This window comes from Sturnira hondurensis, unplaced genomic scaffold (assembly GCF_014824575.4).
Source record: "Sturnira hondurensis isolate 20B ecotype Veracruz unplaced genomic scaffold, ASM1482457v3 Scaffold0006413, whole genome shotgun sequence".
NCBI lineage: Eukaryota > Metazoa > Chordata > Mammalia > Chiroptera > Phyllostomidae > Sturnira > Sturnira hondurensis.
The window spans coordinates 52,808,526-52,941,130 of record NW_028079044.1 but is presented as its reverse complement, the minus strand read 5'-3'; the positions used below and the strand labels follow the sequence as shown (position 1 = coordinate 52,941,130).

The 132,605-nt window shown below is 65.6% G+C and overlaps 3 protein-coding genes and 1 long non-coding RNA gene across 4 annotated transcripts; 3 read left to right on the top strand and 1 right to left on the bottom strand.

Annotated features, from left to right (window-relative positions):
- Window positions 1-9,169: 9,169 nt before the first annotated feature.
- ARC (activity regulated cytoskeleton associated protein) lies at window positions 9,170-11,190 on the top strand. Its single transcript, XM_037048636.1, has one exon. The coding sequence runs from the start codon at window positions 9,368-9,370 to the stop codon at window positions 10,574-10,576; it is 1,209 nt and encodes a 402-aa protein (XP_036904531.1). The 5' UTR covers window positions 9,170-9,367; the 3' UTR covers window positions 10,577-11,190.
- Window positions 11,191-11,494: 304 nt separating this feature from the next.
- Window positions 11,495-12,584, top strand: LOC118988943 (uncharacterized). Its single transcript, XR_005066887.1, has 2 exons — window positions 11,495-11,620; window positions 11,849-12,584. It is a non-coding gene; the product is annotated as an uncharacterized LOC118988943 (long non-coding RNA).
- An 18,471-nt stretch (window positions 12,585-31,055) lies between these two features.
- On the top strand, window positions 31,056-45,996 carry LOC118988788 (maestro heat-like repeat family member 5). The gene is made up of 17 exons (XM_037048742.1): window positions 31,056-31,133; window positions 31,599-31,703; window positions 34,083-34,218; window positions 34,386-34,480; window positions 35,568-35,717; window positions 36,288-36,442; window positions 37,367-37,511; window positions 37,810-37,994; window positions 38,280-38,417; window positions 38,621-38,732; window positions 38,957-39,100; window positions 39,527-39,703; window positions 40,774-40,929; window positions 41,516-41,638; window positions 45,416-45,518; window positions 45,641-45,715; window positions 45,827-45,996. Exons 1-17 carry the CDS (start codon window positions 31,056-31,058, stop codon window positions 45,922-45,924), a joined length of 2,175 nt encoding a protein of 724 aa, XP_036904637.1. The 3' UTR covers window positions 45,925-45,996.
- An 8,783-nt stretch (window positions 45,997-54,779) lies between these two features.
- Window positions 54,780-110,041, bottom strand: ADGRB1 (adhesion G protein-coupled receptor B1). Its single transcript, XM_037048635.1, has 30 exons — window positions 109,066-110,041; window positions 100,333-100,494; window positions 99,216-99,326; window positions 98,650-98,814; window positions 98,286-98,450; window positions 97,763-97,927; window positions 97,198-97,362; window positions 96,894-96,995; window positions 96,183-96,289; window positions 95,831-96,025; window positions 95,594-95,662; window positions 94,806-94,914; window positions 92,890-93,033; window positions 92,377-92,452; window positions 92,114-92,216; window positions 91,064-91,107; window positions 79,574-79,715; window positions 74,073-74,176; window positions 71,997-72,099; window positions 71,177-71,327; window positions 70,780-70,849; window positions 69,536-69,602; window positions 67,708-67,793; window positions 62,944-63,115; window positions 61,067-61,162; window positions 59,484-59,523; window positions 56,841-57,526; window positions 56,244-56,279; window positions 55,915-56,019; window positions 54,780-55,528 (listed from the first exon to the last, which is right to left on the bottom strand). Exons 1-30 carry the CDS (start codon window positions 109,826-109,828, stop codon window positions 55,331-55,333), a joined length of 4,701 nt encoding a protein of 1,566 aa, XP_036904530.1. The 5' UTR covers window positions 109,829-110,041; the 3' UTR covers window positions 54,780-55,330.
- Window positions 110,042-132,605: the final 22,564 nt, after the last annotated feature.

Here is a 132,605-nt window from a genome sequence, read left to right as displayed (position 1 = left end):
GTCATCATGGCCACTCCACGGCTGCGGTGGCAGGTCGTCATTGCTGCTCAGTGGTGTGGCGTTGACAGAGTGAAAGGCAGGACGTTGGAGCACGGAACAAGCCCTTCAGCACGTTTCATCAGAGCCCCCCACCCCGGTTCTCCAGGAGCAGAAATTTCCTTTTTAGTGACAGCAATGTCTTGGCAGGATCAGGCTCCTCCTACCCGGTGACATGGCACTACCCCACTGCCCCCTGCCTAGCCCGGGGGTCTGGGAGCTGCCTGCTGGCTGCCATGGTGTCTGATGGTTCCAATGAAGTGGAATCTTCTAAAGACTTGAGGACAGGGGGTTGTCCTGTCCACTGGGCCAGCCAGGCTGTCACCCAGGAGGCTCACTCCTCAGAGCTCCCCCGTAGCACTGATTGAGGGGACAGGGGCCACCTGGGTGGACCCTGTCCCTGGAGGGACAGGTGGCCAGTGTGACACCTTCAAAGCTGTCAGTTCTTCTCTGGTTAGGAGTGTGGGTCCCAGCCTGCCAGTCACAGCTCGTTCCAGGGACACTTGGAATTCAGGCCGGAGCCAGAACCATGGACTGCAGGCCTCACGTCAACACCTCCTGCTGGGGGCACAATGGGTTAGGGAGCCTCAGCTCCCCACAGGGAGGCAGGGGGGGCTGCAGGCCTGCCGGACACCCCTGCCCAGGCCCCACCCCCTGCGTCCCCTGGCTCCCAGCCCATTCACCAGTGGAGACTCTGGGCTCCTGATGTGGCCTTTCAGGCTCCTGGCCGGTCATGGACTGCCCGAGGCCGGAGGGAGAGCAGAGGGCAGGGGCGGCTGTAGGTCTGAGGGACAGGGCTACAGTGGCAGGGGCTGTGGGGCCTGCCCCACCTTCACCCAAGACCCCAGGGATCCCAGAGCACCCGACCTCCGGGACGCACCCGTCTAAGGACAGCTGTGCCAGGGCCGGGACACAGGCTTGGGTTTGTCAACTTTGGCTGGAGGGTCCGCCCAGCTCGCCTCCCAGAGCCAGTGGGCAGCGCTGGCTCCCCGCCCTTTTCTTCTCTGGGGCCTGACCCAGCCCACATGCCCCTCCCCTCCCCTGGAGGTGTCCCTCTGAGGTTGTGAGGGACACCTCCAGAGGGACACCCCCTCCCTTCTCCCTCAGCCAGATCTCCCTCAGCCAGGTCTGTTTGCCTGGGAAGAGTGAACAAGGGTCTGGAAGAATCCATGGGGAAGACCCCAGATACCCATCATGGCCTGGGCTCTGCACCTAGCTCCTCTGTGATCTCAGGCAATTCTTGACCCTCGGGGGTTGGGGTCTCCTCTGCAGTCCAGTGGCCAGTGGTCCCCTGGGGACTTGGCCGGGGAGAGGGAGGAAGGGACAGGGGATGGTGGGAGAAGCCCACTGGCCTGAGTTGTCCCAACACCCAGACCCCGCAGTCCACGCTGGCTTGTTGGGGCCACACAGGTGTCCCCAACCCAGGAGCAGGCCCAGGGCCAGTGCACAGTAGGGCAGGTGAGTGTCCAAGAAGTCAGGGCCCCACCTCTGAGCTCCCGCGAGGCCCCCACCCCAGCAGTCACTTCCAGGGTCGCGGCCATCTCCCAGCTCCTCTGGTGGGGCACCTGACCCAGACAAGGATCTTGGACTGGGAACTTGGCAGGGACGTGGTCTGGGAACAAACATGCCACTCACATGTCCTGCATAGCCTGCCCTGGGGCTGCTGCGCAGGGTGTCCAGGCCAGGAGCCCAGGAAAGAGGCTGCAACTGGATTGGGGGCTTGTGGCAGCTGGATGGGGAAGGGCAGGTCACCTAGGGAAGAGCAGGTCACCCAGGCTCAGCCCCAGTGGTGGGGAGGCAGTGGTCAGCAGTCCCGGGAATGGAGGTCCAGCAGTCAGATCGGTGGCCGGGCTGACAGCCTGGAGGGGCTGGGGAATGGAGGACACCCTTCTGAGCACCAGTCCTTGAGCTCCTGAGGCTGTGCTCCCTCGCTCCGACCAGCACCACCCCCCGACTCCTGGCACCCAAGTAGGTGCTGGGGAAGCTCCCATTGTCCCTATTTTGCCGGCTCTGCATTGTGCCCATGCTCCCACGGCACAGGGGATTTGGGGGAGGCCAGAGGGCCGCTGGGCAGGGCTACTCAGCTCTGGGAGGACTGTCCCCAGGAAGCGTGGCGGACCCGGTGGGCACAGTGCTCTGGGAGCAGAGAACAGGGAGGGTGGCACTGTGCCAAGGTCAGGCTACAGGCCAGCAGCCAGGGCAGGGGTCCCGGGCCTCTGGCCAAACCGCTTGCCCCCATTTCCGGCAGCAGGGGAGCTGGGCAGGGTCCCTCTGGGCGGGTCCCTCACGGGCGGGGAGCTGTCTACGTGGGGAAGCTCCTGGCGCGTCACATCAAGCTATTCTCAGCCTCTCTCCATTTATGGCTCCGGAAGCTGCTGCTGTGCGGCAGAGATCTCACCGGAGGTGCAGGGACAGCAGGAAGATGCCACCTCCTCCCTGGCGCTGTGTCCCAAATCTCCAGTTCCGGGGTGTCTGGCCAGGGCCAGCTGGCAGCAGGCCCCCACCCTGGCTGAGGGGCTGGCCACCTGGCCTGGGCGGGGCCCAGCAGGGCAGAGAGGAGGGGGCACCTGACGCTCCAAGACCCCAAGGGGCTCCTGGCGGCTGCTGGGGGTCCTTACCTCCTCTCACGCCTGAATGCAGCGGCCTCTGTGTGACCCCCTCAACCCTGAGCCCTGAACAGCCCTCAGCTGGTCCCTTCCCTCACCTACTGCACCGGGCTCTGGGTGGCGGGGGGTGCACTGGCCTGAGCATTGCCCCACCTGCCTCGCCTGCTGTCCTCCCTCCAGGCCACAGACCCACCGCTGTAAGGGGGGCCTCCGGACCACTTCCCACTGCACCCTCCCCTCCAGGCTCTGCCAGTGGGGACAGACAGAACCCAGCCACCCCCATCCCTGCCCTGCTGCACCCCGGCACCCAGCTTGCCCTCCAGCTGTCCCTGCCCATTAGGGCCCCCTGGGCTGCTGGCCCCAGCACTCCGGGGGGGAGTTGGGGCATTTCTGAATGGAAGGAGTCCCCTTGGGGCAGGGCCCAGGTGGGTCCTGCCCAGCTCTGGGCCTGGCACACCTCAGCTGGACAGAGTTCAGAAAGGCGCTGTGCACACTCGCACGCACGTGCACCCAGGAGCAGGTGCGTTCCAGGGAGGACAGGGCTCCCAGGAGGCCGCTGGCCCTGCCCTGGACACTGGGGAGGCTTCCTGGAGGCAGTGACGCTGGGCTCAGCTTTGCACGGCACTTGGAGCCACACATGGCGTCACACTTGGGCTTCAACTCGGGCAGGTGGGGGGGCAGGTGGGGGCGTGGACGTGGCACTTCTGGGGGAGAGGCTCCCCAGAGACGTCCACAGATGCAGCCCACTCCTCGCCATGCACCAACCCTGTCGGCCCCCAGGCCACTGGGGCTGAGAAGGACCTCAGGCACCACATGTGGGCGATGATGGGAGGGGACATGGCACCTTGAGGAGAAGCAGGAGGGAAGGCAGGTGCCCGGCTCCTGTCGGGTGGTCTGGGGACCCTCAGACTCGCCGGGGCAGCTGCGGACCTGAGGGCCTGGTTCAGACCCAGACTCCTCCGTGGAGCTGCGCTCGCCTCACGCACATCTGGGTGGCCCCCCTACCCTGTGTTGTGGTCTCTCCCCTGCCCCGGGCCCAGCTTAGACTTGGGCCAGCGAGGGTGGCCAGATCCCCGGAAGCTGTGGCTGCCACACTGCCTGGTGCCCTCCCTGGGGTGGCCATGCAGGGGTTCACCCCTGTGGGGTGGTGATGGTGCCCATTTTATGCACGTCCCTGCACCCCGCCTGGTGCGGTGCCTGCCAAGGGGCTCCGGAGCTGTTTGTTCATTGAATGACTGACTCACCGCATGGCCGAGCAGGGCACAGACGGACGCATGCCTGTGCCCGTGAGAGAGCAGAGGATGAGCAGAGCAAGGCCACTTGCTCGGGGGCTGGTGGGCCTCGCCCCACGCCCCTCCCCCTCCCACCCTGGCTCAGGCTTCCTTGGGGCGAGGCCTGGATGAGTGCTTGGCCCTCTCTCAGCCTGTTTCCTCCACCATAAGGGCTGGCAGGTGGTGAGGCTGGGGGACCCACCCCCCAGGCCTCTAGCTCCTGAACTCAGCCTCCTGGTTCTGGGTTCGGGGGACGCCTGCTGGGCACAAGGAGAATCTGGCTCCGGCACTGCCGTGCCAAGATCATCAGAAAAATACCAAACTTTCCTTAGAGGCTGGGCCGGAAGGTGCTGAGGCAGGAAGGGGGGTGGGGGGCTCTGCTGTGTTGGGCTGGGAAGGAACAGGCCGCCTGTTCTGGGGACAGGACGCAGTGTGTGCCCTGCCAAACTGCAGAAGGGGGGGATCGGAAAGACAATGCTCCCTGGCTCCACGATGCCTCCCCAAGCCCTAGGCTGTGCCCAGCCCCCTGTCCCCTCGTGTCTCAGGCCCCTCCACCCGCAGTCAGCACGCGCCCTGCACCGAGGGGCCTAGGAGACTCCTGCCCCATCCTGCCCCAAGGTGCCCTGCTGCAGAGGGGACACCAGTCTGATGTGGCCCAGGGCCCCTGCCAGCTGCCACTCCCTGACGTCTGTGACCATGGGGGTAGGGGGTTGGGGAGGAAGTCTCCATGAGAAATGAAAGGACAGCAGGCCACCCGTAGCCTGTCTCCCTTTGCTGGCGTCTTGTGCCTCCATCTTCCCCACCTCAGTTCATCTTTTCTCCTTGTCTTCACCCTCACCCCAGTCTCAGCTCTGAGCCGAGGCGTTCTCGCCCCCTACGACACCCTGGCGGGGCGGGGGGGGGGGCGTGCTGGCTGGGGCAGGGCCAGCAGGTGCCCTCCCAGCTGCCTGGCCCGGACGGCAGGCCTCCTGCCAGCTGCTCGCCCACGCCGCCGCCCCAGCACTGCCTTGAGGCAGACAGAGCAGGGGAGCAGCAGCGGAGAGCCCCCAGGCGGGGGCCCGCCGTGTCCACCTGGCAGGTCCCAGGAGTGACATTGTGTCAGGAGGCTTGGGCTGGGACTGGGTGGGGCAAGAGAAGGGGCCCTCGGCCTCTGGGCCCCCAGCCCTGTCANCCTGCCAGCTGCTCGCCCACGCCGCCGCCCCAGCACTGCCTTGAGGCAGACAGAGCAGGGGAGCAGCAGCGGAGAGCCCCCAGGCGGGGGCCCGCCGTGTCCACCTGGCAGGTCCCAGGAGTGACATTGTGTCAGGAGGCTCGGGCCGGGACTGGGTGGGGCAAGAGAAGGGGCCCTCGGCCTCTGGGCCCCCAGCCCTGTCACCCTGTTTCCAAGGGGAAGCTGAGGCTGGGGTTGGCCCAAGTCTCTGACCAGAAACGAATGGAGAAGGGCCAGGCCTCCCTCTGGTCGTGGCCCCACCGAAGGCCCACTCTGGGCAAGGCCTGTGCATGCTGAGCCCTCGGCTGTGAGCCCACAGACTCCCTGCCCCGTGTGCGGCAGTGGCGGGAAGGGTGGCCCGAGGTGGGGGCCCAGCCCGGAGCAGGGAGGCTGGTGTCACGGGCCCTGCTGCTCGGGAACCCCTGGGCCGCAGTGGAGAGAGGCCGTCTGCCAGGCAGGGCATGGCCAGGAGCCAGGCCTGCTGTGGGCTCCCTGTTGGGGGCACAGGGCCAGCCTGGTCCGTGGTGGCAGTAAGATGAGGCCATGTCACTCAGACGGCCCCATGGGGTGGCAGGCTGAGCAGCGGTTCCTTGAAGGGTGGGCACCCGGACCACAAGCCAAGGCCAGGCAAGAAGAGGCAGGGGAGAGTGGCAGGTAGACACCCGCCCCCCGCCCCCCACCGCCCCGCTTTTCCTTCGCAAGGATGGGGCTGGGGGGCAGCTGCTGGCCTCAGTTGGAGTGTGTGCATGTGCATGGGTGTGTGCACATATGCCTGTGCACACACAATGGTCTGCACATGTGTACATGTACATGTGTGGGCACATGTGTGCATATATGTGCACATATCACAAATGTGAATGCTTCTCTGCACTGGCATGTGTGTGCCTGTGCACACAGGTGCAAGGGCATGCACATGTGTGCATGTGTCAGGTGTGGGGGTGGGGGCGTGAGGTGGCCTAGAGCTCGCCCTCACCCCCAGCAGCACCCCTCAACCCAGGTGCTGATGGCCACACAGCGCCAGGGGGGCCAGGAGCTGGCACTGAGGGGTCCCCTGTGGGCAGGTGGGGGGCTGTGGGGAGGCTGGAAGGGGGTCTGAGAGGCACAAGGTTCCGTGTCAGAGGGGTGGGGCTCCCTGAGGCTTTGGATTTGAGGGAGACCCATTTTGAGATTAGCACCTGGAGCCCAGGGGCGGAAGTCAGAGCCCTAGAGGGGCCTGAATGGGGGCTGCCCGTATTTGGGCTGGGGCAGACACCCTCCATGGTGGCCAGGCCTGCCCTACCCCCTCCTTCTGGGGCAGGTAAGGCCTCCGAAGGTGCCAGGCCCAGAAACAGCACACCCACTGAGTTCTGAGAGTGGGGGGTCCCCAGGCACTCCCCCTCCTTTGCCCCTCCCCACCCTGAGCATCCTGCCCGGGTGAGGCTGGGAGTGGGGTTCTGCACTCTGTGGGGGACCATGGCGTGGAGGGTAGGGCAGAGGCACACCCCTACCCTGGGCGGGGGGGGGGGGGCAGCGGCCCTTTTTCCGGAGGTGGAAGACGGGAGCTGGAGCTCCAGTGCGGAGGTTTGCTGAGGGCTTCTGGGGCGATAATTGGGCAGCAATTATGTGTTCCTGAGCAAGCAGAGCCGCAGCCTGTTGCGACCTGTCACCACGGCCCCGAGAGCTGAGCCTCTCCGCAGTCCTGTGCGGCTGGCCCCAGCATCTCCCCTACCCCCGGACTCCGGCCAGGGTGGTCGTGGGAGGGCAACGCCCAGGGCTTGGGTCAAGCCCAGCCCAACCTTGACACCCGGTCTGGGCCCCTCCCCTGCCACATAAAGGCGGAGCATCAGCCCTGCCTTTTGGTCTCTTGCTTTTGCTCCCCCCTCCCCCAGCCCCTCTGAACCCCACAGCTTCTCCCTGCCTGGTCAAGCCCTCCCCGGCCGGCCCCGGGGCCCTGGCTGGGCTCCCCTTCCCCCGGAAGCCCTGACAGACCACAGCCGCCTTGGGTGGGGAGGGGCAGAGGCTGGAGACCACTGTGGGCCCAAGGACAGCAGAGCCAGGCCCTGGCCTGGTGCCCAGCTGGTCAGGGGTCCTGGGCCTGAGTGCCCCCCTCAGGAGCCTCAGGGGCTTTGTAAACTGTGGGGGGATGAGGGACGGCTCCTGGTCACTCAGGTGCCGGCTCTGGCACTTCTACGGCACGTGAGAGTGCGTGTGCACACAGGCAGTGAGTGAGGTCCCTGGCCAGCTGGCTCAGGGGCACCCCCTGACCCCGACAAGGGCCCTCAGACTCGGGCCAAGCTCACCTCAGACACGGGGACCAGCTCCCTGCAGGCGACTGGAACGCAGGCCTGCAGCCTCCGCGGCTTGGGAACGCCCGGCGGAGACTCCGGGGTTCCTGCTCTGGAAGCTTCCCCCTGCCGCCTCCCCCTCCCTGCACCGTGCACCCCCACCCTGCTGCCCACCCACTCGCCTTTAATTAGAAATGCCAGGAGAGCGATTTTTGGAGAGTTTGTGCCAGAAAGACTTTCCCGTCCACAGCAGGGGCGGAAGCTCAGAGAAAAGGAGGAGACAGATTGGCTCTGGGCGGGGAGGGGGGCTAAGGGAGCGGGGGAGGGGCCAGGGAGCGTGGGGACCCCAGAGTGTGGGCACCCGCGCTGTGTCACGGAGCGAGTGAGCCAGAGCAAGTGGGGTGTGTGAGGGGCATGGGGCGAGCATGTGTGTGGGGGAGTCATGTGTCGGGGGATGAGTGTGCCTGTGGGGGGTGAGAGTGTGGGGAGCTGTGACTGGGACATGAGTGTGCAGTGTGTGTGTGTGTGTGTGTGTGAGGAGGGAGAGGGGAAGGGGCAGCTGGGCTCAGGCGTCTTGACTGGCACTGGCCATGTCTGGGCACCTCTGGCCGTGGGCAGTGGGGTTTGTCACCTGTGCCTGGGGAACATCAGAGGACCTGGGACCCAGGCCCTTCCTCCCAGGGTAACCCGGGAAGGACGTCCTTCCCGCCACTGTTGCCAGGGAGGCGGAGGGGAATCTCAGCTTCCGGAGCCCTGCTCCTTATATGGTGGTGTCTTCTCGTCTCAGCCTCTCTGCCGACTGCAGAGGCTCCCGCGCCGCCCGCCTCCCCTCCCTCCCCCTCTGCCCACCTCCAGACGTCTGCAGCCTCTGACCTGGTGCCCCCGGTGGCCCGGGGGGCTCAGGGCCCAGCCCCCTGAAGCACCCCTCCACCTCCTCTCCACCCCACCCCACCCCAGGGAGAAGCTTCCAGGTTCCCCTGGGGCACTAAGTGGAGGAGTCTTGGGCCTCACTGGAGCCCTGAGCATGGGGCAGTCCTGGCAGCCATGGCAGAGGCCGGCACATCCACACTGCGGCCTGGGGCTGGCCCAGGGCAGGGCCGGGCAGAGGCTTGGGGCCACACTTGGGACTCACACCTGACGCTCGGGAGCGAGCCTGTGCCTCTCACCAGAAGGCTCTCTGAAACCTGCAGCTCAAGGGACAGAGGGTCTGTGTGCCCTGGTGGCTCTCAGGGTTAACCTGTGGCTGGGTGTTTGCTGCTGGACTGGGCAAGCTCCCAGTCGGGGTCGGGAGCCCTGCGGATCCAGGAGAGCACAGCGCCCCTCTTCCCCCCCACCCCCAGTAAAAAATGATGAGAGGAGGAGGCCCACCCTGAGGCCTTGGGGGAGGGGCTTCCTGCTTACCCTTGGGTGGGGGGCGGCCTCTCCAGGCACACCGCTGCACCTCCCCGCCCAGCGCCAGTCGGGGGTGGTCTCTGGTCCCCAGAGCGTCCCGCAGACTTTGCAGGCTGAGTGACCCTGGGGAGGGGGCGGTGGAGCCAGCGGATTAGTCACCCGGGGCCAGCGTGTGTGCAGGGGGTGGGTCCTACCTCCGTGCCAAGCTCGAGTGGGCGCGGAGGCGGGCTCGCAGGGTGGGCGCGCGGGCCAATGGGAGCCGGGACTCAGCGCCGGGGCCGCCCACGGCCGCGCTGGCAGCATAAAGAGCCGGCGCGCGGCGGCAGGCTGCAGAGCTCGGCGCCGCTGCTCCCGCTCCGCCTTCCTGCGCTGCCGCCTTCCTGCGCTGCCGCCTTCCTGCGCTGCCGCCTTCCAGAGCTGCTGCTGCCGCCGCGGCACCAGACCCAGAGCGACTCAGGCTCCGCTGCCCCGCCAGACTCGTTGCTGCCGGCGCGCCTGCACCTGCGCACGGCCGGACCGCGAAGCCCCACCGGCCCAAGAGGACTTTGCAGCCCGCCGCCTCCCTCTTGTCCCAGCACCTGCGCGCAAATGGAGCTGGACCACAGGACCAGCGGCGGCCTTCACGCCTACCCCGGGCCTCGAGGCGGGCAGGTGGCCAAGCCCAACGTGATCCTGCAGATCGGGAAGTGCCGGACTGAGATGCTGGAGCACGTGCGGAGGACTCACCGGCACCTGCTGGCGGAGGTGTCCAAGCAGGTGGAGCGCGAGCTGAAGGGGCTGCACAGGTCGGTGGGCAAGCTGGAGAGCAACCTGGACGGCTACGTGCCCACCAGCGACTCCCAGCGCTGGAAGAAGTCCATCAAGGCCTGCCTGTGCCGCTGCCAGGAGACCATCGCCCACCTGGAGCGCTGGGTCAAGCGTGAGATGCACGTGTGGAGGGAGATCTTTTACCGGCTAGAGAGGTGGGCCGATCGCCTGGAGGCCATGGGCAGCAAGTACCAGGTGGGCAGCGACCCGGCCCGCCACACCGTCTCCGTGGGTGTCGGGGGTCCGGAGGCCTGCGGCCAGGAGGCCGACGGCTACGACTACACGGTCAGCCCCTATGCTATCACCCCACCGCCGGCTGCCGGTGAGCTGCCCGAGCAGGAGCTGGAGGACGCCCAGCAGTACCCACCCTGGGGGACTGGCGAGGACGGGCAACCCAGCCCGGGTGTGGACACTCAGATCTTCGAGGACCCGCACGAGTTCCTCAGCCACCTGGAGGAGTACCTGCGACAGGTGGGCGGCTCTGAGGAGTACTGGCTGTCGCAGATCCAGAACCATATGAACGGGCCAGCCAAGAAGTGGTGGGAGTTCAAGCAGGGCTCCGTGCGGAACTGGGTGGAGTTCAAGAAGGAGTTCCTGCAGTACAGCGAGGGCACGCTGTCCCGGGAGGCCCTGCAGCGCGAGCTGGACCTGCCGCAGAAGCAGGGCGAGCCGCTGGACCAGTTCCTGTGGCGCAAGCGGGACCTGTACCAGACGCTCTACGTGGACGCCGACGAGGAGGAGATCATCCAGTACGTGGTGGGCACCCTGCAGCCCAAGCTCAAGCGCTTCCTGCGGCACCCGCTGCCCAAGACCCTGGAGCAGCTCATCCAGAGGGGCCTGGAGGTGCAGGGTGGCCTGGAGCAGGCGGCTGAGCCGGCCAGCCCCCACCCCCCTGCTGAGGACGAGGCGGAAGCCGAGGCTGAGAATGAGGCGCTCACGCCGGCCCTCACCAACGAGTCTGTGGCCAGTGACCGGACCCAGCCCGAGTAGAGGGCCTTCCGGCCCCTGCCTGCCCGCCACACCCCACCTGTGGCCTTTACCAACCAGGACTTTGAGTTGGGCTGACCCCCGCCCGGGGGAGCCCTCGTCCCCACCTCGGTGGGCGCTCCCGCTAGCCTCCCAGCCTGATTCGCACAGCACATGCCACCCAGTTCTGGACAGCGTCCCCCCGCGCAGTGAAGGAGCCCTCATCCCCTGCAGGACCAGGCCTTGTCCCCCTCCCCCCGTCTGTCCTTCCAGGGCCTGGGCCTGCCTGGGCCACCAACCCCTACCCCTACCCAGCACACACACTCTCAGGCCCTGACGGCGGTCGCCGTCTCCTCATCCTGCTCCGCACCTGGGCCCTCTGGGCACTCAGAAACCACGAGCCCCAGTGGCTCCGGCCAGCAGGCACCATGCTCGGGGGACACCCTGAGCAGAAGCGAAAGCGCACCCGGTGCCCAGTGCCGTGGGACCTCAGCTCCCGGCTGGCCCCCCTCCTGGCAGTCGCCACGCAGGCCAGCCAGCCCACCTCGGACGGCACAGTGTGGCTCCGTGTCCTAGAGGACTCCCGAAGCTCAGGTGTAGCCTCAGCAGAAGCCTCAGCAGCAGCAGCGGCGGCAGCAGCAGCAGCAGCAGCAGCAGACCTGGCCTCCCCGTCTCCTGGTCCCTCAGGTGAGCCCCTGCATCAGGGCACTACCACTAGGGGTCGCCATAGAGCTGACAGGGCCTAGGGCCCAGTCCCTGTTCCAGGCCAGCCCACAGAGCCTCAGAGGCACCCCAGCAAGTTAGCCTCAGGGGCTGGGGTGGGGGTGGAGAGGTGGGAAGGAGCGGAGACCACAGGGCCAGGGGGAGGGGCTAGGTGGGGGGTGGGCTGGGGGAGGCTGCTGAGCCAGCTCTCACAGCTCCGGTGTTTCTCTCCCCCAGCAGTGTCCATGACTCACCCCAGCTCACATGGTGATTCAGCCATGGCAGGCAGGGAGTCCCCAGGGGCCTGAGTCCTCCAACCGGCTGAGGCAGCAGCCGGTGTCCCCCGAGCCAGGAGAGTGACAACAGGTAATGGATCCCCAACCCCCCCACCAAGACCCTGACCCTCAGCTGTCCTCCCCAGGGGCTTTTGGGTCCCTCCCCAGGCCCCCCCAGCCCCAAGCCTCTGGACAAGCTGGGTGGCAGGCCACCAGGGTCCCCAAGGCTCTGGCCCCAGGGAGCAGCCCTGTTCTGCCCTTCCTGTCTGCAGCCCCAGCCACCTACACTGTCCCTGACCACCCTGTGTCTTCCTTTCAGGTCCCAAGGCTCTCCCAGAGCCCTGCTGCTGTGCCTGGCACTGCCCACTGCTCTCTCCTCCCACCAGCTGCCTGCACAGGAGGAGATGACCGAGCCCCAAGAGGGGTGCTGCAGAGAGGAGGGGCCCGGGAGAGCTGGTGCTGCAGAGGCCCAGCCTGAAGGCCAGGGCCCGTTGCTCTGCCCGCCCCTCGGGCCACCAGGCCACTGGCCCCCAGGGCCTCTGTGGCTGGAGTCGTGGTCCGACACCCCGGGCCCTGCCTTGCTCCGGCCCAGCAGCCCTGCGCACTGTTCGGCCTCCTCCCCCGCCAGGGCTTCCCAAGAGCCCTGGCCCCGAGGCCGAGAGGCCAGCCCCAGGACACCCCAAAGTCTGACTCCTGGGGCTCCTGCTGGCTCTCTGCCAGCCACCGATGCCCAGGCCCTGACCGCCCCTCTCGGCACCATACCCTGGTGCTGCAGAGCAGGGCCTGTTTGGGGGTCCCTGTTCTTCCTGCCCACTGGAGATTCCCAGATCCTGGGACATCTGCAGGTGACTGTCGGCTCCTTCACTCTGTACCCCTGCCAGCCCTCCAAATTTTATTTTTACATATGAGCCATAACCCATCCTCTCAGGCTGCTGGGGGCCCTGGGTCCCCTGCCCCCATAGACCAAGCCTGGAGGGCCCAGCCAGGCTTGGGCCCCCCTCCTTGAAGACAGACCCTTTTGTAAGATTTTGTTAATAAAACGCCAAGAACTGGTGGATGGTGTGTACTCGTCTGTGCTCACGGGTGTGCTGGGTGGAGCCGCAGGAGGATGCAGCTGGGGTCAGGGAGGCCCTGGGCTTGCACTGAGGGGCCCTTGGGAGCCTTGGGGAGCACAGCCCATTGCCTCCCAGGGCAACTGGGTGGGGTCCTGGCTGCTCTGGCCGCAGGGGCCTCAGGGGCTCTCCTAGAGAAGCAGGTCAGGGCAGCGCCGCCCTCTCCCACATCCCAGGCAGACGGCAGGCCAATGGGGCTGGATGGAGGCTGAGGCTGCTCCCTCCCCTTGTCAGGGGCCTGCCTGGTAGGGGCCCTGGGAACTCTTCTCCTGGGCCCAGCACCCACAGAAGCCTGTGGCCCAGGGGGACTTCTCAGGCCCTGGAGCCCTGGGCACAAGCAAGGCAAGTCCCTAAGGGAGGGGACCCTGGTGGGTCCTGGTGGCAGGATTATGCATTTGGTCTCTCTAAGCCTCAGCTTCCTCATCCTCAAAATGGGGGACCCGCACTGACACAGTCCATGTGTGGGCTCACGAACTCAGGAGTGAAGGCTCTGGTGCCCTGGTGTCACCTGCCTCCGAGGGGCACACCGGGTCCCCAGGGGGAGGGAGGAATAGCCTGGAGAGGGTGCATTCCCGCCTGTGTTTCCTGAGAAGCAGGGTGGGTGGGAGACAGGTGTCGGGGAGAGGTCTGTGATGAGGATCTGGCAGACTGTCGTGAGCCTGGCCCGGCCACCATTCGGCGGTACCCTCCTCTCCCAGGCCAGGGCTGCTCCCTGGGACAGCCTTTAAGCTGGTGGATGGAGCCAGCCCCAGCCAGACCAGCTGGGGGGCTGCCCCCATCCACACAGGACCTCGAGACAGCCAGGTGGGGGGCGTGAAGCGGTGCCCAGGGACAGTGCCCTAGCTGAGCCCGGCCTGGCCCAGCTCATGTCCCGCCCCTCAGGAGTGCTGCTCTGCGGGGGGCACGCTGGGCCAGCTGGGAGGGAGGCGAGGTGGCTGCGGGGCACCTCCGGGGCTGGGCAGGGCTGCCCTTCCGAGAGCCTGGACACAGGGCCAGAGGCCAGAGTCTGCTGGGACCTGAGAGGGGAGCCCCTGCTCCAGGGACTTCTGTGACCCTCCTACGAAGGGAGAGGGCTGCCGCCTCCCTACTCTTCCCTTTTCTCTGTTTTACATGATGACAGCTCTGAGGAAGAGGGGACAGGAAATTGAGGGCACGGGAGGCGGACACCATGGGGGTGCTCTGGCGGGATTTTTCTTCCGGGATTGTGCTCTGTGCTCTGTCACACCAGGCTGCCCGTAGCAGGTGCCCTCTCCTCCGCCCACCCCAGAAGTGCCTCCCTGGCGCGGGGCGGGCTGGCGCGGGGCGGGCTGTTCCCCCACTGCCTGTGCTTCCGAAGGCAGCCCCAGGCTTCCTGCCTCTGTTCTTTCTCTCCCTGTCTGTGTGTCTGTGGGTGTTTGTCTGTCTCTCTCCTCCTCTGCCTGCTCCCTCAGCAGAATGGGCAAGGAGCTGGGGGTCAGAGTGGGGGGGTCCTGCAGGCGCTGGGGATGAGGGGGCCAAGGGGCAGGGAGGGCGCTTTGTGGAAGACAAGGGGGAACAAAAGGGAGCAACCTGTGGGGCGGGAGCCCTCGGGCGGGAGTCCGGAGGGCCTGCGGGTGGGCCCCTGCCCTTCGCCAACAGCCGCCCCTCCAACAAGGCTGAATCCGCAGTCCCGCTCCCTCCCCTCGTCCTGCCTCCCTGGCCGCTCTCCCGTGCTGACACACCCAGTGTCCGTCCTTGCCTCTGGGGGCCAGGATGCAGGGCCACAGCTGCAGGGGTCCTCTGGCCCCAGCCACCACCGCTGTCTGAGAGGGGCCTCAGAGTGGAATGGGGAAACTGAGGCCTGAGAGGGCAAGGTGTCACCGGGTGAGGTGGATGGTCTCCTTCATGTCTCTGTCAGCCTCAGGCTGAGACTGTGGGCAGGGGTCAGGCGGCAAGCGTCCTTTCCTCGGCTCGGACCAGGGGTCCTGCCGGTCATCTCTGTCCTGTCCTGTCTTATGTAGCCCTGAATGGGTGTTGCTTTGCCCCGCCAGCCCGCCCCCCTCTGTTAGCTTCTCCAAGCTCCACCCCAATGCCAGAAATTCAAGCCACCGAGAGACCATGCGAACTGAGGGCTGGACCTGGAACTTTGGACCTTGGCCCAGTCCTGCTCTCCTCTGCACCCGCATGTCCGCCTGGCACTGCCTCCAGTTCCAGCAGGGAGGGGGCCTAGGAGAGGCCCAACTGCCCCCTCCAGCCCCCCTCCCCAGGGCAGGCCCGCTACAGGTTCCTTGTTTTTTGGTAACTGCACAGGGCACCCCTAAACGCTGCTGTTTGTCCCTTCCCCAGCCTCACTGGGTGTCGCGGCGGCCCTGGCCAGGGAGCTGGCCTTCCTCCCTGCCTGCACCACTGGGCTAGGCCAGAGCACCTTTTCCGTCAGCTCACAATTCAGTGCTCAGTCGTCACAGCCCCGAACATCCCCCAGGGCCGCGGCCAACGCCTCGGCCTCCTTTCACACACATTTGTCTTCTCCTGTAATTTCAGATTCTGGGGTCTGGGTACTGTCCCCCACACTCCATCCTCTCCGATGCCCCACCCCAACCGGCTGCTATTCTATTGGCTTCTGATCTGCTTCCCCCTCCCCCTTTGGTGCCCACTTCTTGGAATAAAAACGTCTTTTAAAAAATCTGACAGCCCCTGGGCCTGCCCAGGTGTGTCCTGCCTCAGGCCGAGGCTGCAGGTCCAAGCCAGCCCGCCAGGGCCCTACCCCAGCCCCACCGCAGCGGTGGGCAGTGACTCCAGCCCCCCACCTCAGGCTCCCCCAGCCCTTTCTCCTATGCCACCCACCCTTCTGTCTCCACTTAAAAAAATTTAAGAATGTATTTTTTTTTAGAGAGAGGGGAAGGGAGGGAGGGAAACATAGATCACTCGCCCCTTGTGTGCCCCTCCCCTGGCCCCTGGCCAGGAACTGAACCCCAAACCGTGCATGTGCCCCGACCAGGAACTGAAGTGGCGACCCTTCAGTCTGCAGGACGATGCCCAGCCCACTGAGCCTCACGGGCCGGCTCTGTCCCCACTACGGTCTCCTTCCCCCTCAGCCTCATCCTGCCAGGCACTGTGCTCCCGGAGCCCCGCCTCGGTCTACCACCTTCCTCCCTCTGACCTGCCCTCCTTGCCAGAGCCCAGGAACTCAGACCTCAGACCTCAGGCACAGGCCCCACCTCGGTGACCTCGGTGACCTCAACACGGCCAGAAGGAGCTGGGGCTGCCACATGTCCCCCCAAGTCCCTTGCCATGTCCTTGACTGGGCCCCAAGCTGGGTGCTGACCCGAGGAGGAGCCGCAGAGGCCACTGGGGGCTCGGCTGGAAAGGGCGGATGGAGCTTTGGCCTGTCTCGAGTCGCAGCCTGGCACAGAGCACAGCTAGGGTGCCCGGGGGGGCGGGTCTTGCTCAGAGGATGCTCCCCAAAGTTTCAGTCTTCAGCTACCTGAAGAGGGAGTGACTCCCTCGCCCCGAGGGCAACCAAGGCTCTGGAGAGATGGTTGGACCAGGGACCTGTGAGGCCCCCCGATCTACCCTCAGCTGCCTCTGGGAGTCCCACTGGGAGCCACAAAGCTGCCCGGGACCCTTCCACCTCCATCCCTTTCCACGGAGAACGGCCCCTCAGCCGAACTTCCCATGTGGCCTCCACAGCCCACTCCCGTCCTCCCCTCCCTGACGTTTCCCACACGCCACCCGTGGGTGTCCTCCTTGGACCCTCCTCTCCCCTCCTGGTCCTGGCACCTGCCTGCTGCTCCCGAGGACACAGCCCCCCATGCCAGCCCTGCACCCCCTCCTCCCCCCAGGGCACCTCCTTGGGGGGCCCTGGACTCCCCGCTCCTGCTGCTGGTTCGTCTGGCATCTTCTGTGCCAGGAGTCTGCGTGTGAAGGGGCTATTTTTAGCCCCTGTTATCCCCAGAATTATCTCCTCTCTGTTTGGCCCTGGTGCTTGGTTCAGCCGGAAAATGTCGGCCTGTCTCTTCACACTCCAGGGGAAGCTGGGAGAGGGGAACCCCACGGAACCTCCTCTCTGCTCACATCGCCGGGGGGCTCTGCCTGTCCACTGAGCAGAGGCCAGGAGAGCCTGGTAGGAAGTCCTGGCACCTCCCAGCCAGAGGGGCCTGGGCGCAAGAGAGAAGCTGGGGGTTCAGGCTGGGCCGCTCGCATGCCTGCACAGCCCTGGAGTCGGGGCCTGGCTGGGGGGCCACCAGGGACAGCCGTGCGGTGAACCCACCCCCATCCGTGCGGGCTCAGACTAGCCTGGGACCAGAGGCACTGCTTTTCCCTGGTCCCTGGGAGAAGCGGGAGCTTGTGGCCCCTCTCAGGCACCTCTGCCGGGGCCAGCCCTCCCTCAGGAGGGGAACTGCGGGAACACTCTAGCTGCAGGCTGCTCTGGTTAGCACGGCTTGGGAGTAGGATTCCCTGGGGCCCCCCTCCAGGGTCAAGGGGGTGAGGGGACGTGGGGGCCTGCACTGTGGGCTGGGCTTCTTTTTTAAAAATTTTTATTTATTTATTTTTAGAGAGAAGGGAAGGGAAGGAGAAAGAGAAGGAGAGAATCATCAATGTGTGGTTGACTCTCACGTGCCCCTTACTGGGGATCTGGCCTGCAACCCAGGCCTGTGTGCTCTGACTGGGAGTCGAACTAGTGACTCTTTGGTTCCCAGCCTGTGCTCAGTCTACTGAGCTACACCAGCCAGGGCTGGGCTGGGCTGGGCTGGGCTTCTCAGACTGTCCTCTGTTGGAGGCAGGCATGAGGGTGGAGGCTTCTCAGTCGGGGCGCACAGGTGTTGTGCCTGAGGGTCCGGGGCCAGGACACGCCCAGGACCTGCCCAGGACTCCAGTTTGCAGCCCCCAGACCACCACATCTCCCCTCCAATCTGCCTCCTGAGGTTGTCTGGCCCCCTGCTCCCCAGCCTCCTTTGGCTCCCCTCAGCCCAGCCTTCCAGTTGTTTGGTGGCCTGCCTCCTCCAGGAAGTCCCCATGATTTTGCTCTCATTCAAGTCAGCCCTAGCAAGTAAGTCAGCCTGGACACATTGCTTGCATCACAGCTCTGCTCCCGTCCCTGTAAGTCTCCCCACCCCAAGGACAGGAGAAGGCCCCTGAGCAGGCATTTGGCTCCTTGGGACACCCCTCCTGCACGCTGACCTGATTGCCCCAACAGTGGACTCAGTTACCCTGCAGGGGCCTGCCTCAGCCCTCAGTGCCCTCTGCATCGGGAACCGGCCAGTGTGCGGCTCTCTCAGCCCCGGGCCGCACCTTCTTGCCATCTTTATTTCCCCTTGGATGCTTGTCTTGAACTTGGTCTCTTTTAATGTCTCTTGCATTTTCAGTCTTCTCCCTTCCCCCACCGTCTAGGCATTGCTATGGAAACCAGGCTGAGGCACCCACAGCACCCCAGATGGGCACGTTGCAAGGGCACCTGTGTGTCTGTGCAGGACAGGTGTCCGGGTAACAGGACCGGCGGGGGCTCTGGGGCTTCATGCTGGCGACCAGGGGTCCACAGCCCAAGGCAGCCCTCAGAAAGCACCGTCCAGCTCCCCCACCAGGGGCAGAGCTTGGCCACTGTGGTCACTTCCTCCTGGGCTGTCACCATCTTGCCCCGTTGACATGAGCCTGGTCATTGCTGTCCGGGAACCGTGTTGGGAGGAGGGCACAATGCCCGTGGGTGGCAGCCTTGCAGGTCTTCCGAGTCCACCCAGCCTGGAGCTCGGAGCCTGGAGTCCCAGCAAGTGGTATGGGTGGGAGGAGAGGGGCCCTCTGGGAGGGGGAGGCGGAGGGCCCTCCTCCCTTCCCACTCCCTGCACCTCCCAGCCAGGATGTAGGCCGGCAGACTGGGGGGCTCTGAGGAGCCAGAGGGGGCCCTGGGCCCCCCCAGGCCAGGCTTGCCAAGCCTCCCTCTCAGCCAGCAACCCCTCTTCCTCCCCGGGCCCTGCTCCACACACCTGACGAGAGGCTGTCCTGACCCCTGACCCCGCTGCATTCTTCCTGCACGGGGTCTGATTTTGCATGCCTTAGGTTAGGTAAAATATGTAATTAACATCAATTTCATCTCTCTTTCTTTACTGTGGCCACACTCATTTCGTTTCCACTCCCTGCCTTGCCCATAGGAGGAAGGGCGGGCTGCTCCAGGCTGGGCCTCCTTCCTGGGTGCGCACCGTGCCGGGCAGGGGTGTGCTGGCTGACCACGGCTGCCCTGGGGGCTCTGGAGCCCTGGGGGCCCCTCAGGCGGGGACAGGCTCCACGCAGCATATAGATGGCTCCTGTCGCCTTGGAGGTGCAGGCTCAGAGACCCGAGTCTGCGGGCAGCGATCACCACAGAGCAGTCCAGGATGCCAGCGAGGGCGGCCAGCCACCAGGCCACCCGTGCCTGACAGTCGTGGTTTCCAGCACCTGAGGCCAATTCCACATTGTCCCCAGAGGTGTCCCTCCCAAAGGATGACTGGGCCTGTGCCCTGGTCGTTCTCCTGGGGACACAGACCAGAGGCTGGGACTTCCTATTAAAGAGGCAGCGGGATCAGAGGGTTGTCCCTGGGGAGAGCAGTGACCCCCGGGCAGGGCGAGCCCTGGAAGCTGTGTACTCACTGTACTCACAGCCCCCCTCCCACCCACTTGTTCAGAGGAGTGTGGGCTCTCACGGAGCAAATCCACGAGTGACCAGGCCCTGCCGCTGGCTTGCCCACCCAGGTCTGCCGGGCAGCTGACTCAAAGGGCGGCTCCCATTCTGCCCCCTGCTGAGCCCCCGAGAGCCGTCCTTCTCCGCCTTCACTGGGAGGGGGGACCCGGCAACTCCCTGCTGCAGCGAGACCAGCTGGCCTGGTTTGCTCAGAGATCTCCCCACCAAGCCTGGGCCCCCAGGAGGGCCCCCTGAGCCTCCCCGCGGGCGGGAGGCCTGACCCGCACCAGACCGGCACTGGCCACCCACACCCTCACTGGCTCGTTTGAAAAACACTTACCTGTGGAGCCTCTGGGTGCACCAGAGGGCGAAGCCCAGGGTGTCCGGGTGAGAGCTGCTGGTGGTCAAGGTGGGGCCGGCACAGAAGACCCGCCACGGCCCCATGGGCAGAGGAAGAAGCTGGGCGCTGGGAGCAGCTGCACCGGGGAAGCCTTCAGAGAGGCTGTGCCGTGTCCCCATGGGGTCCAGGGGCCGGTGTGGGGCCCTGAGGGGCTGCAGTGGGCGGGTGAGGGGCCCAGGGGGGTGGCTTTTTCCTACCTGCTACCCGCTGTCCACCCCGAGCTCTTTTTCTTTGAGGCTCCAGTCTCATGGTGGGGCAGGTGGGGGGACTGTCCAGGGCCCTGCAGGAAGAGGGGGCGATGCTGTGGTCCGTCCTCCGGGTGGATGTCCTAGACCAGCCAGAGACGACAGCAGGTAAGGCCCAGCCACTGTCACCACGTGGTGGCCGAACACTTGAGTCAGAGGTGACAGCCCAGCATGGGGAGCCCTGGGCTGCAGCTGGCCCTGTCTTTGGGGCACTGCAAGAGCCAAGGTGGACCCCCGTCTGGCGACCATCTGGCCCCTGGCGCAGGGAGCCCCTAACTGCCGGCCCGTCAGTTGGAGGATGGAACTCTGCCACCAGGCGACTGCTGAGGACCAGGCCTGCCAGGCAGCCAGAGGTTTCTGGACTCGCTTTCTCAGCACCCAAGTACCCCGGGAGCCCCCGGGACAGGACTCACTCGAAGAGGGTCTCTCAGGAGGTATGTCCCTTCGCACCCAGCCCAGCACGAGGGGGTGCCTCCCGCCAATGGCCTGCCACCCGGCCTGGGCTGAGGGCTGTGCTCCGAGCCAGTGAGGTGCCCTGCCCTTTGCCTGGCCCTCCCCTGCTTCTGGCCCGCCTGCCTTCTCCCCAGGTTCCCAGGTTCCCCGAGGCCATGGCACACTGGGGCTGGCGGGCAGCCAGGCTGGCCTGGGTCATCTGGATGCCGCTCAGCTCCCAGCCCTGGGAACTCATCCATGTCCTCCAAGTCCCCTCTGGTGATGGCTCTTTATCAGCAGGGCTCGGAGAGTAAATTCTTTGCTGTCTAAGGCCAGTGGGACCCAACCCCCCTGCAGAGTTGCTGAGTGACCTTGGGCTGGCCCTGCCTCCCTGACCTCAGAGGTCAGAAGGACACCCTCAGGTTTGCCCACAGGCCCAAGGGCTGGTGTCCCCAGCACCGCCCCCCTCTGCCGAGCCAGAGTACCAAACCCCGTAGGCTCCAGGCCCTGAGGCCTGACTCCTTCCTTCTTCTCCTAAGGTCCCCAAGGTCACCAGGCCCTCTGGACTGGGAGCTGGGCAGGGCCCCTCCCCCCACCCTGCCCCGGAGCCTAAGGTAATGCTCACTGACCAGTGTTTCTCTCCCCTCCTTTCAGCCTCACCTTTAAATAAGGTCCTCCCTCCCGCCCTCCTGCCAAGAGTGACCTGTGCTCACCACAGACAGGCTAGGCATTCTGGGAAAGGGTGCAGGGAAAGTGTCCTGGTGCTTGGAGACAAGTCTCAACTTCAAATCAGAATCACATGACTTTTTCAGTACTTGTGGGATTCTGAGCAATTTCCACATCATTAAATAGTCTTCAGAAAATAGGATTTTTACCAGTTCTTCCTCTACTTTTTGAACATGCCTGGCTATTTTAAAGCCGTGAAGCGTCTTCGTGGATTTTTAATGCAGCCCTCATTGTTCTATGACTCAAACTTCCGGAAGGGGACTCTCGGCCAGCTAGTGTGCTCCCAGGGGGTCCAGCTGAGTGTCCCCAGCTTGGGGCCTGGCATCTTTGTGGCCTTCTTGAGATCTTCCCAGGGACCCCGTGCTCTGGGCAGGACACCTCTGTGGGGCGGGGCCCCTTTCTGAGCTGACTCAGGGCTCGCTCAGGTTTTCTCCAGGTCCCTGGCCCATCATTAGGGGTCGCTCTTCCCTGCTGGAGCTCACCGCCCAGGGGACGGAGCTCAGGCCCCTGCTGACCTTGGGGTATAGTAAAGGGAGCCCCGGGCAGGGGTGGACGGGGAGGGCTGAGTGAGGGCCAGCAGGTTGGGGTGAGGGAGTGCAGGGGTTCGGGGGCGGGGGGGTGCTCCAGGCAGCAGGGCAGCTTGTCAAGTGTGACCACTGGGTGGTCAGGTGGGGTGGACGGGGGTACTGGAGAGCCTGTGGCCTTGCGGGGGGGCAGTGGGTGGGGCTGCAGGGTCTTCTGGGCTGGGTCTGGGAGGGGGGGTGCTCACCTGGTGGTGGTGGCAGATGAGGAAGGTGGCAGCAGGGCAGGGACTGAGCCTGCGGGGACAGCGTGCTGCGGAGACAGAGCCCACACCTTCCCCTCTTCATGCTGTTCCTCCAGCTGACCCCTGCCTCCCCTGGGCAGATTGTCCTCCATGGGGCCACCCTAATGTCACCTCATGGGGTTCTCTGTCCTCTCCCCTGACTTTGGATTCCCTGGGTTCTTGCCTCACCTCCTCCAGGAAGCCCCCCTTGGCTTGCTGCCACAGTCTTTTCCACCGGCCTGGCCCCACCCCTGGCTTAGAATGGATGACAATGGCCTTTGCTTCCTCCATGCAAAGGGTTCTGGGGACCAGTTTGCAGAAGGGGGTTCAACCTTAAGAGAAAAATCTTCTCCAAACACAGCCACACCCCCAGCTGATGCCAAAATAGCCAGAGTGCTGGTCTTGAGGGTCTTTGTTGGGGCGAATGCCCCTGTAGCTGCAGGGACACTCTCAGGAAAGTGCCACCAAGAGTCCCAAGACTGGGGTTGCTGGGTGGGTGACAGGGCCCAGGAAGGAGCTAGGGATGGAGCTGAGTGAGGGAATGACCAGCTCAGGCCGGGGTGGGGCGCGTGTCAGGGGGAGAGCAGGGTGGGCAGCACTGGTACATGGCGGTGTGACCCTTAAGGGACTGGGGGGCTGGAGGGAAGGGAGGGGGCGCTGGGACAGGCCCAGAGGGCAGTCAGTGGGCCTTGGGCTCCGGAGGCAGGGAGTGGGAGGGGTCAAAGGGGTGCAAAAGCTCTGTGGTGCTGGTGCCGACAGTGGAGGGGATGCAGTGCCCCAGGCAGGGAGCTACAGGCTGGGGACCCTGAGGAGGGACCTCTGCAGGCATCTGGAGGTACCTGGAAGTGCAGGCCCCTCTGCCCACTGGGGCATGGCCCCGCTGCTCCGTCCTGAGGGCAGGGTGGACAGGCCGGGGGGGCCCTGGGTGGAGAAGCCCTCATCCACTCCCCGGCTGGTGCTCAGGGTCTCCCATGGCTACCCCTGGTGCAGGCCCTGCCCGAACTGTGGGTAGACCGGCAGGGAGAGGACAGTGTGGCTGTTGCCACATGACCCTGGACACAGAATCCCAGAGCTTCTGGGGCAGGAGCCAGGGGAGAACAGGACAGGCTGGGGCCAAGGGGACTGAGAGGATGGGCAGCAACCAGGACGTTTACTGCCAGCTCATCAGGAACCTCCGTCCCTCCCACCCTCCCTCCCCAGGCCCCACAGGGAGTCCTCAGAGCTGAGACGGACCAACTGACCTACTGACCAGCTGACCGTGGGGCCTGGGGAGGTTTGGGGTGTGTGACAGAGGCAGGGCCTGGTGTGCTCTGGCCATGTCTGAGCAGCCAGTGACACAGCCCTGGCCTCGTCCCAGGAGGCACCACGCCTGGGATGGCTTCCACCGGCCCCGCCGGACCTGCCCCTGCCTGCCCTGCACAGGAGGAAGAGGAGACCCAGGAGGAGGTGGAGGAGGAGCTGGACTCTGGTGAGCACACCTGGCGGGCCTCCTCGCAGCCCCCAAGCCGTCCTGGGCCGTCCTGGGCCGTCCTGGGCCATCCTGGGCCGTCCTGGGCAGTCCTGGGCAGTCCTGGGCCGTCCTGGGCAGTCCCGGGCCGTCCTGGGCCGTCCTGGGCAGTCCTGGGCCGTCCTGGGCCGTCCTGGGCCGTCCTGGGCAGTCCTGGGCCGTCCTGGGCCGTCCTGGGCAGTCCTGGGTCCAGCTCTGAGCAGGCTCCTCTCTGAGGCCTTTGTTTCCCTGGGTGTGAGGGAGGCTGGTCTTCAGTCTGCCCGGGGGGAGGGGCAGCCATTCCCAGGCTCCCCTCTGGGGTCTTCCCTGTTCCTCTATGGAACAGTGAGAGACGGAAACTTCTGGAAGGGCTGCAGTGATAGAGAGGGAGAGAGCTGTCCTCAGCAGCCTCACCAGGCAGGCCAGGTGGCTGCGGAGGCTGCTTTTGGCACAGGGAGCGTCACAGCCAGCTCTGCCCGCCCCGCCCCCCCCTCCCAGGACTTGGGGTTCTAGGCGCCCGGGGCCACTCCCGCCTCACCTCACCTGCCCTGCTCTGGGGGCACAGACCCCCTCAAGAGCATTCACAACACAGGCCTTTGGGATTTCAGTGCCTGGTGCACAGCAGGTTCCCTCAGTTTTTACCAATGGAGAGAAGGTGGGAGGGAAGGAGGGCACAGCAGAGCTGGTAATGGACTGGTCAGTGTCACCAGTGAGGTGGCCGGACAAGACGCCTCATGCCTGGCTGGGCCCTGCCCTTGCTGTGGCCCGTCTGTGGGTGTCAGCTGGGGGCTGTCCCTGGCGCAGGTGTGGGACATGCTGGGACGCACAGGGCAGGCTACCCTTTAAGATGTGCATAGGTCTAAGGAGAGGGGCTGGACAGGGTAGGGTGGCAGCCTGTCCCGAGGCACGGCGAAGGGGAGGGGCCCCTGCTGGGACCTGGCCCGAGACCTGGCCCAATGGCGGCTGGTCGCACAGCCTTTTTCCTGATCAAAAGATTATCGGTTATTTCTGTGAAAGTGTTAGACACCGGGGAACCGGGCCTCTCTGTTCTCACAAAGCTCCCAGGCTGGCTTCCACACCCCACGTCTGTGCTGCTGACCCCGACGCGAGGGCCGCCTCTGTGCCGTGCTCCCAGAGCCCTCTGCGCCCAGGTCCCCGGAGAGCAGACCCCCTCCGGCTGGGTACCTCACAGCAGCTTGGAGGACATGGGGTGGGGGCCAAGGAGGATCTTTGGTCTCTGATGACCACCAGCCTCTGCTTTGGTCACACGGCTCTGGCCAGTCACCACGCCTCCGGACTGTGTCCAGACCAGCAAGGTGTCTGCCCTCCGCATTTGCAGGTTCCCGGCTGCTTGCCCACTGCCTTCCCTGCAAATGCTTTGTGAGGAAAGCAGTCAGGTTGGGGTGAATTAGAGGCCCCGTGGGACCGGGAGCTGGGCGGCCTGGGGTTTCTCCTTGGCGCCCCTGGCACGGGCAGCAGGGCAGGTGCCACCTCTCTGCGTCTCTGCCCCGCAGACCTCCTGGACAGCTCGATGGTGGGCCAGCCCCCACGTGGCGGCCCGCCCTGGGAGTTAGCGCTGGTCGGCCACATCCGGGCCATGTCGGCCCTTGAGAAGAGCCTGGTGTTGGCGGCCATCTGCCGATGCATCCAGGAGAAGAACCAGGTGGGATCCTGGGGACCCTCGAGCCCGCGGAGGAGGGGCTAACTTGACCTCTGTTGCCCCAGGGCTCACTGGAGGCTCCCAGCAGGCCTCACGGCGTGCGTGTGCAGGGGCTGGGGGCACGCAGAGCCTGCCATGTGGCGCTAAGACCCCACGGTCGGTGCATGTCAGCCAGGGGGTAGGTGCTACACAGAGCCAGACACATTCTGCCCCACCCCGCCCATGAGGCCTGGGGGCTCTGGAGGACTCGGTGGTGCCCTGCCCACCGCTGTGCCCTGGAAGCTTTGGCCTTCGAGGGTCCCCGAGACTGTTCTCCAGCCAGTGTGGGGGCCGGCCCAGCTCCTCCCTGTGCCTCCCCTCCAGTCATCCCTGCCACCTGCGCTGTGTGAGGGGGGTTGGGTTCCTGGGTGGGGTGGGGGCTGTCCTGGCCCCTCTCTGCCACACCCCTGCTTCAGGTTCTCTGGGTGTCCTTGGCAGGCTGAGGGGAGACACCCCAGCAGAGCACATGTGCTCACAGGCGGGGCCGGGAATGCAGCCACTGCCAACTAGGCACGGGGAGGGAGGGCCGTCTGGGTGGTGGGGACAGTCTGGGGCAAAGGCTCTGAGGTGGCAGCAGGAAAGTGGGAGCGCTCTCAGGAGATGCCCCAGGGCCAGGGGCCAAGGGCTCACCTGCCAGCTTGAGGGATTTGGCCTCTGTCCTGCAGGTAAGGGGCTGCCCTGGGGTTCAGGCAGAGGTGGACATGGCCAGAATTACAAGGGGAGTGAGCCCTGTGGGACCCTTGTGGGTCCTGTGCACTGGGGCTCTGCCCTGCTGGCCTGGGGAGCCCTGGGCTCGCACACATGCTCCATCTGCCCACAGCACACCATGAAGGAGGAGGGGCCGGATGCCAGCACCCAGAGGCTCCTGGCGTCCTTGAACCTAGACCTAGAGCAGCCTTTGGAGAAGGTCAGTACCTGGGGGGTGCTGCCTGGGCTGTTGGCTGGAGAGCCTAGGAGGCTGTAGCTGCTCGGGCCCTGCCCCAGTGATTGACTCAGCCCAAAGCTCCCCCGTGCTCAGAAAGTGCCAGAAAGGCCATGAGGAGGCGCCTCTCCTACGCTGGCTGCTCCAGCACTCAGCCCAGACCAGACGGGCCGGGCCCCCTGGGGATGATGGTGGGATGGTAGCCTCGGAGGCACCAGCTCCCTGTCCACACACTCGGCCCAGGTGTCCTGAGCACTGGCCACTGGCCGGCGGGCCTGTGCCTGTGACAATGGCCAGGACAGCTGTGCCTGGCCTCTCAGGCTCTGCCCCCTAGCCCAGGAGACCCCCGAGACGGCGGCATCAGTGATGGGACTGGGGGATGTGCTCTGCTCCAGCCGTGGTGCCCAGTGTGGAAGCCTCGCCCTTTCATGAAGAGGAAAGAAATGGGCGTGGCAGAGGATCCTCAGTTGGCCTCCCGCTCCCACATGGAGCGTGTAGGGGTGCAGAGGGTCACGGCGTTGCCCCAGGAGGCCTCAGGGGGCTGGGCGAGCAGTCTGGTGTGGTCAGAGGGCTCGGGCAGGCCAGGCCACAGGCAGCACTCGGGTGGCTCGATGTGCCGGGGGGCCACGGGAGCAAGGTGGGCTCAGCCCTGAGGGCTGGAGGACTCGGGGGGCCTGAGGCCCTGGACTGGGGTCTGGGCACCACCTTGCAGGGGCCACCAATCTTGGAGCCCCAAGACCAGTGGGGAAGCCACGCAGGGTTGGTGTCCCCCACAAGCTTCGGCCTCACAGACAGTGGGCCTGGGTGGGGGACCCCGAGTCCTCTGCCCAGTCACCCAGGGGTGACACGGCCCCCTTCCCGTGCGCTGCGGGCCCGACAGCTGCTCCCTCCGCCTCCAGACCTTCTTCTTCCGCTGCTGTGGGCTGATCCTCAGAGAGCTCTCCAGTGGGGACCTGGTGAGGAAGCACGTGGCCGGCCTCCTCCAGCTGTCCCACCGGTCTTCCAGCCAGCGGGCGGTGCGTTGCGGGGCTGCTCCCCCGCACCCCCGGGTCCTCTGCTTCTTGGCCATGGCCCCCCCACCCCACGTCATGACTCTGTGGGACCCTCTCATCAGCACCCTGCACTTTGTCAATAAACAGACGTCCTCCTTCGGGTGCTGACTCGCAGAGAGCCAGGGACCTGCCTGCACTATGGCCGTCCTGGCTTTGCAGGGTGCGGGGGTATGTAGTGGGTGGCCGGGTCAGGCACTGCGGCCCTGGACCTCTCACGGGAACTCTGGCCCGCAGGGCATCGCGCTGGCCATCGGCATTGCGGCCACCGCGCACATGGAGGTGGTGTGGGCTGTGCTGGAGCACCTGGGCCACAGCAGGTTCCTGGGGTCCCAAGACAGTCAGGTAGGAGTGGGGAGTGGGGACCCAGAGGGGCTGGCGGCATAGAGAGCACCGCTTACCTGCTCTGAGCCTCCGTTTGCTCACTGGGAACAAGGGGCCGTCCTGGCGGACCCCTTGCTGAGGGCTTGGTGTGCAGGACCCACTCCTTCCCTGCTCTGGCTGTGGCCATGAAGGCATGGGCCACGTTCCCCAGGGGCCCCAGGGGCCCAAGCCCAGGCGCACGGTTGCCACGGGGCTTGCCCTGACGCTGGCCTGTGTATGTGGCCCAGGCCATAGTTTCCCTACCTGTGCACCTGCCCGGCATGAGAACTTGGATAGCTCTGTCTTGGTAGCCAGACCCTGTCCCCGGTGTCTTGCTGGCATGAACCGCAGAGCTTCTCAAAGGAGGCCCAGCTGAGGGGCTGGGGAGCAGGGCACTTTGTGCAGAAGAGGTGGGTGCAGGGCCCGGGACCAAAACCTGGCGTGGGGCTGACGCCCTCCTGGGGGCCCAGCAGCCCCCGTAGGCCTGCTCCCCACCACCCTCCCTCCTGCACAGCAGCAGCCGAGGCGGCAGTCGGACTCCGGCAGGCACTGGAGACGGGTCGGCAGCACCCTCCTGCTGTGCTATGGGCAGATGGCCGCGCAGGCCGGGGCACACTTCCTGCCCTGGGTGGACAACATCGCCTCCCGGATGGTGCACCATTACTCCTGCGGCAGCTGTGTGAGCCCCGCATGCCTGGGCCAGACAGGGTGGGCGCCCGCGCTGCGGCGGCTCCTCCTGACTGTGTCCACTGTCCATCTGTGCATGGGCAGGACAGTGCCCTCAAGATCAGCTTCCTCTCGGCTGCCATCATGCTCACGAATGCCCTCCAGTGGGAGAAAGGTGCCCAGAGGTACAAGTTCACTCAGATTCCAGAGCTGATCCACTGTCTCCTGGTGAGTGACCCAGGGCCAGGCCTGCCCAGCGGTGTCTGCGGGGCTCCCGGGGGACCGGCTGAGGGGCTGGGCCAGGCTGCACGCCCACGCGGGCTCCCACTCTGCCTGCCCAGTGCACCCTTCAGAAGGAGCCCAACTTCCTGGCTACCCTCTGCCGGCAGAAGATCATACTGGTCATCTTGGGGCTCAGGTAACTCCCCTTGGGGACCAGGAAAAGAGGCAGGTAGGTCCTTGGAGGGGGAGGTGAGGGTCAGTGAGGGAGGAGATGAGGGAATGAGAGTCAGGACCGGAGTAGGGGGGCCGGCGCCGGGGCTAGACAGCACCAGGCGAGCTGGAGCCAGGCTGCATCAGCCTGGGCAGACTTTGCTTCTTGTCCAAGGTAGACCGTTAACATCAGCGCAGGCAGGGCCCTGACCCAGTCGCACGCTGGGCCCGGCCCTTCTCACAGAGCGAACACTGACCCCAGAATGGGCCCGACTCTCTCACAAAGAAATGTCAGTGAACCCAGCAGGAGTGCGTGAAGGAGTGCGGACGGCCCCTCGCAGCCAGAGAAGCCTGCATTCCCCACCCCCACCCCGGCCCGAGTCTAAGGCCCTCTGGGAGCCCAGACCCGGGCCCACATTTCAGGTCGTGGGAGCCTCTCCCTGCGGGGAACCTGCTTCACGCCGGCCTTTCATTCCTCGGTGGGGGGTTGAGCGAGGAGCCCAGAACCCTCTGCATTTCTCCCAGCAGCCTGAGGCCCGGTCTCAAGCCTGTGCTCAAGTCCAGGATCCTGCAGACCTGTCTGCAGAGCCTGTACCAGCTGCCGCCCACGGAGACGCTGAAGAGCTGCTTACCGCCCCAGAAGTCAACTGCAGACGTCATGGTGACTGCCCTCTCCCCGGGGCCACCCTGTCTTGCTGGGTGCTGGGTGCTGGGTGTCGGGCCAGTCGGTCAGGCCCCGGCCACATGTGCGAGTGAGGGGAGAGGAGGGTAACGCTCATAACCCAGGTCGCAAAGATTCTCCCCTACGTTTTCCAGAAGTGTCATAGCATCCGGTTCCCCATGCGGTGCGGCACCTGAGCCGGGTTAGGCCCGAGCGCTAGGCCTCCGGCTCCCTTCGGCCTTTGCAGAAATGCGTCTGTGTCCTTGGCCCTGTAGGGGCCAAGGGTCAGCACGAACCGCAGGGTCAGCCTGTGCGCCTCCGCCCAGCGACTCCCCGGGGTTCGACTGGGACCGCACCGACTCTGCCGGACGATCTGGGGATCACGGACATCTAGACACTGAGTGTGGTCTCTGAACTCAGCACCCCGCCCCGGCCCCCGTTAAATAGGGTTCTCGGTCCCCCTCGGCAACACCTCGCGCTTGTCTGGGCGGGTGCTCTGCTCGTCTTCTGTCGGGTTGTTCCCTGTGCATTCCCGTGTTTCCACGACGTTGCTCGTGACATGCTTTCACGCCCATCGCTCGCTGCTGGTGCACTTGAGGCAACTGATTTTCCTGTATCGCGCTGGTACCTTCCGGCCACGTTGGTAAACTGGCTTGGCTTTTTGGAGCGTTTTGTAGATTCTGTGGATCTGATACTCGACTTCTGTGACTAACGGCGGTTTCCTCCTGCCCGTCCGGTCCAGAGGCTTTCCATCTGGTTCTTGACCCCCGGCGCTTGCTGGAACCCTGGGCACCGGGGTGGCGTGGGCAGCCGTCCTCGCCATGCTCGCCGTGCAGACGTGGGCTGCTGGCCGGATTGGTCACGTGCTGGCAGACACTCTTCTTCGGGCCGAGAGAGTCCCTCTCGTCCCCAGTTTGCTGAGACTGTTTGCCGGGACAGATGTTGGACTTTGTCAAACGCTGTTGCCACATCTCCAGAGACGGCCCACTTTGATGTGCTGTGTTTTCCTTTCCACTCAGTTCAAAATGCTTTCTACCCCCGTCCCGAGGCTTTCCTTGATCTGCGGGCCACGGGGAGGCGCGTTCATTTCTAACCTCGTTCCGTCCTTGTTAGAGGAAATGGGCCTGGGAGCTGCCCATGAGCAGGGCCCCACTGGTGGGGTGCATGGCCCGTGCTCACGAACAGCCACTGGGGAGGAGAGTGAAGAGGGGCTGGAGAATTGTCACAAAAGGAATGCCAAGTGTGTCCCCGTCCTCGTTTGCGTCTGTGGCACACACACAGATCTGCTTTGAACTTGGGAGATTGTTGGTCGCTGAGGGGCAGACGGTGCCGCCGTGCAGGGGAGCCTCAGGGCGCATTCACCCGCCCAGCACGCACTGGCCACGCTTCAGCCGCGCCCGAAGGCCACAGCCCCAGTCAGTTCACACACACATTCGCGCGGCGCTCGCCGAGGGGCTTCCCGTACCCAGCGCTGCATCGGCCCCGCCGTCCGCCACCATGGCAAGGAGGGGGAGGCAGGTCTGTGCATGGCCTTGGGCCGGAGTTCCTAATGTCTGGCACGCCTGCAGAAAACGCTCCCAGGAAGAACCAAGATGGCGGCGAGGAAAGAATGGAATTAAGTCGTGAGGGGTGGAGGTGCTCAGGGCAAACAAGGGAGAAACACCGGTGGAGGGAGGACCGGGGATGCCGCAGTGGTGGGACAGACACAGGTCGAAGAAGCTCGCCCTGCCCCACGCAGGCCGGGCCTGGCATGGACGTCATCACCCAGGGCCCCGCAGGAAGGAGTGGCCGAGCCTTCCCCCGGGACAGGTCCCCAGGGGACCTAGTGAGGGATGAGTGAGGGTGTGGGCTGCAGGGCGGGCCGCAGGGCGGCGGGCCGAGCCCAGGAGCTGTCACCTCGTAGGTGCTGTACCAGAAGTCCATGCAGGCGCTCGGCCTGCTCCTGCAGAGCTTCACCTCCGAGAACAAGAGCATGGACGAGGTCTGCTTCCTCCTGCAGGTGAGGCCGGGGCCATGTGCAGGGCAGCACCCAGGCTCCCAAGGCCTGCCGGGTGCTGGCCGTATGCTTCGCAGGGCGCACTCAGCGGGGGCCCCACGTTGGCAGGCTTGCCCTGTCCCTTAGCCCGAGTGCCCCAGGGACTCTAGCCTCTGTGAAGGGCTCTGCTGGGTGTTTCAGAAGAGCCGAGGGCCCTGTGAGGAGCGAGACACTGACCGACCTGACCTTCCAGTGTCCCGTGCGGCAAGAAGTCTCTGGAACAGTCTGCAGGCTCCGCCCAGCCTGGAGATGCTCTCTCCCTCGAGCACCCCGCTTCCCTCTGCTCCACCCATGCTCACGGCTGCCAACCCAGTGTTCTGCTAGACCACACTTGCCCCCAGAGCCCCCCCCGCCCAGGGCACTCTGAGCATCCCGGAGGCTGCCACAGGCCACTGATGGGCCCCTCGGGCTCCCCTCTGTCCGTCCCAGCACATGGAACCCTGGCTGAAGTCGGATCAGAGCCACGAGCGCAGGCGGGCAGTGCAGTCCATCGCCCTGCTCCTGAAGTGCGTGGTGGACTACATGGAGTTCACGGTGAGTCTCCTGCATCTGGAGGAGCCCGAGCCTGGCCAAAGGGCATCCAGGCAGGTGGGCCGGGAAGGGGCGGGTCAGGGAGCCCCATGCCGCTGTGCCTCTGCGAGGGGCTCGCCTCCCAGCTGCAGGCAGTTCTTCCTGAGCACGGAGAGTGCCAGGCAGTGTTGGAGACAAGGCACAGGCCTGGGGGCGGGGCACGACTCACACAGGGTGGGCCGGGGACCGAGGGCAGCCAACACCTTGTGGGGAGGGAACCAGGGAAGGGCTGCTGTGGCCGGCTTGGCGGGAGCAGACTGCGTGCTGCCGGAGTGGAGGCAGGCTGACGGACCGACAGGAAAGGAGGGGTCAGCAACCAGGTTCCCACTTGTACAGCACTCCATTTTCAGGGGGGGCAGCAAAGCCTTTTCTTTTTTAAAGACTTCATTTACTTATTTTTAGAGAGAGGGGAAGGGAGGGAGAAAGAGAGGGAAGGAAATACCAATGTGTGGTTGCCTCTTGCACGCCCCCTACTCGGGACCTGGCTTGAAACCCAGGCATGTGCCTGACCAGGAATCGAACCAGCGACCCTGTGGTCCACAGGCCTGTGCTCAACCACTGAGCCACACCAGCCAGGGTGCAGCAATGCTCTTGAATGGGGAAAGGAAAACACTTTCCACCAAAGCGATGAAACACGCTGAGGCCCAAAGTCGGGGGTGAGAACCTCAACCACCGACCGTCTCACACCACAAACAGAAACCAGGATGGATCATAGAACTAAAGGTGAAAGTCAAGACCATAACATTTCTAGAAGAAAATAGGATTTCTCCACAAATCTGGCATAGGCAAAGGTTTCCTAGACAGGACGTGGAAGGCGGTACCTAGAAATGAAATCGAGGCTTCATGGGCTTCATCCCGACTGGGCATGCCCTGCACCACGACACGCTGTATGGCAGCTGAGAGTCGATGTAGACGGGGCAGTGTCTGCGCGTGTCCGACGGAGAGCGTGTCTCCACCGTGCGACCGAAAGATTACAAAACAACAACCACCCACTTTTTTAAAAATATTTTTTACTGTCTTAGTTTTTAAGACTTTATTTATTTATCTTTAGAGGGGAAGGGAAAGAGAGAAGGAGAGAAACATCAATGTATGGCTGACTCTCGTGTGTCCCCTGCTGGGAACTGGCCTGCAACCCAGGCATGTGCCCCGACTGGGAATCAAACTGTGATCGTGTGGTTCGCAGGCCCGCGCTCAATCCACTGAGCTACGCCAGCCAGGGCAACAACCCACTTTTAAAACAGGCAAAAGCGAAACGTCAATTTTGGGAAGCACAGGAGAAGGAACGTGTCCGCCCTCATCTGTCACGAGGAAGTTCAAGCCGACGCCACAGCGGAGCATGAGGGCTCAGCGCTGGGAGGCTGGGACGGAAAGGGCCGGCCGCGCCGAGGGCGGACAGTGGTGTGGGGCCGCCAGCAGCGTCACACACGGCTGTGAGTGCAGAATGGGGAGGTGACAGCTTTCAGCGGGTCCCCCACTAACCCCTGCCAGCCCTGGGTCCATGCCCTTCCGCTCCAAGTATTTACTCCCAAGGAACAAAACCACGTGCCCATAGAGACACTCTTGATGCGCCCTAATGGAAAATGTGAACCCCAGCCTCCAGAGAGCCAGTGCGCTGCCTGTCGGAATGAAACTCAACAGACACTCACAGGGGCCAGCACACAATGACAATGACCTGATGTGGTGTAGGGGTGGGAGCGGTCACCCCCGGAAAGCAGGAAAGCCAGTGGACAGAAGCAGTCCCAGGAATGAGCAAGATGCCGGAATGAGGAGGCAAACTTGGAGACAGACAGCTGTCATAACCATGTTCAAGGACTTACAGGAGAACACAAACACAATAAAAGAAGACAGGAAGTAGCGATGGATAGAAGGTAACTACAAAAACCAGCCGGATGGAAATTCTAACGACTGTAGAATACACTATCTGAAGTGAAAAGCCCACTGTGCTCGTCTCACTGAAGACCAAACGCTGGGGAGGAAAGTGTCACTGAACTTGAAGATGGGATGAGCGGCTGTCTGGAGACCGCAGCGTGGAGATGCAAGGAAGGCCAGAGGAAAAGCAAAGCCCCGGTGACTTGCAGAACACCCTCGAGTCTCACTGGACTCCCAGGAGGAGAGAAAGAAGTAGTTGACGATAACGCGGCTGAAAATGTTCAGATCTGAAGAGAAATACAAACCCACACTGCGAAGACTATCGTGAGCCTGGGGACGTGACGGGCTCCCTGAGGTCGGCCCTTGCCCACCAGACACCGAGCTCGGGAACGGAGTGAGAGAGTTGAGAAGTTGGGAGGGACAGTGGCTGTGCCACCGAGAGGCCAGCTTGGCTTTGCTCCTGCCCCCTCGCAGGAGAAGGCCGTGCCCTCCGTGCTGGGCCACCAGATCGGCCTGCTGATGCTGCTGTGGCGCGACGCAGACGAGGTCACCCAGAGCCACTCCTGCCAGTCTGTGTACCTCCTGCTCCAGCTGCTGATCCAGCAGAAGGGTGAGCTGTGAGCAGGGCGGGTAGTGGGGCCCAGTGGAGGCGGGGCCCCCACTGCTTCCTGGGCAGCTGGCCAGGCTCCTTGGCCCCTCTGGGCCTCACGGTGGTCTGGCGTGGAGGGTGTCACTTCCCAGGCTTCACAGGCCACCTGACCAAGTGTCCCACGACAGGTAACAAAGCACAGCTCGTGTATTTGAATAAAATCAAGAATTGCGAAGCAAGACCCCGCAGAGAACCAGAGGCAAAATTCTACCACATGGTGCAGGTGGGCCTGTGAGAGCCGGGGGCCCGCGTAAACCCCTGCCTGCCCAGGAGCGCGGGCTCTGGCCGGCCACTCCACAGCCGGGCCCACGGAGGCTCACGCAAGGGAGCAGCCTGGCGAGAGCCGGGGCCTGACGCCCTGCCCAGGGAAAGTCTCTGTCCCCTTGTGGTCCTGCCCCTGTCCCCACCACCCCAGCTCAGAGCTGTGGCTGGGCCCACTGGGATCTGCAGACTCCGTCCGATGCCTCATCCGCATCTTCAGAACCTCCCTCTGTCCTCCTGGCCTCTCCTTTGTGGCTCCTCACTGCATGATGACGTGTCTCAGTTTGCCAGGGCTGTCCTGGTCGAAGCACCTCCTCTCGGTCTGGGCCAGTGGCAGGCCCACCCGCCCCCTGCGCGCTCTTCTCTAGCTCAGCCCCCCTCATGCTGGACAGGGGTTGAGGGCTTGGATTTGAGTCCACGCTCTTCACCTAACTGGCTGGGTGGCCCTGGGTAGGAGAGCCAACCTCTCTGTGCCTCAGTTTCCCCATTTCCTAAGCAAGGGCCCCCGGGGCTGACACCCAGTCAGCTCTCAGGACAGGCTGTGACAGCAACGGTGATCTCTCAGAGCAGGTGTGCGTGCCCTGGAAGCCCTTCGAGGGGGCTGGTGTCTTGGGCAGGCCCCCTAGAAACACAGCCTGAGACAGGAATTCCCATGCAGCTGACTGAGGACGAGGGTGTCCTCTCAAAGGAGGGAGAGGGAAGCAAGCGGAGGGAGGAGTGAGCAGGACGCGGTCTTGGCCTGACGGTGGGTGGCTCTGGGCACAACCGGTCATTGTCTGCAGGCTGCAGCCTGGGTGTGGGCAAAGCTGCCACCATCCCAGGAGCAATTCTCCGGAGAAGGGGCAGCCGTGAGCCTGCGGCAGCGGCACTGGTAGCTGCGGGGCAGTGGCCCGGGGCCGCCGAGGCCAGCTGGGCGCAGGGCTCCCCACGAGGCCGTGCACCTGGCCTTCGATCTGCCCCCGGGTGGGGCAGAGCCTCCTGGCTCCAGCTCTGAGCCCACATGCAGGCGGACCTGGGCGGCTGCTGACCAGGGAGGCCTTTCGGTGCAGGCCTTGGATGAGACCCTGGCTGTGGCCCAGCACACAGAGCTCACCCTCACCCTCCTGCATGGGCTCTGTAGCCGTGACCACCTGTCCTGCGACCTGGCCTCTCACCTCCTCCTGATGGTCTTGAAGAGCTGTGGCGTTGAGCCGGGGCAGGTGGGCCCCGGGCACCAGGGCCCGGCGGGCCCGACCCTCCCCAGCCCCGCTGCAGAGGGCGCGGGCAGAGGGGAGAGGGAGGGCCACATCCAGGGCTGCCCACGTGCGTGTGCGAGCATGCGCCCCTCTCCCTGGGGACCCCGGAGGCCCAGGCGGCCACCGCAGTGGACGGCCTTCCCTGCCCGCGGGCCGGGCCTCAGAGATGCCCCAGGGTCCTCCGTTGTTCACAGCCTTGTCCAGCAGAACAGAGAGAAAGCGGTCTCACTGGGATTCAACTGCCCATGGCTTTGCCTGGCCAGCCCAGCCCCGGGCCCACAGGGACACAGTGTTCCCAGGGGCTGCTGGGTCCAGGCAGTACCCCGGGCCCTGTGGGGCCGATTCCCATTTTCAACAGCTGCTCCCACCCTGTCACCCCTGGCCCAGGGGGGCCCTGTGTGTGTCCAGGCATGTTTTCGTGTGGTGGGGATCACACGGGGGTCCGGCAACACCAATGCCCGTAGGGAGGAGGCAGGCCCGGCCCCGCTGGAGGCGCTGCTCTTAGGCCTTCTCCGCCGGCCCCGCCCCACGCAGGTGGCCGAGATCCTGCAGGGCCTGTTCCAGGAGCTGCCCAGCATCATCTTCAAAGACGTCCTGCAGACCTCAATGACGGTGGTGACGGTGCTGGGGGACCAGCACCCTCAGGAGATGGTCGAGGTGATGCTGTCCCTGGGCCACCCCTCCGAGAGGTAGGTCACCTGCATGCAGGAGGTAGACACCAGCCCTCATGGGCCGCCCCCCTCTCCACGCTCACTGCCTGGACACCCTGCTCCTGGCAGGACAGAATGCATACAAGCTTCAGCCCACCTGCACTGCATCTCTTAGGCTCTAGAACCAGAGGTCCCTGATGGCGTCCAGGCTGAGGGGGCCGGGGGATCGAGGGGACGGCTCCAGCAGCTCTGCAGTGTCCCTTGGATGCAGAGAGCCCCAGATACCAACCTGTGGAGGGGCCCGAGGTCGGCTGAGGGACCGGAAGACACCAACCCGCCCTTAAACAGCCCCCACAAGCCGCCCCAGGGCCCATGCATGCATGGTCCCAGCCACCCCTCTAGGCTGTGGGTTTCTAAGCTGAGGTCTCTGGGCTGAGGCTGAGAACCAGCCACAGCACGGGGCACGCAAAGTGTCAGCGGTGGGCCCTGCTGAGTTGGAGGGCATCCTAACCAGGCTGAGCGTGTGTGCATGCCATTAAGTGCAATAGGTGTGGGGACCGAAGGGCCTCTGGCAGAGTCTTAGAAGCATTGCTGGTCCTGGGGTCACGGGGTTCTTGGGTTCGCAGGCCTGTGGGCACCTCTCAGGCCGCCCAGGGGTGAGCCCAGCTGCAGACGAGCCCACTTTCCGTGGGAGGAGACAGCCAGGGAAGGGTAGATTCGCTCGGGGTCGCACGGCGAGGGGGTGTGAGCGGGAGGAGGCCCGGTCCGCGGCAGCCAGCCTGCACTCAGAGCTGCGAGCAGGGGCTGAGCCCTGCGGTCCACAGCCTTCTAGACCCCCCCACGTGGAGGCACTCCCCACTCCCAGGCCACCTCCTTTCAACACCCTGCTTTCCTGGGGGTCTTCCTGCAGCCCCTCTGCCCAGCATGGCAGCTGGCTGAGGGGAGCAGACTCTGCTTCTGCAGGTGGGTGGCATCCCTGTGGAAGGCACTGGCCACCAAGAGGCAGCTGGCCCGCAAGGTTGTCACCCTGCTCTACACGAAGCTGCAGCTGCGGCCGGCCCAGCTGCCCGTCAACCAGTCAGCGCAGGCGGAGCTGGTGTCCATGCTGGTGCGCAGCCCCCACCCGCCCCCGTCCGCAACCTGTCCTGCTGCGGCCACCTTGCTCTCCGAGGGCCCTGTATGGTGCCGGGGCCACCTGGCCGGGGGTCTCACCACGAGGAGCCAAGGGCTCTTGATGCTGCATCCCAGGGTGGGGCGGGAGCCTCAGGGACTCTCCTGGTCCAGCTAGGCATAGCCAAGGGGCCTGGGGATAGGATGGCCCTGTGGCTGCTGCTTCCTGGTACCAGGCCCCATGAGGGGACCATAGGTGAGGCCCTGCCAGGCCCCTGCTCTGTCACTTGCTGCAGGCCCTGGGCACTATTTACGAGCTCCTCTACGTCCAAGAGTACAAGGCCACAGTGCGCTGGGCCTTCGCGGGGATCCTCCTAGGCCTGCTCACTCAGCTGTGCTACCTGTTTGAGCTGGGCCTGGCAGACGGCCTTGCCAACTACCAGGAGGACGGCCTGGAGGTGAAGCCCCTCAGCCCCTGTAGGTGAGATGCAGGACCGGCCTTGGCCTCCGGCTCCTCGGGACCCCAGTGGGCACCAGGTCCTGGGCTGTGTGCTGGGGGCAGGAATGAGCCTGGCTCCCCTGGGGGTCTGCTACCGGGGGTGGGGAATGGGGGCAGAGCAGCAGGAGTGGGGGTGCTGAGAGAGGGCAGGTCAGAGGGACCGCTGGCAGGGCCCAGGTGGGAGGGGAAGCAGGGGCCACCTTCTGCTCCCGGTGAGATCTGAGCCCCTCGCTGCCTTCCCTCCTCTAAATGCCCCTGTGCCCCTAGGACGTGCCTGGAGGCCCTGAAGGGGCTCTTCTGGACCACCGACTACTGGGAGGTGTTTGCCTACCTCAAGCTGCTGAGGGGCTGGGAGCTCTTTGAGCACCTGGAAACCTACACAGAGGGTGTGACCCTCTTGGCTAGGTAAGTGCCGAGTCTGGGAAGGGCCTGGCCCCAGGCTGCACCCCTGATGAGGGCCCACCTGCACCCCACATTGGGACCCTGCACTTCAGACTTGGTCGCCTGGGCCATCTCCCTGAGTGAGCTGGGTCAGTGGGCAGGGGAGGGTCCCCCTGGCCAAGGATGGGGCCCTGAGGGCTCCAGTGTCAGCCTCTGCCATCCCTCAGGGCCATGGTCCACTATGACTGCGAGGTCAAGGCAGTCTTGGGGCAGGCCGCCATCTCTCTGAAGAGCACCAAGGAGCGAGACAACGTCGTGGCCATCCTCATCATTGCGGAGGTCAGCCCGCTGCTCCTCCCCTCTGACCCCCAGGAAGCAGGTTGGGGGACTGGACTTGCACCCCCCCTCTGACACACAGGCCTCCTGACTCACGCCACCCACATTGGGCCCCTTGCTGCCTGGACGGTCTTCCTATGTCTCGCCCCTACCTGGCCCTGCACTCCAGGCCAAGTGCCCCTGCAGCCGTAGCTGAGTGGTGGGCCGACTGTGCCCACCCCACTCAGTTTCTCAACAGCCAGGAGCTCACCCAGTACCTGTCTCGGAAAACCATGGATGACTTCCTGAGCCTGGGCCTGAGCAACCCCAACCAGCTGGTGAGGGCCATGAGCCTGGTGGGCCTCAGCAGCACCCTGCTACACCCTAAGAAGGTGAGGGGGGACCTGCTCACTCCCATCCCGGCAGGGTTTTTGGGAGAAGGGGCATTTGAAAGAAGCTCCTGTGACAGGTGGTGGGACTGGAAGGGGTGGATGGGGGAGCCAGGCCCGGGGGCGAAGTGTTGGGCGGACCTGCGGCCCTGCCCAGGGTTGGGGGTCCCGGAATGTCTGAGCTGGAGGGAGCTCTGAGGTCAGCGACTTCGGCCTCCGCCTCAGGTAGGAATCCCTCACCTGACAGCACACCCGCCACAGTTCACCTTCCCCCCAGGAGGACTCAGATCCCGCTGGATGGGACGTCCTTCCTCCGGCCCGGGCCTCCCATGACGATGTGGCCGAGGGCTGGGACGGAGGTCCCCTGTTGGGCAGGAAGGGGAGGTGGCAGGTGGGCAGTTCGGAGGAAGCAGGTGCATCTGCCCGCAGGTGGTCCTACTCCGGAAACAGCTGGCCGGGCTGCTGGACAGCTTCCTGGAGCCCCAGTGCCCGGACCTCGTGGGCCTGATGGAGATCGTGGGCGACATCCTGCACCGCCTGGGCACGCAGGGCGTCGGCACCGCCAGCCTCAGGCTCGCGGGGCTCCTGAGGCCGCTCTTCGAGGATGTGAGCACCTGCCAGCCCCTTGCCCCAGCCCGCCAATCAGAGCAGCCGAAGCTGCTGCCCTGTGCGGCCCCACCCCCCGCCCCGGGTTGTGGGTCAGACTGCTGGGTGGCAGAGGCCGGCAGGGGGAACCAGGTTCCCCAGTGGGAAGGTTCCGTGAGGGCTGTGGGCTCTTTCCCAAACTGCATGCACGCCTCACCTGGGTGGCCGGCAGTTTGTCCTCAGAAAGGCCCCCTGGGGCAGCCACGTGGGAAATGGGAGGGTGGCGGCAAGCCGGGGGCTGTGTAAATGATGTCAGGGGTTCAGAGTAAAGCACTTGAGGCACCGGAGGACAGGCTTAAACCAGGGCAGGCAGGCGGGCTTCGAGATGGACCCCATGGGCTGCTGAGTCACTGAGGGCAGTGGGGAGCCGGTGGGGTTGGGTGTGGCGGGAGGGAGAGCGGAGCTGGCTCCTGGAGGTGAGGAAGAGGGCGAGGGGGCCAGGCGGGGGCAGGTGGTGCCGCCCTTCGTGAAGGGGTCTTGGAGACCTGGGGCGCTGCAGTCCTGGGGGCTGACGAGGGGAGGCCGGGGGAGCAGGGCAGCCGCAGTCAATCAGCACCACAGCCCAGGCACTCGGGCAGTGCCCGTGGCCCCTTCCTGCAAAAGGCGAAACAGTCACACGCTGAAGGATCCTTGCCCAGGGCCCGGGAGCTGGCGAGGGACGGATCTGGCACCAGGGTCCGAGCCCGCCCGGGAGTGGAGCTGTGGCTGCTGTCCGCTGAGGGGCCCTGAGAAGTGGTGCAGGAGGGAGGGAGAAGGGGCTGATCCTGGGGAAGGTTGCAGAATGGGAGGGGGTGGCCAGGGGGGCAGAGCCAAGCAGGAGAGAAGCGGCATCAGCTGGCCTGGTGCAGCCAGCTGTGGGGTCAGTGGGGAAGAGGGTTCAAGTCTTCTGGCCCTGAGCTGAGCAGGGGTAGGTGTGAGGGCCATGACGGAAAGTGGGGGCGAGGGGCTGTGGCCAGTACGGGTGCAGCTGCGTGGGGCCGAGGGCTCCAGCTTGCTGGGAGGCTGAGGGGAGGCCTGTCCACCTCCGGCAGCCGGAGGAGGACGTGCGTGGGGGAGCCATCTTCCTGTACGGAGATGTCATCTGCAGCGGTGGCAAGAAATGTCAGCAGGCACTCAAGAGCCACGCCTTCCAGTCGCTGGTGCCGCTGCTGTTGCACCTGGCTGACCCCTGCCCCGAGGTGGTCCTGGTGAGTGGCCCGGCTCGGGGTACACAGGACGGCGTCCTCCAGATGGGCAGGGGGCGCCTGGGAAACGGGCGAGGGAGGACCTGCCTGCTTGTGGGTCCTTCAGGCAGCTCAAGAGGACTCAGCCTGCGTAATTGGAGACAGGGAAGGCTGCCACCCAGGCAGGGGAGCGCTGAGCGACCAGACAGGAGACAGGGAAGGCCGGGCCTGGCCTTGCCAGCAGACAGGTGGAGAACAGGAGATGACCCACCTCGGGTCTTGGTTTTCTTGGCCCCACCTGCCTCCAGGTCCTCCCCCACCACCCAGGACCCCGTGAACCTCCCCCCACCCACACAAAATCAGCCTCGGGAGCCTGGTGTCTGAGGCAGGGGGTGCACCCTGTGTCTGGTCTAGGGCACTGCCCCAGAAAGAGGCCTCCCACAGGGGTCTATGGGAGGCACTGTTGCTGCAGGCCACTTCCCAGGCTCCGGCCTCCCAAGCCAGGTGTTCGTGAGGGGCCTCTGATTTGCCACAACACCCCACCCAGGCAGCCTTCCTGGGAGGGCAGTGGAGATGAGGGGCATAGACCTGTCTCTCTCGGCATCCGCAGAAGGCCAAGTTCACCTTCCTGCGCTGTGCCATCTTGCTCAACTGGGAGTTTCGGAAGCAGCTGTTCAGCAAGTTGGCGTGGGGCCAAGGCCTGGGAGCTGAAAGTGACATTTTTATGTGCATGGTAAGACGTCAGCGCCCTGTCCGAGGAGGGGCGGGTGCGGGGCAGTGAGTACGGGCTGGGCACAGTCAGGGTCCTCTGGGAATCAGCTCACCCTGGTGTCCATGGGGGGCACCCAGATGGGGGCCAGGCGATGCAGGCCCCTCAGAGCCTGGGCCCTTCGGGTGTTGACTGAGAGGTGCTCTGCACCTCTGGGGGTGGTGTGGTCCCTCAGCAGTGGGCTCAGGACCTCCCAGGTAGGCCGTGTGGGAGACTATCCCCACCGCACACCTGGGCTGGGGAGTCCTGCTTGGCAGCTGGGCTTGTCTTGGGAGGCTGGTGCTCACCGGTGCCCCAGTGCAGACGTGGGGAGGGCCCTGTAGTTCCCGGAACCCCGGTGGCTGAACCTTGACCCCGCAGATGTTGCGGGCCGCACCTCTGCTGAGGAGATGTGTGTAGAGTGGGGTGAATGGGGTGGGAGAGCAGACCTGCTCTGCTCTCTGGCGGCCAGTTGATTTCAGCCCTAAGAGGGGAAAAGCAAACCGACCCACTGTCCCACCGGCAGGGATCCCTGGCTGCTGGGGACTTGGCCAGCACTCCTGGCCCGGGTGGAGCTCAGTGGGGGGGTCTGAGGTCTTGGGGACCCCTGCAGAGGCTGGGGGGCTGCAGCTGTCCCTTGAGAGGAGGGGAGGGCATTCTCCAAGGTGCAGGGGGCCCAGGGGCCCAGGTGGAGAGAGTCTGGCTTCTCGGGAGCCATGAGAACTGATCTCCTTGCTGGGCCTGCCTTCCTGGGGGTCCGGGTGCCTGCTCAGACCCTCCCTGGATGCCTGCGTGACCCTTGCTGGCAGCACAGAACTGTGTGTGTTAGGAGCGCTCTGGGCGTGGGTCCCTGGCCAGGCTTTTGTATTGTGGTCATTTTTGCCCCGTTTGACTTGTCCTTTTCCTTTGCCAGCGGTGTCTTTTGCTGTGCAGAAGTTTGGGATTTTAGCCTAGCCAAATACTGCACTTTTCCGTGGTTTGTGCTTTGGGGTCTTTTGAAGAAACGCCTCCCTACAAGCTGGGCCCGCAGAGGTGGGATCGGGATTGGGGGGTTGGGCCTTTCGAGCTCCCTGCCCGTGGAGATGGGATGTGGTGACGGTGCCCTGGGGGGAAGTCACTGTGTGGATGACGGTGCTTCACTGGGCACTGACTGTGCCCACGCCCGTGACTGTGACCTTGCGGATGGGCCTCCAGCAGAAGGCACACTGCCCCGAGCAGGGAAGGTTGCTGTGCGGAGGCCCCTGCTGCGGAGGCCCCTGCTGCGGCGTCCGAGGGACCAGGGCAGGCCGACAGGAGGTCGAGAGGACTCTGGAGCACATGGGGACAGCAGGAAGGACACGTGTGCGTGCTGCCACAGCACGTGAAACGCGACACACTGTCCCGTGACGCACAGAAGCCACTGCCCAAGGGCTGCGTTGGTGCCCAGGGGGAGCAGGGCTGCGCCTCGCTCAGCAGCAGAGAAGTCCGTGCGGAGCAGAGACTGCTGGAAGTAAGCCCCTCCCTAGGGCTGACTTAGGGGAAACTGAGACTCAGAGCTGGCTGTGGACGAGAGCGGTCGCCACGGTGGGAGGAGCTCCCGATCTCACAGGAGAATCCCTTGGAAGGTGGGCTAGAGGCGGCCAGGGAAGCTCCCTCTCTGGCCCCTCCCCCACAGGCAGCACGGAGAGGGGGGTGGCCCTGCCCAGGTGAGCACCTAAGGCCCTGCCCCCTTACAGTTTAACTCTGGCTGGAACAAAGAAATCCGGCCCAAATGAAAGAACGGAGCAAAACCTCAGAAAGAGAGCTAAGCGATGAGGATATAGCCAATCTGATGGAGAATTTAAAGCCCTGGTAATCGAAATGCTCACAGAACTGATTGAGCCTGATCAAAAAAATGAAATAACAAATGAAGGGCACCCAAAATGAAATAAAGCAAAATATTCAGGAACCAACAGTGACAGGAAGGAAACCAGGACTCAAATCAATGATTTGGAACAAAAGGAAGAAATAAACATCAAACTGGAACAGAACGAAGAAACAGGAATTCAAAAAAAATGAGAGTGACTTTTGAACCTCTGGGAAAATCAGTAACATTCCAATATCTGAATTATAGGGGTGCCAGGAGGAGAGAACAACAGCAAGACATTGAAAACTCATTTGAACAGACAATGAAGGAAGACTTCCCCAATCTGGTGAAGGAAATAGACCTCTAGGAAGTCCAGAGAGTCCCAAAGAAGTTGGACTCAAGGAGGAACACACCAAGTCACGTTATCATTAAGTTACCCAAGATTTAAAGATAAAGAGAGAATCTGAAAAGCAGCAAGAGATAAGGGGACAGTCACCTACAAAGGAGCTCCCATCAGACTGTCAGCTGATTTCTCAAAAGAGACCTTACAGGCAAGAAGGGACTAGAACGAAGTATTCCAAGTCATGAAAGGCAAGGACCTACATCCAAGATTGCTTTATCCAGCAAAGCTTTCATTTAGAATGGAAGGGTAGATAAAGTGCTTCCCAGATAAGGTCAAGTTCAAGGAGTTCATCATCACCAAGCCCTTATCACATGAACTGTTAAAGGCACTTATCTAAGAAAAGGAAGATAAAAATATGAACAGTGAAACGACCAACAACTCGCAACTATCAACAAATGAACCTAAAAAATAAAAGAAAGGAAAACAATGAAAACAAAAACTAAGCAAACAACCAGAACAGGAACAGAACCAGAGAAATGCACATCACACAGAGGAAGTTCAGTGGGGAGAGGGAGGGGAGGAGGAGGGGAGAAGGTACAGGGGAGGAGAAGCATAATTATTAGGCATTAAATAGACAGGGAGAGGTCAAAAATGGTATAGGAAACAGAGAACTCAAAGAACTTGTATGCACAACCCCTGGACATGAACTGAGCAGGGGGAATGCTAGAGGGGGGGCAGGGCGGAGGGGGATAAAAGGGGAAAAATTGGGAAAACTGTAGCAGCATAGTCAATAAAAAAATACTTGAAAAATCACGTGCTTATCCAGGTGATCACTTTGTAAGTTATATAAAAGTCTAATCACTATATTGTATACTTGAAACTAATATAATATTGCTTGTCAAATATAATTATTTTTTAATGTTTAAATAAAGAAGTTATGAGGGGAAATAAAACCCTGGAAGGCTCAACAGACATCGCCACAGGAAAGCTTGTCCCAGCAGCTGGAACGAGGCAGCCGGCCAGCCTTCCATCCGCCGTCCCCCTCCTTAGTGCAGCTGTGCGCTGGCCCCAGGCTGCCCCTGTCCGGGGCTGGCTGTCCCCTCCTGGAAATGACAGCGGTAGCCCGCCCCCTAGACCCGCGCTCAGAGTGCAGGCCCAGGAGAAAGAGCCAGGCTGGCTGGCCGTGGGCCCATCCCGGAGCCTGCCCCCTGCACCCCAGTGGCTGGGACAGAGTGGCCCTGGCCCTGATGCTGGAGCTGTGGACGGAGGGCGGGGGCCTGGCGTGGGAGGTCTGGAGGAAATTTGGGACAGTGTGATGCGTGCGTTGGGGCTGACACACAGAGAGTCCTGGGTCCCGTGACCCCGGTGACCACCTGAGACCTGGTAGGAGAAAAGACCCTGTCCCGCAGAGCCCTCCTTCCTCACCCCTGCCAGGGCTCAGCTGCCGGGCCCTGGACCCAGACCCCAGGCACGGCTCTCCTCCTTTCAGGCCTGGCTTCTGCTGGGCTGAGTCGGGGCCTCGGACAGAGTCAGGCCATAGAGGCCAGAGCCACGGGGGCTGCAGGCCGCCCACCGACTGCCGCCCCCTCCCCAGGTGGAGAGCAACTTTGGCAAATGCCACCAGTTTCTCATGCATGCATGTGCTTACCTGAGCAGCCCCCACGGGAACCTGAGGCTGACGGCCATGAAGTTCGTAGGTAGGTTCACCCGTGGCCTTGCCCCCGCACGGTCCTGCCCACTCCCCAGCGGTGCCAGCAGCCGGGCTCTGGCCTCCTGTCCATGCTGACCTCGAGTGTCTCCCCACCTCCCTCCTGGGAAGGGGGAATCCTGCAGGACTACTTCATGAACCTGTGCTCCTGCTTGAGGAGGGACGACGTGACGGTCCTCAGGAAACGTGAGAACCAGGGCTGGGCTCCCTCCCTGCAGCCCTCCTGCCCCTTCCCCGCCGCCCCACCCGGCCCCAGCTGCAGAGGCTGTGCTGCTGACCCCTGGGTCTCTGCTGCAGAATTTGAGGCCCTTAGGGGGGAGGACTCCATCAGCCGCAAGTTCTACCGGGACTTCGTGGAAGATGTGGTCGAGCTGTCCCAGCTGGTGACCCAGTGAGTCCCAGCTCCCAGCCATGCAGCTGCTTTGTTGTATCATGTGACTCTCTATTAAATGTGACAGAGTGCCCAGGCTGGCGTGGCTCAGTGGATTGGGCGCCGGACTGTGAACCGAAGGTCGCCAGTTCGATCCCCAGTCAGGGCACATGCCTGGGTTGCGTGCAGGAGGCAACCCACACACTGATTCTCTCTTTCTCCTCCTCTTCCCCTCTCTGAAAAAATAAGTAAACAACCTGGGCTCACCCTGACCCGAACCCTCCCTCAGGAACCTGGGAGGCTCTCTGCCCTTGACCTTGACTCTAACTGCCAGGCCCAGGGCTCTTGCCTTGATGCCCCCGCCCCCACCAGATCCGTGACCCCTCCTCCCCAGCTTTAGAATCTCCCGTAAGCCAGCCGGTCCAGGCCTGTGGCAGCCTCTGGCCCACAGAGTCCGCGTGTTGTGGCCGAGGGCAAGACCAAGCGCACAGGCCGCAGCTTTCCTGTGGAGGAAAAGGGACGGGATGGGACTCTTAAGGTGCGCGTCCTGTGGCCGCTCTCTCCACGGAGAGCCTGGACAGGCTTTTACCGTGTCTCTTGGGTCTTACATCAGAGAAGGATTTATTATCTATTGCATAGAACATTGTTGCCTACATCTTAGGTGTAATTAAAGAAATGAAAATAACACGTGCAGAAGGGGAAGGTGGCGAGCGGATCAGCCCCACCCTCGGGAAAATTCACACAGGTTCTGGAAACTCCCTTGACAATGGGCAACGAACATCTACCGTGCCAGACCAGGGCGAGGGGGTTTTAGCAGGAGCGAGCCGAAACAGTCTATGCATTTTCTAGGCCTGATCCCCACGGGAAAACCTGGTTGGAGGGTCTGGCTCCTGCCCACCACCTCGTTTCTGTAGGTTTTCCACACAGAGTTGAGTCACAGTTTGGGGACCGAAACAAACCAGTCTCCTACACAGGCCCTCCCTTTTCTGTCCCCCCATCCCGAGTGGAATTTTCTACATGCACATCCCCAAATCTCCTGCCCCAAATCTGAAATGTGGCCCTGAGACCCTCAGGGGTCTGTCCTCTCCCTCCTGTGCCCCGCCCCATGCCCAGCTGGGCAGTACCCAGACCTTTCTGGCATGGCCCTCACCCCTGGCCCCGGTGAGGGCGATCCCTTTTGGCCCTCAGCCCCTGCCCCTGTGGCTACTCAGAGGCTGCGGCACCTGCTGATCACCATGCGAGTCGAACGAAGGCGGTTCTCGCCCTCACTGGCCGCCACGGGCTCTCTCAGGGGAGAAGCACAGAGGCACCTGGGTAGCCAGGCGGGCGTGTGTGGTGGGCCACGTTGGAGGCCCGCCTGCCACCTGCAGCGGCAGCCTTGTGGGGAAGGGCACGTGGGAGCCTGGGCTGGGTTCAGAGGGGCAGAGCCAGGAGCGCAGCTGGGCAGAAGGCGCCCTCAGGGTGAAGGCGAGAGGCCGGAGGCTGGGAGTGCAAGGGGGCAGACAGGGGAGGGCCGGCTGGAGGGCTGGGCTGGGGCCAGGGGCCACACCTGTGTCCACCGAGGACACGGAGCCCGTGGGAGTTGCTGGGCAGGAGAGGGGCCAGTCCCTGCCGGTGGTTGGGGACAGGCTCGGGGGCGCAGTGAGGTGTCTGCCACTCCATGCAGCTGGCCAGGGAGAGAGATGGGCCAGCGCTGTGTAGTGAGGCCCTGCAAACAAAGGACAGCCAGGCTAGGCAACTGGGGGGCAGGGAGATGGGGGACGGAGTGGGTGGGGAGTGGCAGAAGCCAAGAACAGCGTGGCCTTTGGACAGAAGGGATGGCCAGCCACGTGAGGTACTCCCCAAGACCTGGGTGACAGACACGGGGAGGGGTCAGTGTCTTCCGTGAGAGCACTGCCTCTGCAGGGCGCAGACTGGGCGCTCTGAGAGGCCGCTTGCAGCGCAACTAGACCTGAGGGAGATGGTGGTGCGAGTGCTGCTTCGCAGCTCGTCTGCTCTCAGAGGTGGCGGGGGTGGGGGGTGGCGGGGGTGGTGGCGGCGGTGTCTCTGCAAACACTGAGCCGACAACTGGAAAGCAACGGGGAAACCCAGGGTCCCCCGGGGCTGACGATGGTGCTGAGGCTGCGGTCGGCGGTGGGGTTAGTCATGGGGCTGAGCAGCAGGCCTTGCGCCCGTAGGGGCAAACAGCGGTGGACAGACACCCCCTGCTCACTGGCACCCCCCACCCTGCCCCGGTTTCTCCCATGGCCTGTCCCTGGAGGAGTGGCCTCGGTCCCCATGGGACCACATGCCCCAAACTGCAACTCTGATGATTCCAAACAAACCCATTTTGCTGGAGAAATATCTACCTGTCTATTGGTTTAAGGTCAACAGGTAAGAGTCGACTAGAAATAAGTATTTTAAGAATGTAATTACGGCAAAAGATTACAAAAGGATTTTTTGAAGCTACAATAGAAACAGGACGAATGTGGAACAGCAAGAGAGACAGAGGCACGGCCAAGGCTCGTAGCGAGCGCCGCCCATCACAGCCGTCACCGAGTGCCCCGTGTTGCTGAAACCTGCGTTTCTTCGCCTGCAGCCGGATGTCCAGCTGGTCGCCATCACTGAGCCCCACCCGGAACCTGGGAACAGAACCACGCAGGTGCTGCTTAGCTGAGGCCTGTTCGGGGTTTGGACCGCGCTCAAACAAGACAGACTGCGTCTAGGAGTAAAACCCACTGTGGAGAGAGAGGGTCGCCTCGCCAGCGGAACAGCCACCGTGCTGGGGAGATGGGGTGGTTCTAAGCTCGTGTTCCCCGTGTGAGGGCGTGCGGAAACACGGGAAGCGAGATGAGACAGAATCACAAAAAGAGAAAATGTGCTGCCCTCGTGGAAAATCGTGCTGTGCCCTTTCCAGCGGTGGTGCAAAGTAACCGAGGCCTCAGAGTATTCGAGTGACGACGCAGACTCGCTTGGTCTGCCAGCCGCTGGGCGGCTGTGTGCTCAGCAACCGAAGACAGAGAGCACAGGTTTAAAGTTCGCCCCATGCGAGGTGACTGAGCAGGTCTCAGCCCAGACCCGCCCTGCGACTGCGTTGCCCTCAGACGGGGGCTCAGAGAAGGTCGCTTTCAAAGTCCCGCGAGGGGCACCCAAGTTTCGGTGTCTCTGGGCCGCACTGGAAGAAGAAGGGTTGTCTTGGGCCACAGAGTAAATACACAAACACTGAGGAAAACTGATAAGCAAAAAAAAAAAGTTTCAAGTTTTGTGTTGGGCCCTATACATAGCCATCTCAGGCTGCATGCAGCCCGTGGGCCGTGGGTTGGACACGCCTGGTACAACTTATGAAACATAAAATGACACGCAGTCCAAGAAAGCGTCCTAATGGGAATGTAAAAACCATTAACGCGGAGTGACCGTGACAATGACACACATGGAAACCGCTACCTGGCGCTGGGGCAGCACCCCCAGGGAAATGCAGAGGCCGGAGGGGAGAGCCTTCAGCCTGCAGGTTCAGCGCTGATTTCGTCCACAACCCTCCGCCCCCCAAAGAAGCAAGGATCGGAGCAGGAGTGCACGGGAGAGAAGGCAGATGTCCCAGCGAGTCAAAGCCGGAAGTGCAGCCTTCACAGCTGCCAGCGAGTTGAGCCAGAAGGGGAGAGAAGGCGCAATTCAGGTGAGGGCCCCGGGAGAAGCAGTGCGCAGGCAGCGGGGTCCCTGCGTATTCAGGCGACCCCAGAAGAAAGAGGAAGGCTGGCTTGCTCTGTGGGGGAAAGGGCGGGGCCCAGGGGGAGGGAGCGCGACAGCCAGCCCACCCTCCGGGAGGACCAGAGGTGGAGGCTGTGTCAGTGCCTGGCCTGGGTGCAGGTGGACTGCACAGCGGCTGGCCCCGAGCACAGCCCAGGCCCAGACAGTCCATATGGGGTGTCTTCTGGTCTCCAAGACAAATCTCCAAGAAGCAGGAATGACTATTTTTCCTGACGGCTCCCAGTCCTAACAAACCCTCTGGGCCTGTGCGGTGACTGACCAGCACGCAGCGGCCATGGCCTGAACGCCTGGGTTCAAAGCCCACCACTGACTCCTCTTGGAGACTCTGCCAGTCACCCACCTCTCTGTGCCTCAGTTTCCCCCTCTGAGGGGGGATGGCAGTACTAGCAGCTGCTCTGTTGGGGCACAGGGAGCTCCTTGCAGATGCCTGCCATCACCACCCCTCTGCCCTTCACCAACGACTCGCTCTCGCTGAGGTCCACCTGCTTTGGAGCCTTGGCCAGGAGCCCTCACGCTGCCGGCACCGTCGCTGCAAGCCTGGCGCACGTGGGAGGGCGGCACCCAGGGACCACTGAGTCCGACGGGGCTGATGGGACTGGACTGAGGCCACCCCTGTCTCAGCATCCAGGGTGGCCCACTGCTCTTGGCCCACACGTCCACGTCCCAGCCTGGATGCCAGCCTTGCCTCCACCCTGCCCTCTGTCCCCTCCTCCAGTGTGGACCACGTCCCCTGGCACACACCTGGAGGCAGGGGCTGGTGGTCTGTGGACCCATGTGATGCCTGTCCTGAGGGAGACTGGATCCCCAGCCAGCCTGAGGCCAGACGCAGTGACTCACCGGGAGGGGCAGTGAGCACCTCGATGCCCCGGGGTGGGGCTGCGACTGGGGATCTTGAGGACTGGCCCCACACCTCTCTCCTGCAGACTTGCTGGGGACCTAGGGTGGGCCAGAGCCCTCTCTGCGCCCTAGAACTGCCTGTGCTCTCTCAAGGGTGGGGGCTGAGAGCAGAGCCCCCTCCTCCGGCCAGCACGGAGGCCCCCCACAGGCACCCTGCCCGTGCCATTGTCCTCTGCTCCAGCTGGGCACGCACGCCAACAGCTTGCACCCAGGCAGCCCACCTGGGTGCTCACCTCCAGGCTCGGCCCAGCCCCTCCTCCAGGAAGCCTGGGTGGGCTGGGGGCTGCAGGGAGCACATCCTCACCCCGGTCCGCTGCCAGCTCTCAGAGCCGCGGTGCCAGGCCCGTCTCCCCTCCCCACCAGTGCAGCCGCCCACAGCTCCGCCCACCCTCCCTCTTTCCTGACCTGGCATCCCAGGCGCACACCCTCACCCACCCCACAGCCTGCCAGCTGCTCCCCATCTGGGGACGGGGTCCCTGAGGTCTGGGAGGGCAGAGGCAGGATGCAGGCTGGTGGAGGAGAAAGGGAGTGAGGGCATGGGGTCCCCGGAGGTCACAGGCAGCCCAGCTGTCCCAGAACCCCTGCTTCCAGGCCACCCCCACCCACCATCTGCCACTCAAGGAAGTGCTGGTGATGGAGAGGAGGGAGGGAATGGGTGCTGCCTCTGCCTCCCGGCCCCATCCCAGGCGACGTTACATACGGTGTTCCCAAGAACCATATGGAGCCCAGCAACACCTCCTCTGCCTTCCCGGATGGCTGGCCCCGCCCCCAGCGAGGGTCCCTGCTTGCTGGGAGGCCAGGTTTGGGGTGCAGGAGAGGGCACGCAGGAAGCCCACCCTGCCCTCCTGGGCCTGCCCTGCCCCATGTCCCTGGGGTCTGGGAAGGGTCTGAACTTACCCTAAGACGCCTCATGTTCATCCAAGTTTCTAGACTAGTGAGTCTTAGGTCCCATAATTCTCGGGCCACGGGGGCTCTTTGTCTGAGCCCCACTGTCCCCCAGGGGTCTCTGGGCACCCAACCTAAGCCTGACTTACCAGGCTCTGCCCTGCCCCAGGCCCAGGGCCCTCTGGGGATAGGACACCCTGGGACAGGTGGCTCTGCGGCCACTGGGGGGCTGAGAGAGGGAGTCAGAGGGGCTGGCTTCTCCTCTCCTCCGAGCTCACCTCACTTTCGGGCCTGCCCAAGCCTCATTCAGAGCAGGTTCTGCCCTGGGGCAGTGACTGGCAGGTTCACCCACTGTTCCCAGGGGCCCACCCCTCCTGGTTATTTTTAGGGCCTGAAGAAGCACTTGGGGAGCCCACTGCTCCCCATACCTGGAGAAATGTGGAGTCAGAGACCACTGGCCCTGGAGGGGTCTCAGTTGCCTGGGCCTGCTCCCGCAGGGGCAAACTGAGCCCCGGTCTGGGACAGCTCTGGGCAGGGCCTTGGTGCCCTCCTCAGAACCATGCCTCCAACCAGGACGCTGGCAGGCAGAAGGTGGCCAGGCCCAGGCTTTGCCTGTCAGGAAGGGCTGCACTGCCGCCTCCCAGGGCAGGCAGGTGGCTGAGGAGAAGGTGGCCAGGACAGGGCCCCAGGTACAGCTCTGGTTTCAGGAGGTCACTGTGAACTGGGGCTGGGGAGGGTCGGGCTGGGAAGGGCACTGCCAGCGATGGACGGTTCTGGAACAAGTCCTGGAGCACAAACACACTGGATCTGTTGCTCTCTGTGGACAAGCCCATGGGGGAAGCAGAGCCTGGGGGGCAGTGGGAGCCTGGAGGGTCTCTGGGAGCCTGGAGGGACATCACCATTTTCATCACCGACATCTCTAGCTTCAGCTCCATCCACAAAACTCACCATTACCCTCTGGTGCACACCTTCCTGCCCCGCATGGTGGTCACCACTGCCCTCTGTCCTGCGCCTCTCCCTAGGGCACGGCGCTACTGCTGGTGGCCACAGAAGGTGGTCTTAGCTTCGTTGGTCACAGGTTGCCAAGGAGGTGGCAGTCTGTGACTTGTACAAAGATGTTAAGGTAAGCAAGGGGACACAGGTCCAGGAAGATCTCTCTGGTGGCCTGGCCAGCTCTCGAAGGAAGGGGCTGTTGGGGAGGGGAGGGCAGAGGGCCCTCCACAGCTCTGGGCGCTGAACGGCCCCCAGGCCGGCACGCTGCTGGGAACAGGGTGCACCGGGAGGTGGTGGAGGGCATACTTGGGCAGGGACCAGAGTGCTGACAGGTCTTGTGGGAACCTCCCTGGCAGGCTTCCCGGTGGCCAGGGAGGGGACAGCCATTTCTGCAAGTAGTCACTGCGTGGGGCGGTCACGGAGCTTGGAACTGACGTGAGCCTGGGGCCCAGACAGAATGAGGCATGGGGCCTCTGCCGGGAAGGCACAGCCTTCTTGGAAGGAGAGACAGACGAGGATGGAGGAAAAACTGGAGTCTGGTCACAGGCTGACCCCGGTGCTGGCCACGCGATCAGCTCTGACCCTGGTCACATGCTGGGCCCAACACCAGTGGTTCCCAGTCCTAGAGTCACTTCCCTTACACGCACAGTGTCGCTTGGGTCTAGCTTGTTTGGGCTGGGTTTTTGGTTTGTTTTTTCAGTTTTTATGTTGCAGCGGGAGTGGGTGTGAGCAGGACAGGGGAGGTCAGGGAGCTGGTAGACCCTGTGCCGGCCACCCCTGTGAAAGCTCTGGCTGCAGTAGCTCCGGCTGCAGTAACGGCAGGAGGAGGAGGAGGAAGCCTGTACCCCCGGGCGCAGAGCTAGCACTGTGGGGGTGTGAGACTGCAGGGCGGGGGCTGGGTGGGGGGTACACAGTGGCTCAGACGCGCCAGAACCCCTCAGCGCCGCCAGGCTTGTGGCCAGTTGCTCCACCTCCCTCGTCTTTCTGCGGTTTTCAGAACGGCGGCCCAGCCCTGCCCTCACCCTCGCTCTCACGGTCTCGGAGCGCCCCCTGCTGCTGCCGCAGGGCTCTGCACCGGCTCCTCCGGCTGCCGCAGCGCCGCACTCCCCGCCCTCTCTGTAGTCCGCTCTCGCAGGGTGGTCGCCCACAGTCACTGTGGCCACTCTTCTCAGGAGGCAGCGCCCACCCCATCCCAGCTGCACCTGCTGGTGAAAACCCCGGGGCGGGGTGTCACAAGGTGAACCCTGGGTGGGAAGTGACGAGTGATGGGCAGGTTACCGTGGGAACCCCAGGCCAGGCAGCCCCCCTTTCAGCTTGTCCTCATTGTTTTCATTTTGAGTGACATGGTGTCGGGCTCATTATCTCCAGGCACTGCACACCCCCAAGCGGCCAACCTGCGCATCCGCTCTCCGAGTCGGAGCCTCTGTTCACTGTCTCAGACTTCCTGAGGCCTTGGGGCCCCCCCGTGGGGTGCAGGGGCCCTCCTGGAGCCGGGGCCTGGCCAACCATCCCCATCCCGCCCAGCTTCCGAGCTGGGCTCCCAGCGGAGGCGCAGGCTGCCCCCTGCTGGAAGCACGGAGACGTGGCAGGATCAGCAAGCATTTCTGTTCCCAGGGTGTCCTTCCTCAGAAAGGGGGTGGGGCGGGGGGCACACGGTGTGAGCCGAGCTGGGGCGAGGCAAAGTCTGGGTGGACCGGGAAGGGGGCCTGGTGCATACCCTGCTCCAGGCATGGGGGACAGCTGTGGGGACAGCTGTGGGTGTCCACCTTCGTTCCTCACACCTGCCCCTTTGACAGTGGAGTCCTGGGACCCCAGAATATGGTCCCAAGTCTAGCCTGCCCTGGCCCTGCCCCAGGACCAAGGGGTAGGTGGGTGGGACAGGGGATGCAGAGGAGGGCAGGGGTCCTGTAGGAGATGGTGGCCCCCTCACCCAGCCAGCAGGAAAGAGGGGGAATCCCAGGGCTCCCAGCTCCCCCCTTCCCCTGAGTCCTCCACTCCACCTTCCTCGTTGTCCCAGGTTGTCTCTCCCGGGATGACTCCAGGCCCCAGGAAAGTCAAACGCCTGCCCCGTGAGGCCTGAAGTCTGAGGAGAGGAGGCGGTCCGGGGGCTCCCATCATCCTGGGCTCCCCTCAGGTTCCCTCCCAGCACCCCCTCCCCAGAGATGAGCAGCTGCTTGGGGCCATGGCCCTCGAGGCAGGTCCCCGACACCCAAGCAGGGCACAGGGAACGGTGAAGCCGAGGCGCCAACCAGGCCCCCCCCAGCTTCCCTGCCTGGTGGAGGGAGCGCGGCTGGTGGGCAGAGCATGCTGCCGAAAGGGAGCCGCAGAGAAGAGGTGTGGGTTTTTAATTCTTTTTATTGAAGAAAAGAAAAGGAGAGAAAAAATAGATTCCCCACCCTGCTTCTTCCCGGAGTGGGCCTCTGGGCCTGCCACTGGGGGGCAGGCGGGGAGAGGGCTGTGCCCCCTGCCTGGGTTGAGGCGGCCAGGGCCCGGGCGGGTGGGGGCTGGCTGCTTTCCAAGGAAGTGGGTCTAAAAAACGGTGCCGGGCCGGCCGGGCCAAGCAGGCTGGTCCTCTGTTGCAGCGGCTTGGGCGGGCGTCCTGCGGGTGCCGGCTGCACCCAGCCTGGCCACTGTCTACCGCTGCCTGTCCAACCTCCGGGGCTGGGTCCGAGGAGGGCAGAGTCTGAGGTGCCGTCAGCCTCTGGGGCCCTGTGCCACTGGGGCTGCCGTGTCCTGTCCCGTCTGGCTCTGGTCCCAGCACTGCGGGCCTCCACCTGGCCGCTGTCCGAGTGCCCTGCGGCCGGGGCGTGGGCCTGGCCCACTGCCCTCGAGTGTGCGGGCGCCCACCTGCGGCAGGAGCGGGCGGAGCAGCACCCTGCTCCGTGCCCGGTGTGTGGCCGCCGCCCACCAGCTCAGACCTCTGTCTGGAGGTCCGTGATGTCCTGGCCCACCAGTGGGATGGTGGCGCCCGACTTCTCCCACTCTGAGCCGCGCAGCTCCAGGGGCGACGGGGGCAGGGGCTCCAGCTCCCTCTTCACCCGCGAGGGCGGCCCGTGGGCTTTCCGAAGGCTCTCCCAGGGCCGCTTGTTGGGCGTCTGCTGCTTGTCTGGCTGCTACCAGCAGGCGGCCGGAGAGGGGGACGGACGGGGCCGGAGGAAAGAATAAAGAGGGGAGTCAGACCCGAGCAGTACGGGCGTGCGGGGCATGGGAGGCCCAGCACAAGGGGGCGGCAGGAGCAGAGCTCCTCCCAGACTGCACCAGGGCTGTGGCCGGCCAGTGGGTCAGGGTCTGGGGTGACCTGCAGGGAAGGGCAGCAGGAGGCCCCAGGCCACTCCCCCCCACACGCTTCCCTACCCTTCCAGGACCCCTGCAAGGTTGGAGGAACAAAGCGATGAAGTGATGGGGTCTCAGGAAGGTGGGAAGAGGCAGTCTCACCTAAGGGCTCTGCCCCGGCTGCCCTGCCCCAAGCCCCCGGGCCCTGCCGCGGCCCCCAGACCTTGCTCTCCGGACCCAGCACCTCCTTGTCCTTCTCCGCGTGCTGCAGCTTCCGGTTCAGGTCCTGGAACATGTCCTGGTGCCGCTTCCGCGTGTGCATGATTTTCTGCAGGGGAGGAGGGGCGGGAGGGAGTCCTGAGCTGCAGGGGGCTGCCCTGATCTGCCTCCTGCCCGCCTGTGGGCTGGCTCCTGGGCGCCAGGCCTCCCAAGGCGGGGCAAGACCCTCCTCCCCAGGCCTTGCCTGGCCTGCTGGGTCAGCCTGAGCCGCCTGCCCAGAGGCTCAGAACACACCTGGCCCCAGGGGTTCGGCGGAAGGGACTGGGGACCCACCTCGAAGTCCAGCTCTGCGTACCGCGACTTCCGCCTCTGTGGGGAGAGGGGTTTGTGCACACTTGTAACCAGCCCCTAAAACCTCCCTGACCACAAGTCCTGGCCTCTCCTTGCCTGAAGGTGGGGTAGCAGGAACCTCCACAACCCACGCTTGCCCTTGGGGCGCTGGGCCTAGCTGCCCCCACCCCTCCAGTCTCTGAGTTCATGTCCTGCAGGCTGAGCAGGACCTGGGGGTCAACTTCAGGTTTCAAGTCTAAAGAGTGAACACCCAACTCTAGGAGGAAGGGGCTCGGCCCCAGCAGGTTCAAGTGCAGTGGGGATCCTTGAGCTGCTTGCAATGGGCCAGACCACCCTCCGGGGACCACACCCTGAGGGCCCAGCAGGGCTGAGGGTGCCTGGGGACAGCAGCTGGCACTCCCTCTGGGCGGAGCCAGGACACCTTGGTCCTAAGCCAGGCAGATGGGACTCTTGGCCAGTGAGGTGGGGTGCTGGCCTCCCTGACACTGGCTGCCAGCCCAAATCTGAGGCGCCTGGGGACCAAGGCGCCTTTCCTTTGCCAGCTAGGGACCCTGGCCCCCAACCCTGGGCGGCCCTCACCTCCAGGGAGCTCACGGACAAGGTGGAGACATTCTCGTTCTTGGTCCCAGTCCCTGTGCTGGGCCCCGGGTGGGCAGCAGGCTCCCTGGGCTCCCCCAGGCTGGGGGGCGCTGGCTCTAGGGTGGGCGGCGGGGGCAGAGGCTGCTGGGGGGGTGGTGGAGGTGGGGGTGGTGGGGGCTGGGTGGGGGGCGCCTCCGGGGGCTGGCGGGAGGGTGGGCTGCGGGCGGGGGGCCCAGCATCGGGCGCCATGTTGAGGTGGATGAGGCGCGTCTGGGGCATCTGGTCGATGTGGATGCTGTACTTGGGCTCCTCCTGGGGTTTGGGCCGCAGTGTGGCCGTGGCTGTGGGCAGGATCACGTAGCTCGTGTCCAGGGCCTTCTCCTGGGCCCGGCTCAGCTCCGAGTCCAGCTTCTTGAAGATGTCCCCGTCACCCACGAAGGAGGACTTGGGCGCACGGCTCTTCTTGAGGGTCAGCGAGTGGTTAGGGAAGTCGGGCAGGGGGCCGCCGGGGCAGCGGGGCGAGCCATGCGTGTGTGGCTTGGACACGCTGGCCGGCAGGCTGTTGAAGTTGGGGGGCGGCACCTTGGCGTGGGCCAGCTTCAGCTTCTCCTCCTCGGGGAGGGACGGCCGCTTGAGCGTGCCCGTGATGGTGGCCGTGCGGCAGGCCGCGATGTCCTTGTTCAGCACTGAGGGACAGAGGAGGGGTCAGAGTGGCCTGGCCGGGGTCCTGCTGGATGCACCCCCCCCACTGCGTGAGGCATTGCAGCTGCCGGGGTTCCTTTGTGCCTTCACACGAGGCTGGGACACAGGGTGCCACACCACAGGACAGATGACCACTGCCCACGCACTGCCCTTCCAGAAGCTGGGTGGCCTCTGATGGCCCCGAGGTGACCCACGCTGCCTGGAAGTGCCAGGACACAGCTCCTCCACGTGGGGAGGACGGCCCGCTCCTGGGGGCCCAGCCTCGGTCCCTCCTGTTCAGCTACAGTGGAACAGGGGAACCGGGCTGCAGTGACCTCTGACCTGGGCGCCAGCACCGCGCTACTCACCGGGAGTTTGGCCTGGGCAGGACCTCAGAGAGCCCAGAGTGGCCAGGCCTGGCTGCTCACCCAGTGCCACTCAGGGCCCACACCCGGGAAGCCTGCTGCCCAGGCAGGCCAGCTCCCGCACGGCGCCTCTGCCCAGCCCAGGACGGGCGCTCGTCAGCCACTCCCTGCGTCCTGTCTCTCCAGCGCACAGCCGCCCAACTGCCCGGGCTGCTGGTCACTCACCCACTACGGGCTGGAGCCTCTTAGGCAGCCTCTCCACCCCGCCTCTCCCCCACACTTGGGACACCCTGCTCCCTTGCCCACAGCTCTTAGCTCTGCTCCATGGGGTCCGACGGGACTGTCTCTGCCAAACCCGTCCCCTCACTGGGCTGAAGGACCCCATACTTGTGGCCTCCCTGCCCACGCAGACTGAGCGTCAGGCCCCGCGGACCCGGCCGAGCGCCTCCCATGCACTCAGCAGCAGCCCGGGCTGCATGCAGGACCCAGTCCATTGCCAGGTGCCTGCCCACCAGGTGCCTGCCCACGTGGTGTCCACTCCCCGCACTTGGAGCTTGGCTGTGTTTGTGAAACTCCCTCCTAGCTATGCCCAGACCCACAGCCACCAGCCATTCGCTGTTCCCGGGGCATGGGCCAGGCTGGACCACCTTCCCAGTGAGGACGGAAACAGAAGCGGAGAGGCCATGCCCCCTACACAAGGTGGGGCCAAGTCCCCCAAAGCCCCCAGGTCTTGAGGCTGTCTCCCAGGGAGACTGGCCAGATAGCATGAGACTAAGATGGGGGTGGCTCCAGCTCCTGTTCAGGCCAACCTACAGATCACCTCTTCCAGGAAGCCCTCCGGGTCTACCTGGCAGCAGCTGATACTGCCCCCGCCCCCCGGGGCTGTCCCAGCCAATCCCCTGGGTTTTCTGTACAGAAATTTTTCCCAAATACCTGACAGACTAGAGGGAGGGTGATGCCCCAGAAAGGCTACCTGTCACTCCCCCAGACCCTTGGCTCCCGGAGCAGCGATCCCGGAGGAGCTTCCTTTTACTGGGCAATTAATTCCCTTCCTGCCCTTGCTTCCAGGAAGCGCAGCAGTGTGTCCTCCTACCTGCTTCCTCCCACTCCCCCCCCGGTGTGCCCTGCACTGAAAATTCACCTCACCCCTCCTCAGCAGTCGGACTAACAGTGGGGGAACGAAGGCGACACAGAACACGCGCCCTCGAGGGAGGGGGAAGGCGGGGTGGGGGACAGAGCCTGCCCAGCCTCACTGCCCCTGTGAGGAGGCGGGTGAGGGCTGGGGACTGGCAGTGCCTGTGGGTGTTGAGGACTGAGGCACAGTGGGGACGGGGTGGGGCAGCAGGCCCTGTGCAGGACTCCGAGCTCCACCAGCTCAGGGGTCCCGGGCACCAGGGACCCTGCCTGCAGCCCCAGGCACCCCGGCCCTATCTCCCTGCCCAGGGCTCCCAGGACAGCGTCTCCTCCGCTGGGGTGGGCCGTAGGAGGCAGGGTTGGGTGAGGACAGACGCACGGACAGACAGAGGCACAAAGAAAGGAAGAAAAGCAGGTGGGCCCGGGCTCGGGCCGCTGTCGCTCTCACCTGTCGGGCGCTCACCTGATCTACAGGCCAGGTCCACGTCCTTCTCGAAGTCAGTCTGCAAGACAGAAACGGGCAGGGTGAGGGCCCCCCAGGCCCAGGGCAGGGCGGGGCTTCGGCCGCACCCAGGAGAGGCGCGTGTGCCACTCTGCACACTCAGAGCTGCCCATGTGCTGACCTGTTCACACCAAGTGAGTGCCTTAAGGACAGCCATGCCTCCCATGCTCTCGCCTGTGCATACACGCACACACACGTGTGCATGCGAGCATGCATGTATATCACACCCATGCATGTATACCCTGCACATGCCCATTTGTGTGCACGCAAGTGTGTGCACATGCAAGCAGGCTTATGCACCATTTGCACGTGTGCAGATGCATGCGTGTGCAGGCACACGTGAGCACGCTCTCTCTCCAAGGCACTCACGGATTAGCCGGGAAGTGGGAAGCCAGCCCCACCACAGCTCACTCCTGTCCTTGCTCCCCAGCCTGCCTCCCCTGCCCCCATTCCCTGGGCCCCCAGCTCAAGAACCTCTCTGCGGGCCCTCCCGTCCCCCCACTGGGGCACCTAGGCCCCACAGGGGAGCCCCTTGCGGCCCAGGCCACCACCTGCGGAGCGGTGGGGTGTGGGGACCTGCTCCATGCCGCCCCTTCAGTCCTCGAGACAGCCTGGGGGTCGAGACAGCCCAGCGGTTGAGCGTGAGGAGGCCGGAGGGCCCAGGAGGCAGAGCAGGGTTGCTGATGTCCAGGGCCCGAGCGGGACCACGAGCAGTGGTCTCTGCCGAATGCAGCAGCCGTTCTGGCCTAGCCAGGAGCTGGGGGTCCAGCTTGGCTACCTCAGGCCAATGTGTGGCCTCCCCTGGGGCGACTGGCCCCAAGGAACGGCCGGGCCCTGTGTCTCAAACCTGGAGGTTCCTCTAGCGGGAAGATCACAGCCTGAGGTTGGAGGTTAGGCCAGGGGAGCAGCGTCAGGGGCCCAGGACCTGGCCCTCTACACCTTGGGGCCCCCCCTTACCCTGAAGAACACCAGCAGCCTGCCCCAGGCTGTCGCCGGCATCCGCTAAGGCCCTGCCTGGGGTCCTACTAACCACTGTGGCATGGCAAGGCACCAGGAGACCCCATGGGTGCCTGCCGCTGCCGGCTCACTGAATGCCAGGGGCACCCGGTGGGCAGTGGCCTCAGAATGTCAGTGCGGAGGAGTCACTGAGGCACTGCCAACACTGGAGCGGGCACTGCAACAGGGGGTCAGGGAGGACTCCCCAGGGAAGAGGGCCTCTCGGCGCACAGCTGGGGGCGAGCAGCAGGGGCGGGCGGGGTTTGTAGGTGGAGCACCTTGGGCTGCAGGGCCCAAGGGGGAGCCAGAGAGGGCAGGAGATGAGGCAAGGGCAGGGACACCGAGGTGGTGTCCACCCCATGAGACTGCTGCTACCGGCCCCACCCAGGCTCTCATCCACTCGACCTGCCCATCCCCCAAACCCTGGACAAGCGACGTGGCCCCGGGGAGCCTCGTCCCTGGCCTCAGACTGGGCTCAGAGTTCCTTGTGACGGGGCTTTGGGGCCTGGCAGGGACAGAGGCGGCCTGCACCCCGCTCTGAGCCCTACCATGAGCTGGGCGTGGCCGTTCTGGAAGGAGCCCCCCGAATCCCCGTTGCCCTCCTCCTGGCGATCGACCACTCGGCACTTCACAGCATCCTGGACCTGAGGGGACAGAGCACAGGTGGCTGGTGACACCCGCCCATGAGGACAGCCCTGGCTGTGGTGTGGGGGGCGGGGGCAGGCTGGTCCAGGAGGCCCAGCGGCTTTTCTGAGAGCCTCTGTGCCCCCGTGGCGAGAACCCCACAACGCGGCGCTGCGGGTCCCCGGCCAGAGCTGCAGGCCCCTCATCAGGCTGGGGAGGGTCGCCCAGTGTCCTGCCCGAGCTTTGCCACCACGGACTCTGCTTCGCAGACTGTCTGGGCCTGCCGAGGGCCTGGTCCTCGCCTGCTGAGGGCCACACCCACCCGGCGTCCCCGAGCGTCCTGGGTGGGGCCTCGGGTCTGTGTGAGGAGCAGCCGCAGGTGCTGTCCGTATGGCGGGGGGCCCCCCACTAGGGAGGGCCAGGGACTCTTCGGAAGGCCACAGTCAGGTGGCCCTTCCAGATTCACCTGCCCATTTTCCCACATCCAGCCTCTCCTCCGTGGGCCACGGCCTCAGTCTGTGCTTGCCTGCTCATAATTCCCACGAGCCCTTTCCGCCCTCTGAGGTCCCCTTCTATAGCTTGCAGTTGCTGTCTCACAGGAGCCAGGCCACTGAGGGCCACAAGCCTGGCCTGAGAGCCTGGGCAGCACGTGGCCGCCTGGGCTGAACCCTAGAGGCGGCTGCCGTCTACGGAAGGGGCTGCCACCAGACCACAGGTGTAAGCCGATGGGGGCCAGAAGCGCACTTCCTATGACATTTTCCCTCCGGGTTGTCTCCGGGGCTCGCTGCGGGGTGGGGGGGGGGGGCTGTGGCCTTTTGGTGGCAGGCTGTCCTCAGGTCCTTCGGAGTGGACCCTCGGGACTAAACAGGGGCCCCTTCAGCAGCAAAAACTTCGGGTCTGCACCCCCTGCCTTTCCCTGAGGTCAGAGCCCCTGGAGAGGGGATCCCACCTCCCTGGGAGCTGTGAGTCTGGTGTGAGGAGGTCCTCAGCTGGTGGGGTGACCAAGGTCAGTACTGGTCTTTCCCCTGATAGGTTCTCAGTAAGTCATCTGTATCCTCAATGGTGCAGGCACCCCCGGACCTGTGTCCACCCTGGACAGGGAAGCTCCTGGCAGGGGTCCAGTGGGTGCATGTCTGCCCATTCAGGAGGAGCCGAAGTTGGCCCTAAATGGACAGAGAATCAGCAGCCCCACTCGGCCTTCCCTTGGGGCCCAGGGGGCCCCACTCCAGAGCAGTCTGGGCCCCCGCGGGGTGAGCCTGCTGCCCCCAGCCTCTGGTTGCAGCTACATGCTGGGCTGAGCTCTGCTTCCCGGCCTCCTCTCCCAGCCTCTGCTTCCTTCCGGATCTGTGAGCTTTAACGCATGCCTTTGCTGAATTCCAGGAGGTTCCAGGGGACCTGGAATCTGCCCGCTCACTCCCGCCCCCGCAGCCCCATGGACATCCTGGCACTGGGACTCGGTGCCCAGCCTACCAGTGGCCCCCACATGACCCTGCACTTGGCCTTGCTGCTCTCCTCATGGCCCTGAGCAGCACCAAGTCCATCGACGCCAAGATGCATGTCATTTCACATCTGGACCCTCCAAGACTGGAGACACTGCCCTGGTCCCTGCCACCTGCCAGGTGGCAGCGGGATGCAGCTGGGTGAAGCCTTGCCAGGCTACCTCTGGAGAGGTCCGGGAAATGCCAGAACAGGGGTCTCCCATGGCTCCAGTGGGCTCATGCTGCACCCCATCTGAGCCAGCAAGTGGCAGAGGGCTCCCTCAGTGGATGCCCCCGCAGCTCGGGACCCCGCGGGCGCCCACCTCTCTGCGCAGGATGCAATGCACCATCACTATGACGAAGCCCTCGAGTGAGTCGAAGACAGCGAAGAGGATCTGGAAGAGGGCGGAGCGGCGGTCGGTGACAGCGAGCACGGCCGACATCCAGGTCAGCGCCAGCAGCGGCAGCACCACGCAGGAGCTCCACAGCGAGGCCCTGCGGACAGAGCGTGTCAGGGCCGCCCAGCCTCAGCCCCGCCTCCCTCCCCCGGGGCCTGGGCTGTCTCCCGCTCTGCCCCACCCCTCCCTGAGCAGCCTGAGGCTCCTGGGGGTGCTGGGGACTCAGGAGGCGGGTGCCCAGTGAGGGAGGGAGCCCTCTGGGGGGGTTCCAGGTCCCAACATAGCCCTCAGGTCCCCAGTCAAAGGTCTAGGGTCCCATGAGCAAGATAGCCACCGGGTGGGTTGCTTGGCCAGACCTCTGGGCTCTGGACAGAGAGAGGGAGGGAGACAGAGAGGAGAGAGTCTGGGAGGGAGGCGACAAGACAGACACAGCCAGGCAGGCAGAGGACAAGGGCAGAGACCAACAGGAACAGAGACCAACAAGCGCTTCCTCCTCTTGGTTCCCTTCCTTGCCCATCTCAGGGGAGGGGCTGCCTCCTCCAGGCAGTCTTCCAGGAGCACACCCGCCCTCCCCAGTCACTGCCCTCGGCAGTCCGGCCCTCCCCACCTGCACATCACAGGCTCCACTCGTGCCCACTTGGAGTCCACCTCCCGGACTGTCCAGTGGGGACATGGAGCTTCTTCAAAGGACTGTTGTGGGCACAGAAAGAGAACCTGCAAGGGCTTAGGACCCATGGCCCATACTGGTCACTGTCATGCCTCTCAGGGCCATGGCAGCCGGAGGACCCAGCCAGGGTGAGCTCTGCCCCCATGGATGGGTGCCAGCCTGCAAGGGCTCTGAGGGGTTGCTGGGGCCACTGAAGTGACCCCAGGGGTGGGGGTGCTGTCCGGGCCACTGGCTCCCTCCTCCCTCGCAGCACAAGCAGGGCAGGTGGGGCAGAGTATCAGAGACGGGGACGTGGGGCAGGGCCACCAGGAAGCAGCTGGGGACACAGGACTGATGGGAGAGAGGCTGGCGTCCAGCCAGGACAAGGACCCCCCAAACCTGTTGAGCCTCAGCCAGGGCAGAAACTTCCCCCAGACTACCCACTCTGCCCTGTGGGCGGGGACCCACAGGGGACCCCAGTGCCAAGGCTGGGACACGCCCGCCCGCACTCACCTCCCATCTCTGAGACTGGGTGTGGCAGCCCACTGGCCTCCTAGGCCCCGCCTTCCCCGTGCTCCCTTCGCCGCCTCCTCTCCCTCCTCTTCCTCATTCTCCTCCACCCCCTCCACCAATCTCTAAGACCAAGGTCCCCAAGCCTAGGCCCAGGTTTCTCCTCTGGGACAGAGGCCCTGGCCCTGCCCCCATCCCCAGGGCCTGCCCCAGCTCGGGGCCCACTCCCAGCCGCCTGCCAGGGGTGTCTAGGCCAGAGCCAGGGGTCACCCTGAAGCCACCCCTTCTCTCAAGGCAGAGTGGGGGCTCCAGAACTGGACCCCACAGACACTCTCTTCCCCTCCTACCCCAGACAACCTTGGGGGCTCCCCCGGGCCCCCTCAGACGGCAGCGCTGCCCTCACACAGGACCTGTCCTGCCCAGGGCCCCGGGTGGCTACCAGCACAGAGGGGATTTGGCCGGGTGGGGAGGGCTCCTGGTGGACCCCCCACAGGCTCCCCTTCTCACTCCACGACTGGCCTCTGCCCCCCGATGCTGTGCCCGTGCTCAGCACGGGGCTGGACGAGGGGGCCTCCCCCAAAGACGCGCGTCTACCTGTGTTGGCTGTCCCTCACCCCTCCCAATTCTCGCCCCCGTCCTTCCTCTTCGTGGAGGGTGGGGCCTCCAGTCTCTCTCCTCACCTTCACCTGGGCCTTCTCTGGCTGGGCCTGGACCCCACGTCTGGAGCAGGCGGAGCCGAGGCTGGGGCCAGCGCCACCCCCACCGAGTCCTCATCCTCCGTGAGTCATCTCTCTCCCCGGCTGAGGCCTGACAGTGAGCTCGGGGGCCTGAAACTCACTCTGCAGCCTCTGCAGAGGCGGCAAGGAGGAGCCCACGCCCCTCCGTGATTGAAGGTCGGGAGGAGCTGCTGGGGGAGGCCCGTGGGCAGTCACCTCACCTGTCCCTTTGGCAAAGTCAGGTGCCCCTAGGAGGGGGTGGGGGCTCTGAGCACAGACTGGAGTCCGCAGGGCCGCCGCCTCCGACTAGGCTGGCGTGTGAAGCAGGAGCGGGGCGGCGCCTGCGCCCAAGGGCAGTGCACCCCAAAGTGTGGCCCGTGTTTGCCGGCCGGTCTCCCTGCAGCCCCCCGCCCCACTCTGTGCTGCAGAGACTCAGCCAGCCCAGCCCAAGCCTGACCCGGCCCACCTGTGCTCACACGCTGCCCACGGGGGGCGGGGGGGACACTGCAGCTCTGGGCCCCAGGGTCCAGCGCAGGGAGCAGACACAGGAGGGTCCCAGGGTCAGGGGTGTGTGTGCCGGAGACAGGGCCACGCCCCTCCAGGTGCAGCCTACACCTGGGACGCCAGGCCCACGAAGCCCTGCCCTGCTCACAGCCCGGCAGCACCGGGGTACCACAGGAGAACGCTGGCCCTGCCTGCCTGCCACATACACAGTCATATACTGGCCAACACGCAGACACACACACGAACGCACTTGTACCCACGCGCTCAAGCTCACAGGCACTCGGGGAGCTGCTGGCCCAGACTGCAGCGTGCCCACAGCTACCTGCCCGGTGGGCTCGCTGCCCTCGGGTCTCTCTGGCCCGAGGGGCCCTGGGGCAGGGGTGGGGGTGGGGCGGGAGCCGAGCAGGGGCTGCCCGGGGCCCTGGAGAGAGCAGTGGGGATGACGGAAATGGCAGCAAAAGCTTCAAATGAGCAAAATTCGTGACTCAGAGGAGAGCAGAGACGGATGCACAGGTGGGTGGGCACTGAGAGGCACCAACACAGCGTTACTGGGGCTTCGGAGGGACATTGATACAGAGAGGGTTCCGCACGGGACACGTGTGGGGGTGCGCCCCAGGGGCCCAGGGCAGCCAGCTGCGAGAGCGGCAGAGGCTGGAACAGAGCAGATGAGGTTCTCACAGAAAACAAGGGGGCAGGTGGGGGCGGCCAGACCTCAGTCCAACCGGCGCCTCCTGGGCCGGAGTCCTGGGGATGGGGACAGGGTCTTGGAGAATGTGGGAAAGGGGTCTTGGGGAAATGAGGTCCCGGGAGCGGGTAGGGATGGGACCCTATGAGACAGAGGGGGGCTGGGGACAAGGTCTTGGGGGCCGGGAAGGGCGGGATCTGGGCGAGAGCCGTCCTCAGGGCCTCTTCTCACCCGGTGCACCCAGAGCCTGGGCCTCGGGAGGGCTGGGCCGGCTCCTGGGTGTGCACGGCTGCAGCTGCCCACCCACATCTGCACGAAGACGCAAAACCCTCGGGTCCAGGCCACCCCTCGTTCTTCTGGTCCCTGGTGCCTGGTCTGATCAAGCAGGGCCCTGCCTGAGAGTGACTGGGACGGCGGCCTGCTCTAAGCCCATGTGAGGGTCCGGGGGGACGATGCGGGGCCGGCTGCCTCCCACCTGTGCTCCCAAGCCTGGCCCCCAGGGCAAGGCGGGAAGTGGCCACGGAAAGCAGGCAGTGGTTGGACGGTCTGGGCTCTCAGAACCACCTCACCAGGCTGCAGCCCTGCGCCACCTGCCACCTGCCTGAGCCTCAGTGGGCTCAGCTGTAATGTGGGGACACGACAGAACCTGCCTCGAGGGGGCCGCGGGCTCAGACAGACAAAGCCCTGCTTGGGGTGGGCATGCCCGAGTCACTGGCTGGGCAGTGTGCAGGCTTGTGGCCCCTGCTGTCCAGGAGGCAGGGGGATGGGCCTGCGCAGACCGGCCTGTCCACAGTCCCCGAACTGCTGACCCCGAGGCCATGCTCCCAGCTGCTGTGGGCACTCCAAGGCCACAGGCCTCCCCCAGGCAGGTTTCTACCCAAGACCAGAACCCACCAGGGCCCCAAGGGGCTGGCTGCCTGATACTTCGGCTCACCAGGGAGAGTAGGAAGAGGGAGACAGAGAGAGGAGACAGACAGGCCAAGCAAGACTGGCACAAGGTGGGAGGGCACCCCAACGCAGACACCAGCCTGGATGAGGGACAGGCAGAGCAGGTACAGGAGAGGTGAGGAGGGCTCGGAGGCTGGGGCAGGACAGAGGGGCGGGCCGGTCCCACCCACTGCTGGCCTGGCGGTGACCTGGCACCCCTCCATCCTGGAGCCCGTTCCCCGCAAGACTGAGGGGCAGCACGCTCCCAAGCGGCACGCCCTCCCACTGCTGGGCATGGCCGAGCCACTCGGAACTGCCACCAGCTGGGCCGTGTGCCCCTGGCCAGGCCACCTTCTTGGGTGTGAGGCCACTGGGCCCATCTCCTCCACTCCCTCCTGTGCTGAAGGCACCCTGGGGCAGGCCCCCAACCCTGAGGGGAGGGGGGGAGGACTGGCAGCAGTGGGGTCCTCCTGGGACCCCCTCGAGGGGGAAAGTAGCCTGGCCAGGGGCACACGGCCCAGGACCTCCTGGGGACCTCCAGGTCCTGGGCTGTGTGTCCTTGGCCAGGCTCAGGACCTTCCGGGATGTGCGCCCTGTCAAAGGCCAGATGGAGAGACTGTGGCCCCGCCACCTCTCGGCCTGGTCCCAGCCTCTGCCTGGGAGGGGCTGGGGCGGGGTGGGGGGTGAGCTCTGGGTCCTACCCTGCCCGCTCCTTCAGCTTCTTGTCCGTGATGCCATCTTTGGACACGAGCTTGTTGAACACCAGGATCCCGATGGCCATGTTCACCTGCCGGGCAGAGGCGGGTGTGGGGCCTGCGCTCGGCCCCGCCGCTGCACCCTGCCATCTGTCCCCCCATCTACCCCGACTGTCTGGCGAGGTCCTCTGTGCCCAGGGACCCGTCCGGCCCTGTACGGCCGGGCACCGAAGCTCGAGCCTCCCACGTGACCCCCCCACCTGACAGGCTCCGCCAGGCCCTGGGAGCCCTGTCGGGCGGGTTGGACATGAGGAAGGGCCAGGCTGACCCAGCGCAGGCTCACAGGGTGATGGGGTCTCTTCCTACAGGCCGTGTCGAGTGCGCTGCCTGCCGTCTCCACTGTGGTCAGCCATAGTGTGTAAAGTGGGGTCCCATTTGTCCAGAGGTCAGGCTGGGGTCGGGGTGAACCTGGCCCTCCCCCGAGTGGGGCTGACTTTGCTTGCCCCGCTCAGAGCGTGGGAGCGACCTCTAGGCCAGTGCGCCCCACCCAGGCTCTCGAGCCCCGCCCACTGTGGGGAACTCATTTCCACCCAGGCGCTGCCTCCCTTGCTCTCTGCCCGGGAGCCCTTCACAGCCTGTAACTTGGGAACACCAGCGCCAGGGCTGGCCCTGCCCCGGGAGGTGGTTCTCGGCGCTAACGGAGGTCCCCCAGGCTGCTGCTTAACTGCCACCTGGGACTCAGAGAAGTGTCCCCAGGGCACCCCTCGCACAGCTCCTCAGTCTCTCCTCTGGACTCCTGCTGGTATGTGGGGGGGGCAGCCCCCATCCTTCCACTGAAGGCCCCCTGCCCAACTCCCACCCTGCCCAGAGGCAGCTTGGCCTCTGCTGAGTCCCTGCGGCTTGGACATGCTGGTCCCTGGGCCCAGGGGTCCAGGGAGGCTGACCCCACATTCAGCGGGTGCCTGAGCCCTGCTTCCCACTGTCCTGTCAACAGAAGGTCCCAGACACGGTCACCAAATACTCTGCAGCCTGACAGCATGGAGGTGACTTTCCTGGGTGACCTCCTTTGTCACATGGCAGGGCCAGTGGAGGACAGGACCCCGGCTGCCACCTGCCTGCAGCAGGCTCTACCTTTAGCCTTCATTTGCATGTCCCTGTGTCCCCAGGGCCCCTTGGGCAGAGGCCCCACAGCAGTGGGTCAGGGCCGGCCCCCCCTCCAGATGCGTTCCTGAGAATAGACTTGGGGTGGGAAGAGGTTCCTGCCTCCACCCTCCCCTGGGGGGTGCCAGCCCTGAAACGGTCCCTGGCCACTGACAGGCTGCGCTGACGAGCCTGGACGCAGCCCCTCCCTGCCCTCACCTCCCAGGAACCGAGGAGCTGGGCCCTGGCTCCTGTGCTCACCCGTAACCTGGGGACAATGACCCTGGTGCCACTTGGCACTCTCACATCCCTCACCAAAAGAACATGGATGGGGACAGCAGAAAGAACACTGAGGGCCCAGGGAGGGGAGGGGCTCCTTTGGGCCGGCCCCACCCAGGGAGAAGAACGCCCCGCCTGTGGCTCTGAGGCTCCGGGCCCAGGCCTCCCCTGGGTGCGCCCCGCCTACCCGCCGGCCCCTCTCTTAGCAAATGTGCACAGGTCTGGCGGGTACAGAGCTGGTCCCCGAGAATCAGGCACGCTTTGCTCAGAGGAATCCTAGGTGGCTGTCCCAGCCCGGCCTCTGCACCCCTGCACCCTGAAGGCAGGTCAGGGGGCTGTTGACACCGCCCCACCCCAGGGAGTAGGATCCGAACTTGCGGTCCGAGGCCCAAGCCTGGGACCACGGGGTCCATACCAGCACCACGGCGGCGGCCGGTCCCACGAAGGCGTACAGCAGTCCCCCCTCCAGGGACAGCCAGCAACTGGGGAGGAAGACGGCTGGTTAGTGGCCAGGTGTGGGCCCCGCCCCGTGATGGGGGGCGGGCACCCCAGGCTGGGGGACAGGGGAGACACTGAGAGGGTAGAGGCTTCCATCAGGAAGAAGTGAGCCCCCAGGGTGGGAACCCCACGCTCATTCTCTAGCTCCAGAGCCCCGGGGGGGGGCTAGGCGGCACTGTAACCCCCAGTTTACAGGTGGAGCAGCAGCCCCAGAGCAGGGCCTGACCGGCCCCTGGTCCCCTTCCCCCTCCGCCAAGGCCCCCTCCTGACATGACGCCAGATGCTGGGCTGGCTCTGGGCCTGGTCCTCTGCCCACCTGCCGCAGCTGCGGGGCCGCAGACCCTGGGCTTCTGCTGAGTCTGGGCCGGGCTCTTCCTCACTTCTCACTCTGTCATGAACGCCGCACTCCCCCAGGTTTCCTGGACACCCCTCACCTCACGGAGGCCCCTGGAGCCCCGACCCCACAGAGGGCACCGCCCCACCCCCTTCCTTTCCGGAGCCTTCTCTCAGGCCAAAGCCCCGCCTCCCTGGCCATCTGCAAACAGACTCCTCCCCGCCCAGCCCACCACTCTTGGCACTCACACCGCTGGGGCCCCCAGGAACTGGGTCTCCATTCCTGTCAAGTGCCCCCCTCCCAGACGGGGAGTTGCTCAGGGGCCCCCACATCCTGTGCCCTGGGCTGTACAGCGACCCCAATGGGCACAGCCAGTGTCAGTTGCTCCTCCGGGTCCTCCGCCCCCACCCCCACCTAGGAAGCCAAGCTGCCTCCAGGATGAGCCCAAGCTTCCCCGCCTGGCAGTCAAGGCCCCTGGCCTTGCCCAGCTGGTCCTGCAGGGGGGTGGCTTCCTCTGAGAAACAGGCCCCCACCTGCCCCGCCCTGCCCTGCCCAGGGCTTCCTTGCAGCCCCACAGGTGAGGGTTTTGGGGCTCAGAGAGGCTGACTGGCCTGTCCTGGGTGAAGGCAGGAGGCTTAGCTTCTCTTGGCCCCTCTGCCCACGGCTGGGCAGAGCTGCTAGGAGAGGTGGCCACCCAGGGAGCCTGGCCTCCAGCTCGGGGCCACCCCCATCTGTGAGGTGAGGGTGCAACCAGCTGTCACCCTCCAGGGCAGGGGCAGGGCCTGGAGGTGCTGGGAGGGCCCCATCCCCATGCTGCGCCGACTCACTAGTTCACGGTGCTGTACCCTCGGGCCTTGGTGAACCCCACAGACACAGCCACGACCAGTGCGGGGAGCCCTGAGGAAGGAGCAGGGAGACGGGTCGGTCCTCCTCCAACCACGCCGTCCGGTGGAGGGCGAGGGGCCAGGAGGAGGATGGGGTGAGGACGTGCGGAAATGGGGGTAGGGCGGCTAGATCAGCAGGTACCACGCAGCACCCCCGTCGCCTTCGACTTTTGGATGTAGGAGGGACCACTTTCGGTACACATCACATCCCGAGTGTTGAACGGAACGTGGTTACGCTAAAGTGTGACTCGTTACCTGCAGTTCAGTTCCACTTGGCACCGACAACTTGCCTGGAAGCTCTATGTGAGGGGGACAGGGGTCCTGGGGGGCGGGCACTCACCCCAGCCCAGGCAGAGAAAGCGCTTGCGGATGAGGCGGCTGCGCAGGCGGCCCGTCACGGCCAGGTAGGACTGCCAGGCCTCGGTGAGCACCCAGCAGAAGGAGGACAGGAAGAAGAAGTGCAGGAAGGCGGCCACCAGCGTGCACACCACCTGGGCGGGCGGGCATGGGGTGGGGACTGTGCGGGCCGCAGCCACCCGCGTGGCCCAGCGACCGCAGCGGCGACCAGGGCCGGCCCCAGGCAGGAAGCCGCTGAGGGGTCGCCTGGTCCAGGGCCCTGAGATGGGTGGAGGAACATCTAAACCCCCCTGGCGGGTGCTTGAGTGACGGAGCCCACAAATGGCCCCTCCCACCCCATGGCCCTGCCCACCCATTCACAGACACACCAACAACTGGCCAGGAGCCCACTGCAGAGCGCTGGTTCAAGCACACCTACGCAGGAGGTGCTGACCTCAAGGCCCTGGGAAGGCAGGTCACCCACCAGGCCGCAGGATAAGGCAAGAACAAGCTGAGACTGGTGCCCAGTAGTGGGCTTGAGATGGGGGCTTGATCTGGCTCCTCACAAAACTCCTGTCCAGCTGGACACTCCAGACACTGAGTACCAGTGTCCATCCTGGCCTAGGGACAGCTCCACCCCATCCTGGGCCTGAACCATGTGGCCACCGTGGCCAAGGGAGGAGTAAAAAGGACAGCCAGTGGCTCTGGTCCCCTCTTCCCTAAGCTTCCTGGGGACCCCAGAGCCCAGGCCCTGCTGGGGTTGACCTCACCACCCTCGCCCACCCAGTGGCACTGGGATGTGCAGGGCAGGTCCAGAGTGGTACCTTGTTGCGGGTCTGGGTCTGCCCAACGAGGATGAGCGCGTTGGAGGAGATGATGGACAGGCAGAAGTTGATGAGGATGACGGAGCGCTCGGAGCGGATGTACCTGCAGGGAGAAGGGGCCCGTGGTCAGCGCCCAGCAGGGCCTCACTTCACAAGACCTGGGCTTCTGTGGCCACACCAAGAGTGGGGTTGCTGCCTCCCGCAAACACTGTGGCCGCCACCAGCACCACCATCATCACCACATCACCATCACCACATCACCATCACCACCATGTCACCACCATCACCACCACCATCATCACCACCTACCACCACCACCATCCTCCTCACCATCGCCATCTGCCCACATGCCCGCCGTACCACGTACCAAGCCCCAGTGCAGTGAGGCGCCAGGGAGAGCCCTGGGGAGCCTCTCTAAATACAGCTGCCTTCTCCTGCTGGGAGTGACTCATCCTCAAAGTTGGTTCTCCTTGTCATGCGCAATCCTCTCCCTGCTGTTGGACTGCTCAGGCAGAGCTACAGAGCTCGCTCTCAGGGTCTCACTGCCTACTCCTTGTCTTCGCCCCAGCAGCGCCCCGTTCCCCTGGCCCTGTCCCCAAGCCTGATCCTGACCTTGAGGCAAGAAGATGGGCTCTGAGTGGGGGCTCTGAGTGGGGTGAGGATGACGGCAGCCGTTCCTTGGGCTGTGACTGACATTACAGAATGGGGACACACAGGGTGGGCCACCCGTCACTTCTGCTCCCAGTTCCCACTCAGCTCCCCCAGCGGCCTGGGTGGCTAAGAGCCAAGCAGGTGGCAAGGTGAGGACACAGGGCAGAGCTTCGGCGGCTGCGACGTGGCCTGATGTGACAGGTGGCCTTGGGTGGGCCCTGACCCCTCTTGCAGTTTCCCCTGTCCCCTGGACGGTCAGGGTGGGGCCTGGCGGCAGCGCGCTGGGGCAGCCATGAAAGGAGGCTCTTGGAGAGTCACGGGCTTGGCCTTCCACACTGCAGTGAGGCCACCCCACGCCTGTCCCGGGGTCTGGGAGAGGCGTGTCCACAGGCATTCGGGGCATGTGGGCCCAGAGGAGGGGAGCTGCATGCTGCCCATCCGGACACCGGCACCCTCGGCAGGACACAGCCTGCGGCTCACGAGTACCGGCCACCGGGAAAGTGGAGCTGCCCCCCAGCAGCGGCATCGACCTCCCCCTGCTGGCCTCGGGTACAGGGTCAGCTCGATCATCACCTGGCGCTGCCCTGCCCGGGGGGCCGGACGCACTGGGAGTCCCGGCCAGGCCTGGTGGGTGGCTGCTGGGCAGGCAGGTGACCTTGACCTCACCCTCCTTGTCCCAAACCTCTGCTCAATGAGCTTCAAAGGGGGTGTGGGAGTGGGAAGGTGGTACAGCCCCCAACTTGGACCTGCACTCGCACTCACACACGCCTGTGGCCACCTCAGACCTGCACCCGCACACGCGTGTCCCCCGCCCCAGGGCGGCCACATCTGGGACAACAGCCCTCACGGTCCTGCTTGTGCCCACACTGCCCCACCCCACAGACCGACACCGGAGGCAGCACCCGGGGGGGGGGGCACACTGAGCAAGGGGCCCTCCCTGTGACCCAGCCCTGGGCTCCGGGAAAGCCAGGTGACGAACAGACCGGGAGCCAGGGCACCAAGGGGGCCCTAGTGGGCAGGGGGCTCAGCTGGGGAGCGGGCTTGGCTGGCGCCCGCCGAGGACAAGAGGGGGTGCGGGCCCGGCATAGGCAGGAGCCTGACAGCAGAGCTGGCTCCCTCGCTGGCCTGCCCGGGGCCCCCGCCCGCCACGTGCCCGCCAGCGCCCGGAGCAGCGGGCAGGAGGGAACCTGAGCGAGCATGGTGGGAAGACAGGGGGTGGGGTGGGAGGGCGAGGGGTGCAGGGGTGGAGGTGGGGAGCTGTCCAGGAATGATGGCAGGGGGCCGGGGTGGGGGGGTGGAGGGGACAGGTGGGAAGGGAGCTGCTGGCTGGGAAGGGGAGAAGGGGGGCCCGGGCCACGCCCACCCCTGGAGCTGCTCCCTCCCCCAGCCCCCCGGCCCCCGGCGCCCGGCCCCCGGGGACCCCACCTCCACACGGAGACATAGATGATGATCAGCATGAGCAGGGTCAGGGACGACACACCACAGCCCACGATGAGCGTCACCGACGGCACCGCCACCTTCTCCATGTTCTGGGGATTTGAGGGGAGACCAGAGTGAGGGCGGGGGCTGGGCGGGCGTGCAGCCGGCCCCCGGGCAGGGGTTCTGCCTCCGCACCTGCAGCCAGCTCTCTGGAGCTCTCCTCCAAGCGGCAGCCAGAGAATTTCATAAAAAGCCACTAAAGGGCCCCTCCCTGTCCACCCCCCTGCCCCGGTCCCAAGTCATTCAGAACGCACTCTTGGTTCTGCAGAGGCCTGGGGCCCAGTCTGCCCTCTCGGTCCCACCTTGAGGCCTTGCCCGCACACCTCCTGCTCACCCCGTGGACTGCACGACCCAGGGTGCACGCCGTGGGCCCCTCCGTCCGCAGTACCCGGGGCCCCCGAGCACACTATGGAGGGAGATGGAGGCCTGGTGCGTCCAGCACCCAGACAGCGACAGCCCCTCCCAGCCTGCTGCCTCTCAGGTCTGGGAAAGATGGTGGGGACAGCGTAGCCAGGAGTGGAGGGGATCCCCCACCCTGAAGCCGACACCTTCCCATCCCTGGGGACACGGCCCGGGTGCAGCTCCAGCGTAACCGTCTGTCAGCCCCTAGGGAGCCGGCTGGCTCCAGGGAGAGGGGCTCTGGACTCCCGGCTTAGCTGGCCCTGCACTGTAACCTCAGTGCCCTGCCCTCCGGGTCCCCATAGGCTGTCTGTCCTAGCAGCCACCTGGCCAGGCTGGAGGCAGCTGGAAGCAGAGGGCGGGCCAAGCCCCACAGTGCTCAGGGGCAGCCCGCCCTGCCTTCCGGCACACCCTGGCCCCTCTGCCCCGGCCCAGACACCCCTGGGCCCTGGCCCCCAAGGAGGCCCAGCCGCCTGCTGGCCTCTCAGCTGCAGCCAGACTGCTGAGGGCTCGGGCCCCAGCCACCCTGGGCAGGGCATGGGTGTGACCGTTGAGCTCCCACCAGTGTGGATGGGGGGGGCGAGAGATCTGGCTGTGGGCTCTCCCTCTTCTCTCCAAGGTCAAGGTGAGGCGTGAGGTTTCCCACCTGGGGCTCCAGAGCTGCTGCTGAAAACGCACACGCCTGGCACACCTCATAACATGCCTCCTGGCCCTGGGCCTCGTGCTCGCCGACACATCCGCTCCCCCGATCGCCTGGGCACACCAGGCGCCGCAGACCCGCCAGGCTCAGCCAGGAAGCCTCCTCCAGGCAGGCCCCTGGTTACCCCAGGGGGACAGGGGGTGGCTCCCGCCTCCGCTCCCCCACCTGCACGCTTTGCCAGGGATGAGGACAGTGCCACTGTCTCCCAGAGACTAGGCTCCGAAGTGGGGGCCCTGTGGGAGCCCCATCACCCCATCACCAGCCATGGCTGGGAGAAAGCCAGTGAGGAAGCAGTAAGTGGGGGCAGGGTGACCCCAACAAATGTTTCTAGGACATGGGGCCGGCCCACAGCCAGTCACGTGGGTCGCGGGTGGCTAAGTGAGCGGCTCCCGCCTGCTCCGTGGCCATCTGCCTCCCCCTGTCCCCATTAGGCCCGGCAGCCACACACCCGCCGGCTGGCCCACCTGCTCCCTCCTTCTCTCCGCCTGGCAGGCTCTGGACCATGTAAAGGGGACAGGTGACAGGATGGGTGGGCAAGGGTGTCAGAAAACCCCAGGCCTTGCTGGCTGGGCTGGACTGGAGACCTGAGGGTGAGAGACTGGCACCAGGTAATGCAGAGAGCGGCCACCTGCCAGAGTCCAGCGCCCTGGCCGAGCGAAGCACTGCTACCCTCCTCTGCCCTTGCCCGTCCCACGGCGGTTTCTCTCCCAGGCGACATCTTGATGCCCGGCCTGAACACACAGCCCTCGTCCTCGCCGCCCCTACCTTGTCCTGAGCCTCTCCAGGGCACCCCGGCTGCCCGAGCTTCCCTGTGTGGCCCACACGGCTGGGTCGCCTCCACCATGTGGACGCCCACTTCCTTTCTGCCCCCAGACGCACCGGTTTCCTTCCTCCGGCACCACCTCAGTCCCTGCTCCGACCCTGCCCACGGCTCCCAGCTGCCCAACAAATACGCCCTCACTGCATCGCAGGCTGGCCGTGACCCTGGCCGCACGCTGAGCCCTGACCCAGGCTGCACTCATAACCCAGGGTCAGGCACATCCCAGGGACACCACCACGGACATCTGGGCTGTTTGCTACCCGCCCGGCTGTGGCGGGTGCTGTAAACACTTCACCCCGTCCCACCCCCACGCAGCCCTGAGGCAGGTGGCTCCGGCCCCCTCACGGATGTGACTCAGAGCAGGCCCACAGTGGCACAGCGGGACCTGGTGCTCCAGCTCCTCCGTCCTGTCTCCCTTCATCCCGTCCCCCCGGATTCTCATTCCTCTCTGGCTCCTGGGGCCCACCCACAGCACCCACCCCCGCTGGCGTCTCTGGGCCCTCGCTCTGGACTTGTCCCTGGAGGCCGCTTCCTGCCCTATGATGCAGCTCTGCCCACTCGGACCGAAACCCCACGCCCAGAGTGTCCGGCCAGCCCTGCTGGTGGAGGCAGGCGGCCCCGCATCCATCCCCCTTGCACCCCGCCCAGCCCACTCAGCCACCCGTCCCCCGGCTGCTGGGCGGCCCTGCCTCAGTCCTGCAGGGGCTCCTCCAGGGCCCAGCGCCCCAGCTTCCCAGGGGGCCATGCTCTTTGGGGCCGCAGCCCTGTGCCCCAGCCCTGCCCTCTGAACCTCACCCTGCCTCCCATTTCTTGCCTTTCTCACCCTCCCTGGACAACTGCCCCCCACCCCTGCTCCAGGCTCGCTAGTGAACTCCTGCTCACCCCTCGGGGCCCTATTGCAAACCTCGTGTGCACACCTGGCCCTCAAACTACCCCCAGGAGAGAGGGTGCTCTGGGAGAGCAGCAAGCCCTCCCCCCCCCAGGGGCTGCTCAGGCCTGTTCACAAAGACCCTGCCCCATAAGGCCAGGACTGGGGTCTGTCCCAGCCACAGGCACTCAGGAGTCAGTGCAGCACTGGGGGTACACGACTGTGGTCCTCCCTTTGTTCTTAGTTGCTCCCAGCCTGGCACCTCTGGGGCGACCTCCCCGTGAGCTCGAGCTGACCCAAAGCCAGAGGAAGGCAGTGCCAGGCTGCTGGCAGGCAGGGGGGCTTGGGCAGGCTGGAGCCCACCCCGGTGCCTCTGGCACACTTGCTCCCCACTCACACCCCTGCCCTTCAGGGGTCACAGAACCAGGTGAGGCCGACTGCCATCCTATCTTACAGATAAGGAAACCGAGGCCCCGAGTGGCCAGGCAGCCTGCCCTCGGCTCCACAGCTGCTGTGAGCCCTGCACGCCTGGCCTCAGTGCCTTTTCTGGGGTGTGGGGATGGGGTGCCTGACACACAGCCTTTGTCCTGCCTCCATGCACGCCAACGCCCCCCATGAGGCTGCTCCCAGAAACCCCTGAGCTGGTCCATTGATGAACTGCCGGAAAGAGCCTCACCGCCCTCTGTGGGTTGGCCTCGCCTTCCGCCTGCCCCCCTGGGCGGTGGGGCCTGGCTGTTTCCTCTCCAAGGCACCTGGCACAGGTTGGCTTTTCCTAGAAAGGCCCCCTTGGCATCAAGTCCCTTCGCTCCCGAGTTGCACCAGCACAGCCACCCACTCGCCCATGCACCACCCTCCCCGAGCATCGCTCTCGGTGCCAGGCCTGTGTGCTCGGCCCCCGCCTGAGGAGGGAGGCGGTTCCCGGAGGCCGCCGGGCCCTGCTCCAGGAGCCCCCACCAGCTTTTCTGCACCTCACTGTGCCCCCTGCAAGCACCATGGGATCAGCACCCCCCACAGGGGTGGAAGTCAAAGCTCAGAGGAGCGGAGGCCACTGCAGGCCCACTGTGTGCAAGAGAGAAGCGTGGGTGTCGAGGCTCGACCAAATTCGTCCTCCTCTGTGCCGGGCAGGCCTCGGGCTGGGGGCGCAGGGCATGTGGGCACCCACCCCGCTGCCGAGCCGAGACCCCTCCTGCCCTGCATGCTCGTCACATCTGGGATCCATGGCTGGGCGATGCCCTGCCTGCTCTGGCCTCTCAAGGGAGGGAGGAAACCCCTGCCCCACTGGTCATTCCTGTGCAGCGTAGACTGCTGCTTTCGCCTTGGCTAGCTACGCAGAAAGCCACCTCTTCCAGGGAGCCCCTGGGGGGATGGCCCTTGCTGCTGCCCCCAGGACCCTGGCCTGAGAGGCAGCAGGGCCAGCAGGGCCAGCCTGTCACAGGGCCAGCCCAATGGAGGAGGGCACCCCTGGGTCCAGGGCAGGACCGCAGACCCCTGTCCATCCAGACTCACCTTAAGACCTTGGGTAAGACCCCTTTCCCCAAACCCTGGCTCCCCTGCCTATCAATCAGTGCGTTCAGTAGCAATGACCTCTACGGTTCCGTCCAGCTCTGATCCTACAGGGGGCGGGCCATGACTGACAACACCACCCTCCCCACCGGTGTCCCAGGGGGAAGAGTGGGTGGAACACTCTCCGGGACATCTGGACCCTCTTCCACTCTGAGCCTGGGGCTCCACAAAGGGAGAGCTACTGCACCCAGCCAACGAGGCCGTCCCAAACACCGGGGACAGCCATGTCCCCTCCCCGTCTGTCTTCTGTTATCTGCTGCCCACACTGGACCTTGGCCGAGGGGCTCGGGGAGCAAACACTCAGCTCCTTCCACCCTCGGGGCATCCAGTGATTGGAGCCAGGTCTTCCTGGGACCAGTGAGGGCAGCTTGGACCTGGCAAGAGGGCCCAGCAGCCCCAGTAGGCTGGACTCAGCACCCAGGGCTCCATCCAGCCAGCTGGCCCCAGATGCCGTTGCCATAGAAACTGGCAGCCCCCACAAAAATCTCCAAACAAAAAGGAGGCCCCTGAGATGACGGGCCTTTCTGGGGAGGCTGTGGACCTGGGCTGGACTCAGCAGCCGTCCACCCGGGACCCCTACCTGGGACGCAGCCTCCCCCACAGGCCAGGGGCCACTTAGGGTGGGTGGGGAAGGGCTCTGAAAAAGCTGGCAGTGCTTCCCCTATCTCCCGGGCAGGGTGGGAACCTGCCACCGAGTGACGCCGGGACCAAGGGAAGGGGTCTGCCCGGCTCGGCCAGGCCCTGCCTTCTCCCAGCCCAGTAGCCTGGTGCCCAGCCCGGCTCCTCTGAGCACTGGCTCTCTCCAAGGTCCCAGGCCTCTGAGGAGAGTGGGCGAGACTCACCCACCAGACACTCCCGGAACCCCAGCCCTGCTTTGCCCAGCAGTCCCCAACTCCACACTGCACCTACTCGCCTCCCCCCTCCCACACCCCAGAGGCCCGCGCCCTGCGGCTAGGACCCGGGGGCTGCCGGGCGCACCGACCCCTCCCGCTAGTCGCCAGTCCCGCCCTCCGCGCGCGCCGCCCGGCGGCGACCGTCCGGCCGGAAGCCCCCTCCGCGCCCCCGCCCGTCGCCCTCGCGTCCCGCCGGGGTCTCACCGCGTCGGCGCTGAGCTGGGCTAAGATGGCGAAGGTGGAGAGCCGGTCACAGAGGCAGCGCGTCCGGAGGGCGTCGAGGGGCACCGTGCGGCAGCCGCGCCACGACCAGGGCCCGAGCTGCGGGGGGGCGGGGGAGGCGGGTCTGGGGGAGACAGGGCAGCGTGAGCGGCGGCCCCCGCCCGCCCGCCCCGCCCCGGGCCCCAGCCCCAGCCCCGGCGCGCACCAGCACCTGCACCCGCGGCCGCGCGTCCGCCCCGCCGCCGGCCCCCGGAGCCTCGCGCCCCATGGCCGCCGCCGCGGAGCCACGGGAGAGCGACTCACGGGAGCGCGGGCCGAGCCGGGGAGCGCCCCGCCCGCCGCGCCGCCCCAGCACCGCCCGGAGCCTGAGCCGAGCCGAGGGGGCGGCCAGCCAGGCGGTGGGGGTGGCGTGGGGCGCACGTGGGCAGGGTGGGCGGCCCCTGCCCCTCTGCCCCTGCAGCCCCTGGCCGGCTCTCTGGTGACCTTGGGACCGCCCCATCCCCCACACCCACAGCCCCCAGGCCCTGGAGTCCCTGGGGTCTGAAGCTCCTCTTCTAGGCCGGGAACAGGGCTCCCTTCCCAGAGCAGAAGCAGAGCCCCTCTGGGCTGACCCAGGGCCCACCGGCTGTCTGCAGGCTGGGACAGTTCGGTTTCCGCTGAAACACACAGGGCCCCAGGGCCTCAGTGCACCTGCCCTGCACTGCTGCAAACCCTCCCTTAGCGGTCCGGCCCCGTGTCCAAGGCCTGTGCTTACATCCAGGAACTTGGGAGCCTCCCGCCTGGGCTGAGCCTGCAGGGGCCAGGCCTGCAGAAGGTGGCGACGGAGGGTCCCCCCCAGGGCCCCAGGCCTGTGGGCTGCCTGGGGGCGGGGGGGCTCTAGGCTGCCAGTAGAGACAAGACTAACTCTGCTCCTTAGGACCCACATGTAGGAGTGGGCTGGGGCGCGCTGCTGTCTGCCTGGCCTGACCCAGAGGAGCCCTGACCTGCCCACGCAGGCACGGTGACACACCATGACGCCTCTGCTCGTCACCTGAGTCTGCAAGCAGTCAGACCGGCTACCTTCCGTCTGGGCTGAGTTGGCGACTTCTGTAAGGTGGGGAGGGGGCCGGGCCCCCGAGCTCTTAGCACAGTGCTTGGGTGTCGGGTGGAGTCTCCAGGCCGGTGGGAGCTCGGGTGCCAGGCTGCCGTGGACTCTGCTGAGTCCGAGGTGTTACACAATCCTGGCTCTGCGCTTCGGGCCAGGGAGAAGGCACGAGCTGGGCCGGCCAGACACACTCACTTCTGCTTTTCTCTGTCGGTTCTCCCCCTACGGGAGGGGATCTGTCCCCCCCCACCGCCCCCCACCAAGCCCTGCATTTCAGGCGGAAAACCGAGGCCCAAGGGTGTAGCAAGGCAGAGCTGGTTCGAGGCCCATGATTCATTTGGCCAGGGCTCCGGGACCCCAGAAACCTCCCATCCATATCGCAGCCTGTTTGCTTATCTCTGAAGTGCATGAGAGGAGGGGACGTCCCTCTCCTCAGTGGTATGGTCCCCTGAGTCCCTGGGAGCCAGTGTTTGGGGGGTGGCTTGAAGCTCAGTCGTGTTAGGGGCTTCCACCAACAAGGGTGCAGAAGCAGGCCCAGGCCACCGAGGGGCCCTGGAGCTCCCGCCTCTGGCTCCCAGAGATGCCTGTTGCAGCCTCCTAGCCTCGGGCCCCTGCCCTATGCTGGCCCAGGAGGAGCCAAGGTGCGCAGGGCCACATAGCTGAGCAGGCCCAGCAGGGCTGCGGGGAGGCAGTCCTGGAGCTCGGCGGTCTGTGCGGACCCAGCCCCCCTCTGCCACCCTGCAGGCTACACGCAGGCAGCACAGAGTGCAGCAGCCATCAGAGCTTATTAAGGGCACAGCAGAGACCCCTCCTTCCCCTCCCCCGCCTCTTCCTTTCTCAGGAGAAGGGGAAACTCCACTAACCACAGAACCAGAAATGAGGCCTGGGCAATGGAAGGAACAGGAAAGGGGGTGCCCGAGAGCCCTGGCACACCCTCCCAGCAACACCCCAGGTCCAGTCTGGTCCCCCCATACCCAGCCGCCGTCTCTACTCCAGCACAAGGCACTGAGCCCTGGCCAACCCCAGCCTGCACCACCACCCTCGTCTCCGCCTCCCACTGGGAGTGCCCTGCCCTCAGCCTGGGGAGGCGTCCCTTGCAGCCCTGCAGCAACCAGACACTGACCAGACACCGGGACAGCCAGGAGACAGCCAAACACAGCACGTTCCAAGAAAGAGTCTTGCTGGCCATTCCATCTGGCCACCAGCACCTTCCTCTCTCAAGCTGACCAGCCTGTGGATAGCACTGGCCCTGTGGCCAGCCAGTCATGGGTTCATATCCCAGCCCTGCTCATGCCTGATCCAGCTGCTGACACAGCTTGGGCCCTGCTCCTTGGGGAGGGGCAACCCAGGTCTCTCTCCTGCCTGAGGTTTGCTGGGAGAACTAGGAGAGAATGGCAGCACCCCGAGGCCTAGGGTGAGGGGAGCAGGCTGGCTGGGACCAACAGCCTGGCAGGTTCCCAGCCCGCACTGGCGGGTCTGCAGGGCGCCGAGCAGACAGCTGCCGGCCACCTCCTGGGAGAACGCCAGCCCAGGCTGGTGGCTGAGCCTGCAGGACTCCTGCTGTGGGCACTAATTAGCTTATCAGCCTCCCAGAGGAGGGAGCAGGGGCAGCTGCCCACTAGGCTTCGAGGTCAAGCCAGGTCCGGCCTGCAGCCTCCGGCCCCAGGGTGCATGAGGATGCACTGCCCCGGGTCCCCAGAACAAGCTGGCCCGGCTGGCAGCCCAGGAGGTGGGCAGCTGCTGACCACTTTGGAAGCTGCCTGGGCAGGAGACCTGCAGGACTGACCAGAATCCTTCCTGCTGTGGGGGACACCTGTTCCCACCTCTGTGGCTGGTGGGTCGCTCCCTCCTCTCACCTACAGTGACCACTCAGCGTGGTGAAGACCATTTGCCACCTCCTGCCTGAGCTTCACAGGCTTGGACTGTCTGGGTCACAGAGCCAGCCCCATCCCTGGGGCCGAGGAATCTGGGTCAGCGACACTGCCCCTCCCGTACTAGGTCCAGGGTGGGAGAGGGCACTGGGGCCATGGCTCCTTCCAGCAGCAGAAGGGCAGGGGCCTAGGGGCTAGAGCAGGGGCCTCCCTCTCCATTCAGGGAGGCTGGGGGGAGCCTGGGCCCCCCAGACCAGGCCTCTGAAGGGCAATCCTGCCTGCATTAGACCAGAGCTCCCGGGGCGGGCCCAGCCCGGCGGGCTCCACTGCAAGGCCACGGGCAGGGCCAGTTCCCAGGCTCTGCAGCAAGGCCTGTGGCTGACCCGCAGCCTCCACCTCTGCATAGCCCTCCCGCCTGCTGCCTGGTTCTCCCCCCACGGTTACGCTCTGCCCCCAGGTTCCAGTTCCTGGGAGGACGGGTCCGGCTGGGCCGGGCCTGCTCACCGTGCTGCCCACATGCTGTGGTGTGGTGGGTGCTCAGCTAGGCCTGGGCCGCACTGCCTGTGTCTCCTTCATCCCTCCTCTCCCGCCTCCAGCCGGCCCAGTGGCAACCCGACTGGCGATGCTTTCACAATGCGAGGGGGGTCCCAGTGCTGCCCCTGCGCCGGGCCACCACCCTGGGTACTCACCCACCCTGGGTGTCCCTTGGCCCGAGGCTGCTGCGGGTGCCAGGCCAGCTGCTGAAAGCCCTCCAAGCTCCCACCTCACTCAGGGCAGAGGCTGTGCTGCCCTCAGGAGTCCACAGGGTCCCTGCGATGACCCCGGTCCCCAACATCCCCTAGAGAGCTCCATTCTGGCCACCTTCAGGATGTAAGCCCAGCTCCCTGCAGCCCGCCCCCCCCCCATTCTTAGAACACGCTGGGACCCTTGCTGCTTTCATGCATCCTACCAGCCCACAGGCAGGTGCTGTGAAGGGACTGCTCATCATTAGCCCGCTTGGATGGGCTAATTCACACTGCAGTGTGAATGACTCACAGGGGCCCTCCCACATGGCAGAAAGAAGCCGCAGTGGGCACAGCATACCCCAGTAGGAGAGCAGGGAGTGGGCAAAGAGTCTCTGGGGGCAAGGGCTGCCAGAAGCCCCCTCAGAACGTTGCAGCCTGGACTTCAAAATCTTCGATCTTTGGGGCGTAGCCTCCACTTGGGCTCTCTGGAACAGCCAGCCCAAGTGTGTGCCCCCTAAATCATGGTGCACACCTCAGGGGTGCCTACCTCCCACCTATGCTGCTGCCTTCTGAGCCACAGATCCAGGCTAGTGCTGGGTATCCTCCAGGGAGCTGGCCTGGACATTCTGTGAAGCCCTGGGCACTGCATCTGACCCCTCCAGCAGGTCCCTTCACAGCACCTGCCCGTGGGCATAGTGGAGCTGCCGTGGCACTGGGCTCCCCACCCTAGGTCCTACGCCGCCTGGCAGCCGGGGTTCATCATGACGCCCAGTGCCCTCGGTCCCGGTGGCCCTGTGCACACAGGTAAACGTAGACGGAGCCTCAGGGGCCCCAGAATGCAGGTACCCTCCTGCCTCCAGCCCTTGGTCTCAGCTGACCCCACGCTCTCCTATCCACTGGCTGACTCAGAGTCATTCTCAGGACTCCCTAGTCGTTGCCCCCTCCAGGAATCCTCCCGGGCCTCCCCTCCCTGCTCAGCCCCATCTGGCCGCCAGCTTGGAGAACCTGCAGAGCAGCCATGTCTGCTTCCCCAGAACCTGGCCCAGAGCAGCCTTATCTCTTGGTGCAGGGCCTGGGAGCAATGCCTGTGACCAGGGGACCCCGCGGGGCGGACGCCTGCCTGGCCTGGGTCTTGCTGAGTGAGCTGCCAGGCGAGACCCCTGCCTCTGTGGGCCCACGTTCTAAAGCCTCGGTCAGCGTCCCTGGGGTGGGGACCAGGCCTCAGAGCTTCTCATGTCCCCACCACCTGTGATGCCAATCTCCCGGCTCCTGGCTCCCTGCCTCCGGGGCCTCCACCTCCTGAGTCAGGGCTTCCTACCACAGGCCCACACTGGGCTGGAAACCTGGCCCTCCCTGGAGGCCTGGCTCCGCTCCTGTCTCAGTCCACGTGACTGGGCAGGCCAGGGCCGCTGCAGGTGGTGGCCCTGGATCCCACAAGGAAGGGGACCGGCCCAAACGGGCTGAGGTGTGGCTCCCAGCTCAGAGGCCCAGACCCAGGAATCCCACCTGTGCCCTTTGCCCTCGCTCAGAATTCACACGGTGTGTCCCTGTCAGGCTCCACCTGACCTGCCACTCCTGCCAACCGTGGGAACATGGCCCCTAGTCCCACACCCTTCACACTCCAGCTGCTGGTACAGCGGGGGTCAGGCTGGGGCACTCACCCACTCTTTCGGCAAGCGACTGCCTGGCCTGCTTGTGCCAGCCCCGGGGCTGGGCGCTGGGTACCCCGTGCACTGCACTGACTCAAGCAGGTCCCCAAGCTCAGTGCTGGCCACACCCTGCCCCGCCGTGTCCTTTCCAGGATGGCTGTGGACTCTCCCGAGGCCTCTCATCCACTCTGGCCACGTCTGCTGCGGGCTGGCTCGGGGACAGTGCTGAGGGTGTGCCCTGGTGCCCATGGGGGGAGCCAACACCCCCTAAGATCCAGTCCCACCAGTACACCCCCTAACTTGTCACCATGGCCGCCCCCACCTCCATCACCATCGCCACCACCACAGACACCGTGCATGTCACTGTCACCTCACGACTGCCAGCAGCACTGTCCGCAGCAGCACTGCCACCTTCAGCAAGAATGACAGCCACAACACTGCTGTCACCACGCCACCACCCCCACCGTCAGTGCCACCGCCACCACCATCGGAGACAACCGCCTTGTCAGCAGGAGCCAGCCCGTCGCTCTGATGCCCCCGCCCACAGGGTCAACAGCACAACCACTGCCACTGCTGGCACCGTCCTCCCGACCACCAGGGTCACCCCCAGGTCAGCGGCACCGCTGTGACTGTCGCCGTGGGCCTCCGCAGAACCAGCCCCACGGCGGTCGCTAGGCCTACCGTTGCCGACAACCAATGAGCGCGGACTCACAGCCGTGGTGCCCAGGACACTGTGGAGGCCAAGCCCATCTATGGGTCTCACTGCCGCTCCGTCCACCACAGCAGCTGGGACTCGGGCAGCCACGTCACCCTTGTCCCTCACACCCTGGACCACTGGCCTGTCCCCAGGCATTTCCTAGGTCACCTGACTCCCAAAGGCCCAGTCACCCTGGGTGACCTCGAGGTCACCCTCCCCAGCCTTGGCTTCTGGTGCCCCTGCACCAAGGCCGAGAAAGGACACGGGACTCGACGGTCCCCTGTGCTGGCTCCCAACCTGGAAGCCCTTCCTGTGTCTGCCCCCTGGCTCGTCCTCCGCACCCCGAGTCGGCTCCCCGCTGAGTTGAGGAAGGTCGGTAACAGCCCTCCCAGTACCGCCAGCAACTGCACCGGCCACTGAGACATGAGGCGTTGGGGTCCTGAAGACCCTCTACCACACCGGACCTGTCACTGCACACCCAGCAGAGGGAGGCAGTGAGCAGGGCCACTGCGTGCCCTGCAGTCCACCGCCTGCGCCCCGCCACCTCCTCACAGTCACTGGGGCTGCCCCTGCCACTGGGGGGCACCGCAGAACCCAGGTCTGCAGGGACGGGTGCACCTGGGGGGGAAGCCGGGAGGCAGCCCCCACCCCGGACCCTCCTCCTGGGAGGGCAGATCCGCCGTAGCGCAAGGTGTGGCTGAGGGCTCAGCAATGTGGAGCTTTGCTACGAACACACAGAACTTGGGCACATTGCAAACAGGCGGACGGATGGACAGATGGATGAAACCCCCGCCAGCAGTGCACTGAAGCATCTCTGTGTGCCACCCAGATTCAAGCCCTTCCCAAGTGTCCCTTGCTCTGTCCCCACATCCATCCTTCCTGCACCAAAGTGGCACTGGCTGAGCCCTTCCCCCCGCCCTGGCACGGCCTAGTGAGCTCTGCACAGGCCACCCACCCACAGGAGCCCCCAGATGTGGGCGGGGGGCACAGGGATGGGAGGGCTGAGGGACCAGACTGCTGGGAGCAGCCCAGGGGGGCCCAGGACTCCACCCCTCTCCAGACAAGTCTCCCCAGTCCTGTCCCCTGCAGGCCCTGGGAGTGGCTGGGTGGGGGCCGGGTGGGGGCACCTTCCTACCCTGGGAGGTGATGGGCACTGATCTTGCCCCATCACCATTGAGGAAACTGAGGCCAGGGATCCCACAGCCAGTGTGGGCAGAGCCAGGACCCCCTTAGGTGGAGGCTTTCTGGGTCACAAGAGCCAGGCCCTGCCCTGGGGGTTCCCTTCCTACTTGGGGGGAAGGAAGACAGGACGTAGACACACATGGACATGTGACTTTCTGCGAGTTGGGGTCTGACTGAGCACTGAACAGGGGTGCGGATGCCAGGAAAGGGCAGTCAGGCCTCCTGTGCGGGCGGCCTGTGGGGATAGAGAAGAGGAGGGCACTGGACAAGCAGGGCTGAGCGGTCCTGCCGGCCTGGAGGAGGGCCCTGGGGCTGGGGGCAGGGCAGGGGAAGCTCTGTGCCCTGCCCTAGATACAGAGCACAGAGGGCCTGTGCCGTGTGTCTTGACCAGTCTGCCCCCTCCAGTTCCCAAACCCTACAGGGAGACGCCCCTGGCTCAGAAGCCCCGGGAGGAGGGTGGGCCCCTAGCAGGCCTCTGCCACTCCCCAGGGACAGAGCAGGGGCAGTAAGAGGAGGGCAGAGGCTGAGGTGGGTGGGTGAGCTTGCCTAGAGCAGACCGACCCCCACTCGCTGAAGAGGCCTTGGTGTCGGGCTGTCCCCTTCCAGGTCCCTGCCTCCACCAGGAACCAGCTGGCGTGGGAGAAGTCGGGCTGGGAACCGGCCGCTGACAGAGACATGGGGACCTGCCAAGTCTCCCTTCCGCTCACCCAGCTTGGCCGGCCCCTCATTGTCCTCTCCAAGGAGACCACAGATGGGGGTCAAGGCTCTTAAAGGGACCAGGACAGGCACTTGGCAGGGGCCCAGGGAGGGGCAGGGCCTGGGTCCCGCGTCCCCCAGCACACCTGCACCTGGCGTGTAGGACCACTGGCCCTCAGGGCAGGGAGAGTGCGCAGGCTAGAACGACCCACGGGGTGACCGTGAGCTGGCTGGGTCCTTAGTTCCTTGGCCAGGCAAGAAGGCTCTTCTGTGCAAAGCAGGCAGGCCAAAGGTGCCAGTGGGAGTTAAGCCTTGGGACAGGGTCCACAGAGTATGCAGGGACGTCACCCTTCCCACATAGCACCCTCTGCCAGCTCGTCCCAGAGTTGGAGCCCAAGGATGCTGGGAGGCCCCTGCCCCCGTCGGGGAACCCCCCACCAGGTGGAACGGGATGGGGGGGGCAGCTGCAGGACTTCTCAGAGCCTTTGTGGCTGAGGCGGGTGTGAGCCCAGGAGCACGGTGTGGTGTGTGGTGGGCGTGGGGGCCCTGGTGGGGCCTCCTCTGGAGGTCAGCCCGCCCCTCCACCCTCCTCACTGGCAGAGCAGAGCGAAGGCGGGCCGGGGGTGTCTGGCCTGCACTACTGTCCCCATCCTGGGCCTTGGCTGCCCGCATTTTTAACTGAGAAGGAGCAGGCGACCTCTGAAGGTCGTGCCCGCTTTGACTTGTGCTCTCTACAGAACCCTGGAGTATTTACAGGAGAGAGAAGCCAAACATTGGCCACCTCCTGTTGGCTCAAGACCCGGGGAGCTGTCCTTTCAGAACCACAGGCCTGGGCCCCTGAGCTCCCTCCCCGTTACTCAGGACCCCTCCGTTCACCGCCCACCCACCCATGCTGCAAGGACTCTTTCCACCTCATCACCCCGCCTTGGATGGCCGTGACATCAGAGCTCAGCCCGTGGCCAGGGTCTGGGTTCAGCGTGTGGCCGGGGGCGGGTCAGTGAGACTGAGGCTGAGGTTGTGTCAGGGCTCCGGGCTCAGTCACGCATCACGAGGTCACTGTTTCACCTGATGGTCTCGGAGGACTCTCGGGCCCTACTCCCACGTGACTCTGTGGACACTCAAGACCCTTTCTCCCACAAGCACATGCCAATACAGGTCCCCTCCAGCACAGATGTGACTCTTGGGCATGCTGGTGGGAGCAGACCTGGGGCTCTCCCCTGAGCCCCCCTGGGTCCCCCAAGAAGGCCTTGGCCCTCTGAGGCCTGTGGAGGAGCAGCCCGGAGCAGCCATGGAAGGGGGTCCATCAGCACTGAGCAGGGGTGAGAGCAGGACCCCCCTTCCTATCTCCTCTGTCCAGCAGCCTCCCTCCCTGTGGGCTCTGGACTGCCTGGCTTTGGGTCGGACGCCTCATCCCCAAATCCAGAGCTTCCAGCTGCACTGCAGGCCTCCAAGAGGCAGCAGGCCCAGTGGAGACCCAATGGGGCCACAAACACAGCCCTGCTGTTGGCACCACCCCGCAGTCCTGGGGACCCTGGGCCCAGGCACCAGGACCTGAATGACCCCACCTGCCCAGAGGTGAGCATCGGTGAGCCACAGTCGGGCCTGGCTACTGCCTGCTGGGCTCTGACCCACTTGCAGGCAGACTTCCTGCAGGGCTTGGGAGCTGAGGCCCCGAGGGCGGGATCTGCTCCAGGCCCCACCCAGCCCAACCAGGGCCCCAGCAGCGCTGTCCTGGACACAGGCTGCCCAGGCCAGGCCTCTCTGCGGCAGAGGGGAAGGGCCCATCTTTCTGGAAAGTACTTTTCTACCAGGAGCCTAAAACCGTCTGGGGACTGGATGCCACGGAAACAACAGGAAGTGAGGATGCTAATGAAGCTGGGAGCCAGGAGGGGGACAAAGAGGGAAGCTTCCCCGGAGAGGCACTAGGGCCGTCGGGTGGGCGAGCTGCCCCAGGTAGCTGTAGTCAGCCTGTGAACAGCCCCTGGGGAGGGGCCTGGGCCAGAGAGGATGGACCTGCACCCCCCGAAAAGGCACGACTCTGAAAAGCCCCTGAGGACGACGCAGGGTCTGGCCTGGTCTCTCTCTCTCTTGCATTTGCTCCTTTCATGCTATTATGGTGTCCTGTTTGCACAAAGAGCTCCTGCCACTTGCAAAAGCCAGAGAAAGGCAGCCGACAGCAACCCCGCTGGAGCTCCGCTTCCCAGGGCCCGGGGGCCACGCAGAGGGCTCCGCCCCAGCCCGCCCGGGCCTCAGACCCAGAGCAGGAAAGGCCCGTGCGGGCAGCCAGCCCTGCACATGCTTGGCTCAGGTCTCCACCCTGCCTCTTCCTCCTGCCAACACGTTTTTCCCCAGGGGCTCGTGTGTGCGGCTCTGTGCAACCTTGGCTTGAACATGGGCTTCTGGGGAGGCTTCTGCAGACCCGCTCCGAACAGCCCGCCTGCCACCAGCCTGGCGCCACCTGTGGCCCGTGGCCTGACCTGACGCTTCTCACGGGCCTGGCTGTGTGCTCCGGCTGGACACCCCTCTTACCGGGGGCAGAGGGGCAGACCTCCTGTGGCAGTGACCACTGAAGGGGGGTGGGCGGGGCAGACGATGGCTCCCCCAACAACTTCCAGAGCTCTTGACTCAGCCCCCACAAAGTGACCACACCCCTGGCAGCCCTGCCTCTGCACCCACCTGACCTGCTCTCCGGCTTTTGCCAAGGCCTTGCCTGAGTCCCCTTCGTCCCTTCTGTGCCCAGCGCACCGGTTCCCCTCCATGCCAGCCGCTGCGGGAGCCTTCCCTGACCGCCCAGGACACACGCTGGTCCCTGGGCCACCCAGACCACAAGTAGGGACTAGGTGTGGGCACCCCAGGCGGGGGGCTCCACTGAGCCCACTCACCCTCTCAGCTGGCCGGGGGGCTAACAGGTCTCAGTGACAATGACACCCAGCCTCCCACCGACACTAACGCACACCGAACCCCAGTGCTCACCAAACCTCTTGGGGGAAGGCCCAGGCCCCCCAGGCCCACCTGACCCATCGGGCTCTAGCCACCAAGCTCTCTCCTGTCCTGTCTCCCCAAATCCCTCCCCTCCTCTTCTCTGGGGGCTGCTCCATTCAGGGGCCTTTGCATAAACTCTTGCCTGTGGCTGTGCCAGGCTTCCCACCTCTCCCTTTGCCTGGCCACTTCTCGGGGGACACCTGCTTTGGGGTGCCCACGCCAGGCCCCGTGACCGCACGTCACAGCAGCCAGTTGGGCCCTACCCTGCAGGGTGTGGGTAGCACCAGCAGGAGCCGGACGAGGACCTGGGCCTGTGACCCGGAAGCCTGCTCAACTGCCTCCACCTTGTGCCCCGGGCTGCACTCCCTCCAGGCTGTGCTGGGGTCGGCCTGCAGCGAGTGTGTGGGCAGGCCTGTCACCTGGGCCCCTAAAGGGTGGGAGGCAGGCTGGGTGGGTGCTATGCTGCCCCAGAGCCAGACCTGGGCAGGGAGGAACGGCGCCAAAATGAGAAACTCCTCCCACGCTAGGCCGGCTTCCCCGAAAGTGCCCCCAAGGGCCCAGAGGCCACGAACCCAGGGGCACTTACCCGTCAGTCTCGTCCCACAGGATACAGGTCTGGTTGGTGGTGCCCTGCACGGAGTGGGAAGGAGTTAGGGCCACCTGCCTACCCCCTGGAGCCCACCCGAGGGCCACTGCCCTTGTCTGCCCCCAGGCGAGTGAGGGGCTCTGCCTGCACCATTCCGCCAAGCATATGCTGTTTGAGGAGGAAACTGGGGCCCAGCGCAGGGAAGAGACTGGCACAGACCCCACTCCAACCCTCCTGTGGGGCCTGGGGCAGAGCCTGTCCCCTCTCTGAGCAGGGCTTGGGCAGCAGCGGCCAAAAGCCATCTCCAGATCCCCACATGACCTGTCAGTTTTGTGCAAAGTGGAGACCCAGGGAGACGTCTCCCTGGGAGCCCGATGGGGCTGGCGGGCACAGGGGGTACTTGAGAACACCCACCCTGCGGGCCACGGCGCAGCGCCCCTTGGAGGACAGGAGTGGTGGAGGCAGGGGCTCCCAGCTTTTACGGGGACAGCCGCTCTAAATGCTGCTGGGAGCGACTGCTCCTCACTCGACCCTGTAGCCCCCCCCTTGGTCAACTGGTGGGAGCCCTGGCACTGGGAGGCGGAGCGATGTGCCCCAGTCCGCACGCGGGAAAGGGCAGGACCGGTTACTTCCAACACCAGCCTGGGGCTTGAGGCCTGGCGCTGCCCTGTCCTGGCTGGGTGACCCTGCAGCTCCTGGCTCTCGGCTGGTCCACAGGACATCTCAGCCTGGCCCGACAGAGAACCCCCAGGGACAGGGCACAGAGGGGCCTAGGCAGGCAGGTTCCTCAGATGGACGGCTCTCTGTCCCCCAGGGGGGCCACCAGGCCGGCGGGACCGGGGCTGCAGTGGCCTGGGCCTGGGCAGTGGTGGCCCTCGCTCCCTCATTACCTTGCTGTGTGACCCCGAGGCAGGCGCAGCAGCCCCAGTCTCCCCACTACCACTCGGGGTGAGAGCGGCTCCCTTACTAGGTGGCAGGGAGACCTCCCATCCGAGGGCCAGTCAGGAGTCACGCACACGTGGTGGACACATGCTCACGGAGGGCACTCACATTGTACACGTGAGCAAACTCTATCTCCAGGGGTGTGAGCAGGGATCGAGGCGGTGGCTTCACCGTCACCGAGATGACCTTGGAGTTCAGCACAGTCGTGTTCCTGGGGGAGAGGTGGCAGGACGTGTCGAAGTTCCAGATCCCCTGCTGCAGGCCCGGCCCACCTCTGGGCCCCCGTGCTGACTGCCCCTACCACCCCACCCCCTGCCGTCTCCCGGCTGGCCACCCCCCGCCCCCACTGCCCAGGAGCCCCTCGCTCCCACCTCTGGAGGGCCAGGAGGCTGCCCAGGTTCCGGTAGAGCACGGTGCCCACCACAAACACAGAGGAGTCGTCAGCCTCTGGAAGACAGTGTGCCAGTCACCCTCCCCCCCCGACCGTCCCCAGCCCGGGCCCGGCTCTCTTGTGCACCCCCTGACCATGGACGCAGCATGGCAGTGCAAGGGCTGGAGTAGCTGCGGGGGCCCTGAGGTGACCCCTGAGAGCTGAGGACACGCAGGAAGGATGTTTGCTGTGTGGCTTCAGGGGAAATGCACCCTTGCCTGCAATGAGGAGGCCCCTCTGCCTGCCCTGCAGAGACCAGGGGCAGCTGCCCGACACGAGGGGGAGAATCCTTCAGGGAGGGCGGGCCAGGGACCCTGAGCGGAATGGTGGATGCCACCTTGGACCTGGAGACCATGGGCCTGGCTCCAGCGGGCCTTCCCGGGACTGGGCGTGCAGGCCCTGAGGCCCGAGTCTCTGATGTGGCTCCCCTACCCCCATGCCTCGGGGCCCTCACCTGCCAGCCCTGTGGAGAAGACACTCTTGGACACGGTGACCCTGTCCTCCGGCACCTTGGCCCAGTCGCCTGTGGCCCGCCAGCCCTTCATGGGGAAGCTGATGTCCGTGGCTGCGCTGGCTGGGAGCTTGTGGATGCTGAGGACTGTGGCCAGGGCAGACGAGGGGAGCAGAGACAGACAGAGATGGGGAGACAGAGCAGATCGGTGACAAGGAGCCCTGGCCAAGAAGAGCGGGGGAGCAGGCCTGGGTCAGGACCACCACGTGGGTGCTCACAGCTCGGAGTGGGGGGGGGGGGCGGAGCAGGGGGCCGCCAGCCAGGCTCCTGCTCCGTGCCGTCTCCCTACAGGCCCCGCGCGCCTTCCTGGCCTCTCACCAAGGGCCCTGGCCCCGAGCGGCACTGTCTCACTTGCTCTGTCCCTCCATAGGCTTCCTGGGGTGGCCACATCCCAAAGGCTGGGGGTCCACTCTGGCATCCCCCGATGCTGCATCCCTGTCCTCCCTTGCACTGCAACTCTGAAACAGGAACGGGACAGACGCTGCCTCCCGAGGACAGTTACGGAGACGGCAGCTGTGGGGGAAGGGTGACGTGGAAGGAAGATACCAGGTGGGGAAGGGTCCTCTGTCCCGGTGGAGGGAGATGGGCTGACGGGGACACAGTGTAGGAGTGGTCAGAGTGGCAACAGGGTGGCCCTGGGGCATGGCCGACCTCCGAGGACCCTCGGCCCACCCGGTTCCAGCCAAGCTCGTGCCTGAAGACCCAGTCCCTCCAGGCTCTCTCTTAACTCCTGACTGAGGCATCCCCTGAGCAAGCAGCAGACACGGGCCTGGGGGGACAGGGCTCAAGGCCCCCTTTCCCTGGCCCTCCCTCCTGGGCAGACTCTGTGCTCCTAGCCCCAGTCCCCCAGGGTCTGCCTCCAGCCTTCGCCCACCTCTGGGTCCCCTCCTCTACCGAAGCCACCACGTAGCTGAGGCCACCCCCATGCTTTGGCTCCCACAGTGCGCACACCTGTGGCCCATTCTGGGGACACGGCAGACTCCCTCCGGTAGGCTCTGGGGACTGGGAGGGCGCCCTGCTGCACCCACTACCAATGAGAGAGTGACAAGTAGCAGGGACCCCCAGGGACACCGAGTGCCCACTGCGCACCAGGAGCCCTCACGCCGAGGGTGTGGCAGGAACCAAGGAGGCCCTGCTGACCTTGACAGTCAGCGGGGGACAGACAGGCAGTGACGGTCAAGGGGAGGGGGTGATGCAGATTGTGGGGGCGTGCTTCTGAACGGGGAGTTGGAGCTCCCGGGCGATGACTGTGCGTGAGGACCCGAAGGAGGCCAGGTTGCCGGGGTTGCTGGGGTGCGGGAGGGGTGCAGAGAGGGCCAGGAGGTGCCCCGAGGTGGGGATTTGACAAAGGTAGCCCTTGAGAGTTCCCACAGGGCACCCTGGCAGTGCGATTATTGGGGCGCGGGCCTCCCAGGCCCTGGGCCCGTTTGGTGCTCTGCCACCCACTGCAGGTGAGCCCTGCCACCCTCCCATGGCACAGACTCGGGTGACACCGGAGACCAGGCCCTCCAACAGGATGCTCGGCGGGTAGAGGCTGGAGAAGGGGTGGCTATGGAGTCCTCCCTTCAGGTCCCAGGGCCGTCCCAGCACAGAGAGGGTGTGGGGTGGCCGGCCAAAGTGGGCCTGGCTAGGGGGGCTGAGGGCAGGGTTCCTGGTGGGCCCCCAAACCTGAGGCCTCTAGGACCTCGTCTGGGCCTGAGATGCCCCATGCTGACCCCTCACAGGGTCACAGGTCTGCACACCTGACACCTTAGATGCTGGCCTGTGTACCTAGATGTGAAAACTGAGGCAGGAAGGCCGGGCCCAGGGCCGCAGAGCAGGACGGGGGCAGGGGTCCGCGGAGCACCCGGTGGGCTTACCCAGGTTGTCTGTCACCTGGTACGCATCCCGCAAGTCCTTCATGCGGAAGCCGATGACGCCCACGAAGTCCTCCACCAGCCGGAACAGCTCCTTGGCGTTGGGGCCCATCTGGGGGTTGGGGTCAGGACGCCTCAGAGATGGTGGGCAGCCGCCCAAGCGACCAGCAGAGCTGAGGGTGGCGTCACAGGCCCCCTGCCCCCACCACCGAGGACACACGTCTCTGTCTCTCCGCCGCCTCCCCCTTCCTTCCACCTGTCTGCGTCTGGGTTCTGTCGGTCCCTCCCTAGCACCGCAGGACCCAGGCCGGTGTTGGGCAGCAGGGTCCGGACCTCTGAGTGGCCGTCACCCTGGCAGACGGGAAGACTGAGCCCAGAGGGGCCGCGGTGTTTTGGCCCAAGGCCAGGGGTCTGGGTCCGGGCAAACAGTGGGGTCTCTGGGCTCCCACAGGGCCCACACCAGGCACTGCCCTGGAGACAGGTCAGTCTGGGAGGATGGGAGGCTGACCACCCTTTCCAGGTGAGGAAGAGCCACACGTCCTGGTCACCTCAATAAGCACTCCACAGCCCCTGTGTCCCCCACCCCTGCACTGAGCCCCACGAGGTGGGTGGCAGTCCTCCGGCCATGGGGAAACCGAGGTTCAGAGGGCTCATCGACTTCCTCCAGTTCACACAACTGGTCACTCGGCTGCTGGCAGAGGCCGGGCTGGGATCTGAACCCACGGCCCCACACTGGGCTAGACTTGGACTCAGGGAGGTCTCAGAGATGACGGACTGACGCACGTCCTCACCAGCTGGGCTTCCTCCCACTTGTCCCGGTTGTCCTCCGCCAGCAGGTTGCTAATGATCTGGACAAAGTTCTGGAAGGGAGTGGAAGGCAGGCCAGTGAGCAGATGACAGGGCCCAGGATCGGGGCTCAGTGTGTGACCAGGGGTGAGGCCCCACCTGAGGTCGGGGTCAGGCCCAGTGTGCGTGCGGCTGGGGCCCAGGAGCGCTCCCGTCCGCTCCCCGAGCCCCCCAGAGCTCACCTGCACGTCCCCAGGGGTGGGGCTGTAGTACGCCCGCCTGAAGATCTCAGTCAGGTTCCTCAAGACGTCGATGGTCGAGAGCAGGTCCCCACTGTAGCTGGTCCCGTCCTGGGAGACCTCTACCAGCGTCTGGATGACCTCGGACACCCCCTCTCCGGGCAGCCCCCGCTGAGCCTTTGCCAGGTGCTCCCGGGTCTGAGCGGAGGGAGAGGGGTGGGCGCCGTGATTCTGCGGCACACCGCAAGACCGGTCCCAAGGACCTCCTGTGCTCGAGGACCCTCTGCAGCCCCACAGGGACCCGGGGTCATGTCCGGAGACGGGCAGTCAGGGCGGGGGCGTGGCCGGCCCTCACCATCATCTGGATGTTCCGGTAGTCAATGGAGACGCAGCGGATATAGGTCGGAGGCTCCCAGTAGGCGATGCCTTCTTCGTCCAGCTCGCAGCGCCGCATGATGACCCCTGGGGGGGCGGTGGGTCGACTCAGCCTCCCCCTTCTCAGCTGGACGACCACTGACGCAGCCTCCTGCCCACAGCTCCCAGGCCCAGGCCCCTCTCTCTGGGACCCTCAGCCCCCAAAGCAAAGACTCTGAGCCGGCCTAGGGGCCAGGCCACCTCTCTGTCTCTCTCACTCAGTGTTTCTGATTGTCTGCTGCAGGGCCAGCTGGAGCCACACCGTTGGGGACCCCAACTACATGAGGCAGAGCCCCCCACCGAGTTGGCCGCTCTGAGTCTATCCTAGCCCAGAGCCCAGGGAGGGCCCACAGCCCGGCCCACCGCCCAGCTCCATACACGGGGAGGGGAGGACCCCGGGGCCCCCAGGGCCAGGGAGCAACAGCCTTGAATGCGGGTGCACGGTCAGGGAACCAGACACAGCTGCCTGCACACAACAGCGAGGACCCCAGAGAACTGCCATGACCTTGTCACCAACAGGAGCCACAGGCAGGAAGGGGCGGGAGTGCTGCCTGACGGCCCCTCGGCCAGGCCCCTTGGCCTGGCTCAGCGCCTCGCCCCAGCTCCGTGAGGGTGGGACTGGAGCCCCTTGCAGCCGCCTGCCGGCCCTCACCCGTGGCGTTTCGGGGACACCGAACTGAGGCCACCTCTCCAGCCGGAGTCTCCTTCCAGATCACAGTGCCAAAGTTGTCCTTGTCACAGATTTCATGGGGCTCTGCCAAGGGGCCAGAGATGGTGAGTGGGTACCAGGGACAGGAAGGGGTGCCGAGTGTGGGCTGCAGTGTCAGGGGACCAGACCCTGCCAGGACACCCCCGTCATCAGCCAGAGTCCTTCCTCGGCCAGCGCAGCCCCAAGCCACCCGGTCACTCAGGGTGCCCCCCGGAGCCCAGCTGGGGGAGTGGCATGGGACACTCACCGGGACACCGCTGGGCACCACACTGCCGGTACTCCTCCTGGGGGCCCTGGCAGGCTGCTCCCCCGAAGAAGGGCCCCGAGCAGGCACGCTCCCGCCGCTGCGTGCCGCCCCCACAGGTGACGCTGCAGCCCCCCCACTGCGCCCAGGCCTGCCACTTCCCATCCACTGTGAAGCAGGCCAGGTGCAGAGGCACAGGCCCATGGGTGAGGGGGAGCAGGTCCAGGAGTCCCGGTGGTCGGAGACAGGGCCGTGGGCACAGGGAAATCAGGAAAGGCAGAAAACACGGGGACAGGGACACAGGGAGGACCAGACACGCGGAGCCGTGGAGACCCAGGGGGGCGTTGGAGTAGGAGGCCACAAGGAGAGAAGACATTGAGACCAGGGGAGGAGAGACCAGGGCTCACCTTGATACAGAGAAACAGGTGCCCCACACGCACTGTCCCTCTCGACCACCCTCACTTCCCACCATCTCCCACGTCCCCGCAGAGCCCACAGAGAGCCCCCATGGAGCTAGCCCCCTCGCTCCCGCCATGCCACCCCGCGTGGGCCCTGGGCACAGCCTGACCTGGGCACTGCTGCAGGAAGCAGTCTCTGGTCTCCACCCAGGGGCCCTGGCACTCGGCGCCCCCGTACGAGGGTCCGTTGCACTCCCGTGTGCGCTGCTGCCGGCCCTGGGAGCAGCTGGCGGAGCATGAGCTCCAGCTCGACCATTCGTTCCAGTTTCCATCCACTGCCCGGCCCAGGGGAGGAAGGGACAAGAGCCGCGTGAACACCCAGGGCCCTGCGCCCCGCCTGGGCCTTGGCGTGAACACTCCCTGGGGCCCATGACCCCAACACTGAGCCTGGGTACCAAGTGTCAACATTTGAGGGCTCACACCCCACTTGCTGCCGCCTGGGATGTGGGCGTGAACACCCCAATACCAAAGGTACACGGATGAGAATGCCTCAGGGTCTCCAAGCCCCCTCCATTACAGCCTGAGGTTCCGGCTTCGGAGCAGGCGGGTCTGGGGCTCCGGGGGCTGCCTTTAACCCACCGGGCCCTTTCCCCTTGCTGTCTGCCCCCACCCAGCGCCCTCCCTCTCACCTACCAGGGCACAAGGCGATGTTGCAAAACTTGGTTTGCTTCTCAGGACCCTCGCAGGGGTTGCCTCCGAACTGAGGAGGCCTGCAGGTGCGCGTGCGGTCCCGGAAGCCACGGCCGCAGGTGCTGGAGCACAGGCTCCAGGGCGACCACTCGTCCCAGGCGCCGTGCACTGCAGAGGGGCCAGAGGGCGCCGCTGGGCTCTGCCACCTCTGGTCTCTGCTGCGCTGACCCCCGCTCCGCCCCTGCCACCTCCCGCCTCAGACGCCCCGCCCCCTGGCTCCCCGTACCCGACCCACTGATGCTGATGTCCCGCCCTCCGCCCTCGTCCTCGCTGCCCCGCCCCCGGTCCTGAGGCTCCGCCCTCCCACCTGGACACACGGCCGAGTTGTTGCACAGCCGCTGCTCGCGCAGGGGCCCGCTGCACTGCGTGCTGTAGGAGGAGGACACGCAGAAGCGCGTTCGGGTCTGCCAGCCCTCGCCGCACGTGCTGGAGCACACGCTCCACGGGGACCACTCCTCGGCCGCGGGGTCACCTGCGGGCCAGACCTACAGCATCACAGGCCTGCCGCTGCCTCTGTGCCCAGAGTGCGGTCGGAACCCCGGGAGCAAGGCTTTTCGCTCCAGGCGTTTGAAGTGGGGCTGGTGGCAGCACGTGCCATTCCCCTGCAAGTCCGGTAGGGCGAGCGCTGGCTCCGCGTCCTCGGGGTCTGGCCCCGATGGCTCTCCGCGTTGCACGAGCGCCCCCAACGCCAGCCGGTCCGGAGAGGACTGCCTGGCGCCTAAGAGCAGTCTAATTATGGAGAGTAATTAACTTTAGTTCTTACAATTAGCAGCAGTTAATAACTTGAAGTATTTGTACAAAGACCTAGTCCCGTGAAACCAGCCTTCCCCACCTCACAGAGATGTCCCAGCCCCTCCCGCCGCTGCGGCTCACCTGCGTGCGCCGAAGGGAACCCGAACTGCTGCAGCTCGTCGCCCAGCTCGTCGCGCCGCCGGGCATCGGTGGACCGCAGCGACTGGCTCCGGGAGTTGGTGTGCCCGGCCGCTGCGGGATGGGCCCGGGTCAGCGTCCAGCGGAGGCACTCAGGAGCCTTGCTCTGTGCCCCGGATCCGCAGTCCCCAGCCAGAGCGGGCCCCGGCTTGGCAGCCCCAGGGCTGCCTGGCCCCCCCAGACAGCTGAGACACCTGGGGCCAGCTGGGCCTGGCGCCAGCCCTGTCTGGCCCCTTCCTGTGGGTCCCATCTCCCCTGCCCTGTGCCGCTCCCTCTCTTCCTCCAGGGCCCTCTCGAGTCGCAGAGCAGCAGTTTGGGCAGCCATTGCCCCCCCCCAGCATCCCACTAGCACCCTTGCTTCCCATGGTCTGGACCCCCACACACCCCAGGGCCCTCCCCAGGCTTCTGAGGTGAGCTCCTCTTCCCAGGGAAGTTCACCAAGGAAAACCAGCCCGAGGAATGGCAGTCTCCTTACAACTTGATTTAACTTTATGGAAGCAGCTAAAATATGCATGAGTTCATTAAAAGGCCTTATTAGAGAAATATGTTCTGGAGGTGGAATGGGCCTGGGGTGGGTAGGTCTGGCCAGGGCCGGGGGACAGAGGGAGGACGCACCCCCAAATTCTCAATCCGCACGTGAGGAGAAAGGCCCACGCAGCCCCACCTACTTCCCACTCCTCCGGAGCCCTCACCTCTGCTGGTGCCCCACCCCAGGCTCTGGGCCAAGCTCCACCTCCGTGGCCCCGCCCCCGCACCAGGCCCTGCCCCTCATAGCCCCGGCCACGCCCCTTCCCGGCGGAGGGTCCCAGGGCGCACCTTTCCGCTTCCACACCTCCCCCTGGCCCGTGCCCGCCCAGGGGTCCCCCTTTCTCACCTGACTTAGCCAGTCTAGGATTCCGGCCCCCATCCAGCTCAACCCCAAATAATCACCCTGCCCCCCGCTCCACCCGCATCCCTCTTTCATCTGGCCTGGCCCCATCTTGGGGCTCACCTGCACCGCGCCCCACCCCAAACCCCTCCCTCCACTGCTGCCCCGCGCCGCGCCGCACCGCGCACTCACTGCCGCAGGCTTTGCGGTTGCACAGGCGGCCTTCTTCCAGCACCCCCTCGCAGCCACCTCCCTCCGTGCCCGGCGAAGGCAGGCAGGTGCGCGTCCGCGTCTGCAGGCCTCCGCCGCAGTCCCGCGTGCACTCGCCCCACAGGGACCACAGCTTCCAGCCGCCTGGTGGGAAAGAGAGGGCAGGGGTCAGTTCTTTCGGAGACTGACTTCTCGGATCTCCCTGGCAGGGAAGGGACACAGCAGAGTGACCCGCAAGTGGGAGGCTCCAGGGCGGGAGCCGGCGGCGCAGCACTGCAGAGGGTCGACTGGGAGGCCAGTGCGGGCCTGGCCGCTAAGTCCCCCTGTGCGAGGGACAGAGTTGTCTGGGAAGGGCAGCCCAGGAGGCGCCGTGGGGATGCAGTGTGTGCACCGCCTCCTGGGTGCCCCCTGGGGCCACAGTGCTCTTGGCTCTCTGTCTATGCACACCGGGGCGCCCAGGACCTGGGTCTGTCCGGGCTCAGAATCTGTCCCCAGCGTGGGGGCAGACAAGGCTGAGGCCCCAGAGTGGTCTGAGGGGTGAGTGACTGACTCCGCAGCCCAGCCCTGAAGCTGCGATATAAGATCCTGGTGATGGGGCAAAGGCAGAAGAAGCCTCATTTCTGGGACAGATCCCCCTCGCCCTGCTGGGACCCCCTCCCATGGTCCTCAGTCCAGTTTCTTCTGAGCCTCTGTTTCCCCATTATTCCCCTCTCACAGCCATGACCTGTGTGCCCCCCTCCCCCTTGCCATGCAGGAACACCGAAGGTGACCAGGGTCCCACACCTGGTGGCTTGGCAGGGCCTCACACCCAGGGGACAGCCAGGCTGAGCCACTCCCCCCCCTCCCAGACCAGGCAAAGCGCCACCTGCTGCCGTGAATGCTGGGACAAGGGCCTCCAGGCCCCAGCTACCCCTTCTCCGACCACAGTCACCTCTGGTCACCCCTTCTTCCATGCTGGCCTTGTATCCCCTTGGTGGCCCTAGTTTCAGGAAGCTGAGCAGGACAGCCTCAAAGTACCAGGGCACCACTGAGGGAGGAGGAGCAGTGAGGCCTCCCCATCTCAGGCCAGAGCCAGGGGGCTGCCCTGGAGGGCCGAGGAGGGGGGCTGCTTGTCTGGGCCTTCTGTTCAAAGGCCATGCTTCAGGCCATCCTGCTTGTCCCCAGGGAGGCCAGGGTCCTTGCACTGCCAACAAAGCAGGCCAGGGTGGCCTCACAGCGTGGGCGGGGGGGGGGGGCAGCCCCCGCATTGCCTGCAATGGGCCAGGCACAGGCCTGGCAGGCACCCTGCCACTGCACCCACTGGTGAGGAGACAGCCGGGCCACGCTCCTGGAGGCCTGCTGACCAGGCCGGAGCAGGGGGGGCCAAGGGCAGGTCTCAAAGGGCTCAGCAGAAGGGGCCCCAGTGCCCCTCAGGGCTTTGGCATGTCTCTGGCACTGGGAAATGGGGGCAGCAGGAGATCCTGGAGTGTGGGCCATAGAACAGAGGCTGAAAGACCCCCCCACCACCCACAGGCCGTCTGCCCTGGCCTCGCCCCCCATCCGAGGATGACTGGGTGCCACTCCTGGGGACTGACGTGTGCAGAAAAATGACAGCCGGGGCTGGGAAAGGAGGGGTGTGGGTGTTGTCACTGGGGTTGGACTTGACCCCAGAGAGCCCACTCTGATGTGCAGCAAGTTCACTGTCCCAGTGACTGTGATGCAGGCCAGACGAGCCGGCCAAGCGTTGGTGCCGGAGCCCCTCCCTCACAGCTTCTGTGCTGTCCCAGGAGCCGACCAGCAGGGGGCGCCAGGGGCAAAGGACTGGGAGGCAAGGATGGAAGGAACCTCCAGAGTGTGGATGGTGGGCCTCAGTCTCCACGCTGGATACACAGTGGGAAGGGGGGCCTTGCACCCCCAGCCTGTTTCAGAACCTTCCTCTTTCCCTGCCTTCAGAGCACCCCCCACGAGCTCCCCTGTCCTCTGGGCCCGGAGAGGCAGAGCTCCCTGTGAAGGCCCACAGCAGCTGTGCCTCCAGTCTTCTGGACCCAGCTGGGTGGGACACAGGAGGAGGGTGGGACAGGTGGGCAGGCTGACTCACCCAGTGACCAGCAGGAGGGGCTCAGACCTTAGTGGCTGCCCCTTGGTTGGGAAGGGCATGGACCCTGCTCTATCCCTGCTCACAGGTGGTACCCGCAGCTCCCAGGTGTGCATTGGGCTCAGCAAGGGGGGGCTTGCCAGGGCCATGGAGTGGGGGCAGGGCTGAGCTCTGCACCAGCCCTCGCTGCTCTGGGGGCGGAGGGGCCTGGTTCCGAGCCCCGACCCAGGTCTGGGTGTGGCTCCTCACCCGCTGGCACTGTGTTGCTGAGGTCCCCCTCTGCCCCCTGGTTCAGACGAGCAGGCCGAGGCAGCCTGGGGAGGGGCGCTGGTGCCCGCCAGCCGGATGGGGCTAAGTGGGCCTTCACCAGGCCGTCGGCTGGGCCCCCTGTGGCCAGCTCTCCCAGGGGGTCATCCTGAGCACCCAGGAACCTGAGGTCCCCCCCAGGCCAGGGGGCAGTGTTTTCTCCCCTTTTACCGCAGAGGAAACAGAGGCACAAAGGGGGCAGTCAGATGCCCTGGCGGTGGGGCAGCTGGAACCACAGTCTGGGGCGCACTGCATCAGCACCACTTTCCCTGACACGGAGGTGGTGGGGGACCCACCCCAGGGAGGTGAGTGGAGCAGGGCGGGGGCACCGCCTCCATGTGGCCAGGAGCACTAGCAGGCGGCGTGGCGGTGTCACTCACCCTCACTCTGGTGACAGCCCAGATGCACGGTCAGACCCAGAGGCAGGCGCAGACGGGAGCCCCCGTTACAGGGGAGCGGCAGGGACGGGATCCCACAGTCAGACCCAGGGGCTCCCCAGGGCCCCCAGATTCACTAAGGCCACCTGCTGCAATGTCCAACCACAGGCCCCAGTCCAGCGTGGCAGGCCTCTGCACTGGCACCTGCCAGGGGGCCACCCCATCCTGTGACACCAAGACAAAGGGACAGAGAGGTCCAGGGAGGTGGGCCTGGCGGTGGGGTCAGACTGGGCTCGGCCTGCCAATGGCCCCTTGCTGCCCCAGCCCAGCCCCCTCGCGGAAGCCTGAGTGACGTGGAAGCTGGCAGTGGGTGGGAGAGAGAGGGTGTCCAAGCCGGGCTAATCAGAGGATGCCACTCGGTTCCCATGGCAACTGCTGCAGAGCTGAGTCTTTCAGGATAGACTCAGGTTAGGCCTCAGCTGCCAGAACACCCACTCGTCCAGGGCTGGTTACCTTGGTGACCCAGGTGGCAAGGCTGTGGTGGGGGAAGGGGGAGGCGGGGGGCCATGGCTCAGAGGACAGAAGTGTCCCCGGGGCCTATCCCGACCCTGGTTGCAGGCTGAGTCCCGACCACACACTGAGCCTTGATCCTCATCGAGGTCTGTCTTCCGACCCTGGACACCGGCGGCCTGGTCCCAGTCCCTGACCCCAGCCACGCTCCCGCCACTAACGGACATCAAGGGAGTGGGAGCTGCTACTTCTGCGGGTGTTTTTATTTCTAACGTTGGTCCCCACGCACAGCTGACGCCTGATAAAGTGTGTCCACGACGCGGGGATCACCCGAGATGTAGGGCCGAGGCCTTCTGGCCGGCCTCTGCGGGGTGAGCTTCCGGGGGACAGGGGAGGGTGGGCAAGGCTGGGGGTGGGCTGCCCCTCCAGCCCCAGGAAGAGGCGGCCATTCTTCCCCAGCTCAATGCCCCTCTGTCTGGAAGCCTCATTTCCATCCCGTTCCAGGATGAATGGAGCCGATTAACGGCCTCTGGGCAGCCTGGCCACCCAGGCACACGGAGAGGGGGCTCCCAGCCCCTTCCCATCCTGGCGCCCCAGCCTGGAGGCTGTGACCACCTCGCCGTTTCGCCCCAAGTTGGCTGGGATGGGGGTGCTGGGGGGCCCTCCCGGGCCTGGGCCTTCCTTCCCAGTGTGTGTGTATGTGGAGGGTCCCCCTTTGGAGGAGGGGAGCTATGCACTTCCCTGCTCCTCCAGCAGAGGTCTCCCTAGTCCAGCAGGTCTAAGCACCTGCCCATCGCCTCCGAAGGCCAGGCTTCCCAAACACCCACTGCCTTGCGCAGTCCAGCCCCTTGAGGACCCTGCCCCGTCCTCCACCCAGTTAGACCCTGTCTGGGGCGCCAGGCTCCTCCTCTGAGCCCCTGCATGGATGTGCCAACAGGGACACCAGGGGACAGGACAGCTCCCCCGGAGCCCCAGGGCCCAGTCTACCCCCCAAGAACATCCTGCTGGTCCATTTGGGGCCTGTAGCTCCCACACTCAGGACCCCAGTGGCCAGCAGCTCGCCCAGCCACAGCAGGCGCCAGGGACCTCAGGATGGAACAGGAGAGCCACTACCACCCCAGGGCCGTCTGCAGGCGGGGAGGGCAGGTGGAGCCCCCGAGAGCACCGGCGTTGGGGCCTGTGTCTGTCAGCCTCACACGGCTCCTGAGCAGGCCCGTCCTGCCCCCACTCCACAGAAGAGAAACTGTGGCGGGGCGAGCCGACCAGCATGCCCCGGTCCCCAGGGCCACTCACTCTCTGTGGCTTCTCTTCCTTGTTGGGTGGCTGGCCCCTGTCCAAAGAATGACCCCCCGTCAGCTCTGCCCTTGAGCCCTGGTCACCTGGGCAAGGCCCTCCCCTTCCTGGGCCTTGGTGCTGACATCCCTCTCCCCACTTTCTGGAACATGGATCCAAAAGGACTGTGGGCAGCGGGCAGCACAGGGTCTCTGATCTCACGTGGGAACCCCGGGGGGAGGGCACACGGGTGTGCTGCCGGCCCTGCCCCTCCCCCACCCACCACGCGGACAGGCTCTGGCTCCAGCAGAGAGGAGACCTTGTCTTCAATTTCCTTCAACCGGCCCTTGTGGAAGGGCGGTGTCCCGGCGGGGAGGGCCTCGGTGGGGCCTGTCCTTGCACCCTCTCGTTCTCCCTGTGCCCCTAGCAGACTCAGGGACACAGCCCTGCCACCAGAGCCCCCTACTCTAGGCCCAGCCTCCCCCACTGCAGACGGAGAGGAGGGCTCTTCCAGAGGGGGGTTGTGGGGGCTCTGTCGCAGCAGAGCCACTTGCTCAGCGGTGACAGGCCTGGAGGCAGGGCTGGGGGCTCAGCCCCTCCACTGCTGGTGCCATGCATGGAGGGGGTGCACGCGGACTCTCGGGGACCGAGGTGCGGGCGGGGACACGGAGACAGGTTCCCAGCCCTGGGACGATGCTTTCCCATTATCTTACATGTCGCTTCTGCAATAAAATTCTTTAATTAAAACATGAATATTTAAAACGACCCTTGAGAGAAATGGCCCCATCTCGCCAGAGGCAGAAGAAGGCAGAGACTGGGGGGGGGGGGGCAGACAGAGGGACAGCGAGGACCTGGTGGGAGGACGCCTGACGGGGCAGGTGGGAGGGAACAGTTGCTGTGGCCTGAGGAACGAGGGCTGAGCCAGACGCGTGACGTGGCCATGTGGCGTTTGGACAGGCGGGCAGGGGGCAGGGCAGAAAATGGGCCACGGGCTGGCCCGGGCCTCCTGCTCACTCCCTAGTTCGGCTGCGCAAAGCTTTCTGGGAGAGCAGTGAAGGACGCGCCGGTCCCGGCCTCGCCCACTGCACGTGGCATGGAGCTCCCCGGGGAACAGGACTCAGCTGTGTGTCTCCCCGACGACTGCTGGACCTCTCTGGTCCATGTGCCACCCTATCCCCCCAGAGGTCAGCGCAGGAGAAGCCCTAAGTGTCTGGGACCGCCAAAGTGGCCCAGCGCTGGCTCTGTGGTCAGCCGACCCTTCCCAGCCACCGTCTCCACGCCCCCCTGCCTCCCTGAGCTGCGCGTGCGGGGTCCTGTCCCGCATACAGGGCCGCATGGGCCCCACGGCGGTGCTCTCATGCCAGCAGGGACGGAGAAGGAGGAAGGGGGAATCGTGGGTGGAACAGAGACTTCGTGTGGGGTGGAGACTGGGGCTGGGGCTGAGCAAGGACCTGGGGGAGGGAGCCCTCTGGGCGTCGTGGGGAGAGCCTGCTGGGGCGGAAAGAGCTCGGGCACAGGCCTATAGCAGGGGGTGCTGGGTGGGGAGCAGTCCCTGGGCTGCTGGGAGGAGGAAGCCAGTGAGTATGTGGGTGCTTCGGGCACCAAGCAAACACTCGAGCCCGGGTGCTGTCACCGCTGCTCAGGCGACTTCAGTCCCCAGCTCCGTGGCAGCGTTCTGGGCGCAGGGACTGGCCTGGGTGATGCGCTCTGCCCCCCGCCCCCTGCCCAAGGTAGGCCAGCTGCCCTGCGTGATCTCTGCTCTGTGCTTGTTGGAGCGGCCCGGCGCAGAGCCCAGCCTCGGCTCTCGCAGCTCTCAGCAGCTGTGTTAACACACCACACACACACACACACACACACATGAACACTATGTGCCCCACACAGGTGTGCACATATGTACAACGATCCACGGGCACACACTCGGCACCTGGGTGCAGGGACACGCACACGCCTGCCCGCCCGCCCGTGTGGCCGGGCCCTGGTAAGCCTGGTGCTCTGTCTCCGCCGGCCCCGCAGGTCCCCTGCCTGCTAATCCACGGCCCATCACCGGCGTCGCTTCTGCCCAGAAACCCTCGTGACCCACTCTCACGCCTCACCTGAACACGTGTTGGGACTCTTGGTTTTTACCGCGAGGGGCCTGAGGGGGTGAGGGGGCCGATGGGATTGGGGAGGGGTGGGAGGGCCGGCCCAGGCTTGGGCCTGACTTGTCTGTCCGGGTGCTCCGGCCCCCAGGGCGCCCCGCCCTCGGGACAGCCCTGCCCATGCCACCCTCGGGCAGCTCACACTCCAGTAGCACACTCTGACCCCGGGTCCTCCTGCCCACCTCAGCTGAAGTGCGGGAGTGGCCACCTCCTTCCTCCGAGCCACACCCTTTGCCATCAGCCCCACACCCCTCACCCCACTGCCAGGCCTCCTTCCCGAATCCTGGTGCTGTGGCCCGAGCGAGCCAGCACCCGGTCCCTCAGGATGCCTTCAGTGGACCCCTCCTTGCGCCGGCCCTCCCACCCCGGGCCAGGACACCTTTGCGCATTTGCAGCCGGGGAAGACACTGGTCATTGTCCTGCTCAGAGCCGGCCGCTCCCTGCTCTGCTCTCAGGAGGAGGAGCCACAGCTCCCTGCAGTGGGCGCTCCCTCCCACATACACATTCCAGCCCCTCCAGCCTCACACTTGGCTCACACCAGCTCCAAGCTCTTGACCTTCTCCTCCAGACACCCCTGAGCGGCTCTGACCAGCAGCGGGCACCTCTCAACTCGGCTGGGAGAAGCTCTTTCTAGTGGGATGGGCACCCTGTGCGCGGGGCCCTGGAGCTGTCCTCTCTGATGTGAAAATAGAGCCCCGCAACGCAGCTGGCACCTTGCAGACGAAGACCCCGAGGCTCAGGGGCTGGTGGCTGCTCGGGAGTGGCCGAGCAGGATGACCACTGCGGCCTCTTCCCGAACCCGCTGCCTCTGTGCCCCTGCCCTGCAGCAGCCGCCCAGCCGGACCCTCGCCCTGCCCCAAGCTCAGCCCTCCCATCCTGCCCGCAGGGAGGGCCATGAAGCCATGATCTCAGATCTCGGTGGGGCCTTTTCTGCCCGTGTTCTTCGCACCCTGCCCCCCCTTCCCCGGGGGCTCTGTCTGCCTCACCCCTTCTCTCCAGCTGTGTTCACAGCTCACCGAGGTGGCGGACCTGGGATCCGGGGCCTGGGGCCACAAGCAGAGCTGGGGACCAGGGTGACCAGGTTCCTCTGTGCCCCACACTCTGATTTCACGCCTTTAGAGATGTTAGAACAGCAGTCTATAGGCTTCCCTGGCTTGGGAGGGGCCAAGGGCCAGGGGCAATGTTACCTGCCCAACATGGAATGCCCAGCCTAGCCTGGCCACTGACCGTCCGGCTCACAGCTGCCTGCCTGGGGCCTCAGACTCCACGGTCTGGGACCAGGTGTCCCCTGCCACCCTCCCCACCCCAGCCGCCACCTCAGCCTCCCCAGTGCTCTCAGGCGAGGGGGGGTCCACCCCCTGCCCCACTGCCTGTCTGGCCCCACCCAGCATCTCACCCGCCCTAACGCTCGTGACACCACAAGGGATCCCTCTCGGCCCCTGGCTGCCAGGCTGACGAGCACACACCCAGCCTCTGCCCTGCTGTTGGCCCGCAGTGCCGTTCCCAGTGTCCTGGAGCTCTCCTGCTCCTCTCTCAGATCCTTGAACTTGCCCCCTGGTCCAAGCGACCCCTGACCTCCAGCACCAGAGAGCTGTCTCCACTGCTGTACCCAAGATGCTGTGTCAGTGTAAAGGACTTTCATGGCCATGCCACACTCACCCCCAAATCTCGCCTCCAGACCACCTCTCCCAACAGCCCACTCTCTGCTCACACTTTCTCCATGCCGCCCCCGCCCCAGCGGCCTCTCAGCCCGGGGCCGCCAGCCCCAGCAGCCTGCTGGCCCGTGAGACCAGCCTGCTTTCGAAGAAGGAGGGACCCTCCCGCTAGAAGCTTAAAACTCCTTCCCTGGCGGCAAGCAGGTCCTGCCCTCCTTCACGCGTTCACTGAGCTCACGAGCGCCCCCACACGTCTGCCACCTGCCGGTCTCCTGGCTTCCCTGGCCGTGTGCTCAGTGGCCAGGACAGCCCTGCAGAAAAGACCCTTCCGCAGCCCTCTGCCCAGAGAGCCACCCCTGGGCCTCTCCTGGCCCATCACTCACCTGGGGCGCCGTCCCTGCCCCGGTCCTGGGTCAGGCTGGTGAGGCAGTTCTCAGGGCCACCTGCCACTCCGTCCCTCAGGCAGACGTCGCCACGGGGGACCAAGGGGCCAGAGGCAGGGTGGCCGGGGTCCCCGTCCGGGCAGGCACAGGGCGTCTGCATGATGCCACACGGGTGTGAGCTGCGGCTGCCGGCCAGACAGGCGTCCAGCCAGCGGCACAGCATCTGGCAGGCAGCCCGGCTCGGGTTGCGGTTGCCCACGACCAGGTACTCCACGGAGAAGTCGTCTCCCGGGGGCCCGGGGGCGCCATCCCGTGGTGGCTGCTGGCGTTGCATCTGCAGGAACTGCTTGCCGGCCTGCAGAAAGGCCAGGGGCGCGGAGGGGTCGCAGAGCCTCAGCACCTCGTCGAAGCTCTCCACGCCCAGGTAGGTGCGCGTGGACTCCAGGAAAGAGTCGAACTGGTAGGTGCGGACGCGGGCGGGGCTGCCACAGGGTGTGGGCGCCTTGGCCACCTTCATGTACAGCGTGTAGCGCCGCGGGTCCGGGTTGCGCAGGGTCCAGGAGCAGCGAGAGGCGTTGGCCGGGAACACTGCGGCCGCGGAGAAGTACCCAAAGAACTTGCCCTGAACCAGCGTGGTGCACAGCTCCGCCCCTGGCCCTGTGTCGGCCCCCATGGCTGCTGGGGTACAGCGCCCCAGCAGCAGCAGCAGGAACAGCGGGCCGAGGATCCAGTGGGGACCCACGGTGGCGGCCTGGCCCCTCATCCTAGCTCGCGGGGCCACCAGGGTTCCGCGGGCTGGGCAGGCGGCAGGTGTGGGCCAGGCCTGGACATGCCAGGGTCTGGCAGCAAGCAGACCAGGCTGGGGGCCGGGGCAGCGGCTCCCAGTGAGGGCAGGAGCAAAGGCCTTCAGAGGATGACGGAGAGGGCTACAGTGGCCCCTAAGGCACAGGGCCCTGGTGCCTGCCCACGGGCAGCAGCAGCAGCTGAAAGAGAAAGGGCAGAGGGGGTGGTGTGAGCCCGGGGACACTGGGGCTGAGGGCATGGCCGGGCCAGTGCCCACCTGGGCTCTGGACAGCTGACGCAGGCCTGGCGCCACTCCCAGGCACCTGCTCTGCTCACCTGTCCATCTGCCACCCACCAGTGCGTCCACCTGCAGGGGCAGGGGCCCGGGCCCGGGCCCAGCCATGGGGATAGGAGACTGCTTCCTCCACTCAGCCCTGAGCAGGGCATGATGGGCAGCGTCTGGCCAGGGCCGAGTGCCGCAGGGGCCTCGGCTGTGCCCGTCTGGCCAGTGGCCCAGCGTGGCTCCTGAGGGCCCTGGGGCCACTGCCTGCGCACTCTCCCCGTCACAGCCACAGTGGCCCCCCTTCAGCCTGGCCCTCCGGGGCTGTCTGTGAACCGCAGCGGGGACCCGTCTCCCTCTCCTGGCCGACCCCCCACCTCTGTCTCCGGCCTCCCTGACCTCCTCCTCCTCACCCTGCGCAGCGGGCAGGAAGGGCCATGGGGCGTGGGGAGCAGAGGAGGAGGGTCTCCCCCAGACTCTTGCCCAGGGTGAGGGTGCAGTGCCCCCTCCTGCTGCTCCCCCCTCGCAGCAGGAGTGGCTGGTTCTTTGAGAGGTCAGGGGTCAGACCCCAGTCCGGAGCTGTACCCGGCACCCACCGGTACCCTCCTGTGCTCCCCGGCCCAGCTGTCACAGCCGTCTCTCAGCCCCCTGTCCTCTTTCCTTGGAGCTGGGGACCCGGTGGCCCCTGGGGCCCTGCAGTTCCAGGTGGGGAGGGCTGAGGGCATGGAGTCACCAGTGCCACCTGCGTCCCGCGCCCTGCATGGACCCCTTGCTTCCTCCTTTTTCCGGCTGGCACTGTTACCCATCCCCCATTTCACAAGGGGACACCAAGGCTGGGAGGGATAAGTGACTCACCAAGGGCACCACGTAGGGGCAGGAGAGCCCATGCGGGGACCCAGACCGACCCCCACCGTGTGCTGCTGGCATCGCCCGTGGACAGGAAGGCTGCCCGGCACACGTGCACCAGGACATGGAGGAGCTGTCCCGGGCACGGAAGCCAGCCGTGCCCACTCCGACCCGCCTACAGGAGCTTGTGCCCTGGCAGGTCCCTTCTGCCTTGAAGCCCACTTGCCCCACTGTCCCCAGAACCCTTGGCTGGGCCGTTGGCCCCATGCAGCAGCTGAGAGGGTGGGCGAGGGAGAAAGGGTGGCAGTTGGCCCCCCAGGCCCGCCTGGCTTCCCGGTGCCGGCGCCTCCGCTCTACCGAGCGAGCACACGCCGGCAGCCTGCCCACGGAGAGTAGAGTCGCCGCTTCCTGCTGCCTGGGCCCAGCTGGCTGGTGACACAAGGTCGGTCACTGCTCTGCAGTCCCCTCCTGGCGTCCTTCCCCTGTGGGCCTTGGAGACGGAGAGGGGAGCTGGCACAGGTGTGGACTCCGGATGCCCCTCATAGCTGTGTGGCCTTGGGCAAGCCCCACCTCAGTCTCCCCATCTTTCAGATGGGGGTGAAGCCTGGCTTGCAGCAGAGGTAAGCACTGGACCTGGGACTAACTGCAGCGAGGGGTGGGGGGAGGGTGGCTGGAGCTCTGGTCCCTGGGACAGTGCGGCCACCTAGCCCTCTGGCTGCTCTTCAGTGGTGAGGCTCCAGCACCCTGGGAAGGGAGCTCGCACACCCCCCTGCTGGTGCCTCACTCGGCTCCCACCTCTGGCACTACCCTTGTCCCTCCTGCTTGTAGGGGACAGCTTTTGGCATTGCTATAGCAGAGTGACCTTGCCCTGACTGCCACCAAAGTATGGGGACCACGAGGCCTGGGCCAGGGTCCCACAGCCTGTCCCAGACCTGGGAGGCCCTTCAGCAGTGGTGGCAGTGAGTTCCAGAACCTCGCCTGAGCCAGCTGGGCTGCATCACCCTCCGTGGTCCAGGCGGGGACCCGACAGGCCATCAGCTGGAGCCCCAGGTCCAGGACTCTCCCTGACGGCCCGAGGCCCAGGGACTGTGCGAAGCCCCAGGCGGGCAGGAGCAGAGCCTGGCAGAAGCACCGACCACAGCAGGGCGCCCTCCTGGGCACAGTTCTCACTGGGCTCTTCAGTACTTGGGACCCACCCAGCGTCCTGCACAGCAGGCTCGAGGTGGCAGCAAGGGTCAGAAACAGGACGGTGCCCCAATCAGAAGCACCCCTTGGAAGCCTACCCTGGCAGCTGGGGGGACAGGTGAGGGGGGCACAGCGGGGCTGGGTGGTGGCAGGGAGGAGGCAGGGGGAGGGTGCTCAGGAGACAGAAGAGAGGCCCAGGTGGCCCGCTGGGCTGTGGGACAGACATGGAGGGGATGTCCCTGGCCTGGACACTGAGGAGGAGGGAGGGGCCAGCGGGAGGGGATCAGGGGCAGGGCAGAGGCCAGAGTCCTTCCTGGCAGCCGTGCTCCAGGACCCAGGCTCTGGAGTGAGCCTTCGATAGACTCGGGGCCAGAAGGCAGCCTGAAGGTGCCCCCTCGTGGGGTTCTCACGCAGGGTTCCTTGGAGCCCTGGGGTCCAATGGGGGGGGCCGCCAGGGAGCCAGGGTGGGGAGGGGAGCCGTGGCGCGGAGCCAGGTGCGGGCTCCGGCAGGATGCTGCTGACTTAGTTGCACAATCTCATGTGGACCCCGCTGCTGCCAGGGCTGGCCCATGTGCACATCCGGGCACCATGGCCCGGCCGGACTCTCCTGTGCCTGCGTGCACACGTGTGTGCCTGCATGTCCGGGGGCACTTAGCAGGCGGAGGGCCAAGTGCTCCGGGCTGGGCTCGGCCATGGGGGGTGGTGGGGCCAGGGCCGGAAGAGGGGCCCTGTCAGCAAGGGGCAGTTAAGGGAGACCTGGTGGCCAGGCGGGAGAGCAAGGAGCCCAAAGTAGGGCCCATGGAGCAGGTCAGGCGGAGCGGCAGGCTGGCTCACACCCTCCCCTCGGCCACTCCCAGCTCCCAGCACCCCTGGGGGTCAGAACACCCGGAGCCTGCGGGCAAAGGTTGGGGGCTGGTGGGGGCTGACCCCAGAGCTGAGGTCCACGAGGTGGCTGCCCACTCTTCTCTGGCAGGTCCCTCATGGTGACCACGTGGGACCTGGCTCCCCGCAGCCTGGCCTCGGTGGGGAGGTGGGGAGCTAAGCCACTGTCATCCTGGGCTCCCAAGCCCAGGGACCAATTATCCTTCAAGCTGCCTGGGGACCCTGCCACTCCCACCACCTTCTCAGGGCCACACTGTGTCCAGTCCCCACCCTTGTGGCCAGCTCTGCCCAGTCCCTGCAAGGTGGCCTCGTGAAGGGCGGGGAGCCCCTGGGCAGGGGCATGGGGGATGGCCACCAGAGACAGACCGGTGATGCCAATCAGAGCCCTGGTGCCTCGGTTTCCTTGCTGACTAGGGCGGGAGCTGGGCACTGGCCTCCTCTCACCCACACCGCCCGGCCCTCCTTCCTGGGCCCGGCCTCCATGTCCCCTCCCCGCCCACCCTGGGCTGCCAACGGCGTCCCCAGACACCGGCCACAAAAGGCACTCTGTGGTCCTGGCTGGCCCTCCGAACAGTGCCCGCCTGTGTGTCCTGGGAAGAGGCTGCGCTGGGGGAAGGGCGGGGCGGGTACCGAGTCACTGAGGACAGCTCGGGGCCTGGCGAACGGGTGGGTGGGGGCTGGGAGCACAGCAGGAGAGGCCCCCCGGTGTGCCGGGCCACCCCAGCCCGAGGCAGCCTGTGCCCCGAGCCGGGGCTCGGGTGCCCTGTAGGCCCAGTCCTGGGCTGTGGCAAGTCAGGCAGTGCAGTCACCGGGGGGTGGGCAGGGCAGGCCCAGGACCACCCATCTAGCGAGTGGTTGCACGGCTTGGGACCACCATGAAGGGTCAACAGAATCCTGCAGGCCTCCTCCTCCAGGGGCACAGAGCCAGGTGGGCCCCAGTGAGACTGCCCTGCTCCCCAGTCCCGGCCAACCAGGCTACAGGGCCACCCAGCTGACCCATGGGACATCCTGGGCTGGCCCTGAGGGAAGGACATGGGCCGACCAGGGAGGCGCCTCCCAGAGCTGGGAGGGGTGCCCAGGTGGGGCTGGGTGGCCATCAGGGCCCTACCCCCAAAAAGCACACCTGGCCTGCCACACCTGCCAGGCCTGTCCCTTGGGAGGGCTCCTCCTCTGCCTGTCTGTCTGCCCACCTGCCTGGGCACTGGAGCCACTGGGGGGACCTAGTGGGACTCCTGAGGGGAGATCTAGAAAAGACCCGTGTGGCCGGGGACAGGGGAGGTGTGTCGTTCTGTTCGGGCTGTGTGGGGGGTCGCCCCATACACACCAGCCCCCCTGCCTACAGAGGGCCAGGGGGTGCCCCCTGCATGTCACAAGGAGAAGGAGAGTCCCCAGGTAACCTTGGAGCCAGAGACAATCACCCTTTGTCCCCTCTGGGGCCAACAGGAAGCTCTCTGAGGGGCCACGGAGGCCCTGGGCCTCGTCACACCTCCTCTGAGCCGGGACCCTCCCACCTCAGTTGGCTGCAGGCCCGGAAGATGCTCCATGAACTCCAGGTCCCGAGCCTTCGCTTCCTGTGTGTCCGCCCTGGGCTGCCCCGGCCAGGCCTGGCCTGGCCACGCCTCCTCTAGGACAGGCAGCTGCCTTACCTGAACCTGTAGAGCTTCCTGAGTGAATGTGCCCCTCACGTGCTCCCCCTGCACCCCTGACATGCACACGCATGCACACACACTCACAGATGTGCTCTTCTGGAAAGACCCTCCCCCAGTGAGGACACTGATAAAGTCTGTCCCAGGCACAGGGCCTCCCCATGGGGCCGGGGACCCCCATGAGGAGGGGAGGCTCCTGGAATTCTGGGTGAGACACAGGCCACTGTCCTCTCCTCTCACTGTCCCTGCTCAGTGCCTAGAGTGAGCCCTGTGCCTGAGACAGAGGCCCTGTGCCTGCGCCGTCCTGCCGGTGGCCAGGAGCAATGCCCCCTCCACAGTCCACGCCACGCCAGGACCTGAGACCCCCAGCAGGAGGGGATCCTCCAAGGTCAGCTGCCCAAGGTCACAGCATCAGGCACACAGCCAAGCCCGGGGGCTGCCCAGCGTCTTGGTGTGCAGGGATGAGACCGGAGCGGTGCTGGCACAGCCTGGCTGTGTGTCCCACCTCCTGATGTCCACCCTCCGGCCCCCACATGGGCTGCAGCAGGGCTGACCAGTCCCCAGGGGGAGGCAGGTCAGGCTAGTGCTCAGTGGGGCTCAGCTCCCTGCTGGAGGCTGCACCCAGAGGGGCAGGCCCCGCCCTGGGTCTCCCCTGATGCCGACGGGGTGCTGGCCGCCCTCTGTCTGGGACAGCGGAGGCCAGGGGGTGGGTCAAGAGAACAAAGTGCAGGGCTGAGGCTCAGGGTCACAACCCCCCTGTGCCCCTCAGTGCCCAGCCAGCCGGAGCAGGCTGCATGAGCGACCTGTGGCCCAGGGCTGGACGGCCGAGGCCCTGGGCTGAGACAGGCTGGTACTGAGGACGGTGCATATGTCCAGTGGCTGTGCCCCCGAGCGTGTGCTGCGGATAGAGGGAGGCAGGGCCTTTGGGTGGGGCTCGGACAGCCAGGGCTGAGGGGGAGCCAGTGGCCAGGCGTGCTCTCCCTCACTGCTCCTTTGCACTCAGGCTACACGCACTCCTCCAGGGACAGGATGCCCCCCCGCCGACCCGGGTCCTCACCAAGACCTGCCCCACACCTCCAACCCCTGCCACCCAGGGCTTCATGGTTCAGGGACATCCTGCGCCGGGACTGCCGGTCAAAGTCACCTTGTCAGGAGCAGGGCGGCTCCTGCATGACTCCCTGGGGCCCTGGGTCTTGGGGGGCCGTGGGGGGTGGGGGTGAGGGTGGGTGAGCCAGGTGCCCCTGGGCCCCTGGAACACTCCCGTCTGTTGAAGCCACCTGCAGGACAAATGCACAGGATGCATGTGGGGAGGCACAGAACACTCTAGAAGGACAAAGGCCCGTACACTGGCTCACGGGATGCCAGGACCTGCAGCCTGGGGTGGGAGGGCTGCTTTGTATTCGGGCCCTTTGGTGCTGTTCCCGCCAGTCATGGCCTGTCACTAGTAAGGGGCTAATATGGAAGGGGAGGCAGGGACACAGAGCAGGACAGGAGTCGTCCCTCCTAGTGGCTCTGTGTTACCCCACTCTGGTCCTGCCACACCCAAAGACAGGACACTGTGTCCCCAGCACACAGTCTAGGAGGCTGAGGGTCTGGGGAGCTGCCACATCCTAGGGTCTGTTGGTGGAGAGGGGTCCCTGCCCCTGTCACCTGCACTGTGTGGAGACCAGCCATCCGCTTCCCATGAAGCTCACACCCCACGGGGTCTTACTTCCCCAGAACTCTCCAGGGCAGGGGAGGAGGGGCTCCCGTCTCCCACTGTGCCCCACTGGCTGGTGCGTTCCCAGGGTGTGGGCCTTGCAGGGGCCCACGTCCCAGGCAAAGGGGCTTCTGTGCTGGCCTTCCTTTGTTCTGGGGAGCGTGAGCTGCCCCAAGTATTTGCTCTTGCCACGCAATGGTGCGCGGGCCAGGACAGTGGCCCGGACCTGCGGGGTGGGCGGGGCAGCCCCCCCCCCCCCCCCCCCCCCCCTCCNGCCCCCCCCCCCCCCCCCCCGCCCCGTGCACCCTGCCTCCCCTGCCCTCGCTGCCTTTGTCGCGCCCGTCAGGCCGCATCAGCACCCCTGTTGCAGACACCCCTATGGCCCCAGCCCTCCAGGACATGGCGGGGGCTTGCAGGACGCTGACATCTGGCTCTGCTCCCTCTGTCCTGCTAGTCGCCCTCCTCTCAGTCACCTGTCTGGGCCTCATGCCTCCAGGATCGCCTGCCACAGGCCCTTTGCATGGCTGCCGTTTCCCTGGAGAGCCCCTGGCCCTCCACCACCCCTTGCCCAGCCTCTGGAAGCGTGGGGGGAGCCCCATCTCTGGGCTCCTGTGGGCTGCTGTCCTCCACCCCAGAGCCCAAGCCCAGAGCTCACCAGGGCCTCTGTCCTGAATGCCCTCCGGCCTCCGTGGGCGGCGCACGCCCTCAGCTTTCCCCGTGTGAGTGTGTACACACAGGCACCCACACGTTCAGTGTGTATGTGGTCTGTGCACATGGGCCGGGGCACTCCGCATCTACCCGGAAAACAGGCCCCTGCAGCCGCAGGGGGGAGACTGGGGCTGGGCGGCGGAGGGCAGAGGACAGTGGGCGTCCAGTGGAACGGCGGGGGTTAATAGAACCCTCCAGGCCCGGGGCTGAGAGACTTGCTCCCAGACACAGCACCTGTCCACAAGAAAAGTGGGGGCGGGTACAGAGGACCCACACCGCGCCGCGCACGCCCGTGGCAGTTTCATGCCTGCACACACGCCGGCTGGACGAGCACGTGCGTGAGTGGCACCCGTGCACACATGCGTCCTTGTACACAAACGCTCTCGCTCCCGCCTGTGCACAGGGCAGGGGGCCAGACAAGTTTGGGGAGAGACGAGTCCTGGGGCTCGGGCTGAGTCGTCGGCGAACGGCGCTGGCGGGGGAACGCAGAGGCCGGCAAAGCGCCCAGGGGCTGCTCAGGACCGAGCTGGCGCCGAGGGCCGCGGAGGAGGCGGAAGGGGCTGGCAGGGCGGCGGGTTGGCGCGCGCGCCCTCTCCCGGCCGTTCGCCGCAGCGCGCTGCCCTCCGCGGTCCGCCACCGCAGCCCGGCGCCGGGAGCCTGGGCCCGAGCTGGAGGCGTCCCCAGGGGGCGGGCCCGGGGCCCCGGGACCCGCTCCGGGACGGGGGGCGGGGCCGGCTGGGCGGCTAGGGGGCGAGAGCGCCAGGAGAGGGTGCGGCGCCTGGGCCACTCTCCCGACCCTCCAGGAGCCCCCTCCTGCGGGACCCCGCGGCCGTGTCCGCAGGCGCCGGTCTGCCTCGGGACCCGGCCTGCGGGACGCCGCAGACCGGGCACACTGCGGGCCCAGCACCGTGGATCCCGGGACGGGGGGTGGGCAGGGAGGGCTCCCAGAGCATAACTCGCGCCCCCATTTCACAAATGCTACCGCCGAGGCCCGCGAGGTGCCGGGGGCTGCGGGCGAGGAAATGGACTGGGGGGGCTCGGTGACTTGATTGCGCCCCTCCCCTGCCCGGGGTCCGGGGAAGTGCGGCAGCACTCCCAAGGCGACTCGTCGCCTTTTCCGCCCCCGCGCCGGAGCGCGAAGGTGACAGGCACCTTTCTCCGGGGTCGCAGGCTGCACAGTCCCCGCTCCAGCCCCCAGCGCCGCTCCCGCCCGCGTAGCCTCGCGCCGCCTTGGCGCATTCCCGCCGGCCTCGGGGCTCGACCCCAGTCGCCGGGGCTCCAGGGCTCCCAGGCCCGGAGCCCCCCAAATCCAGGAGCAACAAGTCGGAAAGCAGCGCGGAGGAGCGGCAGGCGAACGCGGCGGGAGGACGCCGGAATCCGCGCAGAGCGCCCCGGAATCCCCGAACGCGCGCAACGTCCGCCTCCGGGGACCCGGCGCGGGCGCGGGCGGCAGGCGCCGGGGGCTCGCTCTGCGGACCGCTCACAGCGGCTCCTAAAGCTTCGACTCCACGCGGGCAGAGCCGCGCCCAGAAGCCCCCGCCCCCTCCTTCGCCGACTTGACCTTGCTCCGGTGCTCAAAGCCGAACCCGGCGGCACCCGCGCGTCCGGGCGCTGAGTTTCGCTGCCGCCTGCGGTCGAGAGGGAGCGGCTTCCTCCCTTCACCTCCCTCGCTGCCTCCTTGGCTGCGAGGATCTGGGAAGAACGCGAAGGCTTCAGGGTTTTAGAAGAAAGAGCTGTGCCCACCTCCCCAGACCCCACACACCTCGGAGACGTTCAAAGGGACCCCAGCCCCGCCCCCGCCCCCCACGCCTCCTGCTCGCGCGGCCGCTGCCTGTCCTCCTCAGAGGCTCTTGCACCGAGGGGGCGAGTGTTTGTGTATGTGGGGAGGGCGCCCAGGGCCTCCTCGGGTCCCCAGGGTGGGGTGGGAACGCGGACCTCTCAGCACGTATGCCCAGCAGCTCCCGGGGGTGGGGATTCGCGCCCCCTGCCCACCGGCACCCGTTCGCGCCTTTCAACTCCTCCGGAGTTGCCGCTAAGGAATCCTCGCCCCAGACCCGGGGGAACGGGACGTGACGGAGAGCGCGCAGAGGCAAAGGGGGCTGGAGCAGAGGGGAACTAGGGCTCGTCCTCTCCCAGCCCGGGTCCCTGCGCTCCAGGAAACTTGGAAGCCCAAAATAAAAGTGGCAAAGGACAGGTGCCCGGCGCCCAGGGTCTGGGTGCCAGGCTGGACGCTCTCTCCCGCGGCCTGGGAAGCGACCCAGCAGGAGCCGCCGAGGCCCGGCGGAGGGACTCGGGCTCGGAGACGCAGCCTCAGACAAGCAGTTTTCAGCTACGCCGCCCCCTCCCGAGGCAGGCCCCAGACGCGCTCTGCCCTGCCCAGGGGGCCTCAGGGACGGGGGGAAAGGGCGCCTGGACACACCAGAGCCCCGCTCCTCCGGGAGGCGGCGGGGACCATGCCTGTTCCTCCAGGGGGGCCCGGGAGGCTCCAAGCGAGCGCCGCGACCGTGGAGGGCCGTCGGCCTCCGCTCGCTGAGAACCGGGGCCAACCCGCGCCTGGCCTCGCTGCTTCGAGCAGAGAGGGCACAGGGCCGACCCAAAGTTCGAGGCGGCTTATCAGCGCGGCCTGCCCGACCGAGTGGAGAAGAAGGCGACAAGGGAACAGCCAGGGCGTCTGTGCGTTTTGGGGACCAGAGAACCTCCGGGGAGTCTCCGGAGGGGGCTGTCAAGGCCGGGTCCATGGGTGAGGGCTTCTTGTGCACGCCCCCGGCTCGGAGTGTGGGGGAAGGACACCGGGCCCTAAACGTCCGCAGGGGGCTCTGGGTTCGATTAGGGAAAGAGAGAGACACTGGGGTCTACGTGTGGCTGTTGGGGGGTCACATCTGGGGCTCTCAAAGACCCCATCCTGCTGTGTCGGGGACACAGCGGGAGCGCCTTCCCCTGCCTGCCCCGGGTCTGTGCACGCGGTGGGAGGGGGCACCTCCCCTGGCCCAGAGGCTCGGAGCGTGCGGACGGGGGGGGGGGGAGGTGAGCCGCGCGAAGGGCCTCCCCCATGTCCAGAGTCGCCCCCTCCTCAGCCAGCCCGTTGCGGGCGCTCGGAGATCTGCCAGACCCGTCGCTGCCGCTGGAGGAGGCCTGGGGCCGGGGGCTGGGGGTCCAAACTCCTGAGCTCTGAACGCAAACCTGAGAGCTCGGAGCCCCAAACGGCGAAGTTACCAAGTCCAGGCGGCGGCCCCTCCCCCGGCCCCCCGCCCTCGCTGCGCCCCCTCCCGCCGCGCCCCCAGCCCCCGGCCAGAGCCTTCCTTACCTTCCCCAGCAGCAGCGGCCCCGAGGACGAGCACTGGATCCGGCGAGTTGAGAATACCCGGGAGCCCCGCTTGTCGCTGGCGACCGAGCCGGGCGCCCGACCGAAGGGGGGGCTCCTCCTGTCGCCGCCGCCCCCGGCCGGCTCCAGGCCTAGCCGGACGACCCCGGAGCGCCCCCGCCAGCGCGCGCAGGCCCCCTCCCCTCCCCCAGCCTGCCGGAGCCCCTCGGACGCCGGGGAGGTCGGACGCCCGGGCTGCGGGAGATGCGGGCGCGCGGGCCGGGCCAGGACGCTGCGCGGCCGACTGTGTTCCGGGCTTGCCGGTGCTGCGCTCGCTCCGCCGGGGCCGCCGCCAACGCCGCGCCCGCCGCCGCCTGCGCCCGCCGCTCCCTCTCCGGCCGCCGCCGCGCCGCTCCTCTCGCCAGCCCCGCTCTTCTCGCCTTTTTTCCCCTTCCTGACGGGGGGGGGGGGGGCGAGCGGAGCCGAGCCGGGGGCGGGGCGGCGCGGGCTGGAGGAGGAGGAAGCCGAGGCCCGGGAGCAGGAGGAGGAGAGAGGCAAGCTGCTTCCCCCACCGGGCTGCCGGCGCTCCCCACTCTCTCGCTCTCTGAAACTGGATCCCGAATCGGGAGCCAGAGACCGCATTACGGATTACATCAGGCTTTATAGAGCTTCCAGATCACACGTTAGAGGGGAGCGCGAGCGGGGGGCGGGGTGTGGGGGAGGGGAGCGAGATAACGGGGGGGGGGGGGCAGATAAAATGCACACACGCGCGCACGCCGAGGAGAGCCCGGCTCCTGCCCCAGGCAGCAGGAGCGCCAGGAGTTGGGGCTCTGCTCGCGGCCTCTTCCAGGAGCTGAGGACAGGCTGCCTGCTGGCTGGATGATGGATGGACGGCCTGGCGGAAGGGTGGGGGTGGGGGGTGGCGGGACGGACAGATGACGACGGGTGGAGGGAAGGACAGGGGTCGCGCATAAGCGATGTGGGTGCATAGAAGGAAGGGATGGGTGGAAGGATGGAGGAGGTAAGGAGGTGTGGATGGAGGAGGTGTTTGGGGGGATGGATGGATGGATGGACAGAATGGACAGGTGCCTGGAGAGAGGGGCGGGGTGTTGGGTTAGTGTGGGAGGGGGACGAGGAAAGTGGCCTGAGGATGGACAGGACAGGCGGATGGTAAGGGGCGCAGGCGTGGAGGGCAAGGGCCGCCGGGCAGATGGAAGGGGCAGGTGGCGCTGGAGGGGCAGGTGGGAGGTCGAGCGGGTGCGGGCCAGTGTGGGCCAGTGCGGGCCAGTGTGTCAGCGACACGGCTGTGGAGCCCGTCCAGGAGGGTCAGGGGGCTGGGGTGGGAAGGGCCCACGTGAGTGGCCCAAGTTGGGTTTGTCCAGTCCCACCTCCGGGGGACTCCCGAGAGAAGCCACTGAGGGAAGAGCTTGGGAGAGGAGCCTCGAGGCCCAGCCCGCCACTCGCCCCGTGTGACTGTCCTCAGTCGTCCTCCCGACTCCTGTCCTCCAGCGGTCATCCTCTTTGACTTGGTGACAGTGGGGATACCCAGCCCCGTGTGCGGTTGTCCATAAGCTGATGGAGAGGGCCCTCTAGCCTCTTGGCCCGCACCCGAAAGCATCCACAGGTCCTCTTCTTCTAAGGGCCCTCTCCGGGATGAGATCCGGAATCTGGGAGGCACGGCCTCAGGGAAGCTACTTCAGGCTCTTCCTCTACCAAGGGGCTTCTGCCTGCAGCCCCTTGCCTCTTTCCCACAACCTGTGGTCCACTGTGAACACAGGATCCTCTTTGCCCGGCCTGGAGAGCCAGCACGTCACACACTCAGCTCAGCAGTCCCCCACTGCCTCCACTGCCTGGCCCCCTCTGCTCCCGCTGCTGGCTTTTCTCAGCAGACTCAGCAGGAGGCGCCGTTGAGTGTCACCACTGTCACTGTGAACCGTCAGCTCATGGTCACTGTCACCACCCTCAGCCTGAACCGAAGCCTTCACCTGCATTCTGTCTCCCCTTACCTGTCACTGCCCAAACCCCCACCCCATGCCACGCCCTCACCGCCCCACCAGGCACCAGCCCCCCACAGCGGGTGAAGGGGAGGGAGACCAAGTCAACCCAGCGCTCAGGCACCTGGGCAGCTCCTCAGGTGGGGCTCTGTCAGAGCCAGCCTCCCTGGCAAGGCAGCTGGAGGCCTGGCCATGGAGCAGTGGGTGTCCTGAGGGGCTGGTCAGAAGGGCCACCAAGGCAGGGGAGGGCCCCCTTCCCAGTCCCACCCCCGGGCAGCCTTCTTCCTCCTGCTGGCTCCCTCCAGGATGAGAGCTTTCTTCTCCGCGTCTGGAAGGGGACGTGGAGGGGGTGCCTGCCCACCCTTCCAGGGCTCAGGGCCCCGGGCCCAGGGCTCCACTGCAGCTGCCCTCCCCGTCTGGCCTCCTGGCCGCACTAGCAGCCAGTGGCCACCAGGGGGCCTCTGATGTCAGGACGCGAGGCTGCGCACAGGGTGCGGGCTCTGAGTCAGGGTTTAGATGCTGCTGTGGGGGTGGGGAGCCGCCATCCCCGGCTCCTCTGCTCCGGGCCGAGGCGAGGCTTCGGCCCCTCCAATCAGCCCGCCCACGGCAAGGCCGAGTCTCCCACCACTGGGGCCTCTCAGCAGGGCCATGCCTTCCTCTTCCCTGCCCCGGAGACTCCTCGTTTCCCTCCCGACCTGCCTCTTTTACAAAATTGTCCCCTTGCCCCAGTTCCTGGCCCAGAACCTTTTGTTGGAGGGGCAGAGAATCCCTGCCCCCCAAGCGCCTCCCTAAGGAGGGGGAGGAGTAAGGTGCAACCGTGATCAGAGGGGGGGGGTCGGCCTGATGACCCCACCCTCAGCTCCCAGCTGAGTGCCAGGAGCCAGTGAGTGCCTCGGGACAAAGCCTTGGTTCCCCGCTGGTACCGGAGTACTGTGACTGGAAGGTTCTGGAGGGTTCTTACAGCCCAGGAATGCCAGGATTCTAGAACCCTGATCCCAGGTTCCCTTTTCCTGAGACTTCTAGCAATTTACACCCAGTCCCTCGCCCACCGACCCTCGTTCAAACCTCGGCCCTCACCGCTGTGCCATCTGCCACCCAAATCCAGAGTCTGGCCACGGCTCGATGAAACCTGGGGTGGACAGGGAAATGGGCAGGGGAAAATGGACGGTCCCTTGCTGGGCCAACCAGATCTAGCTGGACATCAGATCCTAGGGCCTCGTCACTCAGCTCGAGAAGGAGCTTGACCTTGTCACCTCTTCATGGACATAAGTCAGTCAATCCCTGACCATAGTCCTGGACTCAGCAGTGACCTCTAAGTGACTTTGAAGTCATTAATCACTGGCCCTGGTCACATGCTGAGCCAGTCCTGCTTCGGGCTCCTTACGCCCACCTCTGTGGCCACGGCTGCCCTGTCCCCTCTGGGCATGTGTGTTGTGCTTTGTGAGAAAGGCTCAGAGAGGGGAAGGCCCTGGCTGGGGCCGTGGAGCAGGTCCCCTTGGGTGGAACCCCAGGCAAGCTGTGGGAGGAGGCGGACTCAGGACTGTGTGCTCTGAAGAATTCCCCGTCCTACCTTGTCCTGGGGCTCCTCCCAGCCCCCAGCGACCAGGCGCCTGCCCAGAGACCCAGTGCACCCAGCCTTTCTCCTGGCCAGGGGTGCCTCTGAGTCCTCAGCCTGCTCCCCAGGAGCGCGCCCCAGGGCTTATGTAACCCGAGTGGCCCTGCACACTCCTGGGGAGCAGGAGGTTGGGGTAGTTTCAGGCTATTTTCATCCACTGGTTCTCGCAGCTCTCCCGGTGAGAAGCAGGTGTCAGTGGCGGGTTTTCCTGACACCCGCTGGGGGCGGGCAGGAGGAGCCCAGGACGGGGAGAGGCCCGTGCTCCTGGACGCCCCCACCCCCGGGATTGGGGGTGGCCCGGCGGGGAACCCCTGGGGCCTTCTAGGGCCCTGCAGAGCGAAGCTGGGTGAAGCGGCGGTCCTGGCCAAACTCACTTCCCTCCCTGTCCTCCGCCCTCCTGAAGACTACAGGGTCCCAAGGCATGCCGTCCCCAAGCTGCAGACTCAGGCTCTGAGCAGCAATGCGCCCTGCCCGAGGTTGCACGGCCAGGGACTAGGACTAACAGCAGAGCCTCCCCTCTGACCAGGGTGGGGCCTAGAGTCACAGGCCTGTCCTTCAAAGGGGCCTTCCAGGTTGGCAGGACAGAGGGGACAGGGGTGGGGGGAACTGCTGTGTGCAGGGTTCCTGCCGTGGGCTGGGAACTCCCGAAGTATGTTCTAGCCCTCACAGCACCCTGGGCCTGCTTGCACCCTGGCCCAGACCCCTGAGCCTTGCCGCACCCTGGTCACACCCCAAGGATGGGCACTGCTAGGCCCGTTTCCACTGGCCCCTCTGTGGGCCTGGCACCCTGCCCATTCCAGGCAAATCTCCCCCCCCCCCCCCCCGGTTCCCGAGGCAGAGACTGTGCGGACTTCAGGCTGGTGTAGACAGTGGCCCCCGAGGCCTGTCCTCTGGGCTGAGCAGGATGCCAAGCACGTTCTGGGAGCTTTCGGTGGCTGGAGAGTAAGCATTTAATAAACGGCGCGGGCAAAATCAATACAGGCGATCAGAGAGATCAGGGAGCCAACGGGAGCAGAGGCCCGAGGTGGTCTCGGGGCCCCCACGCCACGCCACGGCCGCTCCACGGGCTGCACACAGCCACAGCCCAGGCCCTGGTGTCCCCCACCCCCAACAGGAGGCCTCGCTGGGCCCAGCTCTCACTGGGTGGCTGGCCTGGAGTGGGGGTGGCCAGCTGGCCAGACAGACAGACACATAGAGGGCGATAGACACACCTCCTCCACACCAGGGCTCCTCAAGGGGAAGCCTCAGGCCCCAGGGGCCGGTGGTCTGGGGCGGGCCTTGAGGTCTGAGGTCTGCCAAGAGGAGGACAGAGGCCAAGGTCGGAGACTGACCGGCTCTGGGCCCCGAGCCACCCCTGTGGTCTGGGAGTCGTCCATCCCGTCCATCCCTGTCAGCCTGCTTGGCCAGGCTGCACCCAAGGCAGTGCAGTGCGCCCCGCGGACTGAGGCTGCAGCGCCCCATGGGGAGCCCTCGTGCGCCTGAGCCCCACTGGAGCTGTGGCCCTACAGGGTGGGGTCAGTGGTGGAGCTCAGGCTGTGGGAGCCCCCACCCCCACGGCAGGTTCTACTCCTGCCAGAGGAGGCTGAGGGCAGGCTGGGGCGTGGCTGATGCAGGGCCAGCGGCAACCGCTTTGCTCCCAGATTGGCCGGAGCGAGGAAGGGCCAGCCTGGGACACGAGGCCCGGGCCTGGGGTGTCCACACCAGACCCTGCCCAGCAGGAGGTGGAGCAGGTGCCTGCCACAACGGGCAGTGCGAAAGGGCCCTCACAGCCATCAGCCCACCTGCCCACCTGCAGGAGGGGCAGAGAGCACGTGGGGCCTGGGAGTTCTGACACCCGGCCGAGGGCCCGCCCCGTCCCTGCCGGGGTCTCAGTTTCCCTCCATGTTCAGTGGAGGGTCAAGTCCTCGGGGGCCGTTAAGATGAACTCTGATCCTTTTGAGTGGCAGGTGTGACCCAGTCTGTCCTGGCTTCCATGCCTGCCGGGCCCCCCCTTTCCTCCCTAAAAACCCCATGCCCATCACAGCGCATGGCCCGCCTGGGGCCCTCCGCCTCGCCCCTGCCTGAGTCAGGCTCCTTCTGGCTCAGGAAGGCCCTGTCAGCCGTGTTCCCTGTCTGGGACACCCCCTCCCTTTGGGCTTCCTGGACCCTGTCACTTTCCTGCAGGTGAGGGTGGGGTGGGGACTGTGGGTGTCACCTCTTAGTTGTCTCTGTCCCTGAAGCCCAAGGGGCTGGCAGGGACACTGGGAGGAAGGGAGGGGAGAGAGGGAGGGGTGAGGGGCACATGGGAACAGATGCTGACATTCAAGACAATGAAGGGACACTGGCGCCTCTATAAAGACATGTTGACATTTTGTGCAGCAGAGACGGGGGACGGCGTTGAGTCAAGGGCTGATGCTCCGCACGTGTCCCCTGCCCCTCTGGCTCCCACAGCCCTGCCCCTCCACCTCGGCCTGTTTGGAACCAGAAGTGCGCCAGGGCAGCCCAGCACCAGGCCGGGGGTCCCACAGGGGCACAGGGAATCTGCATGTCATTTGCATATTGTTTGCATTCCATTCCCAGGGGGAATCGGTCTTCCAGCTCCCGGGGTTGCTTGTGGAACTGGAGCCTCCGCAGACCTGGCAAACACGGGGTCGCTGGGGCAGGGCGGGGCGGGACGGCCTGCGGATGGCTGTCCCGGGCGATGGCTGCCCCGGGCGATGGCAATGTGTAACCTTCGCTCAGCGCCTTGAGATCCACACAACACCTCCAGATATTCAAATTATTGTGTCTCAAAATAACATCAAAAAGTAGAGAGGTCAGGGAGCGCGCTTCCCCTCTTAAAGGTGGGGAGGTGGGGCTTAGGGACAGCGAGTCAGCCACCCAGCAAGGGCCTGGGCCCTGTGGATGCCCCCCAGCCCTTCTCAGCTGACTCCCCAGGGGACTTGGTTCTTCAGTCACTGGTCCCCATCGACTCGGACAGTTTCCTGCCTAGAACCAGTGGTGCGGGATGGTGGTGGTGGTGATGATAATGGTGGTGGTGGCGGTGGTGGTGACAGTGGTGATTTCGATGATGTTAAGAGAATAGATCCATCTGGTTTGGATGGATGGGAGCTCCAGGAACGAGAACCTGTGTGGCTTTTTCTCGATGTTTCCGGAGCCAGCGGCTGGCTGACCTGTGGCCGTACCCTTTGGCAGTGGTCACTCCAGTGGCCCTGCCCCAGTCCGGAGCTCTGGGAAGGTGGGGAGACGACCCTTTCTTCACACTGTCCCACAGCCTGCTCTCCAGGCAGCCCCTCCTGTCTGCACGGACTGTTCCCAGTTTTTCGGGATGTGGCCTGGGGCACCCTTATTCCAGCATCTGTTTCAGCCCCGAGCTCTGGGCTGGGCCCAGGGACCGCCTTACTCAGCCCTGTGTGTTGAGCGGGCGTCCGAATGAGCATGGCTATGGAGACTCAGTAAGATACATGGTCAGCTCCTTGGACCTCCAAGAGCCCTCCCTCACTCTGCAGCCCTCTCCGTCCCCACCCTCCCGTGTCCTTGGCTGGGCTGACTGCCCCTGGGCCTGGTTAGTGCCAGGTTCACGGCTGGGCTGTGAATGCCACAGAGCTCAGCCTCTGGGTGAACACCCACGTGTGCACACACAAACTCAGACACCCGTGTACACACAAACACATACACGCATGTGACCTGGCACCCAGGGCCTGGACCACGCAACTAGGCAGAGTGGAGTCAGCCCTGGGCTCTGTTCTCCCAGACCTGGCGTTCTGCTCACCCTGCTGTGTCCCAGGGGATCTCGAACGCCACCCCCAAGCCTCTGCTTCCGGTCAAGCTCCCATGGACGGAGCAGTGGCCACATGAGGAACTTTCTGCGGGTCAGCTGACTGGAGCCCTCACCAGGCGTGTCAGGCGGCAGTGCCACAGGGAGTGAGGTGGGCCCTCCGCCCAGGGCAGGTTGGGGGTTGCTTCCCTAAACCCTTAAGAGGGACTTAGATGTGCAGACCCTCCATCATGGGCTGGCCACAGTGCCATTTCCCGTCTTCCGTCCCTGAGCCGGTGCCAGGGAGACACAGACATTAAATGAGTCGTTACTGGGCGGAGCGCAGAGCCGTGCTGGTCATTCAGGCGAGGCTGTGCGCCTGTTGATTGTGCTTGTTCCCCCGCTCTGCCCGCTGGCCCTGGAGGCTGGGAGGGAAAGGCGCAGGAGCCTGGTGAGCTGGGACAGGCTGGCGCAGAGGGCCCGGAGCGCAGTGGAGGCCAGGCTGTCGCCTGGGTTGGCCTGGCCCAGGGCCCCGCCGTGACCACCAGCGGGGGAGACCCCCCAGCCTCCAGCTCGTGCTGGTGTCAGAGCCCCGTTACCTGTGGATCCCTGGGCCCAGGTGTGGCGCTCGTGGCCAGAGCTCAGGACAGGGAGAGGGCAGAGTGACAGGCCCAGGTCCGTGTAAGGATGGTGAGGCGGCTGGGGCTGTGGCCTTCAGGCAGGTGACAATGGCCTCTGAGAGGGGCGGCAAGATGCGCGTCCACCCTGCTGACCAGGCAAAAGAGGTGAAGGGTGGAGATACAACCTGTGCCAACCCAGACGGGCTACCTGCCAGGGCTCCCACCCATCCGCAGGCCCTCCCTCGGTCCTGTACCGGGCACTGGGACCCGAAGGCTTGAGTGGACATCTGGGCCCTGCAAGATCCCACGGCGGTGTCCCATGGCCTCTCCAGGAAAGGACACTGTTGGACCCGGGCCCTGTCCACTGGTCCTGGCCTGCCTCAGAGGGTGCAGGCCCCGCGCCCTCCCACACGGCTGGCTGGCAGGGCAGGTGGGCGGGCGGCCGGTATGCCTGGTGGCCTGGAATTCGACTCAGATGGAGATGTGTGCCCATGAATGGCGGAATGTTGCTGCCAGATTAAATTAGGCTCCTCAAAATTAAAAATACATATTTACTTTAACTGGCTGGGGTGCTTGGGGAAAGATGAAAGGGAGGGGAGATGAAATATTACAAATTAGGTAATTGGGGCCGCCAAGAGGAGAGCGTGCCGGAACGGGAGCCGGGAGGGGAGCAGTGAATTTCCGCGCAGCGCCCAATTAGAGAAAAAAAAAAGGAGTTACACGCAAAGAGGGAAAAATAAACAGGCAACAAAACCCCAGCCCAGCCTGCCGACAGGTTCAGTCAGGGACCGGGTGGGGGTGGGGGGCGGCCTGGGACTGTGGGCTCGTTGGGCTGGGGCAAGGGAGCCCGCTTGGGCCAGGGCTGGTGTGGGGGCGGGGGGCGGGGCTGGCCGCACAGCAGCAGGCCCACGGGGACCCTGGTGCAGGTGCCCAGAGGTACCGTGTGCCTGAGACCCGCCGTCAGGGGCGGTCGCTGGTGGCCCTGGCACAGCGGTGCTGTGGGCAGTGCTGGGGAAGGGGGAGCTGGCTGCCGTGGTGACCTTCTCCCAGGGCTGTGATGCGGGAAGGGATGGACATGAACATGTGCTGCTGGGCCCGAGGAGCACGGTAGGCGGCTCGGAGGTGGCGGCTGCGGTGCCAATGGTGTTTGGGGGGTGGGGCGATGATGACATCGGGTGGGTGACAGGAGTCCTGATGTGACTTCTGCCAAGCGGGGCAGGCTCTGATCCCTGCAGGTCATGAACTGGGGCCTTTGGCCAGTCTCCCTACTTCAGTCGCTGTGTTCCTCCAGGTCCCGGTTACACTGGGACGTCCCCCAGGGCCTGGGGGTGGGAGGGACCACGGCAGGTGAGCCCCCAGTGGAGGTGATGGACGGCAGGTGACAGAGAGATGCTGGGGAGCAGACCCATGCTGGACGGGGCACCACGGGCCAGACTGGGAAGGGTTACCCTGTGCCTCCTGCTCAACCCAGATTCTCAGCCCAGAGGCCTGGGCGCGCCCGAGGGCGGTGGTGAGGACAGACAGCATGCCAGTGTGTGTGTGTGTGTGTGTGTGTGTGTGTGTAAAGAGGTCAGTTAGCACACACCCACGCCCGCCCACACTCCCAGAGTCACACCCAGCATGCCCTCTCACTGAGCCCAGAGTGGGACAGGCAGGCAATGTGGGTCACAGAGGGGCCTTGGAGCGGAGCTGGTGCACCTTGCTGACCTCCTTAGTGCCCACGGCCACTGACACCCGCAGCCCCAAGTGGGATGGTGTGAAGAACAGCAAGCAGCTCCCCCAACCCAGAGAAGGTGGGGAAGGCTACTTCCCAAAACCCAAAAGAGAAAAGATACAGGACTTCTCCCCTGGCCCTGACCCCCTGGCTCAGGACGGGGGTTGCATGACCGACCAGGCCCTTGGAGGTCAGAGATGATCGGGAGGTGCTGAGCACTTCCCCACCCCCAGCCACACGTGGTCTCTGCAGCCCCGTGTCTCCACCTCCTGGGGCGGCCAGCATGGTCTGGACCTACCCTGACCAAGGGCAGAATCTGGGGAGGGCTCTGCCCCTGCAGCCCCCGCTGGTGCTGAGGTGCCCTGGGTCCAGGGAGGTGCCTCCTCATCTCTCCCAGAGCCGGGACCGGGCCAAGGAGGCCCTGGGCTCCCGAACCACCGGGTCCCAGAACATCTATGCATCATCTTCCCCGTCTCTGCCTCCAGAAGCCTTGCTCCAGAAACAGAGGGCAGGGCAGCTTCTGTGTCCACCTGTCCCAGGCCCCTTCCACATTCGAAGGGCCTGGGAGGGAGGAGGGTGCCCATTTTTCAGACCAAGTGGTCACATGGCCTGGCTGAGGGGCTGGCCTGAGCACAGGCACCACCTGTCACGTAGGAGCACAGAGTGGGACCTCTGACCTCTTCCCTGGTCAGAGACCCCACGGCTCGGCCACCAGGGGCCCCAAGGGGTGGGCAGGGCACCCCTGCGGTCTGGATGGGCCCTGGCTCACTCCATGCCCCCCAGGGCTTCACTCACTGCTAATTCTAGGAGAGTTGCTGTGTACCTGTGCGTTCAACCCATGTGTGCAAGTGTGTGTTGGTGTGTACCCATGGACACGGACACTTGTGTGAGTGCCTTGCACAGCCACATGTGAATGTAAACACACAAGCTGTGTGCAGACCTCATTGTATGAGTGCGCATGTTTGGGAACCCGTGGCTGTTGTGGCGTGTGGCAGGAGGAGGGGGGTGGCCAGTCCCTCCGGTGGCACCAGGTGCGAGCCTCTCGGAGCGTACGAAGGGTGTGCTGTGCTGTTCGCGGCTCTGGGTAAGGTGTGAGGTGCTGCCTGTGAGTTTTAGATGGGGCCAAGTGGAGGCTGGCGAAATGTCCTGGGCTTGGCAAGCAGGGGCGGCCAGCCTCCCCATCCCTTGCCCGCTGTGTCTGGGGGACACCGCACCCAGCCCCACGTGCCCTGACCCCACGGCTCGGAGTGTCCTCCCCTCACTCCCACGTGTGCTCCAGGCCTGCGCTTCCTCCCAGGACTACTGGGCCGCACCCTGTCACAGCACGCGCATCGCCCCACAGTGTCGTTTGGGCCCCTCTCCCTGCCTGGGGCCGGAAACCCAAGCAGGGGCACCCCTGTAAGGAGAGGGGCCTGACTTTGGTCCGTGGGAAGGAGCCTGGCCCGTGGGGCTTTCCTCAAAAGTGATCAGGGCTCCAGAGTGGCTTCCCGGATACTGCCTTGTCTTGCTGGGACTCACAGGGCGCTGCCCTGGATGGCGATTCGGCCTCCTCGGCCCGCACCTGCGCCCCGCATGGCCCTTCCTCCTGTTGGCCTGGTACCGCACGATTCGAGGCCACAGCCTGAGCTGGAAGTGGCCTCGGGCCAGCAGGGAGGGCTGGCCTCGCCGCCCATGCTGCCCCCTTGTCTTGCCCCTGACCCTCAGCACGGGGGCCTTTGCACCTGTGGGCCACGCAGGGAGCCAGAGGGCCGTGTGACCCATTATCAAGTCCCCTCCTGCAGCAGGAGTGGCTTGTAGTGCAGCCCAGGGGGATGGCTGCCAGCGAGGTTGGGAGGCAGGTGCCCGAGTCCGGGTCCCCATCGCGGCCACCCCACCCCAGCGACCCGAGGGCCAGACCAGGACATTCCCACCCTGGGTTCATCCCCGGGGATGCCCTCTGACGGAGCACGGGGTTGGTGCGGACCTGGCCTGAGGGCAGGACAGAAGCTGAGGAGGGACGGCAGTGGGGGGGAAGGGGCATCAGAGGGGTGGCCCAGGTGGTCCTGGGTTTAAATCCCATCACTGTCCCCAGCTGGCCTCCTGGGCCTCCCCTGTAAAATGGGGCAGATGTCCCATTTGCTTGTCTGCCTCCCTGACAGTGAGGGGTTGCAGACCCTCCATTCACGGAGGGATTGGGCCTGACCGCCAAGCCGAGGGGTCACCCCCATGTGGGAAAGGCTAGCATGGTGGTGCTGTGTGCTGCCAGGAGCTTGGGTGGCTGGACACCAAGAGCAGAGTGGACGTGTCGGTGGGCTGGGTGTTCCCTGAAGGGTCTGTACCCAGCCCTGCCCTGGTCCCCACACTCCCCTGCCCTCACTGACCCAGCTCCCCAGGCCCCTGCTCCACCTGGGGGAGGGCAGGGCTGCTCTGCCTGTGCCATCGCCGCCTGTGCAGGCCTCGTGGGGGAGCCAGGCCAGGGGTGGTGGGCTGTGATGGCCAGAAGGACCTGCCAGGACACAGCATCTTATTTCCCAAACTCCTTGTGGCTTGTA

Excerpts from the sequence above, each read along its gene's own strand:
- ARC (XM_037048636.1), top strand. The coding sequence starts at position 9,368 with ATGGAGCTGGACCACAGGACCAGCGGCGGCCTTCACGCCTACCCCGGG.
- LOC118988788 (XM_037048742.1), top strand. The coding sequence starts at position 31,056 with ATGCAGGCGCTCGGCCTGCTCCTGCAGAGCTTCACCTCCGAGAACAAG. Across the intron at positions 31,134-31,598 it reads AGGTCTGCTTCCTCCTGCAG|CACATGGAACCCTGGCTGAA; the intron begins GTGAGGCCGGGG and ends TGTCCGTCCCAG. Across the intron at positions 35,718-36,287 it reads GTGGCGTTGAGCCGGGGCAG|GTGGCCGAGATCCTGCAGGG; the intron begins GTGGGCCCCGGG and ends CGCCCCACGCAG.
- ADGRB1 (XM_037048635.1), bottom strand. The coding sequence starts at position 109,828 with ATGAGGGGCCAGGCCGCCACCGTGGGTCCCCACTGGATCCTCGGCCCG. Across the intron at positions 97,363-97,762 it reads CTTCCTGCAGCAGTGCCCAG|TGGATGGGAAGTGGCAGGCC; the intron begins GTCAGGCTGTGC and ends CCTGCTTCACAG. Across the intron at positions 96,996-97,197 it reads TGGTGCCCAGCGGTGTCCCG|AGCCCCATGAAATCTGTGAC; the intron begins GTGAGTGTCCCA and ends GCCCCTTGGCAG.